The sequence below is a fragment of the Pungitius pungitius genome, chromosome 17, assembly GCF_949316345.1.
Source record: "Pungitius pungitius chromosome 17, fPunPun2.1, whole genome shotgun sequence".
NCBI lineage: Eukaryota > Metazoa > Chordata > Actinopteri > Perciformes > Gasterosteidae > Pungitius > Pungitius pungitius.
The window spans coordinates 7,638,209-7,766,580 of NC_084916.1; the positions used below are offsets into that span (position 1 = coordinate 7,638,209).

General features: G+C 41.8%; 6 protein-coding genes and 2 long non-coding RNA genes across 23 annotated transcripts; 6 read left to right on the plus strand and 2 right to left on the minus strand.

Moving 5' to 3' along the window:
* The first annotated feature begins 4,969 nt into the window (after window positions 1-4,969).
* Window positions 4,970-7,431, plus strand: LOC119218798 (oocyte zinc finger protein XlCOF6-like). 3 transcript variants are annotated; one of them, XM_037473494.2, is made up of 5 exons: window positions 4,970-5,053; window positions 5,520-5,645; window positions 5,806-5,921; window positions 6,175-6,318; window positions 6,404-7,431. In XM_037473494.2, the coding sequence occupies exons 2-5, from the start codon at window positions 5,546-5,548 to the stop codon at window positions 7,076-7,078; spliced, it is 1,035 nt and encodes a 344-aa protein (XP_037329391.1). In that variant the 5' UTR covers window positions 4,970-5,053; window positions 5,520-5,545; the 3' UTR covers window positions 7,079-7,431. The 3 variants fall into 3 exon arrangements, with proteins under 3 accessions (XP_037329391.1, XP_062414645.1, XP_062414646.1); XM_062558661.1 differs by having other exon boundaries at window positions 4,988-5,053; window positions 5,542-5,645; XM_062558662.1 differs by lacking the exon at window positions 4,970-5,053 and adding an exon at window positions 5,076-5,150.
* Window positions 7,432-8,595: 1,164 nt separating this feature from the next.
* kmt2ba (lysine (K)-specific methyltransferase 2Ba) lies at window positions 8,596-33,709 on the plus strand. 2 transcript variants are annotated; one of them, XM_037473333.2, is made up of 36 exons: window positions 8,596-8,988; window positions 11,192-12,644; window positions 13,052-13,218; window positions 13,665-13,754; window positions 14,280-14,436; window positions 16,257-16,533; window positions 16,659-16,720; window positions 16,872-17,111; window positions 17,743-17,837; window positions 20,693-21,514; window positions 21,759-21,872; window positions 21,990-22,136; window positions 22,284-22,376; window positions 22,489-22,606; window positions 22,699-22,812; window positions 23,094-23,284; window positions 23,479-23,580; window positions 23,786-23,896; window positions 24,070-24,146; window positions 24,353-24,534; window positions 24,652-24,737; window positions 24,983-25,117; window positions 25,254-25,412; window positions 25,558-25,675; window positions 25,800-25,878; window positions 26,045-26,205; window positions 26,378-26,539; window positions 26,683-29,002; window positions 29,421-29,549; window positions 29,692-29,804; window positions 29,964-30,089; window positions 30,255-30,507; window positions 30,621-30,731; window positions 30,919-31,002; window positions 31,103-31,232; window positions 31,586-33,709. In XM_037473333.2, the coding sequence occupies exons 1-36, from the start codon at window positions 8,686-8,688 to the stop codon at window positions 31,859-31,861; spliced, it is 9,357 nt and encodes a 3,118-aa protein (XP_037329230.2). In that variant the 5' UTR covers window positions 8,596-8,685; the 3' UTR covers window positions 31,862-33,709. The 2 variants fall into 2 exon arrangements, with proteins under 2 accessions (XP_037329230.2, XP_037329232.2); XM_037473335.2 differs by having other exon boundaries at window positions 8,597-8,988; window positions 21,410-21,514; window positions 31,586-33,529.
* A 71-nt stretch (window positions 33,710-33,780) lies between these two features.
* LOC119218820 (trypsin-like) lies at window positions 33,781-35,417 on the plus strand. Its single transcript, XM_037473543.2, has 5 exons — window positions 33,781-33,844; window positions 34,000-34,147; window positions 34,580-34,833; window positions 34,933-35,069; window positions 35,214-35,417. The coding sequence occupies exons 1-5, from the start codon at window positions 33,805-33,807 to the stop codon at window positions 35,361-35,363; spliced, it is 729 nt and encodes a 242-aa protein (XP_037329440.2). The 5' UTR covers window positions 33,781-33,804; the 3' UTR covers window positions 35,364-35,417.
* Window positions 35,418-59,087: 23,670 nt separating this feature from the next.
* On the plus strand, window positions 59,088-72,011 carry LOC119218771 (serine/arginine repetitive matrix protein 1-like). 4 transcript variants are annotated; one of them, XM_037473427.2, is made up of 4 exons: window positions 62,266-63,264; window positions 63,582-63,875; window positions 64,250-65,493; window positions 69,721-69,876. In XM_037473427.2, the coding sequence occupies exons 1-4, from the start codon at window positions 63,237-63,239 to the stop codon at window positions 69,739-69,741; spliced, it is 1,587 nt and encodes a 528-aa protein (XP_037329324.1). In that variant the 5' UTR covers window positions 62,266-63,236; the 3' UTR covers window positions 69,742-69,876. The 4 variants fall into 4 exon arrangements, with proteins under 4 accessions (XP_037329328.2, XP_062414269.1, XP_037329324.1 ...); XM_037473425.2 differs by having other exon boundaries at window positions 62,278-63,264; window positions 64,250-64,405; window positions 69,721-72,011; XM_037473431.2 differs by lacking the exons at window positions 62,266-63,264; window positions 63,582-63,875 and adding an exon at window positions 59,088-59,364 and having other exon boundaries at window positions 64,250-64,405; window positions 69,721-72,011.
* Window positions 72,012-73,161: 1,150 nt separating this feature from the next.
* On the plus strand, window positions 73,162-78,576 carry LOC119218782 (transmembrane protein 79-like). Of its 6 annotated transcripts, none has more exons than XM_037473458.2 (5): window positions 73,162-73,305; window positions 74,552-75,304; window positions 76,012-76,206; window positions 76,331-76,553; window positions 77,126-78,576. In XM_037473458.2, the coding sequence occupies exons 2-5, from the start codon at window positions 74,611-74,613 to the stop codon at window positions 77,316-77,318; spliced, it is 1,305 nt and encodes a 434-aa protein (XP_037329355.2). In that variant the 5' UTR covers window positions 73,162-73,305; window positions 74,552-74,610; the 3' UTR covers window positions 77,319-78,576. The 6 variants fall into 6 exon arrangements, with proteins under 6 accessions (XP_037329355.2, XP_037329354.2, XP_037329358.2 ...); XM_037473457.2 differs by having other exon boundaries at window positions 73,166-73,315; XM_037473461.2 differs by lacking the exon at window positions 73,162-73,305 and adding an exon at window positions 73,326-73,486.
* Window positions 78,577-79,409: 833 nt separating this feature from the next.
* Window positions 79,410-99,082, minus strand: LOC119218764 (myocyte-specific enhancer factor 2D homolog). 5 transcript variants are annotated; one of them, XM_037473415.2, is made up of 13 exons: window positions 98,885-99,082; window positions 94,052-94,383; window positions 92,373-92,576; window positions 92,079-92,216; window positions 91,099-91,315; window positions 89,900-89,956; window positions 88,765-88,946; window positions 88,128-88,157; window positions 86,037-86,166; window positions 85,679-85,883; window positions 84,316-84,384; window positions 83,692-83,742; window positions 79,410-83,183 (listed from the first exon to the last, which is right to left on the minus strand). In XM_037473415.2, the coding sequence occupies exons 2-13, from the start codon at window positions 94,103-94,105 to the stop codon at window positions 82,709-82,711; spliced, it is 1,812 nt and encodes a 603-aa protein (XP_037329312.2). In that variant the 5' UTR covers window positions 94,106-94,383; window positions 98,885-99,082; the 3' UTR covers window positions 79,410-82,708. The 5 variants fall into 5 exon arrangements, with proteins under 5 accessions (XP_037329312.2, XP_037329313.2, XP_037329314.2 ...); XM_037473416.2 differs by lacking the exon at window positions 88,128-88,157; XM_037473417.2 differs by lacking the exon at window positions 83,692-83,742.
* A 6,978-nt stretch (window positions 99,083-106,060) lies between these two features.
* Window positions 106,061-120,806, plus strand: LOC119219515 (uncharacterized). The gene is made up of 4 exons (XR_009942626.1): window positions 106,061-106,360; window positions 111,205-111,259; window positions 113,593-113,813; window positions 119,401-120,806. It is a non-coding gene; the product is annotated as an uncharacterized LOC119219515 (long non-coding RNA).
* Window positions 107,122-110,378, minus strand: LOC134107110 (uncharacterized). The gene is made up of 4 exons (XR_009942625.1): window positions 110,118-110,378; window positions 108,841-109,074; window positions 108,519-108,611; window positions 107,122-108,291 (listed from the first exon to the last, which is right to left on the minus strand). It is a non-coding gene; the product is annotated as an uncharacterized LOC134107110 (long non-coding RNA).
* Window positions 120,807-128,372: the final 7,566 nt, after the last annotated feature.

The following is a 128,372-nucleotide window of genomic DNA, read 5'->3' on the forward strand; positions in this document are numbered from 1 at the left end:
CCCCGAAGCGGCGGCGGGGACAACGGACCAACTCCCGGAGAGTACCGGGGAGAAGGGAGCACCGAAAAGTGTGGTGGCACACTAACCCCTCCGGTGGGGGTCACTCTCCGGGCCCTTACGGTGTCAGGGCCTATTGGACGAAGCCCTCTTTGCGGCGGCCGTCCTCAGACCAGTCCGGTCGCGAGAGAACCTCGTCCGAGCGTATCGTGCTGCGGCCCAGTCTCGATGAGGGGTTGCGCGCAGCGCGATGCTCTTCTGCTGCGCCAGGTGGTGCAAGCTCGTCGACGGCCGGGGCCGCCCTCGAGCTGCCCCGCGGACGTGGCGTCGTCGGGGAAAGAAGGAATCGAGCGCCTCCGCCTGACACCTCTCCGCGTGGAGTTTATCCGCAACGGCCCCAATGGCACCTCCGAAGAGGGTTGCCGTGGAAAAAGGGGCATTCAGGAGGAAGGACTTGTACTTCTCCTTGAGCCTGGAGTGGCTCAGCCAAAAGTGAGTAAGCCTTGCCCACCAGAGCCGAGGTAGTCCTCGAAGGCTTGGTGGGCAGCACCGTTGTCCTCAGCGACACGGCCGCGGGGGAAACATGGCCCGCCAGGGCCCCCTCCGCGGCCGGCATACTCACGTATCCATGTCGCTTAGCCTCAGCTAAAGACGGACACCGGCCTACTCCAGGACGCCGACACCTCAGTGTGGACGTTTGGAAAGAACGGCAAGCACCGGCGCGGAGGAACTCTGCGGGAAGGTAAAAACCGCTCCTGCAGCTTACCGGAAGCAGTAGGCTGCTGTTTACCCGCCGGCCAGCTGATATGGAACCTGTCAGCGGCTCGGGTGAGGACCTCCAGCAGTTCTTTGGCGACAGCGGGGGAATGAGTCGCCTCGGCGTCAGCCTCCGCTGCCTCTACACTCACCACGTCCAGCTCCTCGGAGCTGGAGGAACGTGAGAGCGGCGTCTCGTCCGGGGTGGAGGAAGCCGCAGAGCGTGCCTCCAACACCGGAAACGAGCGCCTGGGTCCCGCGGTGAGGGGCAGGGAAAAGGCCTCAGCCGTCCCAGAATCCTCCGCGAGATCCATTTGTGATCCGCATGAAGACATCCGGCGCTCTGCCTCAGCACGAGCTTGACCGGAGCCGCGGGGAGCTCCTCAAGGCTAGTGTGTGGTCTGCCACGCCTAGGCAGACCACACACAAGGCGTGTGAGTCACTGCCCATAATAAAACTGGTGCAAGGGTGGACACACTGGACAAACCGCTCAGCCATTACTATGTGGAAAAACTTCGCACGCACTTGATGAAGGCACAGAGACGAATGGTCCTGCCCTTCGGGTCCCTTTATAGCAGCCTGGTCCCGGCGTCCCCCGCCTATGACGTACCAGCTCGCCATTGGTTAGATTTCACACGTGCTTCATGACGCGGTCACACAGAGGCGTTCCCACAGCGTTTTTACATAGCTCGAGTTCCCTGAGAGGGAACAGTGTGCTGCATGACTCCATATAGTTACAGAATAACATAATGGATGGTGTCAGTTATTAAAACAAACACAAATTTATATATATATATATATATATATATATATATATGTATATTTACACAGTACTGTCAGCAGCATTATTTTTACTTTTTCGTTGATCGTTTTATTCATGTGAAACAGAAAGGAGCTTGGGAAATAAGAATGCAATTCAACACTGATTTCAATACATAATACATTATGCTTCTGATATGTGCAAGTACGGTGAGGTTCATGTTGACAAAAGATAAAAATAAAAATAAATAAATAAATGACTGAATTAATGTACACCTGTACTGGGTCCTGCTGTGCCTCGTGTTCATGGAGACTCCACAGTTGCGGGGTGGACTGGTTTCCCTCGGTACTTTGCCATCCTGGATGACCTGAAGGTGTTTCTGTACGTGGGGAACAAAGCACCAGTGCAGCATAGAGATGAGTTTCGTTGTCAGGTTAAGAAGGCCTTTTCCCTCAAGATGGAGTAGAAGAGATCAAGTACGCCGCTATAAACGTTGCTCAAGACCCTTTCTATCCTGATGGGAAATAAACAATTTAGTCTGCTTACAATCTGTGTTAATCTCTTAAAAAGGATAAAATGACTGGTTGCCACTACTACTACAGTCTACTTTAGCAAAGCTTTCCTTCAGACTTCACAATAGAAATAGAAGGTCTTGTCACGGTTTGGGTCTGTTTGTCTTATTTTGTAGCTTTCTTGTGTCTCGTGTCTCTGGGTAACTTCACTTCCTGTCCTGTGATTGCCTGATTGCTTCCACCTGTGTCCAATCACCTGCACCTCCCTTGTGTATTTAAGCCCTGTGTGCCAGTTGTCCTTTGTCGCATCATTGTCTACGTCAGTTGCCGTTGGTGCACGTTCGTCTGTTTGGTGAGTCTTATGTTTTGGAATAAAGAGCACGTCTGGAACTCCTGCGTTTGAGTCCTCCCTTCCGCCTGCACCAGCATCCCATTGTGACAGAATGACGCGACCACCTAAGGACTCAGCAGACTCCTGGTGTGACTTGGGCCCGGACTACCTGGATGTGAGGAGCCCGTTTTTCCGGCGTGAAACTAATTTCATATTTGGCCCCAGAAGCTACCAAAGGGCGTGCTTAGAGCTCCGGGACATCCTCAATCCGAGGAGGAAGGGCCCGGGGAGGAGGAGGATACGAACCCCTCCAGCCCCGGCTCCTGACCCGGCCCAAAGATGCCCGTCCCAGCCCGTTCCGGCCCCCAGAGTCTCGTCCCAGCCCGTTCCGGCCCCCAGAGTCTCGTCCCATCCCGTTCCGGCCCCCAGAGTCTCGTCCCATCCCGTTCCGGCCCCCAGAGTCTCGTCCCATCCCGTTCCGGCCCCCAGAGTCTCGTCCCAGCCCGTTCCGGCCCCCAGAGTCTCGTCCCAGCCCGTTCCGGCCCCCAGACGCCCGTCAGCGCCCGTTCCGGCCCCCAGACGCCCGTCAGCGCCCGTTCCGGCCCCCAGACGCCCGTCAGCGCCCGTTCCGGCCCCCAGACGCCCGTCAGCGCCCGTTCCGGCCCCCAGACGCCCGTCAGCGCCCGTTCCTGCGCCCAGACGCCCGTCAGCGCCCGTTCCGGCCCCCAGACGCCCGTCAGCGCCCGTTCCGGCCCCGAGACGCCCGTTCCGGCCCCGAGACGCCCGTCAGCGCCCGTTCCTGCGCCGAGACGCCCGTCAGCGCCCGTTCCTGCGCCGAGACGCCCGTCATCGCCCGTTCCTGCGCCGAGACGCCCGTCAGCGCCCGTTCCTGCGCCGAGACGCCCGTTCCTGCGCCGAGACGCCCGTTCCTGCGCCGAGACGCCCGTCACCGCCCGTTCCTGCGCCGAGACGCCCGTCAGCGCCCGTTCCTGCGCCGAGACGCCCGTCAGCGCCCGTTCCTGCGCCGAGACGCCCGTCAGCGCCCGTTCCTGCGCCGAGACGCCCGTCAGCGCCCGTTCCTGCCCCGAGAACCACGCCCGTCAGTGCCCGTTCCTGCCCCGAGAACCACGCCCGTCAGCGCCCGTTCCTGCCCCGGGAACCACGCCCCCGGTCCCGGCTCCGCGGCGCCCGACCATGAACCCTCCCTCCCACCCTCTTGGGACCGCCTGGAAGTCGGTCCTTGAAGGGGGGGTGGGGTCAGGGGTTGGGCCGGAGCCCCACGCCACGACGACGCCGGAGCCGCACAGCTCGGCGCCCCCCGCCACGACGCAGCCGCACAGCTCGGCGCCCCCCGCCACGACGCAGCCGCACAGCTCGGAGCCCCCCGCCACGACGACGCCGCAGCCGCACTGCTCGGCGCCCCCCGCCACGACGACGCCGCAGCCGCACTGCTCGGCGCCCCCCGCCACGACGACGCCGCAGCCGCACTGCTCGGCGCCCCCCGCCACGACGACGCCGCAGCCGCACAGCTCGGCGCCCCCCGCCACGACGACGCCGCAGCCGCACAGCTCGGCGCCCCCCGCCACGACGACGCCGCAGCCGCACAGCTCGGCGCCCCCCGCCACGACGACGCCGCAGCCGCACCGCTCGGCGCCCCCCGAGACCCTGAGGCCCGGTCGCCGACCCGGCAGGCCCCCCGAGACCCTGAGGCCCGGTCGCCGACCCGGCAGGCCCCCCGAGACCCTAAGGTCCGGCGGTCATCCCGGCCGGAGGGACCCGACACCGTGCCGCCGACCCTTGGAGTCCCCTGGGCGGCCGGGGGTTGTCGGGTTCCCCGCCCTCCCTCCCTTGTCTGTTTTTCTGGGTTCCACCCTCCTTTAGGACCGTCTGGAATTCGGTCCTTGAGGGGGGGGTTCTGTCACGGTTTGGGTCTGTTTGTCTTATTTTGTAGCTTTCTTGTGTCTCGTGTCTCTGGGTAACTTCACTTCCTGTCCTGTGATTGCCTGATTGCTTCCACCTGTGTCCAATCACCTGCACCTCCCTTGTGTATTTAAGCCCTGTGTGCCAGTTGTCCTTTGTCGCGTCATTGTCTACTGTCGTTCGTCGTGGGAGCACGTATGGTCTGTGAGAATAAAGAGCACCTTTTGATTGAAAAACTCTGCGTTTGAGTCCGCACTGCAACCTGCTCCAGCCCGACCCATCCTGACAGGTCTAGAGTTAGCACTGTTTGTATCCCATCTGATCAGAATCTGTGCACAAGTAAATAACCAAACAGATAATGACTACTGTCACTTACCTTGTATACATGTGTGTGGTGCATTGAAATAGCTAGCCACCATTTGGTGGCGAGGATGACGAGGACAACGGCGGCGGCAGCGAGGAGGACGGCGGCAATTTATTTAATTAAATTATGTTTTGTTAAGGTGTCAACTTATATTAATATATTAATGTATGCATTCTTTTATATAAGCATTTATTTATTCATACGTGTATTTACGGATTTATTTATACATTTATTTATTTATACTTAGGTCTTTTTTTGTCCTCCGTACGAGGGTCAGTAATGTCCTTTAAAAGCAACTGGTGACAAAACCGCAGTTCCATAATCTCGCGATATCTCCGTGATCGGCAGCACTCATATCACGTGATGTGGGAACAAGACTCACTGCGGCTTCATTTCGGCGGACGTTTCGTACGGTAAGAAATGGATGAAATTGTTTACCAAGACTTAAGTCAATATTAGACACGATTTCTGATATATGTCAAGATTTAAATACAAAGGCATAACTCAAAAGTAAGCACATGGCACCGAGATTTAAAATGCCGTTGAGATAAATGGGCTCAACCCTTTCAGTTTCAGTTGTTGCTGTGCTAGACCGCCAGTGTCCGTTTTACTGTCAGATAACTAACGTTAGCTCAGGCCTATATGTCTTATGTTGTCTTTTGTCTGTATTTCATAACTAGTCTGCCCAGCTTAAAAAGACAATCAGCCTCTCGACGGGGATAGCTATTTGACATTACTTTCAATTTCTAATTATTTATCTGAAACATTCCGATGCCTTTCACCTGGGTTAATTTAATGTCATTGTATAGTTGCTTTATCTTTGTCCGAAAATACAACCTCAAATATGCATGAGCTGTACATAGTGTTTCAATGTTGCAGCTCCATGTGGCTTATTACGCAGAAGCATGGAAATGATGAAGATCGAGAAAGTCGTTGTTGGGAAGGAGAGGAGACCCACCACAGAGGAGATAAAGTACGAGCCTGTGGTCGCCCCACTACAATCCTGTAAGATATAATTTGTTATTGCATATTTTCTGCACGATGTGATGATGTTACTCAAATTATTGTTTAAACTGACAGCAGTATAGTATGCAGTCGTTTACTTATATTATTGCTGTTTTGTTCCAACTAATAATAGAGCCCCTGTCTTATTATTGTGATGCAGATCAGCATGAGAGTCTGCAATGTTTTCAGTGCTTCATCACTTTCTGTAACTCTAAAGCCAAGGAGAGACACATGAGGAAGAGTCATCGGGACCAGTACAAACAGCACCTGCAGCAGGTAGGAAAAAAGAAGATGACCGGTCAGGATCCAAGTAGTTATCTGCGGGTTGTTTTTTCAATGTATTGTTTGTTCTACACAATCATAAAATACTATGTTTAGAAATGATATAATTCAAGATGAATGTGAAGATGTAGTTGAACTCTCTTCAGTTGGATATTGTCATCATTCATAACTTTTAACAGTCTGTGAATAATGCTGTTTACTTAGGATTTAATATTTCTAACATAATTCCTGCTCATCCTTTTTGAAGACTGATACAGTCTTCACTTGCTACAAGTGTGACAAGAGCTTCTCCTACTCTGAGGAGCTTAGCCAGCACCAGGCCAGCCACAGTACAGAGGAGAAGCCCTTCCTTTGTGCCTACTGCCAGAAAAACTTCTTCACCTTTACTGAGGTGAGTGTGCAGGAAGGCACATGTTTTTATTGTGCTTGGGAACTGATTCAATAATTTTGTACGATGAATGTTTAATGTCTTGCAGCTGAACAAACACCGGCGACACGAGTGCATAGAACGACGATGTCCCTGCAGGGATTGTGGCGCACTGTTCCCCAGCCCTTCACGCCTTCGCAACCATCGTTTGGCTGTGCACCCACAGAACCCCATGGTTGCTGATGACAGCAACACCCACCAATGTTGCAAATGTAGTTACAGTTTCAAGACAGAAGAAGAGCTTCTGCAGCACCAAGAGAAATTTTTCAATGATATAAACTGTGGTGTTAAGCCGCAAGGCAAAAAACGTGGCCGTAAACCTAAGAGTGCAGCTCAAGGGGGGATGCTAGAGACTAAGAAGATCAAACAAGAAGAGGAAGTAGGGTACGATGACTCTACAACAGAGGGTTGTCCCTCCAATGACCTGGAACCAGAGCTCAGCATCCCTTGTTCTGAAGCAAACTGTGACCTCATATTCCCCTCTGTTACAACCCTACGGTCACACAAAAGGGAAGTACATGGATCTAACCTTGGCAATGCTCACGCATGCACAGAGTGTGACGAGAGCTACGCTCAGCCTAAGCAGCTCAATGCACACGTAGCCAGTGACCACCACTCTGGATACACCTGCCTCATCTGTGAAAAGAGCTTTGCAGAAGAGAGCGCCCTGAAGATCCACCAGAACACCCACACTGGAGAAGAGGTGGCAGTAGAAACAGGATAATATATGGGGAAAAGACTGTAACTTCCTCCTACATCATTCACATAAATTATTATCTGAGTGTTTAGCACCATAATCTGTTTATTGTAGGCAGAAGAGTTTTTGAAGCAAAGTTATGCAACACATGACTTGAAGGTTGAAAGATGTTCTACACTTAAAAATAAAACTGTACAGATCTATACATAATTGTGATTAATATCCACCATAAGCTCATGATACACAGCCCTTGCTGTCCACATTACCTCTATTGTATCTGGAATGTTTTTTTATTCATGAAGAATTTGTTTTATATTTTCAGGATATACACATAAGTGTGTCATTTACACAGAAAATATTAGTCCTTAGCATCATAGAATCTGAATAACAGCCATTGCAAAGAATTGTTTAAGGGACTTCAAGGATGTGATCTGTAGGTTTTGTCGTTTTTTTGCAAAGGGAAATAATTGTTTCATTAAACAATACATATGTTTCTGTGGTGTCTTTGGCTGTCAATTTGCATGAGTGTGTATGAATGGTTAAATAAAGGGCTCAATCGAATATAGTAATTGAGAATGTGCCTGGTAGACATTTTCATCACATAAAATTCCATTGTAGAATAAAATGCTTTTGACCTAATAATACTCAAGATTCAACATTATTTCTTTTTGAAAGAACAAATCATACTCTGTATTTAGATTCATTTGTAGATTTGAGCTTTGGTCAAATGAATTAATGGCAGCTTACACTCTGGGACTCTACATGGGAACTATGACCATACATTTCAACTGTAAAGGGATGTGTGAATTTTGGCTTTCACTATAAACAAGTCTAAAACAAAATACATTTTTACTTTGTTCACGTAATAATTTCAAAACTAGTTGTAATGCATGTAGTGAAAACAAAACATGTTAGCAATAACTGCATTGCCCATTGTTTAAAGTTAACAAAATACTTTTACAAAAGTACTGTACTTTTAGTACAATTTGGAGGTTATTGAGGCAAAACTTTATTTGAGTATATCCAAATGTGCAGTTTTATATAGTTTGTTTCAATCCAATACATTATTTTCGTTACAAGTTTAGATTCATATGCAAGACATCTGCTCATATAAAATACAATTAGCTGCTTCTTTGCTTCTGAATGCAGGACTAATAATTAATTGCTACTTTTACCACTGATCTAAAAATGTATTACATCCCTGGTACAATAATAGTTCAGCAGTTCATTCACATTATTTAACGTTTATCATCACACCTGATTCATAAAAAGTGGTTTCAACAATCAACGTCTCCCACTTTGCAGAACAGGCTTCGTGCAGGAACCTTATTACGAATCCTGATCCGGCCATAGGGAAGGAATTACTAGCCCTACAATGCCTCTGCTTGGCTAATTTGCGTTTTGTTCGATTTAGGTATGATGGGTGAGATTAATTTGGTGAAAATGTAATAATGGAACAGTGTTGGGCGGGTAATGTGCAGCATCGCGTCATGTGGGGCAGAAGTTCGTTTTCCCATGATGCACCTGTGACTCCTTTTCTATCTCGCGCCTTTGCGTCGGCGCAGTCCATCTTGCCTCACGTATCGCCGCTGTCATATTCTGCCAGCTTGCCGTCCGTGTTGTTGTAGTAAATAATGGCGGCATCGGGAGGCGGATTATCATCTCCCGTTGCCGTGGCGGGCTTGAGCATTCAAGCGCCGGCCCGGGCTCGCTTCCCGGGTCGGCCTTGCACGGCTCGCAGCAGGTTGCGGTCGGAGAAACGTATCAAACGCGGAAGGTTGGGCTCCGACGACGGGGGATTGCCTGCCGAAGGGCCGAGGCCCGTAAACATCGGCCTGGCGTTGAGCGAGGACCCGGCCTTGCTGCGTCTGCTCGGGGTGGCGGAGAAGCACAGGAGGCAGAGAGATGCGGGCTTCGACTCCAGTAACAGTGAGGAGGTGAGTAAGCTTACTGTCAGCTGGGCTTCTAACGAGGCGCTTTATTTGACATTGGTGTACGTTTATTCTTTCAAAGGAACTGCATTCAAATTAATTTGTTTGTTACTTTCTAAAGTATTGAAGCTAACGTATAGCTAGTTAGCGATACTCAAAATAGTCTGTAGCTAGCCGCCTGTATTGCCTACCGTATGTTTCGGATGGGTTAACCGGTGAATGCTTCTTCATATTGACTATTCAGATATAATTTTTAATTGTATGTTTGAAGTTTCAAATAGAGATCTCCGTCAATCCAGAGTAGTTGCTTTGCATGAAGCGATCACTACCCAGAAAGTTTGGCGGTATGATCGCAATTGTAAATGCGTTTTGTTTTAGAAACGACTCGATGTGTTTTTTTTTGTTTTTTTTTTACTCCTCCCCTGACACATTTTGTTGAGTTGAACTTCCCACACTGCGCTTACATACACTCGTTGATCATCTTGTCGTCGTGAAAACGTCGCCGTTGCTAACGTGGGCATCACTTTCTCCACGTTGAGGCGGTCAGCTGATGGATCTTTGTTTTGAAGGTGTGATGCAAACAGAAACGTTATCTTCGCGTGATAATGGGAAGTTTCTAATCTGGCTCCCACATTGAAATTTGTGAATGTAAACAAACATGTAACAACAATCTCTCCCACCACGCATTAATATTGAGATTTGTGTACAGTTTAGGAGGGAGTAAAGGAGGGATCAAACTTTCCAAACCTTTTGCTATGATTAAGTTTGTTTTATAAATATAACAGGGTTTCCTGATAATAACATTTGCATTGGCAACATTTGCTTGCATAGGCTTAGCTTATTTTGGGATTACTGCTCTTTTGGGAATTTAGTATTGTTCTTCTGTGTTATTTTGGTGCCTCTGGACGGTTGTGGTTCCAGTCTGTAGTAAGAATTCAGCGTGGATGCCGAATTGTAATTTCAGAAGATCTAATTCATGATAAATAATGACTGTATGATTCAGTGTGGGTGAGAAAGTACAAAAGTGTCATTCAATGAAAATTAAATTACTTTCTGACCCCCCCCTCCCTTTCCCTCTTAAGTAAAGTAAACACCAGTATGGTTCTGTGTGATTTGGAGAACAAACAAGGTTGTAAATTGTCATTTGCCACAAACATTTATAGTCATTTTTTATATTATCGAGTCAATCAATTTAGCAACAGTTGGCCTTCATTTGGTGGGTAGGTTGTAGCAACACATGAATATTTAATGTTGCTTAAGATTATTTTCTGTTTGACTTCAAATATTTCTTAATAGGTTTGCTTTTTGTTAACCTTGAGGGGGCTTAACTCCTTAATGGCTAGTCATTTTTTGTTACTCAAACCAAATTCTAATATAAAAATAAATATTGAGCCGTGACACAAACCTAATCATTTTAGATAACACTAAGATATGCTTCAGTACGCCGTCTCAGCGCAACGTTTCTGCTACTGTCAACAAGTCACCTATTGCGAGAATTCTCCTTGAGTGAGATTTGGAGGAAATGGTAACAGAAATATCTTATTTCCCTGTTGTCAGAAAGCCTGTAATAACTGAGCCGCTCAGTGGTCCAAATAAGCACTATTGAAGGCCGCAGAGTGGCGGTGACCCGGTTACATTGCAACCTGTTTACCTGTTTTGCAATGTAACTTCCAACACGGCACCAATTTCAAAAATTGCTGCCCCCATTAGTTAGTCACAAAACATTGAGTAGGAATAAGTTTGAAAAAATAATTTGTTTTGTTGATGAATTTCACCCAGACTTTTGAAAGTCTCGTTCTTTTTTTCTTTTTTTTTTTGGCTCGCTGTTCCGTTCAACTTCCGAACTTCCTCTTTGCCTTAGTGCGCATAGACAATGGAAGCGGTACTGCCCCTAGCATTTCCTGTAGTGCATTGCAGCACTGGATGAAAATTACCGGTAGCTCTGAATCGTTTTATAATATACGATGCGTCGACTAATCGTTGCCGCTCTATTTGACACATCAAAATTGTTCAAATTGAAAGTCAGACACTGATTTTTGAAGTAGTGTCCTTAAAACTCTATTAAAGAACCCGTTCTTGTATAAACTCTGCTCAAACTTGAAGGTTTTGCTTCAAGTTATTACATTACCAGGAAGGGACAGCACGCCTGTTTTTAAAGTGCTCAATGTGTGATTTCCATTCAAAGGTTTAATTTTCTGTTCTTCTCCAGGAGGAAGTTTTCACTGGATTTGGGACCTCAACAGTTTCTCTGCAGAAATCTCCTCAGGCTTTGATACTCGGCCAAGCAAAGCCTCCCCGAGCTTCAGGTGGTTCTCTGGTAGCAAATCCTCTCATTGGAAGTATACCCGAGATCCTACAACCAGCTCTTATTGGGAAAATCGTACCGCGGATCTCAAAAGAAGACCAGGGTATCCAAGAGAACCTAGTAAAAGACAAAAAAATACCCAAGGTCGTAATAAAACTGCACGGCAGGCAGGTAGCGCTCACTGCGAAAGCCAAGCTTTCAGGCAAGCTGGCCTCAGGTGAACAGAGTAGCACAAGATCTGCTGACTTCATCAGCAAAGCAGGAAAACCAGCACAAACAGCCGCTACTTCAGCTGGTGGCACCAAGCAAGCTACCAAGGTCCGAGAACGGGGCGAGGTGACAGAGGACTCCGACCAGTCGCAGCCAAAGAGATTTGGGCGAGGAATGAGAGGGTTTCGAATCGGGCACACGAGACGCACACCTCAAGCAGTCGGTCTGTCATTTCCGTCCTTTCACAAACGACAGAGAAAGAGGATGGCTAAGGGTATGGGTGCCTCTCCAGAGGCCGGCGCTGAGGCCGCGGCCCAGAGTGGGGAGGAGGCGGCGATGCCCCTAGAGTGCAAAGCCACGCATTCCTCTGAAAAAAAGACCCACAGAAGACGCAGATCTTTGTTTGGGCAAAAGCGAAAGCAATCCAGAATCCCTCCAGACCTGAAACGTCCCAAAATTAGTCGCAATCGCACTAGGCATGTTTTTTACTCTTATGTGCCAGAGCCGATTCCAGTCACACCGACGGTGGACGAAAAGGAGCAGCAGCAGCAGCAGCACAGGCCAAATATTGCTCCTTTGGAGGGTGAGCTAAGCTCTTTTCCTAAACAAGTCCAGACGAACTCCATCTCATCCACTCCTGTAATGAGCGCACGGTCCTCACGCGTTATTAAAACTCCAAAGAGGTTCTTGGATGCGGAAATGATTTCCTTTCCAAAGGGGCCTCTGTCAACATGGCTGAAAAGTCAACAAAGAGAGGACGGGAAACCCAATCTGTCCGGCCACGAGCTGAGCTATGAGGGCAACTTGCTGCAGGCGGACAGTGAATTCATGTCCGCGGCGGACAGCCCGTCTGCACCCACCAAGTTCTCATCAAAGCCCACGCCGGGCACCAGCCACGTGGAGATCTACAAGAACCTCAAGAAACTAACCTTGAAACTAGCAGAGAAGAAGAAAAGCCACTCTGACACCGAGGGGGATCATGCACATCACGGCGAGGGTTTGTCCTCTCACGTCAGAAAGAGGCGGCGGTCAAAGATCACAATGGAGGAGATGGACTCTCCCGGCGTTGTGAGAAAACTAGCCGTGTCGCTGGATGCCGACGTGAAAGCACTTTCACACCTGCCGTTAGGAGATACAGGCAACAACAGTAAGAAGTTATTATTTTGTGTTACCATTTCTGAATATCCTTTTTTAGGGGGTGCTCTAAAATGTTATTCTTTAGCTAAATTTCTGTTAGAATGGTGAGATGTCTTCAATATAGATGAAGCGACCTTGAAAAATACTCAGCAGAGACTTCGGCCTGTAGTTGATTTAGAACTTAACCCTCGTTAATTTGATTAAACTGTTCAAATTAAAAGCGGACAAGAACGACTGGGTAGAGAATCCAAAAACTTTTTTTCTTTTTTCTTATGAACTGCAAAAAGATAATTAAACAAACAAACTGAACTGGGTATTTTGCTATTTAGTGTTATAGGTGTGTTCTCAATAGACGGCTGTGGAAAATTATGGTGTTGGCTTGTACACTATTCACACATTATTTACACTGTAATATAGATGAAGCAGGAGGCGTTATAGCAGAAGTTCCTGAGTCGTTAGAAGTCAGCGGACCCAGCCATCGAATTGGTCTCAGTGGAGCTAATAAGACTATGCTCCACCTGCTGAAGAAAGCCAAAGTACAACTCTTCAAGATTGATCAGCAGAAGCAGCTCAAGTTGTCACAGGTAAGAGTCCACTTAATGTTAAGGGGTGATTAAATAACGGTTGCTCAGGCAGATTCTTATGACTACATATGGTTATAAATAGTCACTTAAAATCATACCTATATGTCTGTTTTGGGTATTGGCCAGTATAATAAATTAACAACAAGCAATTGGTTAAAAATCTTCAGATATTAACCAGAACTATGATTCTAATAGTAAAACAAACAAACAAACAAATGGATCAAAACTTAAATTGTTTCAAATTCCATTATATATTTTATTAAGTTAATAATCATAACAATGTAATTGATTACATAGGCCAAGTTGTCCCAGCTATTCATGTCAGTACAATGTAATATGTAACATTTGTTATGCCTTCTTAATTTAATCTGAACATAACACGGCTATTTATTACAGAATTTTATGATAAATCTTGCTGTGTTTTTCTCCCTCGTCTGGGGCGATAGTTGGGCTCCGGAGAATCACGACTGCCAGTCAGCGGAAGAAGGAAGAGGAGGAGTAGAGTTTCCCTTTCGCCCAAAGATATCGGTCCTCAGGTAATACTTTCAACTTAATGGTTATACAAACGACCATTAAACACACAATGTAAGGGTGTTGAATGCCTGCTTTAAAAAAATATACATATATATTTTGGGTGATTTTGGTTTTTTTTTTAGATTTTACATCCTACTTATACTTATATCTAGTTTATTTATTTTATAATATCAGTTGAAAATGTTCATGTACCGTTTGCGAAATACATTTTTTTTTAAACTTTTAAGTTGTCATGTAATGAGTTGATACAAAAATCTGTGGTCATGTGGAATTTATTGAGTTCAGGAATTGGGAAACGTTTATTGCCATAATATGTCAGACATACATGGAATTTGACTTAGCGGTTGGTGCATGACAATGGACAACGTAGTGCAGGAATAAGATAAAAAATATAGTGAAATATATGCTATGGGTTAGTATATGAAATAACCTATATTGTGATAGAGGGCGGTTATAAATGTCACAATCCTTTTGTTTACTGGCAAATTGTTCTGCATTTCACAGTCTGTTTCGTTTTTCGCATGCAGGAGCAGCCGCTCGGTGGTCCGAGGATCAAACATGTGTGTCGGGCAGCGGCTGTGGCTTTGGGGCAGCCTCGTGCCACGGTGCCAGATGACATCCCCAGGCTGAGTGCCCTGCCGCTACACGAGAGAGAAGGCATCACCTTTTCTCCCGCTGTAGAAGGTACAGTGCGTCCACATCTCTTGTTTTCAAGCAGAATGCAGAAATGAACTTTTCTTAAGTTGTGCAAGAGGAAGATTAGAGCATCGGTGCATTTTGCATTGCACTCTATATATACATTTTGTTTGAGGTTTAATGAGCAGGGTAGTTTTACATCGGTTTACGGTGGCTCAACTAATATGCTGAATGGTCGTATTTGGGAAAGGACTTATTTACCTTGTTATAATCTTTTTGTCCAGAAATAGACACTGACCTGAAGCTCTCAATTTTCTGTAACTTGACGTCTTTAATAAGTCCCAAAGCATCCCAATTCAGTTTTGTCAAGAAACAATTTAGAAATTGTTTTCTGTTGCCTTACTGTTGGCAGCAATGTTAGTTGCAAAATGTTTTTGTATCCAATTGTGGGCTGCTGCTTATAATCTAAGGGTAGGAATGATATTGATGAAAGTGGATTGTGCATATGAAAAGCACTTAAATCCTTTTGAACACTCAAAGCTCATTAATTAATGATTTTTTTTTTTTATTGGTCCATCCATCAGTTTTACAACTATTTGAAGCCATGTCCTGTCAGTTCTATTAATAAATCTGTATGTATTGTTATATACAACTGAGAAATCCAGTCCAAAGTTTGGACACATTTTCAAACTCAATCCAATGAGAGTGTGTTCAAAATGTTGGTGTACTGCAGCAGGCCATATCATCCCTTCTCTTCTTCTATCGTATTTTATGAAGTGGCATTATATGTGCTACGTTTTCATGTAAGCTCCTGAACCCGTCAAATACCGATCAGACGCTCACAGCATTGCAAAGTGTGAAGCATCAATTGTTGCTGTGGTGCAGTTTGAATTTCTGCTGAAATATACAGGTATACCATATCATTCAGAAATATTGATTGTCTACTGTTTATGGCCATGCTCTCAGGTAGGTTATCTGTTTTTCAATCCAATGAATGCTTCATTAGCGTTTCTGCCAGTTTTTGTTTGGCAAAGCTGCTCTGCTTATCTTTTGAAATGAAAATATTCTCCATCTAAAGATATTTCAAACCGCCATTGTTAAGCTTTTGCAGCAAGAAAAACACAAACCCCTCCCCCCCAAAAAAATATTTGGTAAAAGAGTCCAATTTTGATAGCTTTTGGCAAACGTAACCTGCTGAGCGCAAAACATAAAACTGCTTTTGTTAGCCCAATGTAGTTGCAACTAAGATATTTGCCAGCAAAAATATCTTTTGTCACACACAGATTAGCCAACGCTGTTGGAAAGCTTTACCCAACACTGGTCGAGTGAGCATCACTCAGTATGAGGTGAGGAAGTGCCGTTTGAAGTAGTCTCACTGCCCTGAATTCTGTCTCCAAATGAACACATCTAGTGCTGGTCGAAAACAAGGATCCTTATACAATGTTCCTCCACCTACATTATTCCTTTAAAATTCAGAGTCACTCATTCACTGGGGAATGCCTGAGGTTGTCAAAGGAATTGCGTTTCAAATCTTTTTCTACTAGTTTCCAACTCTTAACATTGTCAGGTAGTGGGATTTACAGCAGGCAACAATGGCTTTGTCCGACTCCTCATGTGTTTGCCCACACTTAACTTTCGTTTAGAGTGAGTTCTTCTTATTTTCAACACTTTAGGCAGCCAATGGTTACTTGTATCTGTAGAATCCAGACGAAGGACCAGGAAATTAGTATATTTGCACCCTCCAATCACAGCAGTTACATCTGTTATGTCTTCCGCAGACCAAATATTAACTTTTTGGCATGACTTTACTAATGATTGATATGTATATTGTGGCTCTTTTACCCATCCTCTCCGTTTCTTGCTTGCAGATGTGGCAGAAGATGACGATGACGTATCTGATCAGGACAGGACTCAGTGGGTTGTCTCTCAGGAACACATCCAGCGGAGGAGGAGGAAGAGGCGGAGGGGGAAAGGCCTCCGGTTTCGAAAGCGGAAGCCCCTGAGTAAATATGCACCCGGAGGGGTCCGTGCACGGCGCTGTGGAAGCTGCAGAGGCTGTTTGATAGAGGAGGACTGTGCAAAGTGTATCAACTGCCGTGATAAGCCCAAGTTCGGGGGCCCCAACACCAAGCGTCAGTGTTGCATGTAAGTTAAACTAATCAAAAATTCATACGCTCGTTTTACGTTGGAAGATTTTGATGAAGTATATGTTTTAAAGGCAGTGTTTTTTTTTAATAAACATAATTTTGACTGTTTCTTTCCCCACATAGACATAGGAAGTGTGAGCGGATTGAAAAAGCAAAGATTGAGCGTGTCGTCCATCCAATAAAACGTATGTCTATAATTTATTAGATAAGGCTCTCTTATCAGAATGAATGTTTCATTTTAAAACTTGTGCTTTAATTCTTGAGAACTAATTAAAAAGCTTATCAAAATGACATGTCTGGTAAAAAAAAATGAATTATGGGTCTCCCTTTTGTCAGTCCAGTCGAGGCGTTTTGCTGGTTCGGTGTCGAGCAGTGACGATGCAAACTGGAAGTTTGGCTGCAGAGGCGAGGGTTCTTCCTCAATGGTGCTTGGAGTCAGGAAACAGTCCCTGCGGAACATCACGCCTCGCTCCTACAGCAGCCTGCTCAAGTCTGAATCTGAGGAAGAAGACGGAGAAGAAGTAAACGAAGATAAATTGCCAGTCAAGACAACTGTAGCTGCAGCTTGCAAACAAGGTAGCGAAAGCTTTGTTTTTGTGACGCAAACCTCTGTGTCCTTTCTTGTCACGGTGTGGGTTTTGCAGACGATGGCTGGAGGAGAGTTTCAAATGGCGTATTACATTTAGGGCTGTCAAATGATTAAAAAATGTAATCAAATTAATCAGAATTTTCAGTGGATTAATCATGATTAATCACTATTTGCAATTACACCTTAATATTATCTAATATATATCCTAACCATTTTCTGAAATGCATACTAAAGATAAATAACAGGACACAGATACATAATTATCATTATTATCATCATTATTATTTTTTACATAAATACATGTTATTGATAGTTGACTTTAAAAAGACAACGTTTCAAATCTAAAAATAGAATAAAATGTGCCATATTTGGCAGCAGCAAACGGAAAAGTATTTAATCTGGATTTAAATGAGCTGAGGGACTTAGCAGACTTTCAGCTTTCGAGGACATACAGTTTCGAAAGAAATGGAACTACATATAGATGCGGTTTGCAAAACTCTCCCACTCAAGGAAACTCACAATAGCCCTTCTCCGAAAAGTTTTAGAATTTATGTCCATTCATTAGAAACAGAATTTCTCACTTCTATTTTTCTCCTATTTGAAAACCTGCTCCCCAAGTTGGCGGACCGCTGCCAGACGACCCTCCAGCGGAGGCGGTGAAGCCTCGCCGGCTGTTCTCCAGAGGAGGCGGGGGCAGACCCAGAGCTTACAAGGTAAACACATCCAACAGATTTCCCTCCTCACTTTCAGTGTTCCACCTGATCAAACCTGGGTTAAATTGTACTTTTTATGTAAAATGTTTTAGCATCTTTTGGTAGTCTGTTGAATTCTTAGAACAGTGACAGAAAAATGAGATGATGATGATGATGAAAAAATTGTTAATTCTGTTTCTCTAATTTGTCAGTTTTAAATTGTCATTAAGTGACAGTAAACAATACAAATCGTCCCAAGTAGCACTTTGCCCAGGTCTGTGTCTAACTTCACATTTTAATATGATCACCTTTGTTGGAATGAGTGAGTCTAATCTCTTTCAAATTCACCCTTTGCTGAACTTATGTTTCTGACTTTTTGCTTTCTCCTTCATTAAACACCTTGCATGTGCTTGACCGGAGGCCTCCAGACATAAGCTTTGAAATGTGCAGTACCAAACTCAAAGTTTGGACAAACTTTGAAACCAATTGAATGAGAAGGTGAACTGGATGAAAAGGGCAAGCATGTCGTCTTAAAAGGACTCGTGTCTGGCATTTAGTGCCATCTAGTGGTTGCACATTGCAGCCGTAAGCATTTGTTTAATTTCATATGTGCTCATACAGCCATCAGAGAATTGTGCACACACATGGTTCACAGCGGGGTTCATGCCTGAGACTTTGCATCATGAACGCGCCGAAGATTTAGAATCTCGAAATAGTGGGAATATTAAATAAGTAAAATAAGTTACCATAACTGGATCACTTTAAAAGAGACATTTTATGAAAATTCCACTTTTTCTTCTACACGTTAATTTGGGTATTTTGCATGTCTACTGGCATGTTCTTGTTCGTCAGAGACGTCGTGCTTAAGTGACTGAGAATGACTACAGAATCTGTAGCGTCTTTGGTGTAGTGGCTTGTAGGACGTACGGCAGGGATCCTTTTATTCCTCCCCACACTATCTCTATAAGCTGTTACATTACTTACTATGTTATTAACCAGAACTTTTCTACCTAACTTGAATAGCCCACAACACAGAAACACTCGCCTTCCCTAATTTCCCCCACTCACTTGCTGCCCCCTGCCAAGAATGCACAGTGACTCCTCGTGATTGGCCAGAGTGAGGGTGCATGAAGTGACACGCAGAACTAACACACGCACTCCTGAACAGGGTCTCTACAATACGATATTTGCCAAAGCACTTCACTTTGTTTGTGCAAACCTCTGATACACTTGGAATAACTAGCTAGCAGCATGAAGCGAATGAAGCCCTCAAGATGCGCACAGAAGGGAGGGAGAGCTGGCTCATTAGCATTTAAAGGAACTCAAAACAGGATACTCTGGGGAGGGCTGTTTTTAGACCGGGTAAAAAGGGTACTGTTACTATTGATACTTTTTCTCAGAAGTAGCACCACTTTTTGGGGTAACAATAATCAATAACAAAAAGTGAATATGTGTATTATGTCGCGTTGACACGCAATGATTTATAAACGTGTCATTAATACAATAACCCTTTTTGGTAACAAGTATTTTTCTTAGTTTTCATAGTTTAACCGGTTGGCTAAGATGATGCATACATTTTTGCCATGCCCCCAGACTCTTTGCTTCTGCTGCTTCCAGCTGGCTTCTATATTTCAACTCGCATGCATATCCAATCAATAATTGAATTTAGCAACTGTTTTCTAATCCACTGTCGGCACTATTTTTTTAACCTTTTTTATACATGCATTGGTTGAATCCCTGACAATGTTTATAAAAAATCCCTGATATTTATGCACCAACACAGCGTCCAAGTGTTGAATTTATCTCCATTCTGTGTTTTATGCTTATTTTTGTTTCGACATTTACCCATGCATACACCTTAAAAAACGTGTACATATATTCTGAACCTAGTGGCGACAGTCTGCTGCTCTTCATTGACGATTGACTCATTGGTTTGTGTTGCAACAATTCAATAACTCCGCCCTTCCCTCATCAGCAACGAGGTTACCATATTCGGAAGAGGAAACGAGTACAAAAGATTAAAGTGGACGTGGAACTAAAGCAACAAGTGGCTTTTCCTGCTTTCACCCAATTGAGGGGCTTTTCTTTGCTGTCTATGGTTGTGGACATCGTGATGGTGTGCGCAAAAGACATGCTTCGACCTTCCAAAGGAAAACACATTTCTCACAGGTTATCAGTGGAGACCCTCAGTTCAGTAAATGCCCATTTACAATACAAAAGCATTTATCTAGTTTGAGTAAATGCCTGAATGGAATCACTCGATACCATAGGAAATGCACATATGATTATCTGCATGTGCTGGTCAAACCGTGCCCGCCTAAACATACACATGTGCATGTGGCAAAGTCTTGACTAAAGGGGACTTAACTCTGAGACTGTATGTCTCCTTAAAATAAAAAGCCAGTTTAACACAAAATTCAGATTATTATTATTAGATTATGATTCTGCCATATTCATGCAGAAATGCATGTAACGCGGCTTTAAACGTGCACAGCAAAAATACACAAACCTTTCCAAAACACACTAAGAGAACACCATTTCTACTCCCTCATTTAACCTTTAAAACTGCAGTTCCAGCTGTAGTGACAGGAAGATAATAATTTATATATTATCTTTCACATGAAAGACATGAATAACTACTTTAGTTTTTGTGGTTATCTGGTAGTCTTTAAACACTTTAATATGTCTGCTATGGCTTCTTGCCCTTTTTCTTTTTTTAAATTTATTTTATTCCTTGCTGTCCTTCTCAAAGTCTTAGCACTCCTCCTTTTCTCTCACTTTGACTGCGTCCGGTCGCCGCCTCTGCATGCCACTCGTATTCGTGTCACTTTGGTACCTGTCGTGCTGGTTGGCTTAGGCAGTCCCCTCCTCCACAGGATCAGGAGAACACGGAGGAGATGGAGCCCAGAGAAACTTTACCAGAAACCAGCCCAGCCAGAAGCCCAATGCCGAAGCTGCACCAGCAGCTCCAAATACACTTGCACCGTCTGCCTGATTTTATCCTGCAGTCTGCTCTGTCTTTGCCAAAACAAAGTTCTAATCAGAGTCTTTCTCTGTCGCATCCATTATTGTCCCAGATTATAACGCACCCTGCTAGTTCACATTCAAATTCCACACCAGCGGGTCCTCCACAACAGGCCCAGCCTTTAGCGCCTACCCATTCTCCACTGTCCCCGCAAACTAAGAGAGACTGTACTCAGAAATCGTTGCTGTTACGTTTGCACCGCTTACCCCGGACCTTGGTGCAGACCGCCTTGCATCTGCATAAATGTATATCATCACCTTCTCAACAACATTCCCAGTCCATACTGCACTCCGCTCCGACAGAGGCGTCGTCAAAGTCGTTTTTTCAGGAACGGCCTCGGGCGCAGGACCCAGATGTTGTGACTGAGACACATAGAGCTAACAAAGAGAAAACTGTACACATGCATCCTCAGACAGTCGATCCACACACAGAGTTACAGGAGGGCAAGCAAGAAGAGCAGAAGGACGGACGGGTCAATCAGCCTGAAGAGGACGAGGGCGCTTCTGTAGGAGAGACGGTGCCGGAAAACTGTCTCACGACTGACGAACACTATGTCCTTCGTTCCCAGAATCCTGCAGAGTGTGCGTCAGTGAACACCCTGACTGGGTTAACTAACGGGTTTCCCCAAAAGGGCCTCTTGCAGAACAAGTACAAGATTCGCGTAGACTTCAAGGTGAGTTTCCTTCTCTTGGTGTAGGTTTTTATGTTTTTTAAATGAACTGCATTCATCTTGGTGTTAGAAATAAGCCGGACTTGCACAGACTGCATGTTTATTATTGGGACATATTGCGGACGAGCAATGTATTTTTAGACGTTTGAGGCACAAGTTACTGAGCTCATGCATCATCGGAATGCCAGAGAAGTAACTGATCACTGTGTTCATACTTAATTGCTTTCTCGTTGTCTTTGTTTACCAGGAGGACTGTGCTGTCCAGAACGTCTGGCTAATGGGTGGCCTCAGTGTCCTCACGTCTGTCCCTTCTACACCACAACCTGTCTGTCTGCTCTGCGCCAGCAAAGGACGTCATGAGGTAATTCTTTACCAGAGCTCAAATAGTGTTTCTGGTTTTTACACATTGTAACTCCAAGCCTCATTTGTTTTGGTGCTCTACAGTGCCAATAATAACTTTAGTTTCTGCCTCCATCAGATGATATTCTGCCAGATCTGCTGTGAGCCTTTCCACAGTTTCTGCCTCTCACCGGATGAGCGCCCCCAGAAGGCGAACAAAGAGAACTGGTGCTGCAGACGCTGTAAATTCTGTCATGTCTGTGGACGCCGAAGCAAGAGCACAAAGGTATACAACCCAGTATAACTTAAGAGTAGAAAGTAGTCTGGATAGGTTTGCATTTATTATCATGTTTGCAAATGTATGCTCATGATGTGCTTGTCAAATATTTACAGCATTATTTTACTCATAGTTGCTCTACTTTTTCCTTTCTAGCCAGTGTTACAGTGCCGGAGATGCCAAACCTCCTACCACCCTTCCTGCTTGGGACCAACTTACCCTAAGCCTATAAACTGCAACATGCCCTGGGTAATTAATTTTGACAGCCATATATGTTTTAGTTTTGCCACATCCAAAGGATATCAAAAGATAAATGTGCGGGGGGGAGAAACCCTATGTGACGTCGGTGTAATTTGTGCAGGTGTGCATGACATGCATTCGGTGTAAAAGCTGCGGTGTGACTCCTGGAAAGACTTGGGACTTGGCCTGGAACCACGAGCAGGATCTTTGTCCCGAGTGCACTTCTCTCCACAAAAAAGGTACGACGCCCATTTTTCGGGAAGTCTAATTTTTGAACGATTGAAAGTTTCAGTCCTTGATGTGACTGATGCAAGATCTCTATCTACATCAGGTAATTTCTGCAAAGTCTGCCACAAATGCTACAACGACAACAACCAACACACACAGATGATTCAGTGTTCAGCGTGCAGCCATTGGATTCACTACACCTGTGAAGGACTTTCAGGTGAGAAACTGTTTAGTCATAGAATGAAATGTCAAAGGAATCCAGAGTTTTCATTCCAACCTGACACTAAATTAATCCCCAAACTAACACCATCTTAAGTTTCCCTATATGGAAGAATATGAACATTTCTACTAGTAAAAGACCCCTGTGGTGCATATGTAAATTTCCAATATGACTCTTATTATTACTTTGAGGGGCATACAGTATTATGTAGAACCTAATAATACTTGAGATCTATTAAGCACACATTTTGGAACTTATGTTGTTGATTGTCATTACAGATGAGCTCTTTGGGCTACTATCAAGTCAACCGGAGCACTTGCCTTTCACCTGCTCACACTGCAGCGAGAACCAAATCGAACGCAGCAGCTTGAAGGAGGAGCTGCAGAGTAGGCTGATAGCCGGACTGGAGGAGGTACTCACCGACCTCCTCTCCGACGACACCACGCAGCACCTCCTTATGTGTAGAGTGGTAAGAACTTGCCGATGGCACTTGGATATTATCTGACGATCCTTTATGGTTGAGAGTGATGAACAAAAAAAGAAGCGTACTCAAGTCATTGTGATGTTTTTGTTTCAAATTGGGAGTTTTCTGTATTGTTTCTGGTCATTTATGCCAGGTTGCGGTATTAGTCATCTCATACAACCTGTTTTTTTGTTTTTCAGTGTCAGGAACCAAACTACACACAATCTTTCAGGGAACAGCACCCAGTGTGTGATCTACAGGCCATGGAGAAGAAGTTTAAAAGTGGTGGCTACGCTTCAATAGTGAGTATATTCTTCCTTTATAATCTGCTAATAGCTCTACCTATTTTTATTCCTCTGCACCAACACAGACAGTAATAGAATACATCAAGTGTTGCAACATTAGTCAGCGAGAAATCAATAAAAATGATAGTGAAATCAGTTATGTAATTCTAAAACCCACTCATGCGAGATTATTTTCTTTGTATCCCTGAACTTGCTTCCTCAGAAAGCTTTCCATTCGGATGTTGTCTTTGTGATGAGGAAGTGGTTGAAGGAGGAGGAGCTTCTCCCTGAGGACCAGAGACCAACCAGTATGGCCAGGGCCTGTTATGTCAAAGTAAGCTTCCCTCCAAAATCTCCCAAGGTTTCAGTTTTGTTTTTAGAGACTAACCGTTTCAAGGATTTTCAATGGAAAGTCCTTTACTTTTCAACTCCAGTTTTGTCCTGTTTAACAACCTGGAATGTGGGACTGTCAATAAACAAATATTAAAATGTTTGTTTTTCTTACAGCTGATCGCGCAGGTGTTCAGTGGGTTTCCGCCCAGCTTTCTGAAAAAGTGCAATACATTCTCCCTTGAATTCCCAAGGTAATTACCATTTGCAGTAACCTTAAGGTTATTCCCTCAATATCTATACATTATTATACCCTTGGAATGTATATTTTAGCTTTTTTCTTAACTGATGCTTTCGGCATGTGTTTAGTCAAATATAAAATCAAATGTAGCAAAAGTTGTCTCCAATGTCCTCTCTGACGCTGTCTTGTCTCTTATGGTCCTTATCCTTCGCCCTTTAGTGGCATGCTCCCTGAGGCTGTCCTCCCTCCATCTAAAGAGCACAGCTATGCGCAGTGGCTGGAAAGGACGTACCAGCCCAAAGTCACGAGGGGCCAACATGCCGGTAAACCTGACTCTGTGATGTCATCGGTCACCACACAGCAGCCTGACGTAGCACGCAACCCCCCTCTGCATTCACGTGGTATGGAAACTATTGCAGCCTGTATCATTTCTGCTAACTGATGTAATCTTTGTCAGAACCTTTGCACACCCAGATGATGTAATAAATAATTCTTCATTTGGTCACTTATTTCTCCAGGCGATAATAGGGATCTTAAAACACCCAAGACTGAAGATATGAGGCAGTGTGCTCTGTGTCAACAAAATGGAGACTTTGCTCCAAAGGTGAGTTTGACTGATTTTTTTCTTCAACAAAGGCTGGATCTATTATTTTTTTCATCATCAACTAGTCTGCATATCAGTTCCTTCTGTTAATCAATTGGTCCATAATGCATTAGAAAGAAGTAAAACAAGACACCTACCCAAGTCCAACATTACTTTTTTACAAACAGTTTGTTTCGAAGGTCATCTTTTTTTATACAAAATGGTCAATCTTCTGCTTATTAAGTGATTTCTTTTCCTCCCGATAGGATGCAGGGCGGCTGTTGTACTTGGGACAGAATGAATGGGCCCACATTAACTGCTGCCTTTGGTCTGCAGAGGTGTATGAGGACAATAGTGCTCTTTTGCAAGTGCACAGCGCCGTCTCAAGAGGGCGACACCTGGTAAGATACTGCCAGGAAACTAAATCTACATTTATTGTAGCTAGATGTTTATTTGCCAAGATTTGCACAACTGTGTGATGTGGTGAGCAGTATATATTATATGGGTAAAGTAACATTATTTGTGTTCATTCTGCAGCGGTGCGATCGTTGTGGACAATCCGGGGCGACTGTGGGCTGCTGTCTTTCCACCTGCCAGAGTAATTTTCACTTCATGTGCGCTCGTGCCCAGAACTGTGTGTTTCAGCTGGACAGGAAGGTGTACTGCTTCAATCACAGGGATCTTGTCAGTGCAAAGGTATAGAAACATATAATATTAAATATATTTGTGTTATAGTTCCACAGTAAGAACAGGGGAAAGCATTACTCACACACAGCTCACATTTGACCTCTACATTGTATTGATTCATGTTTTATCATACTCCACTACCTTCTCATACTAGATGGTGACTGGGAGGGGATTTGAAGTGCCTCGAAGGGTATATGTAGACTTTGATGGGATCAATCTGAGAAGAAAGTTCCTGACAGGCCTTGACCCAGAATCCATAAACATGACCATAGGTAAGACCTTTTTAATTTTTTTTTAATGTTTTGAGCCATTTGATCCTGTACAGTGTAATTGACTACATACGTGAATGCAATGTTATCGCTGCAACTTGTAATCTTCCGTTTCTCTTTCTTGCAGGTTCTCTGCAGATTCAAAAGCTTGGAGTGTTGTCTGAGCTGTCATCAAATGGGAGGATGCTGTATCCTGTTGGATATCAGTATGTGATTATTTTCCTTATAGAACTGGTAGCTTATCTCTTAATACGAGTACGGTTCTCAGAAAACCCCAAATATTTACTTACAACTTAGTTTTTTAATGTAGCGTAATTATTAATCCTTTTTGTTTATTTACATAACCACATTTTTCTCCCCTTCCTGCTCCAGATGTTCTAGGTTGTACTGGAGCACTGTGGACCCCCGCAGACGTTGCAAGTACACCTGTAAAGTAACAGAAGTGAGCACACCTCTTCCTGGTGAGGAACAAGATCCAATATGGGACAAAGAAGAGAATCACACCATCGTTCACTGCCCGATCTACCACAGAGGTCAGCAATTTTCTTTTTTTAATTTTGTTAAAATGTCATCCCTGATGGGGAAACTTTAATTTAAAAAGTTTCCTAGTCCTTAAAAAGATTTAAGCTAAATCATTAAAAATTACTGTTTGATTAGTTTCCATTAAATGTCAATTTTGCAATGTGACACCTTTCTTTTTGCCAGATATGGATTCCCCCACTCGCTTAAGTTCTTCATCCAGCCCTATAAAGTCCACGACTCCATCACCTGACTCTAAACACCTCCATACACCTGGATCCAAAAGTCCTGGTTACACACAGACCAGGAGACCGGCAGGAGGATCATCCCGACCTCTTCCATCGCCAGGTACATCATTTATGTAGTTTGAGAAAAATCATTTTCCTCCTTAGTTTTGAATGTTAAATGTTTGCTATTGTACTGTATTCTTAAAGTAGACCCAATAAGTAGACATGGGTGTCTCGTTCTTACTCTGTTATTTAATGTTTCAGGGTCAGCTCTTCCCAAATCGCATCACATCCTGACATTGAGGGACCTGGAGGACACCCGTCGGCCCCGTCGGCTCTCATCAAGAAGCCGCTGCAGTTCCTCGCCAACTGACAGCGACCCATCTGTACCGATGACCCTCCGCTCTGGTGGCACCGTCCACTCCAAATGTGCCCTGTTCAGCTCCCCTCCGAGGTCATCAATCCCGGGTGCAGCCTCACCACCTCTGACGCGACAAAACTCCGCCTCACCTGTCTGGAGCTCCCCGCCTCGATCGAACTCCAGCATTACTGCAGGGTTGTCACCTCGAAGAGGAACAATCACTCACTCCCCCAGAGGGAGGCAAAACTTCAAAATCACCACTCCAGTTTCAGCGGAGGTTCCCCAAGACTTCCTCGCATCATCTGAGGCAGAGGATGCAGCGGTGGCCACAACCAATGGGATCTCACTGGCCCCAGATAACCTGGAAGAGGAGGTAGCTCATCTGATTGCCCAGGAGCTGCCCTACACTGTGTTTGATACTGACACAGAGGTAGCAGTGGCCTCCATGCTGAATGCTAAGCTTGAGTTTGATGAGGCTCTGCTCACGGAGAACGTGACACTTCACTGCGCAGCACAAGGTGTGAGAGGAGATGTGGCGGGCTCAGTGCAAGATATGGAAATGCGTATAGATAATCCGGAGAATTCCGAAGAGGAGGACTCGAGCCATTACTTGAAATTTTCACGCACAGTGGTGCGCGACGCAGCTGGCAGCTCAGAAACCTTGGAACCGCTAACTTCAACACAGTCCATCTCACAGTTGGATGGAGCGGATGGCGGGTCGGAAAGCGATGAAAGCGAGGTGGTGGACGACAAAGCACAGGACACCAAAGAACATGGCGAAAATAAGATTGAAGTCAACCCCGATACATCTATTAAACCGGTAACTGTCGCTCTACAGAGGTTGGAGCCAATGTACACTATGTCAAAGTCAGCTGAGCCAGAGTTTCAGGAATTTTACCCACCATCTAAAGTTTTTGAAGCAGACTTGCACAATGAAATGTCATTTCAGGATGAAGTGGTACCGATGTGCTCTGAAACACCAACACTTCAAAATGCTGTATTTTTGGACTCCACCACAGGTCATTTTGTTTCTTCTGATGAGGGCATCGCAGTGTGCACAAATATTATCAAAGTTGGCCTCAACGATGACACAAGCTCATCGACCGACTCCGTTGAAGCATTTAAAGATGATTTGAACGACCCTGACTACTCTCCAGAGAGTACTCCGCTTCCAGAGCCTAAAACCAAAAAATTGCCGCCACCTCGGATGAAAGCCATCGTTGTGAATACAAAACGTCCGGTTTCAAATCTCAAACGCTTGTCGCCAAAGCCGTGTCTGCCACAGCAGCGCAAACTCATGTTGCCCCCTCGACCTGTTCAGACTGTACACAATGCATCGGCTGCCACAGTTTGTGCAGCTCCACGCACCGTGACCTCCCCCATTGTGATCAACGGCCTGAATCTCCCTAACCAGCCTGGTGCCTTGCAGGGAAGAACCATCGCCATCCGACTGGACAACTCGAGGATGGGAGGTCAGCAGCAAGTCGTGATTCAGAATCAAGCTGCGGCCGCTAGCGCGCCCCTGGCTCCTGGGCCTCAGGTCCTTCTAGTCAACAGACAGGGTCAGATTCTTATCAAGGACCCAAGGTCAAACACTTATCAGTCCCTCAGTGCAAACTCGCTCGCCTACAACAAAATAAGCCAGATTGCCAAGATTCTCCACAGTGGCAATGCCCTGCAGCGCTCCGTCCCTCGTGTTATAATAAAGCCTCACGCAAGCCTCTCGGCCACAAACGTCCCGTCTGCAGGTAACACGTCGACATCCGACGGGAAAGTCTTTTTTAGAGTTGTGCCTGTGGAAAGCGCGACGGCCCCGGCTCCCACAGCTCCTGTCAGCGTGCAGTGTGTTCCTGAAGCAACTTTCTCCAGCATTAAAGAAAGCACGGCCCAGGCTATTATTGACAGAGCCATGGCTACTCACCGTGAAGAGCCAAAGACCAGTCCCATCATCCTCAGTAAAACCATACGAACAAAGGCTGGAATCAGAAGGCCATCCCAGTTTAAGGAATCTGATGTATCCAAACAGTTGCCAGCTGAACCCTTAGAGTCCCCTAGTGGTGTCCTCAATGAACCCAAATCCCGCCCGCAACCAGCACCCACTTCGTCACGCCAACAGCTGAGAATCAAGAGAGTGTCATCGGTGTCTGAGCGGCCCTCCAAGAAGAAATCCAAGATGGACTTCTTGAGGGATCCATCAAGTGAGCTGGATGAACTTGAAGTCAGGTATTCAACAATTTGATTCTTCTTAAAAAACATCGTTATCCAAAAAGTAACTTTTTTTGCTGCATAGAACATTTCTGTTACCACTTTGGATAAACTATTGAGGCTGTCGCATTTGGCTATTTTCATAATTGGGTTGGATTTGAAATAATTGTGAATAATTAAACTATCTTGATGTTTTTTTTAAAGAACTCTTTAAAGCTGTTTGCCTTATTTGTAACCTTTTAAAAATGTCCATTTTTATGCCCTTGATCAGGATTCTTGGGATGTCCACTTAGCAAGACCCGCTAATAGATGCATTGTAATAAGCGCGTACACTTTGACAACCACAATGAAGTTACCAACAGCCTTTCTTTTTTTGTGAAAGTCTTAGCAATCAACGTTTTTGTCCTCCTAAGCATTCCTTGTTTAATTCCAACAGGCCGAGTGGTGTGAGAATGAAAGCTCCAACGATGTCTGATATCCTCGATGTGGAGAAGGAGAAAATGTTGCGTGAGCCTGAGCAGTTGAGAATTACTGCTCCACCACTACCACTGACTACACTGCCCAGGTTAGTGCAAGTTTGAGGTTCCCTCGGGAAGAGTCTCCTCACTCTTCTATAAACAATATCATACATTATTGAATTGTGAGTGTGTGTGATTTTTTTCGTACTGACCTTAATTTTTGTAATTAAGTTTGCTCTTTATTCTCAGGCATCTTACTGTTGATAGCCCGCGCCCACAAATAAACAGTCCGATTCAAGGTAAAACACACATGTGGGTCAGTGCTCGCCATGGAGACCTCTCCGAATGGGGACCGTATTCAGGTTTGCAACTAATTTATTTGTTTGGTTGTCCATTTGCCATCACAACATTGACTGAGAAAAGAGTTCCAATCACAAATGTTATGTGACTCGATGTGGAAATAATCGAGCTTTGTCATTTCTGAAAACATTTTTTACTTCAGTGTTTCACATTTTTAACAGGTTTTAGCTCCGATGAAGATACACGTGCACCCAAACACAGAAAGAGGACATACATGAACCAGCCCCACCTGCGTTTTGAAATCACCAGTGATGATGGCTTCTGCGTTAAAGCCAACAGCATTGAGGGTGAGTTGTTCCTGTCCTGTGCTCTGTCTATATAAACAATGGGGTGGAATAGTCTTCTGCACGTGATGGGTTTGAGCTACATAATGTTTTTAGAGGAGCGAGGAGGCAATGGTCAGCATGTCTTCCCCTTTTTTGCTCTCACACCCTCCTTCGCTCTTCCCTCAGTCGCCTGGCGCGCAGTGATCGACGGCGTCCTCGAGGCTCGAGCCGGATTCCACCTGAAGCAGCTGCCTCTGGGCGGGATGAGTGGGCCGCGGGTGCTCGGCGTCGTCCACGATGCCGTCATCTTCCTGCTGGAGCAACTGCAGGGTGCAGCGCACTGCAAGCGGCACCGCTTCCGCTTCCACCGCTGTGACGACATCAAGGAAGAGCTTCCCCTCAATCCGAGTGGCTGTGCTCGGACTGAAGTCTATGCACGGTACACACATGGTTACTTTGTGTCAGAACTGGTTTCATTATTGTTCATCTGTTAAATGTTGCCTGTGACTTAAAATGCATCTAAAATTGGTTTTCTTTTCTTTTTGTGAACAGGAAAGCAACGTTTGATATGTTCAACTTCCTGGCATCACAGCACAGAGTGCTCCCCGATATAGTGGGCCCATTCGATGAGGAGGAGGATGAATTCCCACTTAAATCTTCCAGGTGAGAGGATTACCATTCAGGCACCTTGATCCTAACTTTAAATCCTAAACCCACTTCACCAGGGGTGCCGAGTAGGTTGATTGCTAAAAAAGTGTTGGCACTCCTGCACTACACCCGTAATGTGGTAATTGAGCAGATGCCATGTCCATTTTTGACACCACCCTTTTTTTTTATCTCACTCTGACAGGCGAGCTACCAGCAGTGAGCTTCCCATGGCAATGAGATTTAGACACCTGGAAAAAATCTCCAAAGAAGCAGTAGGAGTTTATAGGTAATCAACAAGAGAAGCATGAGATTTTGTTATTACATTCAAAATGATTTGTTATGAAATGTTTTTTAACTGTCTGTATTTAACTATAATCCTCTCTTAGATCTGAAATTCATGGTCGTGGCCTTTTCTGCAAAAGGAACATTGAGGCAGGCGAGATGGTGATTGAGTACGCCGGCAACGTCATTCGCTCTGTTCTGACTGATAAGCGGGAAAAATATTATGACAGCAAGGTAAGGAAAGAGTAAAATAAGTATTGTACTTAAGTCCTCATCATAATGACAGATATATTTGCTGATTAGCTGTATATTATTGAACTAATCTACATTAGTTGCAGTTTTTAGTGTGACGCAGCAGCACTAATGATTTATTTGAATCTCTTCCACGATTGCAGGCATTGTGAGGGTAATAAGTGGGTTAATTACAGAATAGAAATACAATTGGCTATTGCATGAAAAATCCGGACCATCAATTGTATCAAAAACTGGATCTAATTTGCACATCTCCAGGAGTGAAATTTCAAAAAGCTAAATGTACTTGAAGTGTGGAAATAATGAATGACTGTGTGGTTAAATCACTCCGCCAGGGCATCGGATGTTACATGTTCCGCATCGACGACTTTGACGTGGTGGACGCAACGATGCAAGGCAACGCGGCTCGTTTCATCAACCACTCGTGCGAGCCCAACTGCTACTCCCGCGTCATCAACGTGGACGGACGCAAGCACATCGTCATCTTCGCCCTGAGGAAGATCTACCGGGGCGAAGAGCTGACCTATGACTACAAATTCCCCATCGAGGACGAGAACAGCAAGCTCCACTGCAACTGCTCGACGAGGCGCTGCCGCCGCTTCCTCAACTAGTACCACACTCGCACGCAGACCAGCAGCCATTGTGGTTAATGCACTTGAATCAACTTTTGATGAGATTATCAAGGCGACTTTTATCACATGGCCATATGGGTGGCCTGCATCTACTGAAATCTTTGCCATGTTGGAAGCTTGATTAAAGAGTGATGGAGGACGGCGTGCGTTCGCTCATTTTTGTCCTCCGACCAGCTGTGACACGCGACACAAACCACTCGAGCCATATGTCGAATCTTGCGATGAATACTATTTATGTGATTTCAGTCCGCGGGATGGTTGAGCTGTTGAAGTAAGAGGTGCAATTATGAAAACTGCACTCTCTTGGGATTTTTGTACTGTTTTGCCATCTTGTACAACACATTAGTTTTTACATTGTGGAATTTATCAGCAGCTCCTGCTGGAACCAAACCAGCAAGGAGGCAGTTATCGCCAGCTATAAACGGTGCAATATGAAACAATCTGATTGCAGCGATTACTCCATAAATGGGCATCTAATGTAATTCTGACAAGTGTTTTTGTATATTTAAATATATATATATATATATATGGTCAAAGAGCAGCATCAGGGGAATTTATTCAGCCCCGTGCTTTGACACAACCTTCTCTGGCTGCATTGGTGTTGCAGCAGGCAGCACATATTTCAGGCACCTTGGGTACGTTGTCGTTTTGCTACGTTTTAACCAGTCTTGATACCATGGATCTCTTTGAGGGGACTCCAATGTTTTAGATGCGGGGAACAATCCTTGCCCCTCCCCCCCCTTTCCCGTCCCTCATTCAGTTATTTGAAAAGTTTTTACTTGCGACAACAGAGAGATGTCATCTAGATGCTTTTATCCTGCCACTAGTCTGTTCTCCACCTGTTCCTTGTACTATTTGTGAATTTTATGGTCTCTGAGGGAGTTTCCACTGTGCAGAGTTTAAACTCAAGAGATATCTTGCTCTGCACAGCGCCTCATAAATCGTTGTATATTTGAATAATAAATGTATATCCAACAAGCTGATGGAAATAAATGTGTGTTTGAGCTTTTAACTTTTTGCTTAAGTAAAGGCTAACTCCTGGAAACTATTGCTGAGTATTGAGTTAATCTAACTTCATTTTTTTCCTTTTAATTTTTGTTGAAGCTGCTTTACACCCTCTTCCTCCTGTTTGTCTCTCACAGGTGTGCTACCTCAGAGGAATTTGTTATATAGCAAGAATATTGGTGGTGAAAAACATCTCATTTTCTCCCGGTTCAATCTTTTTGACCAACTCTTGTTAAGATGTATGAGCAAAATGAATTTAACAAGGACTTGCTATTATGCCTGTGATTATTCTGAAGGAATGGGCGGACACTATTTCCTGAGCCAGTTTCCCCTGTGTGCAGTCGCACTGAGCTGATAGATGTAGGTTGGACACAAGTGTAGGTTTAAAACTGGATGCTGTGGAGGTTTTTTTTTTTTCCCGGGTTAATGATTGACACGCAAAGCTTTGTTACTATTTGGCTCACTATGAATCTTTGCCTGTACATAGTTGTATAAAGAATTTCTAAAACTGTTAAATATTTTTTTTTTTTACCTACATTCCTTTTTTTATTTATGTTCAATAAAAATCTTAAATGTTTCAAATGTGCATAATTTCTTCCAATGTTAAGTAAACCATATTAAAAGATCACATTTGGGTGTGTATACAAATTGTCTTTCACTGCCACAATGACCGTGTGATGTCTGTTCAGGAAACGTGAAAAACAAAATGGTTTTTGTGGTCCTGTTTTTAAACTGCTGAGGTTTTACCAAATCCTTATCAGACTTCTCATAATTCAAGGACTCGTTGCCTTCAGTCATATGGCGCTTTCCCAGAACATCGTTTTTTTTCCAGACCTTGCGAAACGCGTAAACAAAAAGGGGCCGGACAGGTGTGTATATATAAATACTTGAACTTTCTATTAGTCAGATAAGTCACCATGAAGGCCCTGATATTCCTGGCGTTACTTGGAGCAGCGTGTAAGACAAAAATAATTTATATTTTGAGCAACTTCCTATCCACGTGTTTGCAGGAATTTTTTTCACCAGTTGTATGTGTTGTGTTTTCTATGCATGGCAATGGTAAAGTATTTCTAGCTTGTTCATCATGTCATAATCCTCACATGCGGTTTCAGTTGCTGAGGATGAAAAGATCGTCGGAGGTTACGAGTGTCCCAGACACTCCGTTCCATATCAGGTGTCTCTGAACGCCGGGTATCACTTCTGCGGCGGGTCCCTCATCTCCAGCCAGTGGGTGGTGTCAGCTGCCCACTGCTACAAGTCGTAAGTCAACTTATGGACTAGAGAAGTCCCGAAACGTCCTTTCATCAAACACATGATCGACAGTGGTTGTGAGTGAGTACTGTGGTTTCATTGGTTTTCTGCACTCTGTAGGTGCACGGCCATGGACCAAACTGAACACACAAGGTTGAAAGTAGGGGTTTCCCTCTGAAGTGGTTTTTGTAAGCAAATTGGAAACCGTAAAGATGGGGGTGACATGGGTCGTCCTGCACTGCTCTGTTGAAGGGTCCAGAGCCATTGTGTGAGCAAATCTGCACCCAAACATGTAGCGGCTAAGCGTGTCTTTCACCACATCCGTGCTTTGAAACGGCCCCAATGGTTCAGGTCCTTAGCTTCGTGACCTAGCGATGATTACTAAAGCACTCGTAGAAATCGTCTTTGACAAAACGCCTAAAACTTTCCCACCTCCTCCAGTCGCATCCAGGTTCGCCTCGGCGAACACAACATTGCTGTGAATGAGGGCACGGAGCAGCTGATTGATGGCGCCAAGATGATCAAGCACCCGCAGTACAATAGCTACAATCTGGACAACGACATCATGCTGATCAAACTGAGCCGCCCTGCCACCCTCAACAGCAACGTCCAGACCGTGTCTCTGCCCTCGCGTTGCCCCGAGGCCGACGAGAACTGCCTGGTGTCCGGGTGGGGCAACACCTCCGCCAACGGAAGTGAGTTGTAGTGTGTGCACCACATCACGTCCGTGTAATTCATGGACTATTTACATATCAGTAGGTACTGTGACAGAGGCTGGTCTTCCCACTCCACAGACAACTTCCCTGACAGGCTGCAGTGTCTGAGGCAGCCCATCATCGATGACCGGATCTGCAAAAACGCCTATTCCACCCTCTTCACCGAGAACATGGTTTGCTCAGGATTCATGGCTGGAGGTGCCAGCAGCTGCCAAGTGGGTCCAAAATAGTTTTCTTAAGGATTCAAGGAAATATATATCAATTTAATACAAACTGACTGTTAGCGGAGTTGTTCACCACGACGTCGTAACATACCATGGCTTTACTCTAACCTGACATTTATTCTTTTTGTGTTGCAGGGAGACTCTGGTGGTCCTCTGGTGTGTAATGGTCAGCTGCAGGGAGTTGTATCCTGGGGTTACGACTGCGCCATGCAGGGACACCCCAGCGTCTACGCCCGTGTGTGCCGCTACAACAGCTGGATCAGCACCACCATGCGCAACAACTAAACACCTACACTCATACATTGATGCTTACAGGCTGACATTACAACACCATGATCATTATTATGTTATTAGTTTATTTAAAAGCGCCTGTTGTATTACTCATTCATAAATAAACACCCCAGGAATAACCTGCATAACATTCTGCTGAATTGGACAATTGAATACAAATATTTGATCTATCCACTGAATTTTTTTTGTCTTTTTTCATTAAGTTTCACTGTTCACATCAACAAGCACTTGCTTTAAATTGTTGTATTTTTCACTGGTTCTGTGTCCGTTTTGGACTGACACAAGGCCACCGCTGTCTAACTTCCCAATAAATAAATGACCCAAAGATCAACAAAAATGTTTTTGTTTAAAACGAGCTATGGAATTCACACTTGTTCTACTATAGACACATGCATTACTATGACATACATCTCGTACCTGGTAACCGCAGGCAACCGATACGGGAGACAAGCAAACTTGAGTAAATAAGCAATAAGGGATTCCTTGCCTGAATTCCTCAGATGGCACTTTGTAAACATTGCTGTTTCTTGCTTGCTCCGGCAACTAAAAACGTACAAAGGAAGAGGCAGCAGAGGGCGTAGCTTAGCAAACATATCAAACAGGGATGCATGTATCCATATTTGCAACAGGAACAGAGGCAGCAAAAGGTCTCCATTTTCTTCTACCTTTTTTTTCTTCTTCATCCCTTGCAGCAAACGTTGTTTCATGCATACGTCAACATGGCTTAGTAACTTGTCTACATTTTGTTTGGTTTTAAATGCTGCGGTTCATATTGCCTCCTGCATAAACAGTGTGTACTGCAGATGAGGACCAGTAGCCTCCTTAAGTTGAATAGGCTACATATTGGGTCATGGAAAATCTGGATCAAAGTATTTACTTAAGTATTTCACCGCTTTAGTATTATTGTATTTCTCATAATATAGAACGCTTCAATTTACTGTAAAATCAAGTGTAAAACAAATAATATCAGATGGAGTATCTTGGAACCATGCTTTAGAAAGAAATAGGAGATATATATATATATATATATGTATATATATATATATATATATATATATATATATATATATATATATATATATATATATATAGGAGAGACTAATATGAGGTATCTGACACATAAAGGGTTGACAATCATTGGTATAGTGCATGGCATATCCTTTATTAGGGATAATAATATAAAACAGAAAATGCAGAAAACAATGACCAACCTGCTTTGCTGTAGAATTGGTTGTTCACGCAGGGAGAAAAGCTCCTTGTGCCCGGCAGGCTTCATTCAATATGTAAGACCCAAAAAATCAATTACCAGTTGTCAGTCAAATGACTTAACAGTTTTCTCAAAACCACATATGGTGCAGATTTGATTAATTGAACACACACACACACACTCTTCTGTTGTAGGAGAGTGCCAGAAGGGCTTCGTAGCTTCATGCTGTTTCTCGCAATTAGCGTTACTGTTGGTCCTAAATGTCTCGTTTAAATCTGATTGTCAACACAAACAAATATTGTTCATGAAAATGTTCATTAAGCACCGAAGTTTGTGAAGGCATGCTAGTTTTCCATTAACTAATGTCCAATAAGTATTTATTTAAATGTTATTTGACACAATAACCCCTTTGTTTATTCAAAAAACATTTGAAAATATGTGACTTTCTTTGTTCCCACCTAATTGTAAAAGTTTTAATATTTGCATAACTTCAGGCTTATGGCTTACTCTTGTTTAATGCTAGTGTGTAAGACATCAATTGTAATTTTGCATTTGATTAATAACATTCAATTATTCAAATTTGTAATGCTACAGTATTACTACAAAGGATTATAAAAATGATCTGTGAATTTTTAAAACACAAAGTTTGTAGACAGTAGTCTACTTACTTTTAGCAAGTTCTTCTCTCGACCTTGTCAGTAGGTTACATGATGACATCCTACCTTGGTAAGTAGATCCCAACCTCTATAACAGTGTCAGGAGTATCCAAGGTGCAAGAATAAGTCGCTGGCTGCTTTAATAGGTATCTCTTCATTCAGTTTAAAATAGTTTGTTATCTGTCACTGAATCCTGACATCAATACATGTGACAGAAAACCTGTGAAAAAGAAATTGGTTCTCTCTCCTACACCGTGCCTGAATAAAAACAACCCATCAGAGCCAGAACATATGAGGGAAAAAATAGACAATCCTGTAACAGATTTGTGATTCATGGTTGATCAGCGCTTCCTAACTTGATCGTTTGATTGGAGTTCAAGTGCTCAAGAGTTCAAGAGTTCAAGAGCTTGATGACATGGATTAAGAGATGCCTTAGACACTGGCTTCCCTTTCTCTTCAATTCATTTGTGAGTTCACTCCACTTTATATCTACCATTTACATTGGTGTAAATAGTTAATTCATGCGTACAATATAGTTGCTCCCAATGCATCCATGTTATAACTGTTGTGATACTCAATTCCCCAATCTCTTATATGTTCAGATTTCTTTAGGTGTTTGTCCAGGACAACATTTGCATTTGGCTCCACAGTGCAGTTCGTGCGTCACTTTTTTGAAAAATGGACCCCAATGAATCAAATCGATAAATAACAAAATCTAAAACATATGTTAAAACCTTTTTTGAAGGTTTCTCGTAGGTAAAACGTTGAGCCATCAGTGATTGACAGGTGGATCAGCCAGTCACGCTGGTTTTGACCTGTTAAAGTTATTCTTTAAAGGAAAGTTTACAGACTCACAAACTCCTGCTGGTGGACCTCTTTCGCAGTGACACTGGGCATAATTGCAAATTGAAGAAAAGGGTGAGCTATAAATGCATAAAAATAATAGTAAAAATAAAAACGTTGTTTCATAGCAGCTAAACCTCAGTGCCCTAACATCAGCTGCTAGCGTGCTAAGGTAGCAATTAGCTCACAAACTGGCGTTAACAGTGTCCACACACAATATCCAGTAACGTTAATTCACATTCCTACATTTAATGTGAGGTTATTATTAGTCAGGCAGTCGAGCTTTGAATGGAGTTAGTCCCAGTTTAGCCGAGCTAGCGATGCACTTGAAGAGGAGTGAGGGAGGGAGGCGTGAAAACTCTGCTAAAAATCCCTCTTTAACTCATCCGCGAAACCAAAGTGAGTCAAACAGCAAGCGGTTATGTTATAATGTAATGACACCGTATGTGTGTGTGCCATGTTCATGGATCCCCCATTGAATCCCAGCAGAGGGCGGTGTGGTGACACACATTTCACATCTCAGGCCCTTTCCTCTATTTCACCAGACGTCAAATGTTTCCAACAATTGTGCTGCAGTCAGCAGGCGAGGAGACAGCAACTTAGTGAGGAAGAGCCCCACTGGATGGTTGGTAACCTTTTAGTTAATTTTTTCCCCCTTAATAGCATTACGGTCGGCAAATTTGCTGCTCAGACTGAAGTACATTGCAGTGCATGTGTAATGTGTGCTCGTGACTTGAAAGAAATTTAGAGGTGAGTGTGAATTATTACACATTTTATAGGATGAGGTAACGTTTTTCTTTAGATGTAAATGCTTTCCTTCATCATTGATTCAGTATTTACTGCTAGTTGCATGCTATCGTTTTAGATTCAGACAGTAGTTCAGGCCTCTGCTTTCCAGCTCCCCTTGGAAGAAAAGGCGTTACGGAAGTAAATATTCTATTACTAAAAGGACCTCATTCCTGGCAAAAAATGTGGTTTCTCTCTTTACCTCTTATGACCTGCCTGCTTTGTCCTTCGTTCTTAGGACATCATCTCAGGACATCATGTTAGTGAGAGGTTTAAGTGACCTCATTGCCTCATTCGTGACCTGCAACAGTATATTCAGGCGACCTTCAGCATAACTGTACATTGAGATTTTATTAGCTGTAATTTTTAAAACGTCTCAGGTTTACATAATGTGATTTATTGTGTAAAATGTAGAAATAATGGCAAACACTGGATATTATTATTTAATGTTGTCAATTCAAAAATATTAGCAGGTTGATAGCATTGCGTATGGGATCTGGTAGCTTGAATAAAGCTGCTCCTTATTTGGTTCAATATTTTGACTAATGATTCATCAAGAAAACAATAGTTGGATTGATTGATTGCAATACTTTACGCATTATTTGTGTGTATTCCTATCATTGCTTTTTTTCCAGTGTTTTGTTGGAAGTGTAGTCTGACACTATGAACCGCCGAAAATACAGAAAATCTCATCGTTTTAATTATTGCTTTCCTTGACCCCAAAAAGTCATGTATTTATTTTCTGCTATGTAGGCTAACATGATGTGCGGATTACCACCAGCGTGTGAAACACTGCATCTAAAGCGAGTGTGTGTGTGTGTGTGTGAGTGTGTATACACACACACACACACACACACACACACACACACACACACACACACACACACACACACACACACACACAGAGCAGCCCTATGCTCTCTATATCAGCCTGTCTAAGCTTCTTCCCCTCCCCCTCTCAACATCTCTCTCCCTTTTTTGTCCCCCTCGCTCTCTCCTTCCTGAGAGAGAGAGAGAAAATAAATTTAGAGTTCAAGTGCACAAGCAGAAAATAGGCTGAATAGGGGGTAGTCGAAGCAGAAAGGAAACTAGGAAAGGCATCGGTAGGGGCAGGAAACAAAGCACACAGTAGCTCTTTCTCTTCTTCCTCCTTCCTTGTTATTTCCCTCTCAGAGAGGGAAGGTATTAGCGTTGGAACAAAGGGGTGAAAAAATGAGAGCTGAAAATTTGAATAGCGTGAGCATGAAGAAAAAAAACAGAAAAAATGTATTCCTATTCGTCCGCCCTCCTCTTTCCTCTCCCCATCGACACACTCCTCCTCCATCCCTCCCTCTCTTAGATATTTCTCCATGAGCCCCCTGGTCTCGCTCTCACTCTATCTCTCTTTTTCCTCTCTCTCTCTCTCAGTCTCTCTCTGTCTTCTCACTTTCTCTCTCCTCCCACCTCTTCACCCACACACACACACACACACACACACACACACACACACACACACACACACACACACACACACCCCGGAGTCCTTCCCACTCCTTCCCCTCACGCGCGCTTACTACCCACTTCCAGTGGAGACCGCAACAAGCTCGGTTTTACTCCCTTTTTTTCTTTTACTTACCAGTTTTGCTTGGGTTACGTCCTCGTGTTGGCAGGGACCGTCACTCCTCCCGCGCACGGCGCCCCTGAGAAAACGCAGGCCACGGATTGTCTCTGCCTAATGACAAACTGCTTGTCCTTTCCTGTCAGCATTTTTTTCCTATTCTTTTGCAGTAATTTTTTTTTCTTTTCTGTCAGAGCTTGACCTCTGTTGAGAAGCATTTATGAAGCAGGAAATGAGTGTTGGAGAAAAGGAAAAGAGTGAATGGACAGATAAAGGGGACACAGGCAAAGAATGAGAAAATGGAGAGCGTGGTCTACGAGAGAGAGAGAGAGAGAGAGAGAGAGAGAGAGAGAGACAGAGACAGAGAGGTAGGAGAAAGAGTACCGGTACTGGCAAGAAAAAGGAGGGGGGGGAAGAGCAGAGAAGGGGGACCAGTAGGGGATCAACTTTGGAAGGAGGCACGGCTGGATAGGAATTGTCAAAAACGCGGGGGAAAAATGAGAAAAAACAAAACTCCACAATGAGAAGAAGCTGGACTTCTTTTTTTTTCTGCCCCCATGACATGATTTTTCATCACTTCTCCGATCACCCTCTCATTCCTCTGTGAGTATACTGCATGTACATGTCCTTTTTCTTTCCCATACATGCATCATTTGTGCCTTTTGTAATTTTCCTGTGAACCGTTCTCTTCTCCCTCGCCTTTACTAGACTTTATTTTACTTTTTTCCCCTCCATTGCTAATCCCCTCACCCTGTTAATCTTTCCCATCTCTCATCGCGTGACCTCTTTCTCGGTCTTTCCCTTTTTCCTCCTTCCGCCAGGCTTTATCTTGTGTTATCACTGTTCTCTTTGCCTCTCCTTGAAGGATTACCTCTGCTCACATTTAGATGAGGGCTTTGGAAAGGGATCACTGAGTGCACCTAGTTTTATGGGGCCCGTGCACGGGAGGCTAGCACATGAAGGAGGCAGGGTGTGTGCCCTTCTGTGTGTATCTATCTGTACGTGTGTCATGTGTATCTGTCTGTGTCTTTGAGTTAGTGTGTTGGTGTGTGACTGCAGCGTCTGTCGCTCGTGCGATGTTGCTTGATATAAAGGGCACAAAAACTAGAGGGGATTTGTTAGAATGGGGCGAAACAGCAAGGCAAAAACACATTGAGTGCTGCAGGATTTCTTCTTCTTCTTCTCTCATTGCGTGTCTCACTCCTCCCATGCTTCTCCCCCCTTTTTCTGTGCCATCTTCCAACCGTTCATCCGGGTATCCCAAACCTATCTGTCTCGTAAAGACAAAACAGTCCAAGACGCGCTCCAGTACTAACGGGAGAAGATAATGGGTGGATTTTGTTCGACAAACAAACTAACACAGCAGAGTTCTTTTCAACAAGTTTTTTCATTTCCATACCCTGCGCATTTGGGCGAAATTCATTTTGTTTGATGTTGGGAAGTTACAGGTAAAGACGGAGCCTGTGGTGCAAATTACTAATTACTAATTAGGTTTTCGGTCTGCTATCGTCCATCTGCTTTAACCTCCATCCGATGTTCCCTTTTCTCCCGGTGTATCGGCCTCAGATGTCTCCCAGCATCTTTTTTCTTTCCCTTTTTTCCTGTCATGCCTGCTGTTTTTTTTGTATTTCCCTAACCTTCTGTTATCTTTGCCCACATTTTCTATATTACTTGTCATAGTTATTATCTGAAACAGAAGGCCGTGTGGCCGTTGTTCCGAGTGGAATCTGCCGGCAACATTTTCATTTAATTACATTTGTTAGTGTGTGTTACTTTAAACACTGATGAAACATTTTTTTATTTATTTTTTTTGTCTGGTGTAACATCTTTTGTTTATCATTTGTTTGTGAATAAAGCAAGGTTAATGAAAAATTATGTGATGACATGGTTATCGGGAAAGTTTTGTTTAAAACTAAAAATACATATTCTGCGTAAAAAAAGAAAAAGTTGTTAATTGTAGAGCCAAAGCCGTTATATAACAGTTACTGGCCTAGTTGTCTAATAATATTTGGTGTCTAAATGTGTGCCCTAAATGAGTTCATTTGCAATTATTTGATTAGTACACAATCACACGGGCTTTACGGGCAGACAGAATCACTGCACCAAAGTGGGGGACGCTTTTGTTTAGTGGCGTCCGGCCTCGACCTTTCCTCGACCTCCACTATAGCTCTCAAATAAATGAACGGAACGATCTTTGATGTCAACATTTAGGGGGTGAGGGGGTGGACCAAAGTTCTGCAAAAATATAACAGTAGAAGGATAAAAGAGATAAATCCCCCCGGAGCCGTCGACATGATCGGATTTGTTTTTAACTTTGACTTTTACGTAGTTCAGACTTCCTAGCACCTATGATTTCCCCCCCTGAGGGAGTTCATTGTTAATGGCAGTGTAGTAAGGCGCGGAGGTTATGAAATATTACTCAGACAGACCTGGTATTATGTAATGTTACATAACCGACGCCGCAGCTCAGCAGGGTTGTGATCAGAGGCTCCGGCGGAGAAGCTATATGGGTCTGCTTATGGTATGAACTCGCTGTCAGGGTCAACACACTCTTTGCCTTAAAGGGGAAGAGGCCCAGGCTGCTGAGATACCGCAGTATTCACACATAAGGACTTGAGTGCCTGACACCTAAAGGTTGAGGGAATAGACTCACCCCACCTACAGCAGGATCGCGTTGCTGCAGATTGCCTTATTTACAAACGTTATATACATTTCTGTGGGATTTGACTTAACTAAATTCTGATCGGTTTCCTTGATTTAACCAAAAACTGAAATCTTCCTCTAATTTGATTATTGTTTCACTTTAGAAATACTCTACTTTTAAAGATAGCCTGCCATAAGTAGCGTATCCGATTGCCGAATATAACGCACGTATCCTGTTACACAAATTCACGGTTCTACAGTCTAACAGGCATAACCCGCAAGTCTCCACCAGCTCTCTGTGAATCTCAAATGTTTCTCATTCATAATTGATGACATTCAACCGCAGCATACATTAACGGATCGAACAGACCTCAGGAATTCCCATGCAAGCTGTCATTGTGTGTAGCAGCTTCACACTGGTGCTGCTGAATTTGTGTCTTCTCAGCTGCTATTACAGTCAGTTGCTTGAATCCTGTCAAATAAATCCTGTTTTACTGAATAATTCAAATGCGGATAATGTATTTGTATGTCTGTTTTTCAGGTTGAGGTTCTGAGAGAAGACGTGGTTTTTATCAGGTAAGGAAAGGTTTACTTTACCTTTATTTAATTCAACAGGGGACCAGAGTAAGCACCACATCTTGTGCTGTTTTTATGTAAAGATAGAGTCAAAATAAGTGCTTTACTGACCAGAGCGTAATGGCACTCAGCAAGTCAGGAGCACTGGGTCAGCCATTTTAGTCTGTGGCCCCGATCGAAACGTCGATGCACCATCAGTATAATTGAATTTCTCTTTCCTGAGTCATTCTGTCGTGATTAAGCTCCCAGATATGTGCTAACTGTGGGCCTACGTGAAAAGCCGCTCGCAAACAACCTTTTCTTCTGCTGTCGTGGCTATTGATGTCAGTTTGGTGTCAGTTTGCTATAGCACTGTCGGCTGTGACCTATCTTAGTAAGCAACAAGTAGAAGGGTCATCTGCTGGTCACGTCCCGATTATCAGATGTTGCTGAAAAGGGAGAGAGTTTGGGTATAAAGAGCGGTCTGTGGTCTAACCTAGGAGCTGGCTTTGGAGATGCCTCACATTACATTTTTGTCTTTGTGCTGATGTCCCCCCAATGCCCCCGGTCCAGCAGCAGGAGAATGAGGGCTACATTCTGCCTCTGCGACACAATGGAGCCCTTCTTGCCCTGATATTTCCACAATGTGTTTTCGCCGGGCCCCATGCACACACAGACCAAAGATGGACCAGCTGGCCGCTTTACCTGATATTTTGTATTTATGCAGTTTGCTTCCTCAATCTGAATTAGCTCTTAGTAATAACCAGCAGGTTACCAATTTAATTCCCGGATCCATCCGCAGCACGCATTCCAAATTTGGGAGCGTTAATGCTGCTTCGTGAGCCGGGGACAGAAGAAAACACGGCACGCCACTGCAGTAAAGTACGGTGGCGTGGCGTGGGTTAACGTCTGGGGACCGGAGGAATGTGTTCGGGGCGACGGGGAGAATTCCTCAGTCTTGCGCGACTAGGTCACCGCACCTATTTTAACGTGCGCATTGCCTTCCTACATCTAACGGTCCTGCCCTGCTTTCTCTCTCGTAGTTTGTGTCTGTCTGTCTCGTAATCTGTCCTTCTTCCTCCCCGTCCCCTCCCTTCCTTTACATGCTCTCATCTTTTGTTCCTCCTGTCTGCTCTTTGTTTGTCTCCTGTCTCTCTCTTGGGACTCTTTTGGTTAATCTGTCCTTCAGTCGTGGCGTCATACTTTGCCGCATGTTTTTTCCCACTGTCCTTTATATGTCTCCTTGCACTTTGTTTGTTTTTCATCTTGAAATATTAATGCCTTCAGGTCTTTATGGTCCAAACGCCGTTATTCTGACGTTGTGGTTCATCCAGCCTCCGACCCCTTCAATTTCCTATGTCGTCTTTTCCTGTGGTATGTTGAGTTCAGTCCTGCAGTTCCTTTTGAGAGGACGTTGAGGAAGTACAGGGGAGCAAGAAAGAAATAAGTGGACCTATACATTGTTTATATGCCTGTGTATTTGACGTTGGTATTCTTGTTATTAATGCAGTGCTGTGCAGATGGTGCCTGGTGGTGCTGCTCATGTATGATTTATAGGCTGCGTTCCCACATGCAGGCCGAGGGCTTTCATACCAGCTACCCGTATTCCTGAGTGAAGGAGTTTGCGGACTCTCACCTTTTCATTGGCTGACAGCGGGGGGTGACAGACAGACCCCCAAGTACAGGAGAGTTTCCGCTGCTGGCAGATGTGGTGATTTGACACGGTCTGAACCTTGCACACATGCTCACTGAACGGAAGCACGTTCTCCCTTCTACACAAATGGCAACTGTGCACAGCATTACATTCCATCCAGAGGGATATGGGCAGCCACATGTGGAGGTTGCCTTGTTCGTCTGTAATCCACATACTCACACGTATGAATTACTTGTGGAAGTCCAGGTGGAAATGTTTTACCATTTTCTTTTCCACTTGCTGTGACAACAAGTTTTTTCTATTGTATGCTTTTCCGATCTGAACTATTCTACTGTTCTGTTCTCCTCATTTTATAGGCAATTTAGGTCAAAACTAATGGAATTTGAATTCCACAAAAGATACTAAAATGATTAATCTTTTAAGCAAAAATTCACACATTCACTCATTTCTTAGTCTAAAGATGTCAACTTGGGATTTTGGAAAATTACATTAATTCTAAACCTTTTATTGGCTAATCTGGCTAATCTGTCTAATTGAAAAATAAATTGACAAATTGACACAAATGAATGAAAATGATCATAAATTGCAGGCATAATATGCGTATATTTTTAAAGGTATAACACACTTGTCTTTGGTTGACACCGTACCCTAGTAGCTATTCTGTCATGTTATTAGCTGTACGTTAATGTTCATCTTGTGGTTCGTTTAAGGCAAAGAGTTTAGTTTCCTAAAATATAATCATCATTTCAGAAATTAATACAAAGTTATGGCTTGAAAGGAAATGAATGCTACACTAAAATGATTTAACTCTCAACTCTGCGTGTAAATCTGAGCTATTTCAGATGAAGCTCTGCAAAGGCTTTTTCTATCACTCTCTGACACCATGTGTGTAACTCTGCGTGTGTCCGCTATCAAGCACCTAAAGCCCTGGCAGTTTCAGACAGCGAGGGGTGGTGAGACGTGAGTAATAGCAGTGACTGATGATGTCACAGACGGCATCGCGCCGCTTCAGCCGCCCCCCGTGACCCGGCTTTAGGATGCCGGCCGCAGCGTGCAAGCACCCGTGGGTAACACACGCCAAAGCACATTAGAGGCAGGGAGATGGAGAGAGGCGGGGATGGGGCACACAGAACACAGCTCAGGGGGACAGAGAGAGAGGGAGAGACAAAGAGACATAGGGAGACAGAGAGGGAGACAGAAAGAGAGGAGCGGAGTCTTTCAGATTTAAAGAGGAGAGGGGAGAAAAGCTGAGAGAGATGGTCATGTTTGCCTCTCCATTCGTTTCTTCTTTTTTTTTAGCAGAATGTCTGGTTGATGGTGATGTTCTACATCACCGCCTCAGGACTATCTCACTATTTCTCTCTGGCAGTTTCACTTCCTCTATCAAAGCAAAGGAATGGACAAGTCACATTTGTCGTCAGGGAATGAAATTAAATCAGCACTTCCACCTGCCAAATACAGTTTAAATGTAGGCTGCTGCATTTTAGGTCACTCGCCAGAGTTGCAGATAGGTCTGCTTCGTAGAGAAATTTTATTTTTTTAAATTTTGAGTGAACTGTTCACTCAATATTTGTAGAAAAAGTAGAAAATCGAAGTGTAAGTTTGGCATAGAGTGAAAAGAGTGACCGTGACTCTCTACGCCTTGAAATGATCAGGTCTGATGGTTTGACTCAGAGACTCAACGTTTGTCCTCGGCTGAGACTCCTCTCTGCAGTCGCTCCAGTGGCTCCATCGGGTGCAACAGAATGTGCCATCAATGATGATTCATATCAAGTGATGGTAACATTTATGTTTATTAATTTATTATTATTATTATTACATTATAATACAATGTGAGATCTAGAACCTTGCAAATATAAACATTGTTGCCTTGATGCATGTGCACATTATTTGTGCAGCCAATTTCCCAAATAAAATAGTGAAAAATAGCAACTGTTCACACATAACGTTCACTATTAGATTAAAGATGAATCAGATTATTGTTAACAGGGTCATGTGGGTGTGCCTGTTGTGAGTTGTGTGTATGCATAATTAAAGTGCCAAAATAAATAAAAAACAACAACATCTGTTTATCATTTAGTGACCCCTCTGCCATTCATAGTACTTCTCTTTCAAGGCCAAATAGTGAACTTTTGCAATGCATTGCTAAGGGCATCTCTTAAATTAAACAATATTGCTCATAGCAGAGATCATTTTACCTTCAGAGATACTGCACTTAAAGTTAACTGATGCATTTGTCATTGAAATCCATCTCAAGAGCCGAGAAACCTTGTGCTTGAAGTGGAGAGTGCCTGTTAAGAAGCACTCAGCATCCATGTCATGTGTTTGTTTTCGCCACTATCACTTTAAACTCTCATTCACTTCCGACTCCCCAATGGCTCTTGATTCTTTGATCTCATTCCTGAGCAGATACTTACAGCCCAGCAATTCTGTTTGTCATTTCAAAGCGATGGTAAATGCAAGAAATAATTTTTTTAAATGATATAAGCTCTCCTCTGACCAGGCTCACCATATAACAAATGGTGATCAATGTAGTTGAGGTAATGAATGAATTAAATGAATTAAAATATTAGTATATGTAATTGGGATGCACAATTACGTCAGGCTGGGCTGGAATGAATAAACTCACAATGAGAGACCATAGTGATGGAGCACCAGCTAAGGCTAAGACAAAAGCATCCAAGAAAGGTTTCTGGAGCCGAAGCTCAGCTTTCAGAAGAATGATTTGAGTCAAAAAATAAAAAGACATTGACAGTGAGGACGAACATTCCTGGGGCGAGGAGATGCGGAGAGCACAACTTGATCCATTCGTCACAAATACTGTTGTGTAATAACTTTCACTGCCAGAGGGGGAGACTCGAGATTTCAAAAAGGTCAAAGTCTGCGATGCGGATATTAATACTGCTGTAATCCATTGCCTATTTATTGCTCAGCTCAAAAATAACATTGTCAACAATAGAACTTTGATACTTAAACTAATATCTAGGGATTTCTCAGTCACAGTCTAGACCTTACAGCTGACCAGTGTATCATATTTCACTAGTGGACCTTTCCTGCACTGGATGGGAATATTGCTTCAATTGAGCAACTTTGATAGTGAATCTTTTCCCACATCCGTTGTAGACAAAAACACAACATAGCATTTAGAACTAAAATAATTCTTTGATTAATGAGTTCTCTGATCTAATGCAACTATTTGCAGCTACACAACTCTTTGATGATCATTTATTGCAAGTGCAACACATTCAGACTTCTCAAATGTTACACTTTTCAGCCTTTACATGAAATATCTTTGGATTTTAGATTTAGGTCAGGCAAAACACTTTCTGCTCATTGAAATCATTATAGGTCAGCTTGTGACATATTGACAAAACAGAATTGATTAATGTAGAAAAATCAATAGATTAATTGACAATGAAGGGGATAACTTTTTGTATCCCTTACACGTATATGCTTATATTTAAGATTGTTTAATAGATTTAAGTATTTTCCAAACCTGGCATTAAAGCAATGAGACGTCTAGCCCACTCCCAGCTGACTGGCCCTTACAGGTCGCCCTGTGAATGTCAAGCTTCAACTGGGGGTTTAAGTGGAAATGTCTCAAAGATATCCTGGCTAGCCTGAGGTTATAGTGAAAGGCTCACAGCTGATGGTGCAGAAAGAGGCGGGTTTTTCTGTTGTCAGAATCTGGGATCACGGTTTTGTGATGGGAAAATATGTAACTTTATTTTTATACATCTATTACAAAAAAAAAGATAGTAATTGAAGAAGAAGCACTGTCCAGTCTTAGTTAGCGCACGTGTGATGCAGGAATTCCAGGCCTGTCTCCGGTGCATCGCTACTCACACGTCGCTCTCGCTCTCTGTTTTCTCTCCTCCTCACTTAACCATCCGTTTTAACACTATGATCTCAAATCACTCAGGTTTGCGTTGTTGAAATGAGTGGTTTTTCCCAAGTGTACAGTTAGTCGCTGTGCTGCTGACAACACATCACTTCTCCACCCCTCCCCCATCTCCTCCTCTTCCTCCTCCTCCTCCTCCTCCTCCTCCTCCCACCCCTTCTCCTCCTCTGTGGTGCATCACCCCACTCGTCTCTCCGCTCTCCTTCACTCCCTGATTTAATATTGATCTGAATTCATTTGTTTCCTATTGATCCGTCACTCCGCCCTCTGCCGCATTGAACAAGCACGAGGACACACACAAACTATGCGCACACAAGCCTCCCACACGCGCCCATGCAGATGCAGCACATGCGCGCCTTGAACAAGTCTCACATGTGCGCACATTTACAGAAAAAAAAAATCTCAAAGCGCTCATTTACCAACCTGATTTGGAGGTTAATATGTCCATAAACACACACTCACATGGCAGACAGACACACACTTGATCGCACACTCTTCATATGTCAGAGGGTGAAAACACAAAAGCTTGCAGAGGTCCCTGTTTCGGCATCAGACAAGCTAATGGCGTACAAAGGATCCTAGATGCCATATTGATCCCACACCTCAGGAGAAAGATGAAAAAACGCAGACAATCTGAGGCAGACGACACAATTACTCCTGCAGATTATTTCTCAGGCTTTTTCAATTGTTCTCTGAATTATTAGCACAACAAATGGCAATTGTTCAGAGGTGTATGTGAGCCAATGCGTCTTTTGTGGCAGCAATTGTGCATTTTTTAAAAACCCTTCTTTTTTTCACAATTAAATTAGCAAATTAAATCCTTCAAATTTAAGGCTAAGCTATGTTAATTGATGGGTTTCCCACACTGCACTCATCATAAGGAATACAGATGAACTAAAGAATGAGGTGTACTATATTATATAATTGCAACAAAAAATGTCATCATAATTATTATTATGGACATGGTATCTGAGGGTCGCTCAATATAAACTACAGTGCTTCAGGTGTCACTTCACAGTTGGTTCTGGTCTACTCGTTTCATGGGAACTTATTCATTAATGAATAATGACAAAAGTAAAGAACATCACCAGCTTTGTCTTTTAGCTTTAATGTTTAATTCAGTAATCCTCTCTCTTCACTAAGCCCTCCTCTCAGCCACTAAAATGTTTGCTTTGGTGGCATCAAGTTGCCATGACACCAGACTGTTTCTCCTGCCCTCTGACCTCCTTTCAGGACATGCTGTGCTCAGTCAGGCTACATCTCCAGCAGCGGATTGAGTTCAAAGGCCCGGGAGAGGAGGGGGAGGGGTGAGGGGGGGCGGGCAAGGCAGAGATGCTGTCTCCTCTCGATAAAATTAGATAAGATGCACCACAGGCAACAATAAGTGCGTGCAGACAGGAACACAGAGGCCCATACGTACACGTACACGTGGGGATTAATGAGCGTACACCAACACAAAAGCCTCGCATCTCCGTCTCTGTTGTCTTCATTGTGTTGCAATGTCACAATGAAAGCATTTATTTGGTTCACTGCTGTTTAATTGATGATGTCGAACTGTGTTTTCCAGCATCATTAATGTATTATTCATCACCGTTGACTTTAACCGTCTCTGCTTTATGTGTATTTTTGCACCATCCACTCATTCAGGCATTGTTCATTGCACACTATTCAATCGCACCATTATCTCCCACTTTGTTAATCCATGTTATACTCTGCAATGTTTGATGCTTTGCCCATCATAAATGCAGGCTTCTTTTAAATGAATTTCTTTGTGGTGCCTAGTGCTTCATCTCTAATCAGGGATTGGTCCATTATGGTTTAATTATCTCCTGGTTTTCTCTCATACTTCAGTCCAGGGTGTTTTTTGCTGAAAATGGCACTACTTGTTTATGTGGCCTGGATAGAAGCCCAGATAAAGTTGTGTCTGGGTGGTTGACTTTACTTATTTACTTATCCCAACTTCATGGCTCGACGTGTTTATTGATGTTCCGCTTCCTATCCTTGGTATGCTAATAATCTGCCTGATGCTCTGTGGTTTCAGGAATGCCGTGGTCAACCATAGAAGCTCCCCAGTGAGAGGAGAGCCATGGGAAAAACCTCAAACTAGATCTTGGGCGTGAGGTAAATGCTTTGGCAACATCTGTTTCTTCCCTTTTATAGCAACAAAGACTCTTTGAATCTACCTGAAATGCAAGAGAGAGCAAACAGCTTGACAGATCACAGCTAGAGATGGTGAGTGTCAGCTGCAAGTATACAGAGAGACGCCAGAATTTTCATGTCTCTGAGCCTCTTTCTCTTCTCTGACAGTCTCTTTATTGTCTCTTCCTGTCTCTTTAATTTGTTCTCTCATCATAAAACACAAGCTTCTTGCATTTTGATGCAACATTATAATAGCTCAGCCACTATGCACAGACTAGTTCTTGACTGTTGCAAAATGATGTGCACTAATAGATAAAAGAAGACCAAATCAGAAAGCCACTGTGTATTTAATTTAAGAAAATCATAAATTTCTCTCGCCTGAATAGCAGTACTTTCTCCCAATTTTTCACACACACACACTTTCACACACTTACACACTTTCCCCTCTCCTACTCATATGTACAAGACACACACATACTGGCCGACAATACCCAATAGCCATTAACAACGGTGCCCTAGCAACCATTGGGCATCATGCCAATTCGCTGAGGTTGCCTGGTAGTGTGTTCCCATGGCAACGTTTTCAGCCTTTGTAAATAAGGTACCGGCAGACCGAAAAAAGAGGGGTTCAGGAGAAATTGCACCACAGAATCTCATTCTATCTTGAGAGAACTAATGATTTATAGTTTTTTGTTGTTGCGGGTACTCGTCCTAGTATTTGTCAACTGACTGAAGAGGGCATAGTATCAACAGGGGTCTCCTTTCCAAGTCCTCACTACGCATTGTCACATTCAGTTTTTAGGGGTACAGGGGAGCACGTGGTCTTTGTCTTCCTTCTTCTTCTTCCGATGAATCGTTATAGATATAATTGGGAAGAAACAACCTGACTTAACTCACTTGTTAAGTTAATTCAATGTTAAAACATGTTTTCTGTTTTCTATTAAGAATAAAGAACCAAAATGACCTTTTGCCTTCAGCGGCCCTTGGCCCGGCGTTGGAAAATTGCTGTGTGAGGCTTGCATTCCTGTTTAGCTGGCACTCGCCAGGCGTTTCATCGCTGTGGTTAACAGTTTATTTGCTGTCACTGGGCAGATTTCCCTCCTCTGTGCCCCTACATTGTCGGGGTGTTGCTATAGTCTCTCTGCGTCACTTCTCATAGACAATGAGTGGTGGAGAGTCACCTGAAGTCTTTTGCCTAATCGAGCACAGCCTAAACACCGTAAAGAAATAATTAGCGCTCGCTTTCAGTAATTATCTGTCATTATTATAACTGTAGGTTTGTCAATATATTTTGTGTAAAACACCATGATATTTAGCAGTTGATGGCAACCTCCGTCAGGTCATTGTTGTTTAACATATTTTGTTTAAAACCTGCCATGCATTCATACCTTTTACATTTTCTTAGTGGAAAACAAGCAACAGATTTAAAAAATGTTTATCAGAATCATTATTTCCAGTATCCGAATATTTTGTATATCACAAGCCCGATGTGAAAACTGGAACTTGAAAATGCCACTTTAATCTTACTTGATAAATGAGTTGGGCTGATTTCATAATTATTTTTTTTCTATATGGGCCTCTTGGCATCATCTGGTTTCTCATGGGCCAAATTTATGGATTTTCCAAAACTATTTCGATGCTACAACAGCTAATACTAAGTTGTCACTGAAAGTCACTAAATAGATATGTTCGGTGTTTTGTGCATTGCAGGGGGAGTGTAGTCAATTCCTTTCAATTATCAGGTTCATCAACATTTGGGGATTTAGGGTTACCGACATATATATACTTTGGGTGATTGATTTTCAGTCTCTTAATAGGCCAAACTGTAATCTCAACAAAGCTTCGTCTGACCCCATACCAGCCCGGGTTCTGGCTTATGCAGAACTCTGGCCTTCCGTGCAGGGGCTTCCCACCCGGCTCACATTGGCACATAAACACACCCAGGCGGATTGGCAAAGTGCCGGTATTGGCACAACCATGCCGCATTCATGCGTGATCCGACTGCGAATGAGACGGTGAGAAAGGTTTAAACAGGGGAGGAGCAGAATCAAGGGCATCAAGGGGGGAGACTTTGATGGTATGAACAGGGAGATTGTCTAAGAAAGAAGAAGGAAAAAAAAGAAACTACTAATGTTCAGTGATGGAGGACAAACAAGCGGCACTAGGGGAGGCGGAAGGACAGTCAAAGAAAGGAACTGAAGGGTAGGCGGAGGGTGGGCTTTCAGCGTGGCAGAGGGCAGTGGAGAGAGGCGAGGTAAATGGGTTTGTGTTTGGAAGCTAGCCAATAAAAAAGAAATCAATGTCTCTATTAAGCATATCTCACCGCCATACATTTTAAAGTTCACATTTAGTTGGCTTATTTTCTATTTGACAATGCGTTTACCTGTAATATGCCGTACATATTCAAATGCAGTTCTGGTCCTGGTAGTCTGTAGAATAAATCTCCTTTGTACCAATTGTATGTTTTGAATCCAGCTTCATTAGTGAAGCTCCAGTAATACAAGACTTAAAGGTTGCATTTTTTGGTGCATTGACCAAATGCTGAACAGGAGGCCAAGCAACTCAGCTGCACAGCAGCTTGCAAGTAATCAATGAGTCCTTGAGGCGCACAGGAGGAGTGTCAAAACACAGCCATGGACTACCAACAACGGATCATTTACTGCTTTTGCAGGCGATCACCTCAGCGAGATGCTGAATGTGTGGGTGTGCCTCATTACTTATGGTGCATGAGAGAGATCGACTGGATTGTGCTGTTACTCCAAATTGTCCGCCAATTTCACACCCATTAGATTCTCTTTGTTGTGTTGGAAACTGCTCTCAAATGCACCAATTTACGCCTTACCTAGAATGTACCTTATTAAACAGTGCAAATCAGCTTTTAATGTGGCAAGATATCTGACCCCATTCTCACGACTCCGAGCAAAAGTAGATAAACAGAAACATTAACAGCCCACAATCTGGATGACATACTTCACTTACCTTGACTAGGCTTCACATTAAGTGATCGCCTGAGTGCCCGAAAGACCTTGAAGCGCGAGTGGTCAGAAGACCAGAAAAAGTGGTAAATAAGTACAGTCCATTTACCGTTCTCCACAGGACTCGAGGAGGGGGGGGGGTGTCCTCGTTTATACAATTACCACAACTCATCCCCAGATGCCCCGCCGTCAACACTTTTGCCTACATGCAATATATGGCTTAAACATGAAATACTCCTCCTGTTTCATTACAATTATTCTGAGACCATTTAGCCTATGTCCAAGATCTCTCCTTCAAAGGGACAAACTATGATACGTAAAAATGTAAATGACTAGTATATGAGTGAGTGCATGAATGAATGTAAGAAGGAATGCATCGGACTCCATTTTTGTTGTCAAAGCGTTTAAGTTTCTAACTGTAAATAAAGGGAAGACCAATTTATTTTTATACACCAACTTCCCACAGCGAGGCCATTCATCGCTCCACACATGAAAAAGAATAGTCCGTTGCAGCTTTAATGTACCTCTAAATCTCAACAACGTTTGTGGACAAATGTCTGGAGTTCATATACTGTCTTAGACAAATGTTTATCCAACAACCCGCTAAAGGCATGTTATTTAATACCGGCCTTCTTCTGACACCGTGAAACAACTGGAATCTGCTTCAGTAAAAGGAAAACAAGAGGGGTATGTTCAACTTCAACCTCAGAGCGACAATGAAGTTGGCTCAGTAGTGCTCTGAGGCGAAGGAAGATTCCACCGGCTCCGGTTGCACAACGAGGTCAGTCAGACACCTCCAGGAAGCGGCTGCAGGTTAAGTGCTTGTCTTTGTATTCAGCGGCGTACCGGTCTGTCTGGGCCGGTGGGGGGGCGACACAATGTGCTTAGTATACCCACAAGAGGGAGACAACTCCCCCAAAATGCTTTTAGTGCAGTTAGTTAACCAGTCTCATTTCGTTAAATTCTGTAGCCAACCCGTTTTATACTACAATGTGAAAAAATAGCTGAATTATAGATACTCGCGGTCATGAATGAAAATGCGCCGTAAGTGAGCGACAGCTGACAAAGACAGAAGTAAAAGGCACAGAAGAAGAAGAAGAGGAAGACTCCCCAGCGCTGCTCTGGTGCTCTGCAGTGTGAGGTAGTTGGTTGTATGGTTTCGCATCATAAACAGCCTGGAGATAACTGTACAACCTTCTAGCTTTCCCTGCGGTGTCGCCCAGTCTCCAGACAAAGGATATCCCTCTCTGCGCCTCTGGAAGTCTTAAGTTCAAAGACGGACCTGGACAAGAACAGAACGTTGTCAAAATGGACCTATGTTTATGGCTACAGGCGACCCATTTTAATCATTTATTAAACATGACAAAGTAATGAAGAAAATCAAAGAGTGTTTAGGTCTGTAGTTCAATTATACAATGGGGGTCCTAACTATATTTAATACTGTATGTTCCTTCTTTGTTCCATTTGAATGTGTTTCATACATTGGAATTCATCTTTTTTTTCAACATGGTCCTCAAGATCTACTGGGTGTCTTTAGCAGAAGTGGACAAAGTAGCTGCATTAGTCACTACTATTAAGACCATATCCATTATTGGTTCTGAAATTATTCTACATTTATTTTTCTGTTTTCCAGCCCATAATTATAAAACAAGCAGAGCAGTTTTTGCACTGGCTGTAAATGTAATGCATTTGAAATAGTAACGGCCCATTTAATCCAGGAATCAATACACCCTTGTGGCTCTGCAGTGCTCTTTTGATATATTATTTGGTGCAGTCCAACGGGCTATAGAGCCAAATATCACTAAACGTTTGTTTCTGAGTATTTTTAGCACCCCATGAAGAAGAAATACCTCATTAGACGACAATATGCTGGAATATAAGCGAGAACATGAAAAGCAGGAATAAGGATCTCGTATTAAAGGTATTTCATTATGGGCCAAGGTCACTTCTGTTTTCTGTAAATGCAAACATCAGGTTTCACTGTGTTTTCAACCGTTTGAAAGTAGGAAATTTAACCTGCAATATTTTATAACCTTGGCTTTTTAAATGGTTGATTACATATTGCATAGTTGTGACCCATTTTAAGGTGAAAAGGTTTTAGTTGTTTATATTTAAAAGCAGTCCTCTGTGTGCATTCATTAAGTCAACATGGGAGAAGTATCCTTACTCTTTCTCCTTATGTGAACTTGCTTACCGCCTCCTTCTCCTCCCTGCAAACCTCCAACCAGCCCCCACCCCATCCTCACTCCCCCACACCCCCCTGTCCCCCAGTGTGTCTGGCTAGTGGCTCAGACACTCAGTATCCGCATTGCGTTGCAGTGCTCCGGCGAGGAGGGGAAAAAAAGAGCATATATCAGCAATCTCTGCCAAGCGCTGCTCTTTTCTGTACGCACACAAAGAGGCGACTCCCCGGCATGTTCCAACTCAAGAGGAAATACATCAGTCACAATAGAGCTGCTCGCCAGTTGCTATTTTATTAAATGTGGCCACGTTTTTGAATTTAATACTAACATTTCATTGTTTTTCACAGCTCTATTTAAAAAAAATGTTTCTTTAGTTGCATAGATAAAGAAATAAAGAATTAGCATTTTCCTGTTGAAATGTTTCCGACATTGTGTAATTCGGGAGTTTTATGTTAAATATGCAAAAGTTCAGCTATGTCACAATTTCTAACAGCTCACGTATTGCTTCACATGTGATTGGGAGGATATTCGGGAATTTGGCTGATAGATTCACATGCAATGGATTGTGCAGATAGCAGACTGGTGTGTTGGTGAAATGTGGAGCAGGAGTGTTGGTCAGAACGGCTGGGAGCTTAATCACCTTTGGGCTGGCTGTGCCTTTGATCCTCTTGCTGTGTAAAATCCACAGCCTCCGTCTGTGAGCTCCCACCGCTCCCTCCCTTCCTCACACACCAACAGACTCTTGCACAGATGCATAAGTGCACATCGGTGCACAAGGCAATGCACAGGCACACACACAGACAAACACACACACACACACACCTCACACACATACACTTCCCGTCACACACGTTGACTCTCTCTCCTTCAAATGCACCAATGTTTAAACAGACGGCCATTCAGAGACACGGCATTGCATGAACATTGACTGCAACATGGGCAAGACGACGTCCTGCTACGCCTGAAAAAAATTGAAGGGTTAGAGTGGGAGAAAGCGAGGGTGAGACGAGGAGGAGAGGATGAGAATGAGGGGAAGGGCTGAGACAGAGTGGGGGAAGGCGGGGACAGTGATAGAGAGTGTTCAGGCAAGAAAGGGAGAAAGAGCGATAGCTGAAGATACTGCATGCTCGCATAAGTGTGTGTGTGTGAGTGTGTTCATGTATGTAGGTGACACATATTTATGATAGAAGGGGTCATAGATGGAGGCACTGTTGGTGGTGTTGGTACAGCACCAGATAATGGAATCAATGCAATTGTCTGTGTGTGTGTGTGTGTTTTGCTGTGTGTGTTTTGCGTGTGTAGTGTACCTGCCTCGTAGACATTGCCTGCTCGGACTCTAATCGCCTGGAGAATTAGTGATGTGACTTGGCAGAGGGGAGCAGGCACCAAACAAAGCCAGGGACAGCGCCTGAGAGAGGGATGGAGGGAGAGGAGAGACAAAAAGCGAGAGGGGAATAGCTTTTCAGTTCGCCGCCACGTACAGCGCTCAGTGACAAGGAAGGCGGTGCGGACGGGGCAGGATAGGTTCTATCAAGCGTTATTTTTCTTTACCTCTGGATTAATTGATGCTCTTTTTTTCTGTCAAGGGGAAAATGGATCAATAACTCATCGTAAGAGTGCGTCGTGTTATGTGTGTGTGTGTGTGTGTGTGTGTGTGTGCGTGAACCTCCTTTACATACATGCAATATGTTGTTGCATGTACACATGGACATGTGCACACATGCATGTGTGTTTGTTTCATGGACATCAGGAAAGGGCAAATGGTGAGTTGAGAATGATTTAAACGGCCCCACTAACAAATCGAGACAAGCATTCAACTGGCTGACGACCACCCGCCATCTTTCCTTCATTTTTGTCCACTTTCATACTCATTCCTTGTGACATGGGTATTTATTTTTCTACATGAGAATATTTCTCTTCATCTCCCTCTGGCTTCTGATTTTTTTCATCTTCTGGGCTTTGTCTCTGGTGCTTGTGAGAGCAGCAGCGGAGCTCAGGAAACTGGGACAGAGGGAAACATCTCTCAGCACAGAGACAAAGAGGAAACAGAGTTTAATTTCTCCCCGGCAGCAAAGCGCTTCGCGCTCTGTGTGCCAGCGTGCATTCGCATGCTTGTCTGCATGGCCACGCACCTGACCACGGATAGATTTAAGTAAATTGTGTTGGTTCTTAATTGTTGTCGGCGGCACAGACTTGCACGGGACTTACGAATGGAGCTTGATTGGACTCTGGCTCGTTTTCCTCGTGTGCATTTGCAGCGTCAGTCTTGTGTGACATTTATTTTGTCTGGGAAAGAGTAAATCAGTGTTACTCCCTCGAGGCGGAACATTTTTGTCATGGGGGAGTGATTGCATAATCCTCCTGTGAGATCATAAGGCCTGCAGGAAATATAAGACGACAGTGTTGTCTGCGGCTCCAGGCACAGCAGTCTGTGGATGTTTCATGCCAGAGAGTTGCGTTCCTGAACCGAATGACCACTTTTATTGGAGCTTAAAGCTCATATCCTCATCACATATGCAAGATCCCTTTTCTCTTTAATCCTTTTTACTTCAATTCAATGATTTTCCTGTGCATTTGTGTGTCTTTGTCTAGCTGTCTGCCAGCAGGGGGCGTTTTATTTCCAATGCCTTTTTGCAGAGACCTTCACTGAATTTTCGCAGATGGTTGTTTCAGGAGGGCAGACAGCAAAATATCGAGAGTTGATCATTAAATGTGTTTTACAATGTCGTCTAACTAAATCTTTCTTTTTTCTGCAGGATTTGATCCTGTCTATTTCGTACAGATGTACAACGTCGTGGTGGACTGCATCGACATCGTTAAAAAAAAACAACGGTAACCACCTATTGCTGTTGCGCTGTAAGATTCTATATACCTATCTGGAGTTTTTTATATATGGATGTGCAGTTTTACTGTATTTTCACTAAAATATCGAAAAATCCCTGATTAACATAGATGGCACATGACCATTCCGGCACACATCACAGAAATATATTTGTGGATGATTCATTTTCAGTGCTGACAGAAATATTTAAGGCGTGGCGGATTTTATTCAGCTAAATGAATGACGGCGCGCTTCATTGTCCCTGAGACCCTTAACCTGTGATGATATGAAAGGTCACAGGTGAGGTCCTTGGGAACAAAGTAGCATGCAGCTGCATCTTACAAGTTACTGTCATTTCTTTAAATCATGAGACTATCCCAAATGTCAGAACTATATTACAGATTGTAGCAAATCTACAAAGCGGTTTACACTGCATGAAGTCGTCAACCTTTCCGGACATAATGGAAAACCAAAAGGAGAGGGGGCAGTTCCTTTTGGCCAGCTTTGTGAGCTGAACACTTGCACGGTTCAATTAAAAGACAGCCAAGGTTCGTGCCCCGATGTATGATGCACACGGGAGTTTTATAAGCTCTTCACAGACACTTAAAATTGCAACATCCAAGACGTGTTTAGTCAAGAGACACAATACAAGACAGCCACCAGTCATCACCTCGCTGCCTTTTCATTTGTACGCTAATGCTGCGCAAAGCACCTGAAAATATTTGTTGATGTTTCTTTTTAAATAAAATAAGAAAAATGGTGAAAAGTTGTGATGTTTTTGTCAAATACCATGTATATCCAATAAATACTGAAAATGTTGTTTTTAAACTTGATTGGATGCTCTTACTGGTGTTTGTGGTTTGTAAGCTGCATACATTTTTTCTCACCCAGTCAGCAGTGTATTGTGGGATAAACATTTAACAATGATCAGCATTTGACATCAGGCACCTAAACACAAATAACTGTCAGCATATTTTAGTTATTACTTCACGAAGTAGCAGAGCGAGCAGTTTTCAGGTGGTTAAATGAGAGTGACGTGGTCCTCTTTCAGACTCCGCCAAGGTGGCTCAGTGTTCCCTGGCTCTCTGCCCCTCGGTGTTTGTGCGTCCTAGGACAGTTGACATTGATTGTGCAGGAGACAGACTGAGACACATTAGTACCCAGCTCGTTCCTGCCGCTGAAAAACACATTAACCGACTGCATGGGAGCCCTGTCTGGTAACCATGGCAAAGCACATGGGGAGGGAGGAGGAGGAGGAGGAGGAGAGTTGAGACGGGGCACTGGGTTCAGCGTGCAGTCTCTCAGGGGTTGTCTTTCTCAAACGCTCCTTTCCTTTCCTCCGGCCACGTCTGTCATTCTCTATATGCCTCTGTTCCTCTCTTTTGAGCTGACAGCCTCCTTCTCTTTCTGCTTTTTCTCTGCTCACACAATATAAACTCTTTTCTCTGTTGTCTTGAGTTTTTCTGGGTTATATTGATCAATCTCAATCTGCTTTTACTCTGCACTCCCCTCATCCAGCTACGCTCTGCTACGTAATCTGCCTCTCTAATTTTCCTCTTTTTTTCACCCCTCCAATATCTTTTCTGTCTTTGTGAATTTGGTTCCCCTATGTGGTGAGCTACGGGAACAACAAGGAGCTAAAACTGGTGGAATAAACCAACCTAACAAACAATCTTTCTCACATTATACACACATACATGTCCAAATATTTTACACGGTGATAGAATGCAATTTTCAAGAATTTTATACTCAAACCATGTGAGAAGACTACATTGTTATTTAACATGTAGTTAAAAATGTTTTTGTACATGCATAAAACTCAATTCTTTACTTTTCAACTTAATCCAAGTAACTCTTGCAGAGCTCAAAACAATTGTAACAACTTTGTGTATACACACACATATATATATATATACATATATATATGAAAGAACACTGATATGGACAGTTTAATGTCTTAGGAACCAAAGGATGCCACATATTCTGATGTGACATTCTACAGAGGGTTTAATTTTATAGGTGCCCCGAAAATCAAAGTGAAAATATGATGCTTCTCAATATCTTTTGTGAGACATTCCCGCCAATGGCCTGCTGGAGGTCATTCTGCACAAAGCAGCAGATCAGTCCGGGTGAAGGGTGAGGACCTTTTATATATAAATTCCCGTATTAGCTCCAAGAAAATTATAGAATGGTAAATAAATAGACGCGATACGCCGATGTTTAGGCGGAACTAAACTTTGTTTTGAAGTTTCCTTCCGAGCGTAAATAAGTGTCCTGGACTCCCGGAAGTGGTTGCATATTTAAAGCTCCATTACAGAAACAACGGTACTTTAAAATTCAATTCAATTCAGAGTGTTTGGTTCATTTTTCTAATTAAATATCCCATTTTATGTAAAATATTGACACAAAATAATAATTTTGATGTTATAACCCTTGTTTATAATTGGTTTTAATCCTTCCCGCCCTTGCGGAATTGTACGTCATGCAATAATAAACTAACCTAACGTTAATTTCGCTGTGCACAATTGTTCGAGTAACGTAACGTACCACATGATGTCCAAATAACTTGTTTTTGGCTTCTACATACGATTTAAACAGATGAAGTGAACGCTATCGTATACTGTAGAATGGCGTTAGATTGTTTCACGGAGTGAGGTTGGCTGGGAACATAAACTTTATGGCTGCCAGTGACCGTTTGCACTTAGAAGGGATGCCGAGGCGGAACTAAACTTCTGTGCTGCATGTTCCGTCAGAGCCTCCTAAACAGCACGGACGACCGGAACTGGTTGCAAATTCAAACGGCCGTCACAGCTTCAGTAAGCGCCCTCAATCGTACTTTCACTTCGTGGTCTCTCTGATGAGTCGGTAGTTGGTATAGAATGAAGCTAAAATCGTGAGAGTAATTCTTTAAGGTGATGTATGCACTATGTTTATTGCACCACTGTATCCGCTCAGGCCCCATAGCCACTCACATCACAATCGATTTTGTGGCTGACTATTGCCTGGAAAGCAATCTGGTTCGTCGGGATAGGAATTGTGAAAAACTTTAAATTTCACATAATTCATTAACACTTTACTTTTCAGTATGAATTGAGATAGCTTTGGTCTTTTGGGTTTTGGGCCGATTTGAAGATCTGTTAACTTTTAACCCAAAATAATTGTCACTTTCATGTTTTCATGCATTACAGAAGTTAGCGTCTTTCCCCCCTTTGTAATATGATACGCCATGAAATAGACGAGCAGTGCACAACCAATCCTTCCAATAACGTATGATATTTAAATATGTTGTTGCTTTCTGAAATTTAAAAATGTTGTGTATGTTGATAAAATTACATGAGCCACAACCATCCAACTTCAACCCATAGTTTGGATTCCTGCAGGGATGGATTATTTGTGTAGTCCATTGGAGTTAAGGCTATTGCAGAAAGTAAGCGCTTTATCAAATGATTACGTGTTACCAACTCACTGTTGAGGACATACACTATTTTCTGCTTGAAAGGGACTTTAAACTGTTATAAATTAATCATTAAAGCACTAGTTATGTATAATCCTTAGATGGAGATAATATGAAGAGTTGGATTGGAATATAAAATAAGATGGCAATTCTTGCTTTCTCCCCAACTTTCTACAATGTTAAAATGGTTTGTATTACATTTTTCCCAAAGTTGTAGTTCAAAAATAGCATCATTTATTTTGTCTTTAACTACAGTGCAATCGTAAAGTCTTGCTTCATCACATGTACAACTGGTTTTAAATATTATATCAATATTAAATAGTTTCATTTAGTTATCAAACAACACATTTTTAATATTGAATTTACAGGTGCAAACCTAACAGTATAGAAGAAGAAAAAAGATGGCTGAGACAGGACGATGCGGCGAGCAATGACGAAGAGTCCTGTGTAGAAATGTCCAATAACAACGCAATCGAAGGAGGTACGGGTAGGCCACACGGTTAAAAAAAACAAAACACCAGGGCGACTTGTTTAGTTTAATTAAACGCTCAAGTAGGCCAGAGAAAAAACCTGAAAACATCACGTTTGTATTTGCCTCGAAAAAACTTTAATTCATTATAAAAGTAGTTGCTATTTTATTAAAATGGACAAATAGTAGCTAAAAAGAGAAGTAATTATGTTGTTAACACTGTTTAACTTATGTATTGTGACAGTTATAGAATAAATGATACATAGTTTAAAGGTGATTATTTTATTATTATTAAACAATAATTGCGCCTTTTAACATTTAAATTACAGGCGCAAACCGCAAAAGTAAAGTGGTCCAAACTGACGACAACCGTTTAAAAGAAAACCTTGCTGAGACAGTACAAGGAGATGCATCGAGCCACGGAGAAAAGTCCAGTGTCGAAATGTCCAATAACAGTCCAATTAAAAGAGGAAGGGGTAGGCCACGAGGTCCAAAGAACTTAAACAAGTCAAACCAGGTTTCAGGCATTTCCATCAGTGAGTCCAAACCGCCTCGGAGGGGAAGAGGACGTCCAAAACTCCAGAAAGCCACAAAGCTCAAAGGATCAGGAGACGACCTTGCCGGTAATTCTGTGCAAACTCAAGAGCCCATCAACCAGAGCAGTGATGAAGACAATCCGACAGCCATTTTCCTAAAAAAAGAGGACGGCCAACAAAATCTCTCAACAAAAGCCCCTCCGACAATGCTGATGCTAAAGACTTTTCACAACGCACCTCTTGTAACAATGGCCCTGTCAGGGTTTACACACCACCACTTATGTTTGGGCATAGAGCCTCTTTGTCAACGAAGGGAAAGCATTTGAGTTTTTCCAATACTTATCTAATGTGCAATATATAAGTCCTGCTTCATCAAACTTAGTTATTTAATAAAGTTAGTCTAATATATAGTTTTAAAGTGATTATCATTATTATTAAGCAATTGTGCTTTTAAATTACAGGTGAAACCCCAACTGAAGTAATCCAAACTGACGGCAACAGTGAAGAAGAAGAAGAAGAAGAAAAGAAGATGGCTGAGACGGGCCAGGGAGATGTGGCGAGCCACGAGGAAGAGCCCAGTGTGGAGGAGTCCAACAGTCCAGTTAAAAGTGGAAGGGGTAGGCCACAAGGTTTTAAGATGTTAAAGGTTTCTCTTACAGACATTATCAAAACAGAACAGGTTTCAGGCATTTCCACCAGTGAGTCCAAACTGCCTCGGAGGGGAAGAGGACGTCCAAAACTCCAGAAAGCCACCGAGCTCAAAGCTCAAGAGCCCATCAACCAGAGCAGTGATGAAGACAATCTAACAGCAGACCATTTTCCTAAAAAAAGAAAATCTCTCAGCAAAAGCCCCTCCGACAATGCTGATGCTAAAGACTTGCCAAACGGTGCCTCTGATGCACCAAAAGCAAAAAGGGGTCGTCCAAAAGGATCCACGAAGCGCAAGTCAGGAAGTTCTGCAATGCGTCGGAATCCAAGACGCTCTTCCAATAAGACACCCAAGCTAGAGACCGAGGAGAGGAGTGAGGAGGGAGAAGACGCAGAGAAGCCCCCAAGAGGGAGGGGGAGGCCGAAAAAGATCAAACAAGAAACCGGTGACCGTCCTCCGGCTAAGAAGCGTCCAGGTCGCCCCAAAGGCTCTTTAAACAAGAAACGACCGGCACATAAGGTGAGCGAGCTGAACAGAAGCCCGCCTAAACCATGGAAGCGTGGTCGCCCGAAAAAAACAAAAGCCAAAAGAGGAAGACCAAGGAAGTACCCTCTGCCATCACCTAAGGAGATAAAAAAGCCAAGAGTATGGAAACCGCTGGGAAGGCCCAGGAAATACCCCCGAGTTGACCCTGCAGAGGGGTCAGAACCAGCCCCTCCCAGAGGCCGCGGTCGGCCTCACAAGACACAGTCAAAGAAAGGCGCTCACTTGCGTAAGAGTTTGCCGGAATCTTTGCCCTCGCCAATCGACCCCAATGTTGAGCCCCCGAGGAAAAGGGGCCGTCCTCCAAAAAGTGAAGCTGTTCCAAAGCGTAAAAGGGGCCGTCCTAAAGGTTCAGTCAACAGCAGTAAAGCAGGAAGTGGAACACCGATCGAATGTGCAGACGCCAACCATTCGACAGCAGAGAGCGATTCACCTCTTGTTGCACTGAAATGTGAAGCAGAGGAGGTGGAGATAAAAGAAGAGACGCCCATCAATCAGGATGCAGACTCAGAAGTTAGTAACCAGGCTTGATGAACCGCCCGGTCTGACCAAAATAAGGTTTCTGTTTAAAACGGAGTACAATCGTGTGAACGAATACACACGTTTGTAGTCATTTTGTCGGTTGGGTAGTCTAGATATTCTGCAGCTCTTCTGTTTTCTGACTAACATCTTTGTGCTTGATTCTTTTATTGGAAACTTTCCATGGAAATATAAGTTAATGAATTAATTAAACTGGATATTTTGGGGTAATTTAACTCTATTTACCTCGCCATTTAAGACTAAACAAAATTTAGTTTTTGTAAATGCATACCAACATTTCTAATTTTAAAAAAAAAGTAAATTACATGTCTGTTTGTTCCCTCTGGGATGGAAGTTGCACAGAGATGTTCTGTTTTTCCTTCGTGGTGAATCTGTGTGAATTGTAGTCTCAGTTTCTGTGGTTTACAGAGAAGGTGGCGTGCGAAAGTCCCAGTAGATAAACAGTTTGTGAGAACCCGCCGGCACCAACAACCACCGCGGTTCAAACAGCCCTTTCTTCCCCATTCTGATGCTCGGTTTGAACTTCAGCAAGTTGTCTTGACCACGTCTTCATGCCTAAATGTGTTGATTTACGATTGGCTGATTACCAATTTGTGTTAACAAGTAATTGAACAGGACTACCTAGTAAAGCGGCCTGAGTGTATGTCTGATGTTGTTTCTTGTGTCATGTTCAGACACGTGTCAATAGGAACACAATTGTAGTAGTGGAAAAACTGTTGTAAAGAATTGTTTCCTCTCCAGTGTTATTATTAAGCTTAAACAAAGTGGAATAATTTATGAGAATCTATACATATTTTACTGAAAAGTAAAGCATTTAAATCATGTCATTATTTATGTACATACATTTATTTACACTTAAATGAGTTCTTAGAAAGTTGTCTGAAAACAAGAAAATTGCACACACAAAAATGAAGTACACATAAATTGAGAGGTATGTTATGTCTGCATACAGCAGTCAGAAATGGTGGTAAAATAATGCAACATGGGTTTAAAGCAATGGGTGAGGTCATAAGGTGTCCTGCAGTATTGGAGTTTGAGTTTGGAGAGTTTATTTTATTATTTTTATTTACTTCATGTAATCTAAATAACTAAGTAGAGGACAATATATATGTAAAAGCATTAAAGGTACGAGAGGCTGTACTTTATCGTCCAATAATGTAACAGTTCGAGGGTGTAGGGAGGCCCGAAGCTGCCTTTCAGCACAAAATAGTTGTAGCCATCAAACGTTGTGTATCACATTTCATCAGTCGAGAGGAAAAATAGTCCCTGTTCGTGCATGTGAACAGCATTGGGTCCCGCGCCATCTCATTCATTCACATCGCTCATGACGTCCACCTTAATTGTCCAGTTGCAAAAGCTCGCATTGCCTCAAAACGATCATTTGTCGGATTTCCGGGGGGTTTCCGTCGATCACCACCAAGCTAAAAGTTAAAATGTCAGCTAACGGTCCCGCAAATTCTAACGTGTAGCTGAATAATGCACCCCCCGTGACTCACTCTCAACCAATGAAAACGCTGGATTTCATCGACCCGTGTTTATTTTATAGACAAAAAGCCCAAAGTATATATATATATATATAGAGAGAGAGAGAGAGAGAGAGAGAGAGGGGGTGGCGCATGGAAATATATATATTGAAATTAAAGTATGAAATGTTAGAAATATATGAATATATATCATATTTCTGAAATGTATTTGTATTTCAGCGTGACTGAACTGTAACATTTAACATTGAATGGATACTGAGAAAGTGATAATGACAAAGACGTTCAAAAAGAGAGGGAGTAGCAACGCAAAGATGTTTAGGCGGAACTAAAGTTTATGCTGCAGTTTCCTTTAGAGCTTAATACTTGTGACGGACTCCCGGAAGTGGCTGCAAATTTAAACCGCCATCACAGAAACATTTAAGGCTTAACGTTAATTCTTTCAATTCACACGCTGCTCAGACAATTGGCAATTTATGAAAATTTATCCGAGCTCTAAAAGAGAATTAATTTAAGGTGAGTTACGCATTTTGTTTACTGCAGGAATTTCTCTTTTTCTTTGATAGCTTTCATTCCCACTTCCGTCGATTTTGAAGCTAACGTTAACTAACGTTATATTCTGGAAAACAATTTGATAGTCGACGCGATTTTCTGGTCCTAACGTTACATTTCACCAATTTATGGTGCTGTAAGATTTGAGAATGAATGAGGAAAAAACCCCATTACCGATTGTTTTGTATGTAACTAATTGTAAATATGCAGCGAACACAAAATTATTAGGATTTGCATGTCATTCGTAGTCTATACGGTCATTACGCCTTTGCAAGATTACAAAGTTAGTTTCCGAATAATAATAATAATATCCCCCAAAACCCGTATTTTAATTAAAGTAATACTAAGACCTAATTTCGCCCTAAATATTGTAAAAAGCGTTCCCTCAACACCATCAATGTATTCGTGCGGATTGGTTTTGTTATCTTTAGCTAAATGGTAACTCAATGTTAGTTTTATTTACGTTAAGAGCCAAAACTGTATATTTTATAAGTTTTTTATGAAATGAACAATATCTTCAGTCCTTTGTGAGTGGTTCAGTAAAGCATCTGACTGTTATAATGCTTAGATAAAGACAATGTTCAGATTCATGAATAAACATAAAAGGTGACCTTCGTATTTTAGAAATTATTATTTGTAAACTTATTGGAAACACTGTATGGAGAACAATAACCATCCTGTTTATACCAAGTATATAACTACTTTAAAGAAAAACTAACAATGTTCCACCAAACTCTTAATTGATTGAACTCTTAGAATAAAAAAGCCTGAATGTCACACGTATTACATTTATACATAAAAATAAAACATACATGTCATGAGCACTGTAACAAAGACGGGCAACTTCCTCAAAGCTAAACGCTTAAATCCTCAACAATTTGTTTTCTTTAGGAGATCTGTACTGAAGGGGTTGAAAGAGCTAAAAAGATTATCAGTTTGCCAACTTTGCAGCTCAAAAATGTAAAATTGAACAGCTCATCATTCTATTTGCAGTTGACATGGAAACGGCACCAGTGAACACCCAGATGGAGCCGATTGACCTGCAATGTCAAAGAATGACTCTGTGGGCGCTGCACAGTTTCAAAGCTTAATCCCCAAAACAATGCCTCAGCTCTGCCTCCATGCTGCTCACATGCTCTCTGCATGTCTGAAGCACATACCTGTAGGGGAAGTTTTTCTGAACATGTTTGCCATTTATCCAATACAATTTCCATCCAGTTTAAGATGCTGGAATGCTAATCCTATTTGCCCCTCGATGTAGTACCGGGTTAAAATGTTCCCTATCTGCAATGGATTCCCCCCCCAGCATGCCGTAGTTTCCCAGATTCTCAAATTCCTGTTGAGAATTCTGTTTGTACACAAGAAATGAGTTCGTCTTGGTAGCATGTTAACTTACACCTTTTAGGTCAGGTTTTTTTTGTGTGTGTGGTGATCCATGGCTGGGGTCCAGTCCGCCTCCCCCACTGCCACTCCCCTCACTCCACCGCCGAAGTGAGTCCTCCCACCTCAGCTATGATGCACCTGTTGCCATAGAGATTTTGTTAAGCTCACATGCGTCTTTCAAAACTCTTTCAAAACTCTTCTTTTAAGACTTTTTCTGCCCTGGTGCTTTGCTCTCATCGGGGCCAGTTACTTTGTGAGCTGGGGGTCAAAAGAGGCCCTTTGTCATAGTCTTTTATTCTGATGATCCATTCTTCGTCCTCGGCGTGTGTGTGGTGGGACCTGGTGTACCGATGGAGAGTACAGCTGTCCAGTGCAGACTTAAAATTAGCCCCCTGGTCTGTGTTCGCCCCAACCTCGTCCAGGGCAGGCGGCGGCTGACGAGTGGAGCGGAGTGCACAGAGCAGAGCACTGTTTAGGCGAGGGTGGATCTGATGATGTTATTTTCAGAATTATTTTTCATATCCTTGTTTTTCCTGTTGTCTTTTTGCATGATCCCTTTCTAAACTCCTCCTTTTCCTTGTGCATTGTTTTACACACCTCCACTCATGTTTGGGCATAGAGCCTCTTTGTCAACAAAGGGAAAGCATTTGAGTTTTTCCAATACTTATCTATTGTGCAATATAAGTCCTGCTTCATCGGACTTAGTTATATAATAAAGTTAGTCTAATATATAGTTTTAAAGTGATTATCATTATTATTAAACAATTGTGCTTTTAAATTACAGGTGAAACCCCAACTGAAGTAATCCAAACTGACGGCAACAGTGAAGAAGAAGAAAAGAAGATGGCTGAGACGGGCCAGGGAGATGTGGCGAGCCACGAGGAAGAGCCCAGTGTCGAGGAGTCCAATAACAGTCCAGTTAAAAGTGGAAGGGGTAGGCCACAAGGTTTTAAGATGTTAAAGGTTTCTCTTACAGACATTATCAAAACAGAACAGGTTTCAGGCATTTCCACCAGTGAGTCCAAACTGCCTCGGAGGGGAAGAGGACGTCCAAAACTCCAGAAAGCCACCGAGCTCAAAGCTCAAGAGCCCATCAACCAGAGCAGTGATGAAGACAATCTGACAGCAGACCATTTTCCTAAAAAAAGAGGCCGGCCAAGAAAATCTCTCAACAAAAGCCCCTCCGACAATGCTGATGCTAAAGACTTGCCAAACGGTGCTTCTGATGCACCAAAAGCAAAAAGGGGTCGTCCAAAAGGATCCACGAAGCGCAAGTCAGGACGTTTAACAAGTGGAGAGAATGGAGGAAGTTCTGCAATGCGTGGGAATCCAAGACGCTCTTCCAATAAGACACCCATGCTAGAGACCGAGGAGAGCAGTGAGGAGGAAGAAGATGCAGAGAAGCCTCCAAGAGGGAGGGGGAGGCCGAAAAAGATCAAACAAGAAACAGGTGACCCTCCGCCGGCTAAGAAGCGTCTGGGTCGCCCCAAAGGCTCTTTAAACAAGAAACAAGGCCAAAGGGGAAGACCAAGGAAGTACCCCGAGGAGCTAAAAAAGCCAAGAGTATGGAAACCGCTGGGAAGGCCCAGGAAATACCCCCGAGTTGACCCTGCAGAGGGGTCAGAACCAGCCCCTCCCAGAGGCCGCGGTCGGCCTCACAAGACACAGTCAAAGAAAGGCGCTCACTTGCGTAAGAGTTTGCCGGAATCTTTGCCCTCGCCAATCGACCCCAATGTTGAGCCCCCGAGGAAAAGGGGCCGTCCTCCAAAAAGTGAAGCTGTTCCAAAGCGTAAAAGGGGCCGTCCTAAAGGTTCAGTCAACAGCAGTAAAGCAGGAAGTGGAACACCGATCGAATGTGCAGACGCCAACCATTCGACAGCAGAGAGCGATTCACCTCTTGTTGCACTGAAATGTGAAGCAGAGGAGGTGGAGATAAAAGAAGAGACGCCCATCAATCAGGATGCAGACTCAGAAGTTAGTAACCAGGCTTGATGAACCGCCCGGTCTGACCAAAATAAGGTTTCTGTTTAAAACGGAGTACAATCGTGTGAACGAATACACACGTTTGTAGTCATTTTGTCGGTTGGGTAGTCTAGATATTCTGCAGCTCTTCTGTTTTCTGACTAACATCTCTATCTTCTATTGTGATTTTTTTTTTAAATGTCTTTATTACTGTTATCTGAATAATACTCGAAGTAATGTTTTTTTTGGACTGGCACTAATTGTTAAGGTTTACATTTTGCTGTCAGATGTAAATTGTCAGTTTTTTCTTTTCTAAAGGGAAAGCATAGTGTGCTAGACTTGTCAAATCGTGTCCTGGTGGACCTCTATTGCAATAGCTTTCGTAACTCTGTACAATCTGTCATTGTGATGATCAATTCAGAGCATAATGGGGACCCATCATATTATACCAACATGTAAACCTTCAACAACTACGAAAACACCCCCGTTATGGGACTGCTCGCCCACCCAATGTTTTTATTTGTCAACATTTTACTTGACGAGGTCACGTGTTTGTTTTTGTTTTATTTAGAAATGCTCGGTTTTTAATGGTTATTCATTATTTTTTTTACCAATAATAGAGGTTCATGCCCACTTTCAACTGGTTATTGTTGAACTCTCAAGAATCTGCTCTTTTCAGCAAAAAAAATTAATTCACTGTACGAAAAGGTCGGACTTAAGTAGCAACTAGCTGGTGAACTGTGGAGAATTTAGCAGGTAAAGATGCAGATATTTCTTCCAGGAGTTTGTTGAGAGAAAAACGCAGCTAAAATAGGGTGTATTCTGGACTGTTGGCCATGAATGAAAAAGAATTCTGCATTCTGCTAAATGTGAAATAGGCAAATTTTAGTTTGCAATTCAAACTTTTACATGTCATCTAGCTGACGCTTTTATCCAAAGCACCTTACAATAAATACATTTCAACCAGGATACAATCTCAAAGGAACAAGAAACAACAAAGTGCAATTTCATTTAACAAGCCGATTCACAACTTGCTATAGATAAGAGGCAAACTTGAAAGGTGCAGATATTTGTATGTTGTGTTGTGCAACTATTTGTTTCCCCCCCCCCCCCCCCCCCCCAAAAAAAGTGTCCATCAAAGATGTATAAATTATATATATCTCATTTCCTTGCCTTTCCACCCAAAACTCCTGAACCTGCCTCTTTTTTTATATTCCAAATATGTGAGGAGCGTTTTAGATTAAATGTTATGAAATGTCATCACTGTCTCTGTGCCGTTTCAGTATTGTTTCTTTAAATGTGCCCAAGTTGTCAAAGCTTTGAATGTACCAGGAGTTCATTACACAGATCAATGAGTGCACAGATCAGCCTCTCAACTTTTACAAAACGCACATTCTTCACCAGGTCAGAAATGCCTTCTCGCCACGCGCTGTTGCTCTCGTAGTTTCGGCGATTGCTGTCTTTATTTTATCTTAATATTGAGTAGCTGTGATTTCTCTTTTTTTCTGTTCAAAACTTACATGTCATGAGATTATATTTTTTGTGATTAGATTGATTTTATTCCCATGTAACTTTGGCACCTTGTTTAAACATGTTTAGTACTTGTACTTCATGATTACTTGATGTATATAACCATTTTTAGTATTGTGTAAAAAAATTAAAGTTTGAAATTGCCAAATGAACTTTTGGTGTGTCATGTTATTTATTTCAGAATTCCATCTGGGATTGTGAATTAAAATCTTTTTCTGTATGAAATCCATACTTTGATATTATGCTGTTGAAATGAAATGTCTGGCCCCTCATGACAAAGCAGATAAAATGAAGATGTTGTTGGATATATATACATACATATATCTATAGGTTCATACTTTAATTCCTCTATTTAAAAAATGTATTTATAATTTATTCTTGACTGTTTGCTATTGAGGTATCGAATTCATGATAAATAAAAATTAAAAAAACACCATGAATATAGGATCCGAGAGGTGCTTAGTTGAGTAAATTCATTGTTAAATTTAAAGAAAAAAACATTTTAAAAAGAGAAGCTTCTGTTGTATTACATAGAGAGCACAAGTTCGGAAGTCAGTAGTATGGGTTCAAACAGCATGTTGCATAACTATTAAATGTTGAACACAAGTGGCTCATTTTAAAAACAATAGTCATTTCTGTGAGAGGCCACACAGGTGCTCACCGGGCGGGTCTTCGTGACGTTTCTCTCGCTCGGTGGAAATAGAAGCGGAGTGACACCTCTCCGCCGTTTCCTCCTCCTCCTCCTTACGGGATTTAGGACCTCGTTACACCTGCCAGGTGACTTCTCACCTCACCTGTGTTCCGAGGCGCGACTCTTTCTCTCTCAGCTGTGGACCAGGCGGACTGACAGCGGGTTTCGGTGATGAAGCCCAAGCAGGTAAGCTGAGGTGAGCTGAACCAAAGGTCCATGTGTGTCGGCCGTGTTTCAGCAGCACGAGACTCTGCGGTCGAGGCCGCGCGCGGTTCAGCGTGGCCAAACGGGTTTGGGCTTTAAGTGACGAACTGAATTCCTCGCTGCTGTGCGACAGAAACCGAATCTGAACAAAGTGTGGAAGTTGGTGAGTAAAGAACATCTACAGCAGACTGTTTAAATGTTTGTAAAGAAGCCTCACACCGATGGCTGCAATGGCTTCAGCTCGCAGGAACAACAACAACAACAACAACACGTCCACCCGGTGGTGCACAGGGTCCTTGTGTGAGGCAAAGTCCAGGCTCATTGTGCGCGTTCACGCAGCAGGAATCCAGCCGCGCCCTCACGGTGAAACGCTGCTTCCTGTCAATAATTGCCCGATTAGAACGAACGATGTACTCATGATATCACAAAGAGTCTTTGCTCAGCCTTGGGAATTCTTTGAAACGGTATAAGGCCTTATTTTTGTGCAATACTTTGGCATCATGCATTTGCTGTACAGGTATGAGGATAAACCTGTTTCGTTTGTTTTCGGTGGCATTAAATAACATCGCGGGTAAAATCAGGTCACCATGACTGTGCGTGTGTGTGTGTCACAGAACTTGCTCTGGCGCTGATATATGGTGACTATACTTCAAGAAGGCTTATGTAATTTTCTTTTAAAATAGATTTGACTGGAAACATCAAACTTTGAGAGGTCGCATGACTTTATTATATATTTTCAAACAATCTTTTTCCATCCCAGTTCATATTTTTATGGAATGGAATTTTTTGGGGTTTCAAACTGGACAATCCAAGCATTTTGAGGATTTTTAGATTAACCGATTTAAGGAGAGATTGACAAAAGTAGTTACCAGATTAATTAATAATGACGTTAATCGTTGTGATTTAGATTTTATTAGCCATGGTGAAATAAGGTAGTGATTTGTATATTCTTCAAATAAGCTGACATCGCTTTCAATTCCCTCTTGACTTATATACTTTTTCTCCATAGAGTTATTTGTCACCATTTAATTTATACTATGAATAAAGGTAGATTATAAAGCTATTTCTGGAAGTAGTTTGACTTTCCGACATGTTCAAACAAGTCCGACAACTGTACAGAGTTGCTGTGAGAAGCGTGTCGGTCTGTGCAGGGGTAACACACCTGTCGTATCTCTGAGCTTTGATTGTTGAAGTAAGACTTCTTTTTACTCCTTTTCTTTTTTTACAGAGATATCCACAACAATGACTTTTAGCAACTGCTGAAAATCAGAATTATTGATTAAAAAAATGTCTGGCCAGGAAGGTTTAGTCACTGGTTTAACTGAGGAGATGGCACTCCCACCTGCAGAGTCACAAATAGCAGGAAGTAAAAAGCCAGAAGGGAGAAACAGCATAGAGGAAAGGTGGAAAGTTACAGGCGGGGAAAAAGAAGTAGCGCTCTCGGAAGAGGAAGAAGAAATGACCACCTCTGCTCATTTTGAGCCGAACACTCTGCCGTGGCCTGGAGACAAAGACAACAGGGCTCCGACAGAGAAAGACACCGGGGTCTGGTCAGAGAAAGGAGTTCCTCACCCTGAAGACACAGAGGAGCTTTGCAGAGGAGGACGGGACCTGTCAAAGGAGCAGAGCCAGCCAGAGGATGACAGAACGAGCAGGTGGAGGCAAAGCATGCCCGAGGGCGAGAGGTGGAGAGACGACGACGATGTTGAGATGCAGCGGGACACTAATGGGGATGGCTCTCTGGCAGATGATGATGAGGAGGAGGAGGAGGAGGAGGAGGAGGGGGAGGGGGGTTGGAAACGGTCAAATTGGATTCCAGAAAAAGCTGCTTTGAGTGTCAATCCACAAGTGACAATTGTGCGTCCGTCCAGCAAAGAGCTTCCTGAGGAGAGCAGGCTGTTCATCGAGAAGGATGTTGGGAAGGAGCACAACTCGGCAGTGCACTTTCCCCCCGAGTGGACAGAACAGGACGACAAGTTCTGTGAGTATAAACAACACACTGTGGTGACACATTCATAAAACAACTCACTGCCAACAGTGTACGAGAAAGATGTAAATGTCCTCACAGCCTTTATTAGATGTTTGCCGTGAGCAGGAAAAAAACACCACCACCAAAGCATCAGAATTCTTGATGTTTACTTTCCCCAAATCCTCATCCAACATCTATTTATTTAAATGAATTACGGCCAGATACAAGATTAGCATTAAAACCGATGCTACATTCTTTAACATTTCTTTAATTGTAAATTCACTTTAATGTTCTTGCATATCAGGAAAGAATCCAAAAATGATTGTATGAACAAACTAGAATCCGAAAGTAATTCACTTCAGGTCCAAGAAAAAACTGATTTGCATTTAGAGCAGAAAACGGAACCAAAGTATCAATCAGACTTCCACTTTCAAGGGGCATCTTTAGGAAACAGCACTTTTTGGTCTCGTCTCTCTACTGACGGTGACAATCGCTGGTTAGTGTTTGTGCCGCTACGGGTGTGTTGTGACCGATCGTGTGGCGCAGGCATCTAAATTTAACTGACACAGAATTGGTGAAATCTATGACCGATCAGACCGATGACCACGGCCAACCGAGCTGCAAACCGGCCGACCTGGTTAGCGACGCATCTCTTGCGCCGATCCATGAAGCTCAGTAAGCAACAATGAATAACTTTTAAAAAGGTGCTCCTTCCTCAGACCTGTGTGAGGCTCTGTGCAGCAACAAGCTGAGGATGGCTCTGGCGACGGGAGCTGCTGGACTCCTCTTCCCTCTCCTGGTGTGGGGAGCTTACGTGCTTCTTCCCTTTGACCCCCCTCTGCTTGTGAGCAGCCCCCTCAGGGTGGTGTACACGCTACGATGCTCTTTCTTCGGCATCATCCCCGTCCTGCTCGGTAAGACCTCGTGGGTCAATGTATTGACACAAATTCTCTAAATCATCTGAAACAAACGCTGTAAACTGCAAGCAATCAAAAACGTCACACAAACCCGTTTAAGTTGACCCCCGTCTCTCTGCAGGTGTGGTGGTGCAGGGTGTAGCTCGGGTGCGCTACAGCGTCCTGAAGCCCCTCTATCAGAGCAGCCTGGTGAACAGAGAAGTGGCGGTGCACCAGCACTTTGTCAACGAATCCCTGGCCCTCTTCCTCTTCTACTTCCTGCAGCTCGCTGTCATGGCAACTTACGTCAGCCAGGACCTGCTCAAGCTGGTGCCGCTGCTCACCATCATATTCGTTTTTGGCAGGTATGTTTGCTCGCTGCTACGCGTTGTTAAATGTTTGGAATCCAAACTAGCAATAGGTGAGGAGATATGTGGCTTTGGTTAATAAACTTCCGCTGGATGATCCTGTAGTAATGCATTTGGTAGTCATTTATAGAAAATCGATAATCCCTTCTATGCATAGGAGTTAATCAGTCTGCTGTTGGGGGACTTTTTAGTGTCCCCCACATTAACTTACTTCCATACTTAAGATCATTCAATCCCGTCAGTAATGCACTTCTTTTACTCAGCATGACATTGCTACACACTACTCTACACAGCGCACCTGATCATAAAGGTTTATGACAAATCCTGTTTTAAGATGCGCTAAAAAACTCCTTCAACAACACATAAATTGACTCTGATGTTTTACTTGCCCAAATTCATGTTACACTATTTTTAAGAAGTTTAACACCGGTCACAATTCCCTCACTATTATCTTCCATGTATTGCTCTAAAAAAACATGTCTTTAAACAAGATTACGTTTTAAAATGTAACTGAAACAATGTGCCTGTGATGAGCCTTTTTGTTCTCATGGTTGTGTCCTGTGTTGCAGGCTGATCTACTGGCTCTGCCTTTCTCTGGGCAGCAGCATCAGGGGCCTCGGCTTTGGCTTCTCATTCTTCCCCATACTGGTGATGCTGGGCACCAACCTGTACTTTGTCTGCTCTTCAGTTGGACAAGAGGCAATTTTTGAAGTTGAACCTCCAACCATGACTCCTCCTCCCAAGCTGCGCTGGTGGGGTTGAAGGCCGCCGTCCAGCAGGGAATGTAGAGTTAAGAGACAAATAACTTAACTGTATTTTTAATGATAGAAAACCATTCGTTGTGGTCTGCTTGGCATTACCATAGTAACAGAAAGGGCAGTTTATTGCTGCAACAACTCTGCGGAAGCAGCTATTTTAGAAAAAATGAATCAAAAACAGAAAGCATGCTGTACAAATAATGTATAGCTTGAATCTCTGCCTAAAAAAAGAAATCCATCTATTTAACAAGAGGACGTTTAACAAGTTTACATACAATTAACAAAGATCTTGATGTGCATCTAAAATTTAAAAAATAAGGGGTATTTCTACAGTTTGTATTTACTAATTTGACTAACCTTAAATTGCAAATTTTTGAAAAGTCTCAACCTTGTTTGTTGACATAAATGAATTAGATTTTAGATGCCAAACAATCATAAGTACAATAAAAAAGTGAAAACCTTCAGATTGAAGCACTGAAGTAACAACTGAGAGATATCAAATGTTTATATGTAAAAGGTTGTTATTAAAAAGTAATACTGCTTGCTGGTCTATCTTTTGATAGTTTATTTTCTTTCCTTTTGAAGTAACTTTTCAGTTTATATATTTGAAACCATGTTTAGGACTTTGAGTTTAATAAAGCTATATCAAATGTGATACTCAACAATATGCAGCATCTGGTGATTCAGATTAAAATGACTAAGGGGGCCCAAATGTTACTTTTTGTTCCCTCAAGCGGTTGTGATTGCTCAAGTGTACATTTTGGTCATCTGTCATAATTCAGGTGAAGAAAGAAAAACAAGAGAAATCATTTTATTCCATACCATGAAATCTTATCTTAGTTTTATTAAATATTTTATGACCTTTGTGTTACATGACATTATTGTAACAGGACGGTTTGGAGGACACAAACTAGTGGCGGTGAAACACACTGGCAGATTCTAGTTGACATTTCACCAGGGATTTATTCCAAATCAATTAACAAAAAAAAAAAACAAATCTGGCTCATTCATGAATTCTCTAGTAAACTTGGACACAGTGCAAACACCTGGGGCCACCAGGATAGGCTTTCCCTGGCTGCCTCCTTTCCCTCAGATCTGCTCCAAGTGGGCCAGAAAAAGTAGTTGTATTGCGTGTTGAAAAAAGTTATAAAGAAGTCAGAGTTCAGCATTTCAAATCAAGTTGCAGTTTTGGCCCAAAGAGGTCTAGGTATAGCATTTTAGTACATTATGACGGGGAAAAAAGTCATTGTTCTGCATGTCAGTCACACAGCACGTAAAAAAGGAACCTAGCATGTTCTAACAGTCATGATTCAAAGTGTGTAGCATTATGTTAAAATGCTTAATATAGCATGTACTAAGTCCTAATAAAGCCATAATATAGTACAACATTTAGAATAGTCCTCAAGTTTAGTCATAGTATATATTGCAACTTAAGTATAGCATGTAGAAAAGTCATTTTGTATCAATAAAACTAGTTTTTTTCTTTTTAACTACGTTGTAACATGACTTTCTTTTATGGTAATCAAAACATTACATGTGATACGATGTATATTGCATTCACAATAGATGGAAAACTAAACCTCCGACCTCGGCTGTCGGTGCTGCAAAAGGTCATAAATGACAAATAACTGATTTTTATTAATCTATTCTTAATGCAATTTTATTATTTATCTAACGTTTTCAGTTTAGCTTTACTCAAGTACAGGATTTGAGAACACGTATTGAAAGCTATAAATTGGTATCCCCAGATTGCAGCAGCATTAAAACATTGTTTCCCCTTATTGCCTCGGTCACACAGAAGCTGTTCAACTCACATGAGGTTATGAGATCAGCTAAATATAGATGTGTAGTTCTCACTGAACGCCTGAAAGTTTTCTCCCCTGCAGCGCGTTTGTAACTGACAACAAGCCGAAGAAAGAACATCAAAAATTGAATGCATCTAAAATAACATCTTTGTTCAAGTTGTTCAAACATATCTGGAGATTATATCTACAACAAACATTCCTGATTGAGGACTGAAGTCGTTAAGAAATATTTTAGAGGCACTTTTGGGTTTGATATAGAAAAAACATTAAAATAAAACCACAAACTCCAATTCATTTCACTCAGTCTATTTAATATATAAAATACGGTAAAACATACGCAAAAAGGGGAAGGTTTCAAGGGACTTGGATACTTTGGTACAACAAACACTTTTTTTTGTAAAAGCGGTATAGAATTTCAATAACATATCAGTGCATACTTTGTATATGAAAATATACACAAATTGTAAATCACTCAAAAACAAATTATTTTCTTTACAACAAAAACAAAGACTAGCTCAACACAATATATTAGCTATAAATTTCATCTTTAGTATTTCATATGCTACATTATTTTGAGTTGAACTCATTTGTGATGCATATCCTTAATCATTACTGTGCGTAACATACGTTCTGTTACCTGTATCCCATGCATTTAACTTTTTTCTTCAAATTTCATGAATTACTAATTTCAATTTCCCGTTTTTTTATAAATATATTCTTTATCTTAATTAAAACTGCAGCATTTAACTGGTATTTCCTTCATTGCATTTGCTAATACCACAATAACTGATCGTGCAATTTTCAGCAAGTTGTTAAAAAAAAAAGGAAACCAGTACTATGATAAGAGAAAATGAGAGAAAATAAAAACTATCCTACACAAAATAGCAATAAAATAATAGCTCCATAATAATAGACAATGGAACTGTCACCAGCACAAATTAATCCAAAAATAGTGAGTCTAAAAAACATTGTACACAACAAGTAACAAGGGTGCAGGTTTTCATTTGTCATATAGATTGTCTTGTGACTAAACAGCTAGATTGGAATAGAGAACCTTTTTGTACATTAATAAGCCAATCGGTGTGGTGTCACATTTCAGTCAACCATCAGCGCCCACAAAGTTTCCACTGAAGTTGAGTTGATGTAAAAATGGGAATGACTGATTAGCTCCGGCTGAAGGGTGCAAACGATCTTTAGTTTAAATATCTTGTTCCACATTTTGAAATATATACGGATTCTATTTCACAGAGTTGGATGAGAAGTTTCATACCACTGATATCCGTTTGGTCAATGGACATTTGGATGGAATTAGCTGATGACCATCGTAATAAAAAGGTGGTATCAGAAGTGCTGACTTGACATTTACTACACTTATTTCAATTCATCTTCTCATCCAACTGTCTGTGAGAAATGAATTTCACAAAATGTAGGAAAAAAAACTAACCGCTTAAAAGGCCAATTTCCTCTAACAATATTATTGAACGTGTTGCATGTTAAATTGATTGAATAAAGACAAAAAAAGAAATAACCTGAATATAGCGGAGCAAAGGGCTACACTGTCGAATTAGGGATGTAAAAAGCAACACTGCTGTGAAAATGTTGCACACTGGGGGTGATGTTTTTTGTGGATATTTGTCACAAACCCAAACACTAGTGTCACACTCTGCTACTAATCACACCAAACTCCATTAATTCATACAAGACGCTGTGTCCACTTGCCCTACACCGATATAAAAGTGTAAGATTGTTTTATATAATAAACAGTCAACAAACAGCAGACACGGCCGTCCGCACTTTGAGCATCGTCTCAAGGGGGGAAAAAAGGTCCAGCAATCAGGAGTCTTTTCAGGCTATAAACAGCCTTTGTATACTTGTACACAAACATAAAATGGTTCAAACCAAACAAATTCGTACTAGAAAACAAACAGTCAAACAACAAACACAGCACTTCATTTCTGAGTGAGAAAAGGCATAATCTGTGTAAGCTATATGTGGAAAAGAGTATCAATAAGTGAACGGCGGTGTCCTAATTATTTCATAATTAGGTGATAATGGACAATTTTATTGTGGGTTTAAAAAAAAAGAAAATTGTGGCAGGAGAATATGATGACACCACAACCAAGCAGGCCTCTGTGAGTGAGACAAAAAGTGCACAAACCATCAACACTAGCATAAAATAGTTTTACTGAAACGAGTCCGATCCACCAGCACTGCTTAGTGTGGCGAAGCCCCTGCACCGAAACATATCAAATTCACACTCATATATGCAAACAGATCCACTGAGAATCAACACATTGCTTGTTTTTAGGGATACCTAGCAAAGTCTATGCAAATATAGTCATATGTACATACACGTTGTTTAAGCTGAAAAGCTATTTTACATTGTCGCCAACTGAAGCGGTAGAAATATAGAAAATGTATTTTCCTTTTACTTTTTGAAACACGGCAAAGAGCTAAGGAGAGCTATAGAGAGCTTAAGAGGACATCAAAGCTATTGTATAGGAGGGATTTTTTATACAGTCAGAATTCCTACTTCTGAACAACCAACAGACCTTTAAAACAGATTTTTCTGCGTCTAAATACCAACAGATAAAGGACATTTGGACTGAAAGAACCAAATACTAGCTCTACTGCCAAAAACGCCACCAGAGAGGCTCAAAAAATCATTAAACTTGATGGCATCTACTCCTGGTAATAAGCCGAGTGGCTGACTGGATTTCTGGTGCAACAATTTCCAAAGTTGCCGTAGGATGAGGTGAGAGGACGGGAGGAGCGTCCCGTCTGAGGACAGCGACGGCAAATTAAAAGCATCAACATTTTCTAGTTTCCATGACAGTGATAATTAGTCAATGTCGTTCTATCGTTTGTGTGACATTTGGCATTTTAGTTGTTGCAGTAGAGGGTGACATTGGCACTCTTGTGAGGTGCTCGGCTCCGCCCGAGGGCTCGAGCCGGCCCGGGTGGAGGAAGTTGGGAAATGTGGCAGCGGAGAGAACCACTGATGGATTAGGCATCTTAACCTAGAAGAGTTGCTCAGTGCTGGATAGAAGCTCAGTCCTCAAACTTTGTCTAAATTAAGTTCTATGCAAAAGTGCAGTTTTGAAGTGACTTATAAAAGGATGGAGAATACACAATCCAAGCCGTGTTGGATTTCATACAAGTCCCATGATGTGGACAAGCCGCCACCACATTGTGAATAATTCAGCAGTGCTCGATGTAAATACATGGAGGTGAAAGCATGTGAAAGAAATGATTTCAGCAATTTTGTGAGATTGAGAAAAAAAAAGCACTAATTACTACTAAAAGAACATGAATCTACTGTCCTTCTATGCAAGGACCTACAGGGGAGGAAATATCCAGCTAAGTAATCCCCCCCCCTCACGCACAACGTTATCCCCAGAACATTATTTTTTTATTTTTCTTAATGTATATTTGGCAAAGTCTCATAAGTGTGGGTGACGCAGGCGAGTTGAATAATTTGGGACAGGGGCGAGTGATGATAATGTCACATGGCGTTGGGGGCGGGACGGTGGGTGTTTATGTTTCACCAGAACTGGACTGTTGGTGCAAAGAGGTGTGGCTCACAGCTCTATGTGACCCAGGTATCCAATCTCATGCGCTTGATGTTTCCTCCCTCCTGCTCCGGTTCATTTGACGCCCTGAGGAGCTCCGCCGAGGGGCTGAAGTCAGGGCGGCTGCCCGGACCGCCTCTTCCTGCAGCATCAGTTGCGCTGCTTCCGCCGCCGCCGCCCCCCCCTCCGCCCCCTCCAGCACCGGCCGCACCACTGTCATCACGATCGCTGCCTTCAAAGGAGCTGGCGTTGCTGCTGACGCTGTCTGCAGGCGAGCGGCCGGTCGGGGGCTCCAGGCACAGCAGGGAGCCAGGGTACTGCGGTGGCGCGGTCAAAACGGCTCCGCCGGAGGTCGAGGACGGCGTGGAGGAAGAGGGCGGAGGGCACGGGGTGCTGCGATCCCTGCCGGGCGAGATGGGCTCCGTCTTGATGCTCACGCTGGAGTTTGTGTTGACTGTCAGCATGGCGCCTTGAGGTATATGGGTCACAGGCCTGAGAACGGGGTCACAGAGGGCAGAGCGAGGGAGACGGTGGAAGATAAGGGACCAATAGGAAAGGTGAGAAAAACAAAAACGTACATATGTTTAGCTTTTTGGAAAAAAAAGGCATACAAGACACTTTTTCCCTTGTATCAAGACAAAAACTGACGTTGCAAGGCACAGGACCAACAGGGCAAAGCCAAATTTGATTATTCAATAATCCAAATCAATTCAGAGCCTTCAAAGTGGGAAGAATCTGTCCACGGCTCCCAAAAATTAACACATCAGCCCAGGAAGCGTGAAAATGGTTTGTGTGACAAGGTGGTTCGCAGTGAGTCAGCGATGGTGTGAATAAGAAACTACAGATGATTAACAGAAAAATAAAGTCAGGTTGGAGAACATGTTGGAAACCAGAACTACGTCTTATTTCCTGTTTGACTGCAAACAGCACCAGACATGCTCAGGGGAAGCCAGCCAAAAGCACACAGACATTCAGGAAAAAAGGAAGTGTGATACAGTACCGGCCCAACCACTCATCTCTACCCAAGAGCAGGTTGGACGGAGAGCAAACACTGTGGGGGGGAAAAACAAAATGTTGGAGCCCAAACCAAAAAGGTAAGAGGTGGGTTAAAAGGCATGTGCGGAGAAAAGGGTGAAACATTATTGCACGCAGAGTTTCTTCAACAACAGCAATAATGTCGAAAAAATCACAACCACAAAGACCATAATCCGTAGACACCCCACCAGCTCCTATTTCACCAGGTCAACAAGCACCGCAAACCAAGCATTAAAGAAGAATATAGAACACCTTTACGTGTTTTGAAGTTAACTACGACTTAATGACAAAACCTAATTTACTTTTTTTGCTGCAGTAATGCACTTTTTAATCCAGACAATCACATGTTAATATTTTAAACAGTATATAATATAGGGCTTATTTGTGAAAAGTAATTTGGTAAAGCGGCTGCACTTACAAGTACAGAGGGTTGCATGTTTAAGCTGTATAGTGTTGTTTTGTTTTACAACAACGTTGATTCATATGGAAAGTGAACCACAAACCCCCCGCCCCCCCACCCCCCGGACCACCCAACACTACAGACAGGGATGACATTTCACACACGCACACACTAGTAGTGGCTGTTCACCTCAGGTTGGCAGCTGGACTGGACACCTGGCTTGACAGCTCGCTGCTCTGTTTGTCCACGCCCCACATGCTGTGGACAAGAGGAGAGGACACACACTTCAAGGATCTGGTGTTTGTGCTGCCGAAGACGCGACAGAAACCTTCCAGCATTCAACGCAAGCAGCTCCCCTCGCACTGCAAATGCACCTCAATGGCCAAATGATGCCGACGATTCTCACTCCGTTTTATTCAATCTTGATATGAAACCTTATATTTAAACGGCAAAAAAAAAGAATATCTGAATGTTTGCATGAAAAAAATGAATCATGTTGCATTACTTCACAATAAATAAATAAATGGATAGATATCAATTATGACTTTATTAAATCCCTCAAGAAATGTAAAACTCAGTCCGCTTCCAACCAGGTCAGCAACAAGAATAACTTAATTATTATAAGTAAGGGCTTAATTTTTCGTTGTCACATCCTTCACTAATGCGTTATAAATTAGGTAAAAGAACATAAAAAAATAAAACACTCAAGAAAAAGTTTTACTTTGCCTGCCGTGCTATGACATAATTGTCAAGGTGTTTGTGTGCAGGTAGACCTTTATCATAATAATGACTGAAGTAGTACTTCAGTAAGATAAAGTATTTCCTTAAAAATGCTCAGTTTCAAGAGATGCAATCCATTTTACACATTTAAAACATGTTTTTGTTCAACTTCAGTGTTTCATTCTTGAAGACCAAGCTGTCCATCGTTTGTCTTCTGCAGCAGTCTTGAACTGTAGTAAGTTGAAGTGTGGGTGCATAAGACAACGGTGCTATGATTGGCCAGTAGTCTGTTGTGCACGCGAGCTTTGACGAATAGAAAGATTATTCATAGCCAAGTGTATCAGGTAAAGTAGTGAGAAATGTGTAGCACAATATTATGAGAAGAACTAATATTTTATCTTAAACAGTTGAGTAAGAAGTATTTTTTACATCATTCAAATAAAATGTACTGAGTGAATGTAAAAATCAAATACCCACCAAAATATGAAAATGAAAAAAGTCCACAATGCTGAAGTGTAAACACTGACTACCAGATATTCAGATTGATGTTATGAAGAGATGGTGAAATGCAGGTGAGACCAATTCACTAACAAGAGGTATGAATTGCTTGCGTATAAAAGGTTGCGTTATGGATTTCATGTGAGCTGACTGGTAACGTAAGTAGTATAGTGTTTCAGTGTTAAAGGGAGCTCATTAGAAGGTTATCAGCAGCCTTCCGTTATTGTAATCATCATCATCATCATCATCATCCCGGACACCGGACGTTAACACCGGGAGCTGTTAAGAAACCACACTTAAATAAGCAGCAATGAGAAATAAAGAAAACACTTACACCAAGTTGCTGAGTGTAGCAAGATTAAGTTGTTGTTGCTGTTGCTGCTGCTGTTGTTGTTGTTGTTGATGCTGTTGTTGTTGATGCTGCTGCTGCTGTGAAACAGCCTGCTGCTGTTGCCATGTGGACACACTGGTTGGCAACAATCCGCCAGGTGATGCCAGAGCGTGTAAAGCTGTGATGTCTGCACTGGTCAGCTGGTACTCTGAGAGAGAATAATAGTCCCAACGTAAAGCACGGTCAGTTTTTATTGTTATTTTTTTGTAGTAAAAATGAAATAAAAATCCAGGATTTGTTTTTTAAAAGCTACACAATGCTTTAAAATGGGATGTTTTTTGTGCCTTTGCGTTCAGTTCACCTGTGTTGTACGCCGTGGTCATGGCTGAGAAGTTCAACCCTTGTGCCAGGAGGCTCGGCGTGGCCACGGACACGACCGGTGTGGTCAGGCTTTGTGCCGCTTGGGCTCCTGCTGCCAACCGCTGGGCGTTCTGCCAGAAGACACAGACATGTCAGTCACTGCTGAAACCATTTCCAGATGCGGCAATAATTTCGGTTGGTTCTGACATGCTGGGAATGCAATGTGCATATGACTAAATTGAAAATGATGGATTTGGTCAAGTAAATCTCAAAATCGAGTGGATTTACTGTCGGGAAGTTTGTGACATCATGCATCAGAAATACAAGTTCCTTGTGTAGAGTGTGCGAGAAACAGACGTATTACATTAAAGGCAATTAACTAAACCTTCAGAAACATTTATGAAGCAGTTTATTTTTTATTTCTAAGGATGATTCATTCATTCGATAGTGGTAGAGAGATGACAAGAGGGGAGAGAGACACTAACCAGATATATTGCAGATTATAATCTATGCTAAACTAGGGCTACTGTTTTAAATTCAATAAAAAAGGTCTGAAATTAGGTATTTAAAACAAACTGGAAATTATTGTATTTACTATACGTTCAACTCAATCAATCATTTCTAAATATTCTGCACGCCTGAATTAATTTCACAAGAAATGCTGATTCTCATCATAGTGCAATAGAATATTTTCTACGGCTGTGAACAATTAATCAGACTAATTGTTTCTTCTATGAAATATCCCATAAGAGTTAACTGCCTGATTTCCTGATATCCCATAAGAGTTAACTGCCTGATTTCCTGAAACCTAAGTTGACTACAGACTCAAGTCTGAAGAGACAAACGTGTAGATAGTAGAGTTTCCCATCACAATAAACAAAAAAGATTGACATACATTTAAGATTATAGCTTGATTATAAATACGATCAATCATAGATTATCTAGGGTTGTCCACTCAAATTTAAACTAAAAATGGGAAAAGATTATCCTTCAAGTTGCTCTTTTTTAAATTTGTAGCTGATGTGACGTTTCTCCAGTGGATGTCGCCACAGGCCTGAGAGCATGTTGCTGGCATGCACTCCGATTAAACGCCTTCATTTTTTTATGATTTCTGGTGGGGGAACAGGGAACAAACCTACTGCTTTCTCAGTGTTTATAAAATAAGTTAGTCAATTAGGTGACAAATTATCCAGTGTTTCTCCCAAGCAGGTGCAGCAGACATGCGGCAAAATCTGTAAAACTGCTACAATAAGGTTTTGTTATCATGTACCTCGGCTCAAAGACTGATTTGTGAAACTAGCTACCGACAATCAGGAGCCAGCATCCCTCTCTGTCTATTTAGCTTTGAATTACATGTGGTTATTGAGTACAACAAGCTTTCTCATTCAATAAGTTGCAGCCTTCCTAATTAACTTCTTCATAATTATATATGTGGTGAATACTATATTGCTCTATATGTATTAGGAGAAGCATCTGTTGGAGTGCAACACGTTTTTGTTGCAAGTTGTTTTGAAGCTTCACATAAAATATGCAACTGAGGGAAACATTGGAATCAAATGCCTTTGATATAATACCAGATGTTTTTTTTAAAACTACAATTTTCCATTTTTGTGGTCGGTGAAAATGAGTCAGTAAATGGGGAACATGCTCCACGTCGCTTCGCACAACAATGCTGACGCCAGAAACACTGCTAGAATGTGGTGTCACATATTAAAATATGTGACACCACATTCTAGTACGAGTGTTTCTGGCGTCAGCATTGAATCAGACCCGTTATCTTTAGATAATGGGTCTGATTCAGAACCGACTGGATCCCTCACAAGCAATTCTGCTACAGCACAGATTACCACAGTGTATTTTTTATTGAGTTATCATTGCGATCGCATCGTAACCTTAACAACACAACCACGAGCCCTTAATCACTCGCAGTCAGGTGGGACCCACAAGCTGAATACCATCCCAAGAAATGCCAGTGGAGCAAGACCAAAACAATGAGAAACTCTTGTACAGTTTGGAACCATGCTAATGAAGTGCAGACAGTCGATGGCCATCGACTCATGCGATTGACTGACGATGGAAAAAAAAAAATCACCTCGTTTACCAACTCCAGCTCATCCTCTGTCTGCAAAGGGTGGTAACAGATCAATATTAGTGACTAAAAGTAAATATTATAATAAAAGTATAAGCTAAGAAAATACATTAAAACAAATAGAACTACTTTACTGTAGTTTAGCATGCTACTTTAAGTTACTTATGAAATAAATAAATGAATGCTAAAAGTTACAGTAACTGCACGAGCCCTGAAATCACAGATGGTGCCTTCACTGCCTCCAATCAACAATGGACAGCCCAAACTAAAAAGTTGACAAAACAATCTGAACACAAGGTTAATTTTCGTAGTAGCTTTTGCTCAACTTCTCAGATCTTTCCCAATGCCCTTTCTTACGGTTTCCAAGGGCAAGAATACAAAAAATCATACAAATTTGTCAAGACATTTATTGGCTAGCAAAAGACCTCCTGTCTAAGATAAAGTCAAAATAATTGAAAATTCCTCATGTCTCTTAATAAAGCCCCTGGGTTGCAGTCTTGGTTTTCTTATTGTTTGTAACCTCCTTACTTTTTGTTATCCCAAGTGTGTTAACAAAACATATCAAGTGACATTTTTTACAGTGTGTAAGGTTCAAAATTAAAAGACCCAGGCAGCACAAGTTCTGCTCGGTTAAGCTCACCATCTGCATGAGGCTCTTTCCGCCCTGTGAGGTGATGACTCTGAGGTCTGGCTTGCGGCTGTTGACCATCTGGGGGCTGGGAGGTGGGGGTGGAGACTTGGCCGGAACTACTTTCCCCAGACTGTTGCCGTTGGAAACAGTGAGGAGGCCTGGGGAGGCCCTGGCACTGGTATATCCATTAGCTGCAGGGAGAAAGAGAAGCATGGACGGAAATCAATAGGAAAATCAAACAGGTGAGTTCAGACAGCAGGGAACGGAACCTGTGAACACTCAAAATTGAGTAATAAATCTAAAACAATCATTTAAAAAGGCACGTCATTTGTAGAAGCAATCACCTGGAGAAAAAATATGATTTGGCATTTGAGATGTTTTCTTTGTGTTAAATACCAGAAGGATGTAAGCATATTTGAACATTATACTCTGCAAAAAAATTTACAAAATAAAATGGACAATAAGTGGCTATAAGGTGCTAAAATGCAAAGGAAAAAAAAAAAGTGAGCTGCTGGGAATCCCATGCATGTCTGTACTGGTGGCATCCCCTGTTCCCTCCTCTGCACCATCTGTGATGGGAGGACGAACTTTGGAAAGGGTTAGGGAAGTACTAATCTTGTGAAGTGTTAAGAAATAATAGGAAAAACTAAGCAAAATCTCATTGCATTGTGCCCTGATGAGTGAAGACGAAACCGACGACTGATGGGCAAAGATGGCAACTCTGATTTGAAAGCCAACCCTTGTTAACAGATTGTTAACCAACTCAGACAAGATTAAAATGTAATATTTAAATGTCTATGACCTATAAAAAATAACCAATAAAGCAAATGTTTTTTTCATGACAACAGACAAGCTGTCGGTTTTCATTACGAAAAAGCCAAACGTCATTATGCTGTAGGGTTATTCATGGTTCGCTATAGAGGCCACCAGCGGGAAGTGCGTTTGATTCAGGGTCTCCGTGTTTCCCCTTTACTCATCCTACATTGGCAAAGTGCGTCACTGAGTACACATGAACAGAGCCTGAGTGTGCACACGACGCGGAGAATGTGTTAATAACTTGTTGAACTACCATCCATATTTGTTGCCGTTTAGCCTTTCAAAACAAAGGCGTCACTGTGAACAAATATAACAACAGATTACTCACGGACTGGACTCGGGCATCCTCCATTTGAATTATTCAGTTCACCTCCGAGAAGAGCACCTATTGAAAAAAATGATTAAAACAATAAACAATCTAAACTGAAAACTAATGCAAGACCAGGAGGTTTCAAATGTTCTGATAGAAATTTACTGCACAAACTTCTTTCATTTGAGAAACTGTATTGGCTGGTGGATGGTTGCAAGATCATTTCCAGAACAATAAAAACTGCTGTTTCTACAGGCAACAACCAGCTTTTTGTCACAACAAATTTTATTATAAAACCATAAAAGTGTATACATGCGTACATATTTATTAACTGAAGTAAGGGCCACATTATTATCAAATTATTTATTGCACATTACCCTTTTAAATACAAGCTACTATCAGTTTGCCTCCCTGCATATTGTGATCCTTTTAATGTTAAATCATTGCAGGGAAAGTAAAAATACTTCTTTGGTTTTGTGCCAAATAAATAGCAACCCAATCCTAAAGAGGCTGAGTGCTTCCAAAAGGCATTAAAAACAATAAAACTCTTGATGCGTCTGAAGCCATTGTGATTTGTTTGTGTTTTCAACAGTTTAAAGCTAATGCTGCTAAACTGCTAATGTAACAAACTTATTAAACACAGAAGCTTTTGTTCTTGTGGCATTTATGGCAGTTACCAAACAGCTTCAGGTGCATTACCACGCCCTGTTGTTACAGGCATGGAACTGACGCTGGTTTGCATGTAGACAGGAAAAACAAGATGCATGGCAATCATTTATTTATTGGATTAATTGTACATGTGTTTCATCCGTTTCTCATTCCGGAAAGTATTAGGTTAAAGGGATGCATGTGTAATTACGTTAGATCTTAAATGCTTAATATTTGATTGATAAAGATATTGACTAATAATTTAAAAGGTCATACAAAATAATTCAGTTTTAGGAGAGCAACAAATGTCAATCAATGCAGATTAGTTCAGTGTGAGATTAATGTGCATCTATCCCTCCGCAACTTATCAGCTCTTTACATACAACATAAGTACATAGACTAATAAACAGAGAACGTTAAATTGAAAATCACAATAATATCCTTGAGAAAAAAAGCAGATAGTAACAGAACTTATTTCTTAATGTCAGAATTATCTCATATCAAAAGTTTATAATCTCATTTTATTTATTAAATCTACTGACAATTTCCGTCGAGTATCACTCACTCACCTGCACTGGCTGGTCGCTGTGGCAACCCTGGAGACACCGTATTTCTCTGAAGAGCCGGTTGCTGTGGCGACAGGAGGTGGGTATCCGTGAGCGATGATGATGTTACGTAGGAGGTAGTTACCGGTGCGTTGCCAGGGTTACTGAACTGCAATGAGCTTGGATTAGACGCCTGGACTGTGACAGGCATCGAGAAAGTCTGGGACGGCGCTGTCGACTGCTGCAAAGAGGGAAGAGAGAATTTTACTTTTAGTCTTCATTGTACGTCAACTACTTGCACTCCACCTCCATCTGCCAGACAGCATATTTGTACACATCTTTTTTTCCTTCTTTTTAAAGCTATTCTCATCCAAGACGAGGCATTCGTCAGGCTTTAATTAAAAAGGTAAGCAACACAAATAGGTATTTCACTGCACTAAGGCTGTAGGTGTTTGATCACCAAAACCCAATTACTTTATTGCTCAGATTGTAAACTTCATGACAGACATGAAGGAACGTTTTTCATATGAAATATGTACAAATAAATCGTATTAAAATCTCTACATTTGAAAAGGCATAAAACGCAAGACTTTAAGAACAAACAATGTATAGAGTCAAAAAAGTTTAGCTTTTAAAATTATTTGATAGACAATTATTGACATTGCAACCGGACAGTCTAACAAACCGTGGAGTCAAAGAGCAAACCGCTGTGGTCGAGGCAGAAACAAAACATGTTCATGTGTCCAGAGTGCTATTGGGTTTAAACATAAAATGCAGTACAATTATGATAGTGGTTAAAAAGATGTTTAACAAACTGTTGCTTCCCATTTTATTCTCTTCTGCAAACCACAGAGTAAAGAAAAAGTGAAACAAGCAGTTAGGAACTTCACCCCAGTAGGCCTGCAGACAATCAACCCTAAAAAATATTACAAATGTCTGACAACCAAGGCTGCAGTGAAGAAAGAAGCTTAACGAGACTATTTGTAATATACTTGGATTCTTACTCCGTAGCGTTTGAAGAGAACATCCAGATCCTCTGTGGTCTTGCGGTACTTGTCATCATTTAGGGGACTTTGGTCGATGGAGTCTTCACCATCCGGCTCTGGACTATCACAACCGTTGAAGCCTTTCTTTCTCAAAGTCTGTGAAAGTGAGCAGTATTGCAGCCAGTGAGTTTAGTTACTCGCAACTCTGGTTCACCCATTTAACAACACAAGAGTAACCTTTTTATAGATCACCTAAAACTCAAGCCATCTTATCTGGCTGACTTACAGATGCTGCTGATGAGATGGACTCACCTCAATGATATCCGCATTGGTCCGGCTCTCGTGAGGCTCGTTGTACTCTGTGTACTTGAGCAGGACCTTGTCCATGTCGGTGCTGGCGTACTGGAACAGCTTGTTGGCGTGGTTGAAGATGATCAGAGCGATCTCGCAGTCACACAACACACTCAGCTCGTAGGCCTTCTTCATCAAGCCAAACTTTCGCTTTGTGAATGTCACCTGAGAAAAGGTTGCAGAGGAAGTTGGGGAATAGGATAGAATGTGGGGGAATACAAAAGATAAGTAGAACTAACCAGTCATTAAAAGCTCAGAAAACTACAGGTTCAAATTTACGACGTGACATTTTCTGTGTGAAACTGCTCTAATTATCTTTATTTTACAGTTTCTCAGAGTTAACACTTTGCTATCGGGAGGAATTTAAACATCTTTCTTAGAAATGAATCCAAACAAAATTAGGTCTATTCAGTGGAAGTAGATGACTTGTTGACATAAATTCAGGTGCCTAGTAATGAAGAAAATAAATGCCTTCACATTATTGGAGGACACATTTTATGTATCACAGAAACAGTTTTCCGCATCAATAAAATATTTTTTGTTGACCTGTCAAATTGTTTTTTTTAGACGTACACCTTAATTGGTTTTGATATTTACACATCGAAATGCTCTGAATTTGTTGATTTGTTTTTGTTTCCATTGCCTTATAACTTAATACAATAGAAGTAGAGTAGGCTACTTCATACAAGGAAGTGATGATGGGAGGCTCTAACAGAGTTTGACAGATTGTGTTATTGTATTGCTGCATGGAAATTATTTTAAATGCCTTAAGTCACAACAATTTCCTGATTTATGGTGAAACATATTCAGTATTCACTGTGCAAACAGTTCATTGAACGGGTCTGCAAGTCAGAGCTATGAGAAAGTGGTTCAGAAAAGAAATGATTACGCTGGGAAAGAACCCTTAAAATACCAAATTAACATTTTTGTACAACTACTCATACGACCAGACTGAAAAAAAACAAGACAGACTTTGGTCAGGGAGGAAACCTGCAAAGAGTTGGCAGTCTTGTGAGGAATAAAAAACAAAAAACAAGTGGAGCTGAATAAGACATGCTCTTGCAGATAGTTGGCTCGAGAGCTTTTCAGACCTTTTACTGTAACAATGTGTATAATTGATTTGGACTGATCGGTTGAGAACGAAGAAAGAATGTAGCCAAAACAACAATATAGCACCTACAGAACAAAAGAGCAATCTGTTCACTTCTAGACACCAGAGTTCGCTAAAATCTAGAAATCTACTTGGCGTCCTGTTCTGGTAGCAAAGGACAACTAAAACCTCAGGACCAAAAATCAAACCTTCACACATAATTTCTCTTTCAATCTGTGACTTAATTATGAAACCCAGATTTTATCTTAGTGATAACTGCAAAGTCTAAAACATTTAAACATAAGCCAAATACAGCGGGTCGTAAATCTGATCTGACATTTAATACCACCAATACCACTATTAATTTTCTTTTTTAATTTTTTTTATAGCTCAGACATACAGTATAACAAGCACCAAGAAATCATGGAGCATCAAAGCTGTAAACTCCTTATTAAAAAAAGTATAGATAAAAATTCTAATCAATAATAAAAACTTGGTTGAAGTCCTCTTCCGTAAACATGCTAAAGAAATACAGAAGAAAACTACTCACCTGCTTGTTCCTTTCGTCAGTGATCCGTTGGATCTGAATCTTTTTCCTACCCATAATGCCTTGCAGTTATGGAGATAAATGTAGTCAATCGAGTGGAGACGCGCGTCTCAGAAGGCGAGGGATGAACTGCAGACGCCAACCTCTTACTTCAGCCCAAAACTCTCAGACACAGTCATGCATCCGAGGATACACGCACGCGCACATTTCTCTGCCCAGGTGTGCTCAGGCAACGCGGTCGACTCCTTTGCGGGCGGCGAGAAGGGTGCTGTGGAAATGGGAGACGATGAGGAGAGGAGGTCTTCCGATTCAGAGTTTTGTCTCATGCAGCAACGCTGTGGTGAGGAGGAAGTTGGGACACAGAGGGACAGAAAGGTCACTGAAATATTACACAAACATCAAAACAAGACGCGAGGGAAATAAACTGTTGTCTGCAATCAATAAATCCTCCTTTTATGGTTGTGTGAGAAACAGAATTACAAGGAAATGCCCCTATGTACGTGACAACAAAGACAAGAACTGTCACAGACAAACCTTAAGGACTCTTTCTAGTCCAACACTGTACAATTCTGATCTGGTTCTCTCCAACCTTCGGCATCAAGAAGCAGCAATCGAGTGAAAACGGCACTCAATTAAGTTCATTTTTAATTTGATGCCATGCTTTGTGACGGTTCTATTTGACTGATCAAGTTGATAAACACGTCAAGACCGACAAACAAACCTAATCCAAGAGTTCTAAAAATTAGCTTTAAGATCTACTAACAGCTTTTTGAATGTGAGTATTTTGCTACTGTAGCTTTGTCTAAAACAACTGCCTACATTCTACCGGATTAAGCGACCAAAACTGTCAAACTTTTTTATTGTCTATTATACCATTCATTTGCTCAATTTAATACAAAACTTCTGACTAAAATGGCCGGAAAGCTTCACTTTAGCTTTGCATAAGTTTTAGTTTTGTGACACTTTGGGTCAGTAATGAAGCAGATGATTTATATAACAACATACAGCCTTTTAATGACATCACGAAATGTCATAGTCAAACATGATATAGACTAAAATGTCAATGTTCAATCAGCTCTACATTTTAAAAAATACAATAAAAAGAATGTTGTATGGAAGAGGTAAAATATTAAACTATATACATCTTTATCTTTGGGTGCAGGACGACTACCTGTTCAATACCCTTTAAGAATTGGTTATACTTTGAAATCCTCCTTTTACACAAAGTCATATAGTCATATATAAGATGTGGAAAATAGGAACAAATGACAAATAACAAAGCATTGGGAACATCTGCACGATAGAGTAACTACTAAATAAACTAAATAAACTGGTCAGTTACTTGCCATCATCCATTGTTCACAATCCCACAGTGGTATTCCTGAATGCATTACTAGGGTTATGGCAATATTCAGATGGTTTTTAAATAAAATGGGCAGTAACAACAGTTTCCCTTTCCTTAGTCAGGTGTCAATGGCAACATCACCATTCTATGCCTTAGTGACTCCGCACTTGATTGCTTCTAGACTGACTAGTCACTTATTCGTTATAATTAATCCAAAAGACCTAACAGTAATACAGCTACACATACCCCTTGTGCATATACGCATGAATACAGAGTACCATTTACATCCAAACGATGTATTTGGGAGCAATCTGCATTTGAACACTTGGTGGATCCGAGGAGCTAGGATTTGACTTTCTTGTTATTGAATTGTTTCAGTTTGTTGTGTGACTCTTTAATATCCTTAATCACGGGAGATGAATAGGAACTGATTGATCAATCACTGATTGGTTTCCTCCAAGGCAGTGTGATTACCCAAACTGTTCTAAAAACACTAGCTTCTCCTTCTTACTCAGAAGCTCAGCCTTGTGGTAACCGTTTTACATTTTCCCTCCAGTCGTGACCTTCCACGTCAATGCTCTCCTGTGGGATTGTTGTTAGGCCAGACGGAAAAATTGAAAACGCCAGTGGAGTGCACATGGGGCCTCCAAAAACCTAATTTCAACACTTCAGAGCATCCCCGCTTGAGAATGAACCAAAAGTGATAATAAAGCCAGCATATTGGGTTCAACTCATTTTTAAATCTTCCCTTGTTGATGTCAACTATTGAACAATGTACACAAACAAGGGTTATTTAGACAGCTCGCTAAACCAGCAAACTCCAAAAACAGCCTGTGATGCAGATTGTGCTGCACCTACATGTGGCTTTTCATACACTAGACATGTGTATTCACAGCAGATCTGGACATCATTAAAAAAAAAAATCATTCATTAGCTGCACCAGTAAGGCTCCAATTCTTAACAATTTCTACAAAATGTAGAAATATCCCACTGCGAGAGGGGGAAATGACTAACGACGGCCCTTCCACGCTGACCCCACTAACTCTGCAGAGCGACAATCTCTGATTAGCCGTGAACCAGAACGGGGCTACGCTGCCAGGCTTCTGTTCCGCCTCCCTCTCCCCGACTGCCCTCTGCATGGCTGCCCCCTCATTACTGTAATTGACACATTCATCCCTCTTCTTCCCCCCCCCTTAAGGCGCTGATGGCTCAATTAGGAGCCGGCCGGAGGACTGATTGGACGCCAGCATAATGGGGTCGCCGCTTGGTTTAAACTGAGCCCTGCATCAAGCCAAACCAAGCTCGCTGTGTGAACATACGAGAAGCCAAAGCAGCACAAAAAAAAGACTTACATAAAGATACTAGTGTTTAATGGTGGAAAATGATGGGCTTTGGGCTGGACCAGGTTTGCCGGGTTTCTTAGTGAGGGAAAGCATTCGGTCACTCTGGCAAAAGAGAAAAAGATGGGAGCCAGGCACATTATTCGAATCACTCGAGTTACGGTTATGCAACCGTTGAATATTGTTCTGATGAAGAAGTACGCAATCAGGCTCAGGATAGGCATCTGTCACTTTTGGAGAAGTGTAATTAGTGGCTGTGACCTTTAGCGGATTATTTACTAGCCAATGAAATGTGCCAAAGCCCGGAGATGATTGGTCGGAGCCCCAACGTGACTTTTCAGAGCGGTTGGTCTGTGCACGGCTCTCAGACAAGGTTTGATTTACACTCACACAGTCGTGTGACTGTGGGAGCATGATGGCAGAAGTGGTTACATGTGCCTTTCTAAATTCATTGTGCTGCAAACTTCTGTGCATTTCCCTATCATTTAGGAGTTGGCTGCTGTAAAAAAAATAATCAAAAAGCATAATACCTATGCAATTAAAGAGTTTTTATAATGTATTACGCATGTCTTGCTTTAAGATCGACATTAGCAGACAAATTAATGAAAGAACAGAGGTCTTACACTTGAGAAAATCAGAAGATACAAGAAAAGCAAATCATGAAATGACAAATGTCTTGACTAAACTAGCAGAGGAATGAACTTGGAATGAAAGATGTTATACAGACGATAGACTGTATATGACCTGAGAGACAAAAAGGTCAAACTCCAAAACCCACATAAGGGCAACAATTGAAGACCTGAATTAAATGTTAAGGAATGTTGACTGTGGACTTTGAAAGACTCTTTTCTTCTGCCAGCATTATTCTCACTCATAGGAACTCAGTTTCAACGGCACTTTTAGTTGAAGCACTTCAATAAAAACTTTGAATCCTGCGTAGGAATTCTTGGAACAGAAAACGTGGCCTAGAATCCTAAAAATACTAATTCAGCATTAAATCAAATAACACACAACAGCAATTATAATCAACTGAGCTGCTGGTGGAGGACCCCTTGGTGAAATGAGCCATATCTGCTGTCCGTACTACCTTCATATGGTGATATGAACCCATCTGCAGCGACGGCACACAATGGTGTGTGACTGTCAAATTGGCCTACTTCTTGCCCAACAGCTCTGGCATCTAGCCTGGGATGGCACAGAATACCAAGGATGCAGATTTCCAGTACACCAAATGCACACGGGCCCGTGCCAATACATTGTAGTTCCCACCAATTTGACTAAAAAGCCCTCCAACGGTATATGTTAAATAATACAGTTAAGCTCACAGTAAACACAGCCATGCAAATGGCCTTCGCATGCCAACAGCATCACTGCCTGACATTTGTCCTTTGCAATATATACTGTATTTTGTACTAAATCTCATCTGGCCGCACACATACACACAACAACAACGACAGAATCATTTTTCTAGAGGTTCTTGAGAGTGAAGCTGGAAAATGCAGCTGCACGAGCAGCTTTGAACAGCAGGCCTCTCACATATCCGTGTTTTCCTAAATGCCATTAAGCTACTGACCGTGTTAGATTCGGAACGGAGACCCCACACGAGTCCAGAGGAATTTTTTTAGTCCGCGGGCGCAGGAGTCGAGGCAGAATGTCCACAACCACAATGACAGATGGAGACGGAGGGCTCGGTAGGCCCGCTGCCTGCAGACAGGTAGCGTCACCCTGCAGGGTCCGATCGGACGAGCTGGGAGCTAACGCCGAATCATGTGTCCCGATTGTTACCAAACACCTTCATTTACGAACCTCAAAACCCCGGAGTTGATATACAGAGACAAAATTAAACAACAACAAAAACAACCCGGAACGAGCTGCTCCAAACAGGCTATTGGCATAATGTTGAAGTTACGAGTCGACCGACAGCCATTACCTTCTCAACACTCTCCATTAACTCGGCTACGCGAGCTGTAGCACGCACTACTTCAAACCACGTTACAAACACGGCGTATTCAAATTCAGATTATACTTCCGTGGAGCACATTTCGATACAGTGATGATGATTTACTTCGTATAATCAAAATTATAAAGCAAGCAGGTCTGCTTCTGTGCGAGGAGAAAAGACGCAGGAAGGAAATGTATCACTCCACTTACCCTGAAATATTGCTGATAAAAAGCCCCAAATAGGCCTGTCGTCACGCGCTCTATGTGTTGTGAGGTCTTAATAAAGAAACATTAATTAATTATTTCTCAATTTACATGAATCCGCGGCATTTTATTCCATTTAATGTTGAAGTAACTATACTGTCCACCCAGGCGATACAGCGCACCCAGTGTGTGATCGACGTCATTGAACTTAGCCCGTGATTGACCCGTCGGAGAGCCAATAAAAAGCTGACATGCGAGCCCCTTGTCCAATCAAAGCGTAGGGTTACAAAAACTGGCCGGCCTTTGCGAGAGGACATGACGGAGGTGACGGCCATGTTCTGCAATAGTGTCTGTATCCCTCCGCTTCAGTATTTACCTTTTGCATGATTTTGCATGTGGGGAAAATGTCACGGTTGCCCCACTGTGCCTGGTGCGCTCTCCACAAGAGAAACCGCTATGCCATTTGTTATTTCACGACTCATAATCACCACAGCGTGTAAAACGACGAATAGCCCAACGATGAGTCCAGTTACGTTCCAGAAAGACATGTTACGAGTTGCGAGGCGTAAATCGCCTACATTGTTCTCCCAGACCTTAATTCTTTCATCTTGCTATCAGACGTTATGGCATCATGACTTATAATAATGCTGACATAACCCACGAAGCAATAGTCGCTTTGTGAAATGAGTACATGTGGGGACATGTGAACAGGTCTACAATGTTTACTTAATTGAAATCATACTAAAATAAAAAACTAATACAATTATACACTGTTCTATATAATGTAGCATATGCTCCGTTTTCCAACCACCCCTGTTTGTATACTAATATATGAATATTAACCTTAACCCACCAGAGGGCCATGGAGCAATTTACCTATATATGCCTCCTTAACTGTTTTACCTAACCACATTCACAATTCACACATTCTTCCCATGTTTTTAATATTGATTTTCATTTGCTTACTTATTTAGTACTTCCCCCATGAACGTTATTAAACAGTATTCAAAGTGGATTTCGACACAGAGTAGCAGAACAGCTTATTATTGACAGTTGTAGAGAAGCGCTCTACTGGAAATGTGTCGGTCCGCCCTAATATTTATTATGACGCATGTGCTTGTGTGTGTTTGGGAGGAGACGTGTCATAAAAAAAACCTGCTTCAGTACAAATCTCACCTGTTGACAAATATAATTGTGGATTAAAGTTTACTCAGCCGATCTGTTTTACTGTGTACAGGGCATTTCAGATCACTGCATGAGCTGCTGCCCTGGTTCCACTATCTGCAGAGCTGTTCCACATGTTGGGATACTGGATTACCACTGTCATATTTGCATGTTAAAGCTTGTGCCTGCATGTGGTTAACTCAGCATAACTTAAAGAATGAAAACAAACAGGACACATTTTCATTTTTCTGTCTCACTGGTTCTGCTTGAAAGCAAATTCCTTTCCAAATACGTCCAACTATTTCTTCAATTGGGGATTCAGAGGCGAAAATGCATATAAACAATGTGCAGAAGGTAGATCTAACTGGGTCAGTAAAACCAATTTTCAAAAAATATGTTAGAATGGTACAAGTAGGACACTGGCACAGTTTGTCTTGTAACAGAAGTCATGTTGATGCACTGACCCTCAAGGGAGGATATAAAGATGCTATTAAAAACCTTTAAATTTCTAGTAACATGCTGGCCGCATTTGTCTTCGTCATGGGTTTCTAGGCAGAACTGTGTCCCAGTTTGAAAACAAAATCTGAATCAGACCCAGTACTGAGGATCATTGGGAATAGAGCAGCTGACAGGGATATAACACATGACATATTGGCCCCACAGGGGACATCTTTTTTGAATACAGAGTATCAAAGACTGGCTTGAATTGTTGAATTCAAACCCACAGGATCCAAATAGGTATGAAAATGAGTCAAACATCAAACTCAGTTATTGACGTCACTGTGGACCATGAAAACATTGTAATAGAATAAGACGATATACTCTTGTGGATTCAGGAAAGTAAATTAAACAGACCTAAATGTCTGTATAAAAGAAACGCAGCTAGTACAGAGTACAGAGGAAACAGAGAGCAGGCAGCAAAGGAAGGAAAAGTTTAGCTGAGGAAAGAATTGGCCTCAGGCTCCTCAGAAGAACACAGTGGGCGTCTGCAATAGCTGTGCAAAGGTTTACAGTTAAATGGCCGTAGATCTGTTGGTAGAGCAGGTTAATCGCAAGGTTGGCCGTGTGATCCCCGAGCCACTGCTGTTTAGAGGTCCTTGAGCTGAACGTCAAACACCTAAATACAATAAAACAAAACTACAATAAACTATAAGTGAGACTTTACAGAGGGGAGGCAGCTCCATTATTAAACGTTACACATGATAGACAAAAGCCTGGTTGCCTGTCAATGGCTCCCAACATGCTGATGCCTTTAATCTCCTGTTGTAGTTCATGCTTGGATATTAGCATGCAGAGGTTAGAGCTATGTAGCCTCTGTACGTGATTAAACATCCTGTTCAGTGGTGAACCCTGAACAGAGGGCACCATAACCAGCAAACGGTACTGTTAGATGATTGTGTTTCCAACCCGAGGGCTCATCATATTCCATGTGCTCGGCTGCAAATGTGCTTTACTGTCAGCTTACTGTCAGCATGGTAATGACAAAAACAAGGCAAAGTGCTCTCCACCCAGGCTCACCCCACTGTGCTGCCCACACACTCATTGCACTCTGCCATCGTGGTACTCGTGTGCGATCTTGTTTTATCGTGCACACTACAGCCACTTGTCACGCTTACCCGTCGTGAGGAGATTCTTTTGTATATTTGTGAGATTCATATTTATTTAAGATAAGTTGGTCAATATTATATAAAATACGATGACAACTTACGTCGTCACAAGGTTATACATTTTGGGGTGGATTGCCATGACATTTTGCATATTCTTCCATGCTCTGATAACAAGTAACACCCCAATCAGCTGTGTTTCCTCCATATTCCGAGATTTTCTTGTGGGCTGAGATGCAAGACTATTCACAGGGGAGCCAGGTACAAAATCATATCCCTTTTCCTTAAATAGAAAGACACACATCAGGTCACTCTGATGTTATTATGAAAATTCTGGACTCATCATTTAAAAATATATGACTGATAACATCTGGCTTGTTTTTTTAAAGAACAGGTGTTCTCAGTGGCCATTACGCTGACATTTGTCTGAGTTAATGCAACAGTTGATGTAAATATAAATAAAGGATTAGAGCTACAATACTTTGTAAAAGCATTACATGCTGCAGAAGAGAAGATCATGCTCCAGTGTTCACTATCCTAAATGTATGGGGGTTTGAAAGCAAAGCAGTTGGAGATTATTATCATTTACTCTAGTTCTTGACGCTAGAACAGCAGAAACACAACAATCCAGTGTTGAGTTTGTAATACAAATATTGTCCTCATGGTGGCAGCAGGAGAGCAGAGAAACTGAGAAACTTGCGTTTGGTACTTTCACAACGATGTCATTATCACCTTGTTCAAATAACCACGAGGCCAAATATTTCAATGATGTTTTCTTTATAGTGTTCACTATGATAAATATATTAAACTAAATAATTAAACTTGAAACACCACCAACACACGTAGCCCAATGCAGCAATGACTAGGGCGTTTATACCTTTCTAGTTCAATTACTGAAGCTAGGAAATAACTGATTCTCTGATAGACCACGGCACCAAATACATCAAAATGTACTGGACAAGACTGGTCCTCGATAATGAAATGCATAAAAATGAGTAAACCACTTCGCAAGAAAGATGCTTCACGTCTCAGAAAACCAGCGCTGAATGTAAAGACTCGTTTGGAAAATGCGGGGCCGACTGTGATCGTGTTATCCTTGCATATTGATCTTGATTTTCTACCCAATGATCTCTTGCTTAGAAGATAACAAATACATTTAAAAAAATTAGAATGCAGTTACACCGAATATTTACTTTTAATTATTATTATTATATTAATTATTTATTTTTCAACCAACATTTCCAGTGCAGTGGTTCGGCTAAACGACGCTCATCTCTCATTCTACCTGAAAGTCACCATTAATGGGCAATCAAAAACATCGATTATTAAAATATAATCCGCCTGTGAACCTGCCAATGTCACCCATAAAACCCATAATGAAGTGAATTATTAAGAAATTCGCAAAGGATGAAATATTATTTTAAAATGATTCCTTGTTACCTCCACCAAATAAAGCTGCGTGGCTAAATATACATAAATACGTATTTGAACGAGACGTTTTGATGTACAGATCAAAAAAACTATTTACACGGTCGCCCAGTTGAGGATGAAGTCCTCCTGATGGTCTTAGAGTGGAGGAACAATAAGTGTCTTCTTCACTTGTATTCTGTTCGGCAGCTCATTTCCTCGACTATAAACACAAAACCTGTTGAATCTCAACCCACATCGATCTATGTTCACTTTGTCTCTGTGTATAAAGTCATTATAAATATATTCATATCGTCCAAAATCACAAGTTTGCCTGATGTGTCTTTAATGTCCAATTAGGCTAATTTCTGTTGACTCGTTGTTGTAATAATAACAATAATCTATCTGTCTGTTCTGCACTTGTCCCTTCACTCACACTGCAGCTTATCAGTGTTTGCCAGCAGTGAATTGATTTGCTTCCATCGTACCACGAAAGCCTTACAGCAATATTCATTTTAAGAAAAACAAGAAATGCCACACATTTCACAAAGGTTTCCTAATTCACTGAGTAAAGTGTTTATGTATTCAAATGTTTTTAAAATGTGTCATATACTCAATGTAATTATTGTCCTGTTTTTCAGATATGGACCCCAAGAGGACTGGCTGACTTTCTTTTCTTATTTTAACACTGTACTGTTTTAACAATAAAAAACAACAATAAATAGGAATACGGCCTCGTGGGAGAAGTAACAAAGAGGAGGTGTGCATGTTCAAGATGTTTAGGCTGGTGACTGTTTGATCACACAATTAGTACAACTCTCATTTTTCTCTTCCTTTATGGGAACATCGGGGAAGACGCAAAATCATTACTCTTTCCTAAATCAGGAAATCACAGGGAAAACCACTCACTTAACACGTCACAAAGATGAAAAAGTAGAGCCTAATGGACCATTTATGCAGTAAAAGACTAAAACCTGAATTAATTTAAATACTATTAAACTTCAGTGTAGATTCGACTTTGATTTGATTACAAATGACCACAGTGATCTGCATAAACTTTCTGCCACACATAGAGTTACGTGTGACAACAAGGACTCCTGAGATCCCTGGAAGTGAAGGAGATTTTGCTGGTCCCCATTAACAGCTATCCGGGGAGCAGTGGCTGTCAGATTATATGTATCCACACCAGCAAATACACTTCAGGAGTATGTACTCACCATTCTTTACCTTATGCGGGGTCAACGGGAAACATGGCTTATTTGGCTTATTATTATTTTGTGGTTTGCAAACCTCCAACTTCTTGCAATATTTCTGAAATAACTCTGCAGCATAACTTTAATTGCATGAAGTACCCCTACTTTGATTAATTATACACCACCATGTTCCTATTCAAATCAGGGGATCCCAATTTGAATATTGGGGCGACGTGCGCGTGGAAGGATGCCAGGGTCCCTGCATGCATGCACAAATACATACTGAATCCCCTTGCTTATGCCAAAGCATCCCATCACATATTTATACTTACAGGTGAGGTTTTTCTGTTCTAACATATTGCTCGTTCACGTGCGTAAAAGCTGTTTTTTTTCCAAGCCGCACGTCGGCCGCGAGAAGCCTGGTAGCCGTTGTCTGGGCTGGAAGCAGTAAAACAATGGAGGGGTGGCGGAGGGTGTTTTATTGCTGTTCACCAGCCAAAAGACTGTCTGCTTCTCACGGCCAGTGTAATGCGTTACAATAAGTACAGAGCAGCAAGCTATTGCTTCTAGGACTTTTAACCAAGTAAGTAAGTAAGTTAAGTCGGACTCTATTGTCGTTACTACGGCAACAGAATTCATGTTATCTTCACTTTTGCTCGCATTGTGTCATGCTAAAAGTTATTTGTTGGCCTTAAAACGAAAGAACGTTAATATAAACCATTGAGTTATTATCGTACTAGTTTCGAGGCTCTCCCCGGGTTCCTGCATCTCTCAGCCACGTGCCGACCCTGAAACTGACATCGAGGATGTTCTCCCTATAAGCATTATTATTATTTTCATGCATTACCAAAAGTTATCTTCCACCCTTAAAGCACATGAATTCAAATCCGCATGCACTGTGGCGGTGCAAGTGATGTGACTTTTAAGGTTAGGAGTCTAGACAGATCAACGTGACTGAGATAACTTTATTAGATGCTAATGATGACCACCGTCTAGGCTATGCACATAAACAAGAATGAGACCGTATACAATAACTTTAGAGAGGATTCGTCTTTCATTGATTGAAAAGATTTCTGGTGTGATTATCATGATAATTAACCAAGCTGGAGCGCCTCTCAAGTCTGCCTGTCAAGTGAGTCTCTACAAACTCCAGCTGCAGACAGCAACATCTTTGAGTTGCATTTCCATTCTGGGTGAGAAGGCAAATAGAAAGAAAAGGCATTTTATATTGAACCATGTGATAATTTAATGTTCTACTGTAATTCAAGGCCTTCACTTATTTATTTAAATAATACATTTTAATTAGCCATAAAATCACATTTAAAAACGGTGCTACAATGATAAAACCCGACAGCAGACATTGCAGACTTAACATCAGTTTAAACAGACGTTGGGCCATGAGGTTCATGATATGTGAATCGATACATTTAACAAGCACGACTTAGAAAAAGGACGCAAATATTCTATCATTTAGTGAATTAACAACACGCTAGATCCTTATTATACGGAATAAATATAGGGGGTTTTCTGGGATAGCATGCTAAAGTATAATGTAGAGGAGCTCGCACTGCCCGGAATTAGTGAGTTTGGATGGATGAATGGATGAATGATTGTACCAGCATGCACTTCTGCATGCGTCTGATGGGGGGCGTGAGAGACGCTGCCATAGGCCCGTATTGTAATTACATCGGCCGCCTTGCATAATCCAAAAATCTCAGAGGGTGGGAACCGTGTTACCTCCTGACTCACGAGGGGGCGGGCCTTGGACGGCGTATATGATTGAGGACAAATGAGATGTTAAACCATTTGGAATCAACAGCGGTGGAGATGTAGCCATCGGACAGCCCCAACTCCCCTGTTCCGCGAGGGGAGGACGGGGGCGGCGGATGCGAGGGAGACCCGTGGGCCAATACGCGCGGAAAGAAACAAAATTACCCGTTCAATTTAAAAAAATGGATTGAGCCGGTGGGACGTCACGATGCCCCGTCGCCAAAAAGCTCACTACGTCGCTCACGAACGCGCTCATTTGGCTCTCAGTCCGGAGGGACCGCTGGTTACCAGGAGCTCATCCAAGACCCGTGCAACCCACCCTTCTGCACCCGAGGAGGGAAACAGTAAGAACCCCGCTTTGTATTATGAGTGGTTTGAGACATGCGAGTGAGTTTAATCCTGCAGGAGAGGATTTACATGGAGGTACCCTGCGTGTCTGTAGGCTGCAACGTTCTGCAATACGCGTGTAACCCAGTTGTGAAATAAGTGAGCATCTACAGGCCGAACAGATGCTGCAAATGCACCTCTGCCGGTGATGCTCGTTCTGTCTCTGACCAGTTTTGAGGTATATGTCTAAACGTCCGAGTTGAAGGCTGCACAGCATCTGATAGCAGCAGCACGGGCGTGTGGTTTTACTTGTGACAGCACACCGTTTTGTTTGGCACTACAGTGCATGTCCGAAATCTCATCTCAATCTCATCAAAATCATGCGAGTCTGAAGCATTTCGCAATTTCACGAGACGCTTCAGTGTCTATCATGGGTGAGCTGCTTTCTCCCACGAGGCCTTTTGGTTAAGTCCCAGTTATATTTATCAATGGTAATATTGTACCAAGAAGGATGATATGCATTTTCCCTCTGGCACTTTCGATAAGACCTTCGAAAATACCATTTTAATGAGTTATAGTTTTTCTTGTTCAACTTTAAGTTGCAACATAGCTTCAGTATCTTTGAGAGGCGATAAGCCACAGGCTCTATTGTTATTACCCCGGCATGAGTCATTTTGCTTTTTACTTCAGTGTTATTTTACAGTGCTGCGTGGGTCAGTCACACCGGCCTGTGGGGGTATCAGTGTCGCTTCGGGCGGTCTTTACCTTTCCCATCACACGCACTCAAAAAAACAACGCTTTCAACGAACTTAATAAAATCATGGAAATGATTTGCACACTATTTTATTGATTCTTTGAGCATAAAGAAATTATGTTGATACGACTTGATGTATTTGAGTAGGATCAACTTAATTTATTATGGTTGGTTCAACGCATTTTCTTGGGTTGTGTCAAACTCAAATGAATACGGTTGGTTTGACTAATGCCACATTAGTAAAATGTAGGCTAGTCAATGAAGTTAGACCAACCCAAATTATTCAATTTAATCCTGCCCAAGAAAAATAGGTTGGACTAACTCTAATAAATTACGTTGATCCGACTTGAGTATATTATAGTGAACCAACTTAATTGCTTATTGCTTAAAGAAAGCAGTTAAATTATGTTGAAATACTTTCCATGATTTCGCTATAGTAATACTAAAAATGTTAGTGTTAACATTTACCCTGAACCACAACTAAAACTAAGTTTTAACAAAATATACAACTGTTTTGGCTGGAAACAAGACAAATGAGAGATGTTGCAATACAACTGTATTTCTCAAAGTAGGCACTGAATAATGTTTTAATGAGCAGCTTCTCTTATAAACATACATATCAAAAGCTTTTCTCAACTTTCTATGACACTTACACAATTAAAATACATTTTTGAAAGTGCTAACAGTGGTTATTAGTGCAGTCTTGACCTGAACTCTGAAGACTTTGTCTTTGTACAAACATCCCTCTTATCCTCTTACATTCACAACATTCATCTTAAAGACTTGTGATTACTTAATTAATGCACTGGTGAACACGCAGGAATACAGAAAATAATAAACACACACAGAAGTGTCTAATCTGCTTTAGCCATCATAATGTGTCTAACGGGATAGCTTTATTTTGAGAGCTTGTCCTTTTATGGATAGTTTGTTTGGGTCTAGTTCCATTATTATTTTCTGCAGAACTTCAAAAGTATACTTGAGCTCTCGAGGGTAGCTCAAGTTGAGAGCATACACAAGCGCAAGCAACATTGACACTGCAAAGGGTACATTTCCCAACTCGCTCAGCACTTCCACCCCCTCCAGAATGACTCCGACTTCATCTGGGTCATCACTGGGCTCCGCTCCTTCTTTTCGAATCACATGGATCGCAAAGACTGTCTCCGCCATAGCTGTTTGACTGCTTTCAATATTCTGTGACAAAACAGTTAACAAAAGCAATCATTTTTCACTTATGTGCATTACATGCCATTTTTATTGCACTATTTTACTGTATAAACAGCTATCAATAACTTCATTCATTAGGGCTTTCAAAGAATATTCTATATTCAAATAGTTGAAAACAACACTAAGAAGTTAAGTTGGGCCAACTTAATCGTATTTGATCTTACCCAAGTAAAGATAAAGGTAAATGAACATACCGTGTATTCCTTCACCAGCTTCTCTGGATCTTCGTTCAAGTAAACACATAGACCTTTGAGGACGCATTCTCGTCTGACGTCAATGCTGGCAGTCTAAGTATGCAGATAAAATAACATTAGGAACACCATCTAAACCAACCATCTTATTAATCACAATGAGTAACCATGCAATATCAGTGTGTAAATTAGTATGTGAACCCTTGGGATCCAGGGGTGTTAGCAACAAGTGCAGACGACCAATAAAGGCAACAAGTAAGTAAACAAAATACAAAAGTTCTACGAGTAGAATAGCCTCTCTTTAACTTTTCCATTGTCATCATACCTGGGTTATGATGCTCTTGATCTTTCTCCCTTGAACTCCACTTTTCTTGGCATACACCTGGATCAGGTTTTCAGAGTACAGATCCAGCTGGGAGAAGAACTTTGACTGCAAATTGATTGTTGTGATTCTCTTGAATTCCAGGAGACTTGTAGTGGGATGGTGTAGTCAGTGAGGTTGATCCAAGACACACTTTGGGGGATAGCAGACACAGGACACTTTTGCAGTCAGAAATTGCTGCAATAAAGTCAGATAGAACAATCAATTAATATTCATGGAAGTTAAGGCCTCCTAAGTCAGTGACGCGCGAAAAACTCCGGGTTGTTGTGACGCATCAGACCAGTGTGTGCGCGGGGGCCGGGTGGCCAGAGCGGAGCCAGCCCATTGACAGTACCCCAATGACAGTACTGTACTTTGAAATGTGGAATTAAAATGGAATGGAGATTTGTCTGGTTTGATCAATCATTATTCTAGATAAACTGCATGCTATACATTTTTATATGTATAAATATATATACAGATCGCTCCAAAATAGCGTTTGCCTCCGGCGGGCCGCGGAGAAGCCGCCTTCGGTATAACTGCGGCGGAACGGCGGCTGGCCGTCCGGGAAACGAAGCGGTTGCCGCTGGCGGTGCGCCGGCAAACGTGTTTGCGATTACGTCATACTGTCGCTTCTACTGCCTCTGGAGAACCGCCGATGGTCCGCCGACTCATTGCTATCTTTCTATCTATGAGAGTCGGTAAAACGGCCTGCTATATTTGCCGCGCGCAGCTATTGGCCATGTTCCAAACTAACGTTAGCTACCGTCAATATATATATATATATATATATATATATATATATATATATATATATATATAATGACGGTAGTATTACTCTTAGTAAATGAAACGTGTGCTTAGTCATTTATTGTCATTCAAATTCAGCAGTAACGTTAGCGCGCTAATGTAACCCTACAAGGAGTATGCTAACGTCATTAAGTCAACGTCAGCTAGTCGTGAACACCTTATAATATATTGCTAAAACGTTACCTCGTCATTAACAATAGCTCACTGTTCACCATTCACATTGGTAGGTTGCAAAAAGGAGTGACGTAACGTTATATAAGCTAACACGACATTGCTAGCCATGCGCATGGGGACTTTACCCTTTTTAAATGTAGTAAAAAATAACACTACATAAAAAATAGCATAAACAGAACAACGAGCTAAGATATGAAGACATTAATGCACGTATAATTGTTTTACATTTAGAAGGATGGTGATGGATTTCTGCTTACCTTTTCCATGTGCGGCCAACGGTGTATCTTCTTAATCTGGTTCTGACGAAGACTGCCCTCGCCTTGGTTTTCGCGGTCATGCCTGGCTACTCGATTGTCTCAGTTAATCGCAACATGAATGGATCTAATAAACGTTACGTTTTTGAAGTTCATGCCAATCCTACATGACTGAATCACGTTCACATTGAAAACATTAATGAATATCGTTCATTCTACATGTTACACATTAGTAAATGTAACAACCAGCCAATATCCTTTTTTTGAGTGCGGTTGAAAAGGCGCTATTGCCAAAAAGCAAGGTGATTTTTGGAAATGAACTCATGTCTGGCTTCCCATAGACTGAGATTAACACAGAGCTCTTTCATAGGGCCGACTTAATCTCTGGAAGTGGGTAGAACGAACTCGCAATTTAGGTTTTATTCCTATAATTCTAAAATAGTATATATTCGTCGGGGGTGTGATGCGCCAAACTAGCTCACAGCGGCTGAGCCGCCGACAAATACTGTATTCTCAAAGTGAACAGATTTGACACGTGCAAAGGGATTTGTTGTATTCTGTCACATCACTGAACATAGCTCGTGGTCCAGGCCGGATGATGCAATGGACAAATGAGTCGGATGCTCTTCCAAAATGAAGACAGGAATCAGGTCTTGCATGAGCAGTACCCGTGACTCTGCACTTTGATTAAAAAGAGGATAAATCCAGGTAAAATGTAGGCCCCGGTGTTGATTGACCTCGTCCGTTATTCTCAAAGGTTAGAAGGCATGTGAGCGGACCCGCGCGCGTCTGTGAGACACAGGTCTAAACATGCATTGATTTGGAAAGGGGCCGCTGTATGCAGCAGCATCTTTAGAGCCTCATTGTGCTGCAGAGTACGTTAAACTGCAGGTGCAAAGACACCCTGCTGAGCAACATGAACTGGACTAGTTTGGGGCTTTCTGAGACCTAGTGGGCAGATTTCCTCGGGTGTTTTCCAGGCATAACATGTAATGACATGTCATTATAAGGATGCCTTTGTTGGATATTTTGGATCTTCTTTTCGTACATCCCCAAGTCATTCTTTCTTTCTTTTTTCCCCACACTACAGAAAATGACACACACAAGCGCCGGAAGTGAAGATGAGGGCGTACTCCAACCTCCAGGTGAATATGAATGATCCTACTTTATATCTGTCACGTTACTATCGACACTCAACCCTTCGGACACTGACGACTTGTCATTCAGTCACACAAACACGCACCCGAACGCACACACACACACACACACACTCACAGAAAATACAAGCGACCCGCTGCACACTGCGTGGAACTAATTGATTACTCCGAAAATCATTTTAAAATCCTCCCGGGATCCTTTTTTTGGAAGGGACTGTTCCGCTCTGATTTTGCAACATTTAAGGAAGGCTTTTATGCTCCTTTAAAAATCTGTTAAAGTATATTTTCCATCACCGTATTGCCTGGGTACCTAAGACGAAACATGAAACAATGACAGGGTCAGCAGTGCTATTTGGACCTAAGCAAATAAGTTATTTCTTATTCCTCATTTTAAACTATTTTTTCATAATCACCCCACACCGTGCCTATACTCTTCTGTACTGCACGAAGAAAATTCATCAGATGTGGAATAAAAAAACGACTGAGGGTATAAATGTCTATTTCGTCTCATTTGAGTCGATCATTTACAGTCAGCATTGCTCAGTATTTTTTAAACAAATACTAATAAATAATCAGTTGCAATGTTATTATTATATTCTTGTAAAAACGACCATTACGTAATTAATACTTGGTAACATCTACCGGCATCAACCTGCCTGCAATTAGAAAATGTAATTCTAATTTTATTATTTCTAAAAGTTGATTCACCTGATAAAAGCCGAATTTTCTGGAGCCAGATAATTCTATACAACACCATATTTCTCCCCGTAGGGACAACATGCTCATACACTCACATTAGCTACACGACAAAGACGGTTAATTGCAAATCTAACAATATGCAAAAGTTGTTTGTGGCACAGTTAGTATTAATAAACGAGATGCTGTTGAGAGTTCAAGTCACCAGGAGGAGTGAAGGTGAACGTTGGAGTTGTGAGCTCGTGAGTCACGGCCTGTAAAACAGCAACGTAATCTCTACTAATGGATGTTTAGCTTTTCGTTGGCAAAAATCCACAGCCTGCTCTGTAATCCACCCCTCCTTAAACTCTTTCGAAAAGCGGTTGTAAAAAATAAATAAAATGCATTCTGGAAGCATGAGATGATATATGTTTAACAGCTCTATGTGGGCTTTTAAAGACGCTCTGCTTGTGCTCGCGGATGAGGCTGTGGCCTATTTTCGCGATGCGAAAGAACGCCCTCTCATAACGACATGTGTGTGTGTGTGTGTTAATTGGGCATCACACCTCGCTGCATTAATTGAAAGCCAGCGATGCCAGTGACGTCACTCCCCTCTCACGCAAAAAGCCATTAAATAAAAAAGCGGTTTAATGGAATATATTATAGACACACACAGACACAAATTATTTGGCTGTGTACATACTTTTAACATTTAGCAGATAATTATGGATTATAAAATGTATGTCCAAATATGAAACAATAGAAATAAATATGTGTTTGAAGATACTGATTTAATCTCAACGTTAATTATAAATGAAAGTATGCGCAATAATTTCCACAAAAAAACGTATAGAAACTGAATTTATTGTTGTGAGTGTTTTTGCATATCATCATAATGCATAATGATATGAGGGTTGTTATACGTGTCATATGAGCAATAGGCCTTTATTTAACTAATTCCTTTGCAGCTGGTGTTGCATTTGAACTGAACTGCTTTCAAAAGCATTTAAAAAGTTGAGGCTGTAATCTGTTAATGTTAATAATGTTTAATAATGCTCAGGACTGAAAATATAGCCTTATTTTAATGGTTTATCTTCCTGTACAGTTGAAATAATACTGACTGAATACCTTTATATAGTGGGAAAGTATTACCTCTTTTACAATTAGTCCATGCGTTACATTTCAAAGGGATTTCCTCTTTCATTCTGTCATACTGTAATATTATCTTCAGAGTGTTATTTATGCAAATTTTTCCGCTGAGTGCTATTTCATCCCAGGCTTCTGCTGCCCTCATAAAGATCTTTATTGTTGTTGTCTTTAGTTCACTGGATAGTTGGCTATGATGTGTTGTTTTGAATTCCTATAAGAGCTCATTCACATTTCAGTCATATAAAAGATACTTAATAGCTTGGGAAATGTTTTCCCAGCAGTATCCCTTGTGAATCTTTAGTCATGCTTGTTTTTCATCCCATTTCGCTGAGGCGTTTTTTAACATCATGTAATAAATCACCTGCATTGACACACCAGATTTATGACTGTCATTGTCATTATTTCCACCTCTGCAATTTCTGCAAATAGGAGTAAAGGAGCTTTGTTTTGGCAAATTAACCCTTTACATGTTTTCCCTGTCATTTTTTGTCCTGCAGGTGTGTTGGAGGCACTGTTCGTGTGTGTTTGCTGCTGACAGAGAGCTGTGTTCGCAGGCCTGAGGGGTTGTCTGTTATCTTTGGTTATCTAGCTGTATGAGTGGCATACATTCTTCATAAAGCTAGATAACCGAAAGTAACAAGAATCCCATTACACGCCTGCACGGTGGAAGAAAACTAGATGAAAAGGACGAGAAGAACTGTCAAACGATGACGTGAAGGTATGTTGTGTTACATAAGAGGCATTGTCAAAGGGGGGGGGGGGGGGGGTTCTCTTAAAGAGGATCCAGAGTGCACCACAAATAATACATTTTCAAATTGTTAATATAAAAACCTTTTAGTTTTTCACAAGAGACAACGTTTTCCTTTTCTTTTCAATACAAAGTGCTCAATATAAGCTCTACCAGTGTACCTGTGTACCTGCTCCCATTGAATCATACATTGCAGAAAACTATAAAACAATCTGGTATTTGTATGTTGAAAATGCTTTCTACCTTTGTTTTCTGGAAAAACAAGAATCTTTAGTAGTGACTTTTATATAAGCTGCTATTCAGAAATAAAATGTTTCTCTTCTGTCTGTACATCTCACTTATGGATTGAATGAACTAAGGACAATGCTGTTATAATCAATTGCACTGTGACTTTAAACCGGTCGTGATGGGATGAAGCCATGAGATTTAGAACATATTAATGCTCAGCTAGTGGCCAAATTCAAGCACTGCTGACCTTTAGCCAAACTGCTGACGTTCCAGTAGCACCAGCATTATATTTTTGCTTGGTCTATACTGTATAAAACAGGCAATGTGACATTTCAGCCCCCTTATTGTCCCACCATGTGTAACTACAAACGTAAGTTGTGTAATTACGTGCCACCGCTGCAGTAATTCACACTCAGGTGTATTACCGCTGCACTGTGCCTCAGACATTTATGGCTCTCACCTAATTGTATGTATTTTTAAAAATTTGTTTTATTAGAGCCCCCCAAAATCGAATCAAATAAGGTCTTCTTTTTTGAGAGAATTGTTATCAATGCAACTTATAAGAATGACAAGGAAGAGTTGAGAGATTGGAAACACTTGGGTGTAATATTTAGATTAATGTTCTTTAAAAAAAACATGATTGATCCTATTTTCACCTTCTCGTAATATAAGCTTCTCTTTGTTTTGTCCCCATCACACACACTGAGGAGTCTCTTTGTCAGATTTCACCCTGTTTGGGTAAGAATTTGGCCCCAATCAGTTTCTAATTAGCTTTTATTTTGACTTTAATGCTAGCAGATAATTGGCTGAAATAAAAAGCTTGAATCCTTTCCTTTAGGAAATAAATTGTTTTGTTGTTGTCGCTGGAGTCTTTCAGTGAAGCATTACCCACACATGGTTGGTACATGGAGCTGTGGCCACATCATACAATACACAATGCAAAAAAAACAAATCCTAGTTTCAGGATTAGGATTATTTTGTGGTTAAAGAGAGCCAGTCGGACAGAAGCTGTGGTGGCTAGAGAGGTGAAAAATAACAAAAAACATCTCAAGGGGCAATTAGCAGGTCCTTGCCCTCCAGCCTTCCAGTTGATGCTCTTTCTGATTTTCCTGCTAGAGAACTCAATGGGCTTTGTCTCAAACGAGTATGACATCAGTGGGGCACAACCAGTCACTGAGTAAGATGGTGTGTGTGTGTGTATGATCTTATATCCCATGTTACACATCAATTGGTTGAGCATAAATAATATCTAGAAACCAGCAATCTGTGTAAAATCTCTCTTCTTACACTTCATAAGCTCCATTAACACTGCAGCAAACTATCTGGAAGAGTCACAGTAAAAATGTTGTTAAAATGGTTTAACACATTTGTTGATCTTAAAACCTTTCAAAGCCTACATCCCCTTCATTCATTTATTTATAAATTGCTTTTGGAAGTATCTTATTTTTTATGTTTGAGATATCTTAGTAATGTTTTATAGGTCCCAAGCTATATTTCTGTTGACCACGAGTTCACTTTTTGACCCTGTACCTTCTTCACACAATTGCCCCAAATATCCATTCCCCTCATTCATTTGATTTTATTCTTCCCAGCTTGGATTCTCAGATGGTTGGTTCTGATTTGTATGCATTTGCATAATGAATGTCATTTGCATGCTCAGGGGCAGACCATACCATGAGAACGGCTGTGTTGGTTGTTTGTGTGTGTGTGTGTGTGTGTTCATGCATGGGCACACATGTGTCTTAGTATGTGTGTGGCGTATATTAAGCACATGTAAATTACACGTTCGTTACACAAACGGACCATCACAAGGTGCTGTTTATTTCGCCCCCATGCTGTACACACACACTTTGTTCTTCCTCTCTGGGGTGTGTATCTGTGTGTGTGTGTCCATGTTTGGGAGGATTGCGCTTCTATGTGTTGCGCATGTAGGGCACCAATGTTACAATCAGCGATGTCACCGTTCAGCAATGTACAGACTTGAAGAATGAAAAATAAGAGGCTCCCTCCTCAATCCCACCATCCTCCTCCTCCTCTCCGACCCCTCCCTTGCCAGTTTGTCCTCCTCTCGCACACGGAAAGTCACAGTCCTGCCACCATCTTAGGTGTTAAGACTGGCACAAAATGGCAGCTAAAAAAAGCAGAATGTGGATAGGCAGCGCTGCACCTTCCCCCACTTTGTGTTGGCTTCGCTCCTTTCCGCGCCATTGGTTGCCTCAAGACAGTGTTAATTACTGCCAGTGTGTTAATTGTGGGGCTCGCCCCAAGAGACACGCGGGAAGGGGTGAGATAAAGAGGAAGCCGTAGAGTTAGTGTTTTTTGAGCGTTGGCAAACTGGCATCTTTAAGGGCAGCTGCGGTTCCTGCGTCGCTTTCGGCGCCCCGTCAGAGGCTGGCGATCGGCCATTTTGTGGATTTTTAAGATGCTCTGAAAACCCTTTCGACGACTCCGTTTCTAGGACATTATTTAGATTGTTTCTTGATTGCAAAGATTTATCATTTCTACTAGCATCATTTCTACATGCGGAGCATTCACATATTAGTTACGCTGCAGGACGCTTTGTTTGAGGACGTGGAAGGAGAAAAAAACACCTGCATGCTCGCTGACATCCTCCAGCAGCCGTAATTAGCAGTCTTCATAAATCTCCACTCATTATCACGCATAGCTTTCTCACATGTGCACTAGACTTAATTGTTGGCTTGTAGATAAATATTTCTGATGCGTGGAATAGAATCAACTGCCACTCATTTCTGACACTGACATTTTAATAATGTTAAAGAAACTTACCATATTTCCCCTTTTGGATGCTTGTGAATGAAATGTGTGTGTTTCCAACCGGTCAGATATTCGCTCCTTTTTCTCAGCTTTATAATTATGCCTTTATGGTTTATAAATGGTTTAAAAGTCCAACAGATGAGATGAATGTCTTTTGGGAATTAACTGGAATTCACTCTTAATTAATTAAGTTATTTCTCATTTTGTTCCTTTAGGATGAAAACCCATCATGCCAACCTCTATGGCCTCTGTGCTTAATGAACATCCTTTTTTAGTTATGAAATGGTTTTACAAATCTGACAAATGTTTGAACTTTTAGAGAAGCAAACGGTCCTTTAGTCCAAGTGAAAACATTTTAATTCTCCTAATTTGGAGATAGGGATTTTTTTAAACCACGGCAGCATTTTAGCCAACCTTTAAGCATAGGATAACGATCGAGTGCAAGTACAACGTGTTTTTTTGACCTGACCATTGATGCTGCTCCTTTCAAGAAACCAGGGACCAACGTATCCATTCAGAAAGTAAAAAGTGTAGTGAGTGAATGACTGGGAAAGACTGGAAGGAGGAAGGAGGGGGGGGGCAGACAGATGAGGAGAGGGAGCCTGCGACAGTGAGATCTCAATAGTGAGAGGCCTTCTTTGTGTTACTGTGTGAGGTTTATCTTGGGGGGGGGGGGGGGGGGTGCAGGGGGCGCTAAGAAAGGACGGGAAGAGGAGAGGGTGGGGATCCTATCCTGGGCCCTTGGACAAGCAGCACATTGTCCTCCCCAATGTGTGGCGGCACTTGTGGCGTAACGCCATTATTTAGGCCAGTGGAGGGAAAGGGGGTCTGGAGACCAGCTTAACCAAAACGCCAATTAGAGACGGATCGTCCTGATTAATGGACGAGGGAGATTGGTAAACAATGCCTGCCATTGTTAACGTGAACCCCCCCTCCCCGCAAACGCATATACAAACCCCTGACCCACCGGTTCCTTTCACACAGCAGACCCTCCATCCCGACACACACACACACGCGCACACAGGCAAACGCACACGTAGTTTGTCTGTGATGCCAGGGCTCAGAGGCCTGCCGTTGGCATTCTGCTTCTCTTTTTTGTTTTGGCAGCCTTGATGTAAAAGTTTGCGTCGATCCTCTCATGTAAATAGGCATAAATGTAAATTAGTGATCTTCACATAGATAATATTTCTGGTTTAAGCTGATTTCTTTTGGTACAAAAAAATATTTTAAAAAGTTCACATATCACAGCACAACTAGTACATGTGTGAAAAAAAGGATTACGGTTGAAATTTTAAAGATAGGCCCTAAAGTATCGGATATGCACATAAAATTACTCATTGCAGTTAATTTCTACATGGAGGCGTATTTCATCAAAAGCAGCGCTGGGCTCGTATGTTAATCACACACCATGCGATGCTTGGCTCTGCATTTCAATACGTCCTACTTTATTGTTTTTTTTAAGCATATGCGCTGAATAATTAGCCACCACATAGTCCAATCAGGAGCATGCCAATGTGGGGTTTCCATGGCGACCCCATCAGTTCTTACCTCCCACCCCCTCCACTCTTCCACCCCCACCTCCTCCTCTTGCCTGGCTGCAAACAGGACGGTGAAAATAAAGCGTGGGAAAAAAACACTTTGGTGGTTCAGACAATAATGGTGGGGGGTGAGAATGAGGGGGAGAAGGGGGAAGAGAAGCAGGAGAGGAGGAAGAGAAGGAGGAGACGAGGTCCGATGTAGGGGATTGGAAGAGCAGCTTGCGTCTAGACTGGCAAACACAGACATGGTCTGTTTTGGAGTTTGGGGGTCGGGGACATATTTGATGTCATCTGTTCGAGTTGATTGTGTGTTCAGTTTGTTTCCTCTTTTATTAGTGTGCCATCTATGGGCAGGGAATGGGAGCTTACTGTAAAGGCCCCTCAGAGAGCGATACAGTAAACAGTAACGCCAAGCTTTGTGTTCAATTATGCATGACTTGGCTTAGAGTCCCCCAAATGTATGACTCATGATCCGTAACTCAAAGTCCATTTGCAATTTTTCTACATGTTTTACCTCTTTAAACGATTTGAAATATGAGCCATGATTTTGCAAAATGTTGTGGCTTTGTCCGAAAAGGTTGATTGCTCAATTAATATCAGATATGACACGTGTGGTAGATAACTAACGACATAATGTTTTTGCCTTATTGAACCAAGATGGCATCCTAGGATCAATATATTTTATAGTCCTATGCTGTAATTGCAGTAACGCTGGAGAATCAGAGCAACTGGGGAGTAAGGATTTGAGCCAGCTGGTTCAGCACAATATGAATAAAATATAGGATATAACTTTTGACTGGGGCTGTATTTGTTTACTGTCGCTCCACATACTGCAGAAACTGTACATCTTATTAGGTCCTAAATGAAAAAACAGTTACTGTATTTTGTGCATTGCTGCACATTTTGAGTTTTGTCTTGAAGCAAAGTGTAGAATACTGTAGATAAATGTGGTTGTGCTTTCGCCTGTACCTTATTAATGGACTGTCTTTGACGTTCACTCTGTCTTCTCGTTCAAGGTTCCTAATTGGTCCGAAGTTGGAAATCATCAGATCTTTGCCTCTTTGCTCTTTTGGACTCTGACTTTAAGGCCAGTGTTGTTCGTCCTACACATGACGACTATCTTTAACCGCTAATATACACCAGGAAACACCCCGTCTCCATGTAAAAACAGTTAGAAGCAAGATTACATGAGATCATGGAACAAGAGGACAAACATTTGACCCATGAATAAATTGCAAAGGTGATCATTGTGTGTGTTTTGCGTTGCTGGAGGGTTGTCTTGTGGTTGTGCGGTGCACAGCTGTTCAGGAAACATCTGGACTACATTTTCATGTATGGCGGAGCTGAGATCTCTCTCAAACACGCAAACACACTCTCAATCATCCAAGGTTCAAACTAATTTTAGATTAGAAGATGATAAAAAATAGTAGTTGTGGGGTTCTTATAGTAAATATGCATTAGTTTCACATTGTATTATTCTTCAGAGAATCTTATCTTAGATCTTAAATCATAGAATTTAAACTGTATTAGTCATATTTTAATTGATATTTGTAACTATTTGAATAAGCAATAAGATGTGTACATTTCTGTCATATAAAATGCTTGATGTTTCAATCTAATGGTTGACAATCAGTGTGATTGGTTTACATTTTTTTTCCATTAGGGATGTCAAAATAGTCTCTTGGAATTTATCCGTCAACTATAAATTGTATAATAATAATCTCATTTTTTAAAACTTTTTTACATTTAACCATCTCATATTAGAGCATTTTGTTTTGTTCTCGTAGAGTTCTTTCCAAGGCTTTGTTTTTTTTTAAAGAAAATATGTTACAATTTTTAGGGTACACATTTAATCAATAGCACTATTATCCCTGCAGGAAGCGTTTTTGTGCAATCAAAACTACATTATGTAAATGTTTTTCCTCTATGCAAAAATATTTTTTTGCACTCTTTGTTGTGTTTGCACAGTAATTGTCTTGTTGAGTTTTCACATTAGCAATGTTCTGTTGGTGTGAGAGAATTGTGATGTTAATATGCACTATATGAGCATAAGTGCAATAACTGTTGAAATGTGTTTATCTGGAGGTTCAATGAGAAACTTTATTCTGTCAATTTAGTCAGTAAATGCACAAGCAGATTTATTTACACATTTAATTTTTTTTAATCAGTTCCTCGGTTAATATAATATTAATATGTGAATGCATGGGATTCTCTTTTGATCCATTGTGGATACCTTGTGGATATGTGCAATTGATTTTTTGCGGTTTGACGACTATTCAGAGGGAATAATTCATTATATTATAATGCACTATGGATGACACACCAGCTGCTGGTAATGTGCTCCACATCTGTACTATGCAACCGTTTCACCTGCAGTTTATTTGAAACAATAAAAGTATTCATGTTTTGAATGAGACAATGACTTTGTGTGTGTACTTTGAGTCTCAGTTTGTGTATTATATGATAATATATAATATATATATGATAATGTAAAGAATGTAGAATCAAGCATGACATAATAACTTTTTCATGAATATGTTGGACCATCTGATTACGTCCAAATTTACAAAAATGTATCCGGTTTCTTCTACAGTTCATCTTCCATCTATTATGATCTTACGTATAACAAAAGAAGCCATGCACATTTTCAAGTTAGCTATGCAAATGAATATAAATTCATTTGAATAGATCCACATTTAATAATTGTGCAATTCAGTTGATTTTGTATTAGACAGGTAAAGTACTCAATAAGATCTCCGAGCTGTTCTGGTGTAATCCTTGAACCATGTATATATTAATAGCAATTGAGCAATGAACCACATCCTCCACTTTGAAACATAAGATACAAAATAAGAGCTAATTGTTCTATATGATATTTAATTTATAGATTGAGTGTTTTCCTGCTTGTATAAAAAACATAGAAAGAACAAATAGCAGAAATGTAAGGATTCTGGTGAAATGAAGTTCCTAACAAAGTTGAATTATTTACTAATGAAGAACGCTTATCCTTATACAAGGTGTTTGGAAACATGACCATTGAGCCATTTCTGTTAGTCTTTCATTTCTCTATGAATTAGACATCAGATACACACTTCCTCTCATCCAGTACCGTCACTGTCAGCCACATAAAAGCTTGAGTCAGTGATAGACATGAAGACAAATGGCGGTCATACTTTCCTCCAACTCTCTTCATACCATGTCTGAAACTGCAGCCTGAGTCGATCTTATTCAAATCCCGTGTTTTATCTACGCTCATTTTTAACCCAAAATTGGAGTGTGGAAAAAAAGATAACAATGATGCATCATACCCTAAAGTTTGTTCAAATCCAATCAGCGTTGTATGTGATGAATACACGTAATGATGATGTTAGCAGTCAGACATTATCCAATTGCATAGTGTTTGAATATGAGCCGCCTTTATTGCGTTTTACTGCTCGTTTATGAATTCAAGACCAAGACTACTCCTTTAGATGTGCCAAAACTGTACAGGTATGTATACTGACCATCTCATTATTACACAAAAACAATAATAATAATTATAATAACACGCTCACTATTAGAAACACTCCATTCGTGAACAGAGAACAAAATGCTCATACGAACACTAAACACAATCACTGATCAATGTTTACACGCGCGGTACACTCACGCAGTCACATCTGGGTGATGTCTTGAGTCTGGGACAGCGTGGCACAGCTGCTCTTACGGAGGCGCAGGCCAGTGGATCGAGCTGCATCAAGCAGCTGGAAACATCTGGAGAGACATGCTGATCGCTGAACTCACAAACTACCCAGGGCTGAAGGTCTCGAGGAAAATGGTCTCTTTTGAGCTTTTGTTGAACACACAACACATTGGACATTAAAAAAAAAGCAACATTAAACATTAAAAAAAAAGCAAGCCAAGTGTGTGCAACACAAAAATCTCCTTTTACCCACTATACGGACAGAAAGGTTTCCAACCAGACGACCGGGAATCAAGGTTACTTGAGTGCCGTATGTACGGTATATTGCGCTTTACTCAGTTTACAACAGGTTTGTCCACACTTTCTCATTGAACTGAATGAGAAAATATGTCCAATCTTATGACTGTACCTATTATAAACCAAGCCCTGATGTTTTCTTAAGTAGTTTTGTTGCCCAAACGTATTTTCAGCCAAGAACACAGAAAAATTAAAGACGAATTAAATTATCATGACACGCAGAATGTCCTTGAAATATACTGTGTATAGCCATTTTCAAACTGGAATTATGTAACAAAAAAAAACGACTTTTCTGTACATGCGGACGCCTCATGCAATAATCTGTTAAAAATCTAAACACGTATACAGCTCTGCGACTTAAAGAAGCTTCTCAATCATTTTCTACACACTGACACAAAATCTCTCATATCTGCTGTTCTTAACTGTTAAAATAGCATGTACGTTCAACTAATCTCCTGTACACTGAATAAATAAACGGTTCAACAGATGAATGGGAACATCTTGAAGAAACTGCATGTGGAAAATTCAGATTTGGAAGCTTTTTGTCTTGCAGTGTATTAAATTGGGTAAACTCCTGTAAATAAAAGTCACACTGTCTTTGGTAATTTCTTTTGTTTTACAGAAAGAAAAAGAAAAATCCTGACTGAATGTGAGAAGGGCCATATGACAGGTGGGCCGCAGACCGGCCTCCAGACGGCAGGAAAGTTACGGGAACCGTCTGATTATAATGGAATCAATGGCAAAACAAAAGCTCACGTCTGGGAGGAAAATCGTGGGAAGTGCCGCCGAGGGCCTGATTAGCATTCTGTATTGCGGGTCCCAGTGGGCCGTCTCCCAGAGCCCCCCAACCCAGAAGTGAAGAATGGCTGCGAGGGAGGGCATGGGGCAGAAATGGAAGAGAGGTTGCAGAGAGCCAGACGGGGGATGCGGAAAGTCAAGGAAGACAGCTTAACAAAGACAAGCATGGGGTGAGGAGGGGGGTGGGGGGGTGGGGGATATTACAGGGGAGGCGCGGGAGGAGGCTCGAGGCCGCCACCGTGAAATCAGGCAGTGTGAAGGAACTGGGTTCAAGTTCAACGGCAAATCCTCGTCTGCACGATGAGGGGATGAATACAAAATGTCTCTGAAAGGATCCTGTGGTGAAACCCACAGAAGACTCCCCGGGGAGGAAACTGATCTGAGTGGTCACTTCAGATGATCACCTCATTCCTCATATCGCAGAATATAAAGCACAAAGGTCAAATTTCATTCAAAACTTTATTTGGATGCAGCATATTCAGATTTACAGGACTCAGGACACCTTGTACATCTGATAAACTGTCATCAAATGTATCCTCAGATTAACAGTTTTCTTTAATTATACGGTATGATTAGGCGTAAATGTATGATAATAGAGTCTTGTTTAAGTTTGGCAATGAGCACATAATGAGAAACACAAAATGCTCAAATTAAGTCACAAAAGTGCTTCTTTATTTCTAAAAGAAATTCAGAATTTTGATTTTTCAACTTATTTGTGGTATCCAAGGCAACTTGTTCTGTCTAATGTGAAAGAAAAGACTGAATAATCTTCTCTTAACCTTTCAATTACTGCATATGATTTAAATGATAACTTTGCCAAAGTTAAGGTACAGATGTTTATGTCTGAGCCATATTTATTGTTTACTCCCTTTGTCAAAGGCAAAAGGGGGTTTCAGGTCGGGTCTTTTTAAACCGACATGCCGTTTAACTTAGTGTTTTGTTAATGTAATGTTGCTCATATGTAAATAGAACACAAACATACACTTTAAGAAGTAAACTCGTGTGTCGAAAGGTGCCACCTGACAACTTTAGGTTTGACAGAGAAGCTGTCAGAAGATGTTATTTGTAAATAATCTGAAATAAAAAGAGCACCAGGCAGACAGCATAATCCTGTTCTTTGCATGTATCCTCATAATGCAGATAACATGATGTTTATATTAAGGTAGAAAAACAAACATCTTATATCCCTGATTGATTAACAATTCTCCGGATGTTAAAGGTAAAAAATTTGTTTGACACGAAGAGATCTGACCTCGGGGCAGTTGGACAATAGTCACTTCCTCCTTAATTCACCACCTCTCTATACGCATACAAGTGACCTTTTGAATTTGAATGTGTATGTTTCGCTCTGTGTGACCCCCTTTGATGGCCTTTAAAAATCCAAAGTTGCTTGACCTTTGATCCCTCTGATTGCCTTGGTGTGTCCTCGCAGGCCGCAGTGATTTCTTATAAAGACACCGGTAACATCATGCTGGTTAATATTTACAGAGACACACCCTATTGATCTTATACCATTCATTCTTGCTAAAACTGGACAGTTAGTGTTAGAGGAAGTACCCTTATTAAATTAAAATGCCAATATCACCATGTAGAAATACTCCAGAAGAAAACATACAAAGTAAGTAAATTTAGTTATTCTTCTAAAATACATCCCCTGTGACTGATATTATTATACAAGACATTATTAGAGGTGGAGCTAACGGGTTGTGGGATGATTCGAGGGGTTTAGAGAAACCTGTGGCTGTTCTCTCAGTTATGCTTTTTTGTGAAATATTTCATTTTTGATACATTTTTTGTACCTCAATCAGCTAAGTTGAAACCACTAGGTTAATAAACAATGGATCAACCATTTATAGGAATAACATACATGTTTAAGTGACTCTAGTAACAATAGAAGTCAATAAATGCAGTGGGGTAGAAAAATCTTTCTCTTGGAATTCTAGTGAAATAGAAATTATCATAAAATGGTTTGCAAGAACAAGGGATGAGGGGAGGGGGGGAGGGGTAAAGAGGTTGTTGACCTGCTGGTTGGTGGAGTTTAACCTCTTGGCCTCCTTTTGATGAGAGCTTTAAGGTCGTGACTCAGTCAGGAGGGGTTGAAGGCCCAGACAGGAGGACTAAGTGTGTCGTCCAGCCTCACCAAGCTGTGGAAACACGTGTGCGCTGACAGACACACACATCCCAAACTTGGTCGCTACTTCCTACAAAATGTGCAATAATAGTGCAGAGAACTTTTCATAAAGAACCTCTTGACATTATCCTTTTTGTCACATTACCACCTACTGTTTTGCTCATAAATGTGTGACAAAGATCGTGCATGGGAATGCCCAGTTGAACCTCTTCACACAAATGAACATTGTCTGAATTATCCACCTCTGTCTAAAAGTCATCCACTGGCTGGTTTCCCACAAAACAGTCCAGTGGGAGCTATTGAACATTTTGTGAATCATCCCTCGACTCTACACCGTTGACAGCGGGGCGTCAAGCTCGAAGGGAAAACAATATCTTATAGATTGCGGTATAAAACCAACCCGTCCAGACGAAGACACAGGCACAAAACATGGCTAGGAATCGGCCGTGAGTATGTCATGGCATGCTGGAGGGTCTGACTACTTAATTAGACATATAAAAAGCCCGGGTCAGATGGAGCAGACAGGCAAAGAAAGGCAGGCGAGATGAGGCCCTTCAACCTGTCTGCGTCACTGTGGGTGTGTGTGTGTGTGTCTGGATGGGGCTGTGAGAAAGTGTGTGCCCGCGTCGTTTGCATGTCTGAGTCTCGGCTGTGCAGGTCTGTGTTTAGAAACGTCTGGCACATGTGAGTGTTTGGAAAGGTGTAACAATTTTCTCTAACCGGCTGAAGAAACACGCCAAAACAGATGAACACAATCGACTAATTCCGTGAAAGCAATCACCTATTCCTTTCTTAGTATTGTTTGAATTGACAAACAGTGACGAGGGGTCGTTAGCTCATATTGTTTTCACTCTGTGGGTCACAAGCCGAAAACATTGGGATCCCCTGAGAGCTTAAACCTTCATTAGAAAGTGGAAACCTTTTGGATTCGTGAAAATTCCTCCACTCCTTCCTTAAATAACTGAATAAGACCACATTATGTTGAACGAACGCAAGTCTCTTGTTACACGGAACACACAATATTAGTAAGCAATAATAATCCAAGGGTAACTTTTCATTTTCACATTGACATTACTCTAATTCACAAGGAGGTATTTGCTCATATAATACAAGAAGGTGCATCATTTAATGTTAGACAATAATTGAACCAAATGTACATACATCAGCAATAAAACGTAACTAATAATTTACCAGCAAGGTAGTACAACAAGCTGGTTTCAAGTGGATCTCCCACATTCTTCGGTTTTATTAGTTATCATATTTTTTCTCTCATTTCAACACAGCACCCTCTGCAGGTTACCAAATATTACTTGACTTTCCAGAAATAAGTGTTTTTTTCTGCTCTTAATCTGCACGGTGTGTGCATGTATGTCTCTGCTCACGCTTGTCTGGCCTCTGAAATGTTTAAACTATGTGAAGTATATAAGACCATCAAGAATGCGTCTCAGTAAGTCATTGCTGGTAAAAACAAGTCCACTTAGAATAATCACTTATTCTTACTGGCTCATTGTTGCCTCCGAGCAGACAGGGCCCGGTCAATCTGAACTGGAGTCTGTGGGTGAGAACCGACTGGGAACCCGCCATCGCAGCTGCAGCTATTTGTTGTCTGCTAGACATAGAGGGGAGGTTGGAGGTCAAATAAGTTCACAGGATCGGTGGGCTTTCACATGCTAATGCTTCGCTGCGGCACAAGAAGCGACACTGAGGAGAGACTATTTGTGTCACAATCTAACATTTAATGGACATCTTAATTGAAGGACTTTGGGTTGCCAAATAAATCAATTTGTGGATGTCTTTCAAAATGACAGGAAAATATGGGAATGAGCAAACGTGAATAAGATGAGAAACTGATGATGAACCAAAATGTCACCAGACGCTATGGGTCATATTTGACTTTGTTAAATGTATTTTTGAAATAAATCTTTTACTCAACCAAGGAATATGTTGCGTTATATGCAGAGTTGGAAAGAAAAAAATGTTTGTATTTTTAAACCTTGCACCTGTTTATTTCCATTCAGTGCCATTTCAACTTTACATTTCAGAGAGAAATGTTGTAATTATTGTATTAATCTGGCATCCGGGGCTACAAGGTATTATACAGATTAAAGTTTTACATGTAAATGTATTTTACAAAATGTAATTGTTTTAGATCATACTTCCCAACAATGTGTAACATTGCTGCATCAACCTCCAGCAAAATGCCACTTAAGTGTGATACATCCTTATATAATAGATGTACAGAGTCAGGGTCCAGATAACACAATACAATAAATGGATTAAAACAGGAGGACACAGGAGGTAGAAGTACAGGTGCTGTTTAGCGAGGGTTAGGCTTTGACGTGATGTAATCACACCTCGGATGACTATTCAGTGTCGAGGAAAAGCTGTAAGAACAGCACAGCCTCGGAGGGAACTGAAGGATAATCCTCCAGGAGTTCTGCCCACATTCCCTTCACACTGTCAGAAACAGTGGTTGGATATTTAAAAGGAAGACATTCTCATGCCGTCTTACAGTTAGAACAACTTCAGTTCAGAGCACCCCCAGCTGGAGCTTTGCAGCACAGCAGAGACTGACGGTCCGACAGCAGCATCGAGACGTTAAAACTGTCTCCAAATCCACTCCTGAGACCAAACAGCAGTAAAATGTCACACTGATGTTTTCTTTTTTTACCATTCATTTTTTCATTTTGTAGAAGGAATTGTTTAGGATTACGACGTTCTGTTACATGTGTTATAAGAAATGCTGTAGTATTTTAAATCATATTAAAACTAGTTTAACAGAGCGCATCCTACATGGTTTTAGTAAAGACCTTTAATAGTATCTGAAACAGTAACAACAGAAATGGACTTGAGCTTAATTCCTAACATTTCAAGCAGTGTTTTCCGACCTGCAACCTGCAGTCAAGTAAAGCTGAGGAGTAGTAAGAATATTTTAAGAGATGAAGAAGAACCACGTTTTATATTATACAAAAAAAAGAAAACCCTAAGTGTCCACATTGCTTTCACCCCCAAAACATGTCTAAATGTTCACTGGTCACAACACAACATGTGGAACTCATGACATGAGAACATATACAACC

Coding starts and splice junctions, on each gene's coding strand:
- LOC119218798 (XM_062558661.1), top strand. CDS start 5,004: ATGTGGGAACAAGACTCACTGCGGCTTCATTTCGGCGGACGTTTCGTA. Junction 5,054..5,541: donor TTCGGCGGACGTTTCGTACG/GTAAGAAATGGA, acceptor CTTATTACGCAG/AAGCATGGAAATGATGAAGA. Junction 6,319..6,403: donor ACTTCTTCACCTTTACTGAG/GTGAGTGTGCAG, acceptor AATGTCTTGCAG/CTGAACAAACACCGGCGACA.
- LOC119218771 (XM_037473425.2), top strand. CDS start 63,237: ATGTCCAATAACAACGCAATCGAAGGAG. Junction 63,876..64,249: donor ATCAGGAGACGACCTTGCCG/GTAATTCTGTGC, acceptor TTTAAATTACAG/GTGAAACCCCAACTGAAGTA. Junction 64,406..69,720: donor TCCAGTTAAAAGTGGAAGGG/GTAGGCCACAAG, acceptor TTTAAATTACAG/GTGAAACCCCAACTGAAGTA.
- LOC119218764 (XM_037473415.2), bottom strand. CDS start 94,105: ATGGGTAGGAAAAAGATTCAGATCCAACGGATCACTGACGAAAGGAAC. Junction 91,316..92,078: donor TTCTCTTCAAACGCTACGGA/GTAAGAATCCAA, acceptor CCCTCTTTGCAG/CAGTCGACAGCGCCGTCCCA. Junction 85,884..86,036: donor GACCACGGCGTACAACACAG/GTGAACTGAACG, acceptor ATTCTCTCTCAG/AGTACCAGCTGACCAGTGCA.
- LOC119218820 (XM_037473543.2), top strand. CDS start 33,805: ATGAAGGCCCTGATATTCCTGGCGTTACTTGGAGCAGCGT. Junction 34,834..34,932: donor CAACACCTCCGCCAACGGAA/GTGAGTTGTAGT, acceptor CCCACTCCACAG/ACAACTTCCCTGACAGGCTG. Junction 35,070..35,213: donor GAGGTGCCAGCAGCTGCCAA/GTGGGTCCAAAA, acceptor TTTGTGTTGCAG/GGAGACTCTGGTGGTCCTCT.
- LOC119218782 (XM_037473458.2), top strand. CDS start 74,611: ATGTCTGGCCAGGAAGGTTTAGTCACTGGTTTAACTGAGGAGATGGCA. Junction 76,207..76,330: donor CATCATCCCCGTCCTGCTCG/GTAAGACCTCGT, acceptor GTCTCTCTGCAG/GTGTGGTGGTGCAGGGTGTA. Junction 76,554..77,125: donor ATCATATTCGTTTTTGGCAG/GTATGTTTGCTC, acceptor CCTGTGTTGCAG/GCTGATCTACTGGCTCTGCC.
- kmt2ba (XM_037473333.2), top strand. CDS start 8,686: ATGGCGGCATCGGGAGGCGGATTATCATCTCCCGTTGCCGTGGCGGGC. Junction 16,721..16,871: donor TGTCGTCCATCCAATAAAAC/GTATGTCTATAA, acceptor CCCTTTTGTCAG/TCCAGTCGAGGCGTTTTGCT. Junction 29,003..29,420: donor CTGGATGAACTTGAAGTCAG/GTATTCAACAAT, acceptor TAATTCCAACAG/GCCGAGTGGTGTGAGAATGA.